This window comes from Glycine soja, chromosome 10, assembly GCF_004193775.1.
Source record: "Glycine soja cultivar W05 chromosome 10, ASM419377v2, whole genome shotgun sequence".
Classification (NCBI taxonomy): Eukaryota; Viridiplantae; Streptophyta; class Magnoliopsida; order Fabales; family Fabaceae; genus Glycine; species Glycine soja.
In genome coordinates this window covers 16,189,408-16,333,586 of record NC_041011.1, presented here as the reverse complement: position 1 = coordinate 16,333,586, position 144,179 = coordinate 16,189,408, and the positions used below count along the sequence as shown (strand labels likewise).

At 37.5% G+C, this 144,179-nt stretch overlaps 1 protein-coding gene and 3 pseudogenes across 2 annotated transcripts; 2 read left to right on the top strand and 2 right to left on the bottom strand.

Moving 5' to 3' along the window:
* Nucleotides 1-63,335: 63,335 nt before the first annotated feature.
* LOC114369721 (LEAF RUST 10 DISEASE-RESISTANCE LOCUS RECEPTOR-LIKE PROTEIN KINASE-like 2.1) lies at nt 63,336-66,444 on the bottom strand. 2 transcript variants are annotated; one of them, XM_028326968.1, is made up of 3 exons: nt 65,624-66,444; nt 65,051-65,086; nt 63,336-64,690 (listed from the first exon to the last, which is right to left on the bottom strand). In XM_028326968.1, exons 1-3 carry the CDS (start codon nt 66,330-66,332, stop codon nt 63,597-63,599), a joined length of 1,839 nt encoding a protein of 612 aa, XP_028182769.1. In that variant the 5' UTR covers nt 66,333-66,444; the 3' UTR covers nt 63,336-63,596. The 2 variants fall into 2 exon arrangements, with proteins under 2 accessions (XP_028182769.1, XP_028182770.1); XM_028326969.1 differs by lacking the exon at nt 65,051-65,086.
* A 6,601-nt stretch (nt 66,445-73,045) lies between these two features.
* Nucleotides 73,046-85,881, top strand: LOC114371470 (annotated as a pseudogene).
* Nucleotides 85,882-85,945: 64 nt separating this feature from the next.
* LOC114371468 lies at nt 85,946-119,182 on the bottom strand (annotated as a pseudogene).
* A 3,506-nt stretch (nt 119,183-122,688) lies between these two features.
* LOC114371467 lies at nt 122,689-125,082 on the top strand (annotated as a pseudogene).
* The last annotated feature ends 19,097 nt before the right edge of the window (nt 125,083-144,179 follow it).

The following is a 144,179-nucleotide window of genomic DNA, read 5'->3' as shown; positions in this document are numbered from 1 at the left end:
CAAAAGGCTCAGAATCCAAAGGAATTTCAAAATGTTGAAGAAATAAAGTCACAAGCTGAGGGTAAGGGAGAGGTGCACCAGACCACAATGCCTTATGCATGCAGTAACGAATCAAATTGGACGACCGATCAAGAAAGCCCACATCAAAATCAAGTCCTTCTCAGAGGCTTGAGCGAGATTAGAAGAACGAGGCATCAAAGTTCTGACAATAATATAATGCATGATGCGACAATCAAATGTCAATGACCCAGTAAGCAGTCTGTCGATCATATCCGCCTGGTCAATGCAGACCATGCGGCGGGCATCATGACTAGAGTAATCAAACTTCCAGTCGTTAACAAGGGTACCCTCAAAAGGTGTACCCTAACTAGGTAGTTGTGTCAGAGAAAAGAAAAGAGACTCGTCAATAATCATAGGGATACCATGCACCTCAGAAATTAAAGTTCCATCCTGAATTTTCAAGTTTGAGTAAAAGACTCGTACTAACTCGGGATAATATGGTAATTTTAATGACATAAAAGGAATCAGACCAGTGTTTTGAAACACTTGATAACAATCAAATGTTTCCCCATCAAAAAATTCAAGGTCAAGATATTTGGGATTAAGAATTTGATGAGATTGAAAGAGAGAGGAATATCGGATACGATGTTCATCAGATGAAAACAGTGTAGAGGATGACAAGGATGGTGGAATTGGAGCTGGGGATGCTTCGGTGGCTCCGAAACGTGATGTTCGATGTGCCGCAGTAGAGGTGGATGAACCCTTGCGCTTCTTGGATGATTCTACCATTTGGTGAAGTTATTGAAGATTTTGATCAGTTAGAATGAAAGAGAATCGAAAATGATGAAAAATGGGCTTTGTGGGAGGTGATTTGGTTGAGAAACGAGTGAGATATGAGGATTGGAAGTTTTGGGAGAAAGGGGGCGCCGCAACTCGTGATTTTCATGAATGCAGCTTCTGAAATGTGGCTATTTATAGAAGATAGTGTTATGTAATCGATTACAAGGTTTGGTAATCGATTACAGGATGTTGTAATCGATTATAGGCTATTTTTTCTTGTGTAATCAATTACACGTAATGGTAATTGATTACCAGAACATGAACTAGACTTTTTCCTCTAAAAATTATCTATGTCTATGCTAAAAACATCTAACTATACCAATCATCAATACTGATACTCATTTAATTCAATCAAACAAGCATTAATCACACAATAACACACCAATCAAACACAATCAAAATCTTATAATCAAATACAATCAATCAATCATTAACCATAAATATTTCAATCAACCAATCAATCCTTATCTATCCAAATCACTAATATCTAAGAGGCCTAATTCTCTTCCAATGGAAAAGAATGTTTCTTTGGGGAGAGGTTTTGTGAAGATATCAGCAAGTTGATTCTTTGTATCAACAAATTATAGCATATAATCTCCCTTTAGAACATGATCTCTTAGAAAATGGTGCCTAATTTCTATATGCTTAGTTCTAGAATGTTGAACTAGATTTTTGGAAAGATTAATTGCACTTGTATTATCACACCTAATAGGTATATGATCAAGAAGGATTCCATAGTCAGAGAGTTGTTGCTTCATCCATAGAATATGTGCACAACAACTGCTCGAAGAAATATATTCCGCTTTTGCAGTGGATAAAGCAACACTATTTTGTTTCTTACTATGCCAAGAGACTAGAGCAGATCCAATGAATTGACAAGTTTCACTTGTGCTCTTTCTATCTATTTTAGAACCGGCAAAGTCTGAATCAAAGTATCCTATTAAGGTACCTGTGGAATTCCTAGGATACCATAAACCTATATTCATAGTGCCTAACAAATATCTTATGATTCTTTTAACGGCACTAAGATGTGACTGTTTAGGGTATCGCAACCTACCCTTCGGCGGGAGGGCGACGCGGGGCTCACGGGTGCGTCTTACATGGGAGGAAAATGCACGGAGTCGCCACCAACGTTTATTCGAAGAAAACGTCAAAAAAACTGGAAAGGTGTGGTCTACGAACTTTAAGCGTGAAAGGTTCGGGAGTTGTTTTTACACACATGGAAGGTATTAGTACCCCACGCATCTGTCACAAGGGACAATAGTCTTTAATCAAGTGTACAAATATGACTTTCAAAATTATGTATTTTTCCCTTTTTTATGTTTTTATGTCTTTTTATGCCTTTTTGTATTTTTTATCTTTTTTGTGGTCGACAAGGGTGTTTCCCTCGTTCCTACGTATTCCTCAATTGCGATGAGGAAATCAGACCTACGTAGTTCTTTGAGAACTAAACGTTGGTTAAGTTGTTTTTTATCTTTTTATTGCAAGATAGATTTTAATTGAACAAAGGTCATTTAAGGCGTTGGACCTTTAAACGATCTTTGCATTTTGAAAGGAGAGAAACGTTTAAGGCATTGGACCATTAACGATCTCTTGGGGTGGTCGACAAAAAGCGGTAAAGTTACATGTTGATTTTATGCTTTTGAGCGGTCCATGTTAACCGATAAAAGCAAAGAGAATTGTTTAAGGCGTTGGACCTTAAAACGGTCTTTAGTGATTTTTGCGGAGTAAGCTTGATTTGTGAGTTGATTTTAGCTTTAGTTTCACTTTGGTTATTAGTTAATTCATTCAAGGAAACTTTCAAAGAAAAAATGTCCGATTAATTTTTCTTGATTATTTTATTATTTTTTTTCAAGATATTTTAATTATTTTATTATTATTTTGCTTTTTTTGGTTTAACTGAGGTTATAGCGTGAACGATCGGTTAGATTTTGTTTTAACAGTGATTAAACGAGATTACAACACAAATGATCGGTTGAAATTCATTTTATCATTTATTAGGTGAGAAAATGGCTTAAATAAACGGTCAAAAGCTCGTGAAAGCAGAAGAAAAGAAAACTGAAAGTAAGCAAAATTAAAGTGAAAGTACACAAAACAAGTAGGGACCACTAAGGGTGCATAGAATGAATTGAAAGATTCGATTTCGGGAACTTACCGATTGAAGACTGAAGAACGGTGAAGAACGATGAAGAATTTCCACAGAATCGCTTACGGAAGCGTTACGGAAACACTTCGACTCGATTTTTCTTCATGAAAATGTGTTTTTTGCCCAAAATAGCCAAAACTCATAGCTTAGGGGTCATGAACCTTTTGAAACAGCCTCCCCTCCCCTATTTATAGGGAAAAGGGGAGGTGCTTGCTGCCCAAAGGCTTCTTGAGGAAGATTTCTAAGCACACCCCAATTACTAAGTTCACCCCCTTTTTCATACTTTACAGAAAAGTTATGGAAGCCTTATGGATGTGTTTCGGATTTGATTTTTATCTTTTTTTTCTCTTCCCTTTCACCAACGTTAAGTGAAATATGCATACCCAAGGTTTTCGGAAATTTTACGGAAGCATTACGGAAGCCACGGAAGCCCCGAAAACCATTTTTCAACAACGTGGAGGAGCTTGCCACCCAGTTGCTTCCTCCTTAAGCAACCCAACTTCCAAAATGTTTCGGAAGGGCCTAGATTCGAATTGCTATTTACATTCCTATCTTGATAAGTTCACCCCCCCATTTTTGTGTTTTTGGCCGTTTTCTTTCCGAAATCTCACGAAACCTTACGGATTCCACAACGATGGGTGTTAAACACTTTGAGGTGGTCAAATGAAGGTCGCATGTCAACAAACAATGGTCCTCAGACTAAATTAGGGTATGATAGTTTCCCCTTTTTACTTATCTTTTATTGGAGATAAAAGGGAAGTAAAGATAAGACACTAATTTCGTTCGAGCTGAATCTTTACCCGACCGGCCACTAGCACAAATCCAAGCAGTAAAACCCGTGAAGGCATGAAGATATTGAAATTCCTTTTTAAAAGAAACGTACAAATAAAGGACGTTGAGTCCTACGAAGCACAGGGGAAAAGGATATTGAAGTTTTTGAGGTGAAGACATTGTCGTCTTCGAAATGTGTGTGGATTACCGTATAGGGCATCTCCGCATACTACCTGACTTCTCATAGATCGGGGTAGCAGAACTGTGTGTGTATGGATAACCACTTGGGGTATTTCCGCCTGCCACCTGACTTCACGAGTCAAGATTAACAGAAGTTGGTTTGTACGGGTAACCACTTGGGTATCTCCGCATGTCATCGGACTCGCCGTCTTTGGATAACAAAGGTGTAGAAGACGACGTTAGTCTCTGCGTGTCAACGGGCTTACTTGCCCCTGGTTGACAAAGGGTGCAGATGACGACATTAGTCTCTATGTGTCAACGACTCGTTTGCCTCTAGTTGAAAAAAGGTGCGGATGACCATAAGGTATCTTTGCCTGCCAAAAGCGAGGCTTTTGCTCCTATGTATCCTCAAAAGTGAGGCTTTTGCTCCTATGTATCCTCAATTTGTGATGCAATCCTACCCCGCAAGGGCATTGGATAGAAGACTCCAAGTAGATTGGGCCAGAGATCCAAGGGAAGGCCCTAGGGTTCTCATGAGCCTTAGGGTAGATTTTGAGCCCATGGGCTAAGTATGAGTCCGCTTATCTTTGTAAATATTAGAATAGGTTTTTTTCCTTCGTTTAGGCTTTGTATTTTGGCCATTCTAGTAGTATAGGGTTTTAGCCTTGTATTTCGAGGCATTTTGAGTAGTCTTTGTAGTAGGGACTTTTTTTTTGTATTTTCATGTATTTTGTCATGGGGGTGAACTTAGCTATTATTGGGGGTGTGTAGCTAAGTTCTAGCTTCTCATCTCAAGGAGGTGTGCTTAGCTATTAGAGAGGTGTGTGTAGCTAAGCTCTAGCTTCTTTAGGAATCTTCTCAAGGAAGCTTCTCAAGGAGGTGAGCTTAGTTATTAGAGGGGTATGTGTAGCTAAGCTCTAGCTTCTCAAGGAAGTTTTCTCAAAGAAGCTTCTCAAGGAAGTTTTCTCAAGAAAGCTTCTCAAGAAAGCTACCTAGTCTATAAATAGAAGCATGTGTAACACTTGTTGCAACTTTGATGAATGAGAGTCTTGTGAGACACAACTCAAAGTTCAACTTCTCTCCCTTTTTCTTCCTTCAATTTCGTGCTCCCCCCCCCCCCCTCTCTCTTTCTCTCCCTCTTTCTTTTCCTCCATTGAAGCATCCTCTCCAAGATTCTTATCCAAGGCTCATCTTGGTGGTGAAGCTCCTTCTTTCATGGCTTATTCCTTAGTGGATGGCGCCTCCTCTCACCTCTTCTCCTTTGTCTTCCGCTGCATCTCCATGGTGAAAAATCACCATTGAAGGACCTCATTGAAGCTCAAAGATCCAGCCTCCATAGAAGCTCCACAAGCAAGCTTCCATCAATTTGTGATGAGGAACTCAGACCTACATAGTTCTTGAGAAAGTGGTGTGAGACTAAAATAGTCTTTATCGGAATATGCTGACATCTCTGGAAAGGGTGTAGATGACCACATTGGTCTCTGCTTGTCAATCGGACTTGGGGTCTCCGAATGACGAGGTGCAGATAACCGTAAGGTGTCTCTGCATGCTACCGGACTCTCGGGTCGCTGGATAGCAAAGGGTGTGTGTGGGTTACCGTCGAGTGTCTCCGCATGCCACCAGACTCTTGGGTCATGGTAACAAAAGGTGGGGTGGTCGACAAAAGCAGGGCTTTTGCTCCTACGTATCCTCAATTTGTGATGAGGAACTCAGACCTACATAGTACTTGATAACTGTGAGACTAAAATAGTCTCGGTGTTCTTTGACTAAAATGCGAACATGCTTTAGTAAAGAAACAAAACCTCCAACTGATCAGAGCAACATATAATTTTTGGTGTAAAACAATGTGTCTATTGGGGAAGGAGAGTATACTGATGAAATTTTCTCATAACCATAAATGAGATTTTGGATGTTAGTGTTTCGTTTCTAAACGACCATTTAAGGGAAACACTGGGTCCAACAAAATAGAAGAAAATCACTCAAAGTGTATCAATCTCACACAGGTAAGTGTTATATCCTAATTCCGAACCATAGATATGGCATGACTTGATTTTGCAAATCATTTCCTATCAAATCAAAGATTACATGCGTGATCACGGATCAATAGGACTTTTTCGGGAATGGTATTTTTTTTTTTGTGGGAAATTTGGCTTTGAGTGTTTTGGCCTTTTCCTTTTCTGTTTTTGTTTAGTGCGAAGCAAAAAAGTCACCAACGCACAGGATTTTGGTTGGCAATCAAAGGGAGAGGACCATTTCAAGTTGTGGTTTCCTTTCTTTTCTTATTTGCTTGTGACAATTCAAATATTGTCTGGTCCGAAGACCTTTCTGTATATTTCTTTTGTTTTCTTACGATCTACTAGGGCTCAGGATTCACTTTTCCTATTTAAGTCAACCCAGTGTTTCCAAAACATGTTCTTTCATCAATTCATGCATTCATCTGAGTCCATTTTGGGCGTTCGAGAAAATTTTCACAGCATTCACCCTTCAGGTGCATACACATTTTTCTTCAAAAACCTTGTGTTCTGAATGGAATGTTCAATTCCTTTCAAAAGCATGTTGGCTTTTTAGCTAACCAATTTTATTTTTATTTTACTTTTTCTATTTTTTTTCATGAGGTATTTTGCTACCTAAACATATGCATATTTTTGTGAGTTATTTTTGCTATATACATGTGTATCCAAGGTATCTTGCTACCTAAACATACATATATATTTTTTGTGAGGTATTTTTTTGCTACCTAAATTACATACATGCATATCTAAGGTATTTTCGCTACCTAAACACACATACATATATTTTGTGAGGTATGACTACCTTCCGAGCTTGTGCTTGTTTTATTTAAATTCCTAGGATCATGAGCAACTAGGTGTGTCCTACTATGACTTGAGAAACAAAGGTGATCAAATAACAAGCAGAGATTTAAAAGGTACTAGGTTGCCTCCTAGTAGCGCTTCTTTAACGTCTTGAGCTGGACGCGTGATGACTTGTCGGTCACGGACCTAGTACTTTTGCTCACCTTTGGCTTTGGACTTGGTCGCCTGCTGGTCGGTCATGGGTCATAGGCAACGCTCCAGCATTTGTAGATGAGCTGAGGGGCTCTGGAGGTGGTGGCGGTGCATCTATTGCCCACTGCCGGCCATCCCCAGGCTGCTATGGTGTCTCGCCCTGTGCCTGCCTGGGGGGCACAGTACTTCTTGATGAAAGCTCGGTTAATAGGGTGCCTGATGACCTTGTTGGGGAGATGGGCACTTCGTAAAACTGACAAAGGCTCATAATCAGAGCTGGAAACCCCAGGACCCTGGTGGACTTCTCCGGGTCCACTGGGTGTCTTGCGGGCACGATCCCTGCAAACAATAGATGACACCAAAAATCAATTGAGCGATGTGCATACTTACCTATGTCACGATGGCGTGACCTTGTTGGGGGGGACGAGCACCCGGTAGGACTGATAGAGGCCCGTAACCAGAGCTGGAAACCCCAGGGCCCTGTTGGACTTCTCCAGGTCCACTAGGTGTCTTGTGGGCGCGATCCCAGCAAATAGTGGATGACATCAGAAATCAATTGAGCCACGAGCATACTTACCTATGTCATGATGGCACAGACCAACAGATACTTCTCAGGGGGAGATCGGCATTGTGGTCACTTGGCAGAATGTTGCTAAGTAGCAACGTCATCCATATCTTTGTAAGAGTGGTCATGTTGGTGCGCATGATCCGCGCTCATCTCTTTGCAGCAGCACAGGTGAAATCTTGCCCCGGTATGCATAGTGGTTGCACAATAGCCTCCTCCTCTGGTTGTGCTCGCACAGTTGGCCCTCCTCCAGGATCAAGGGGTGGCCTAGGAACTCATAAAAGGAAACTACTAGCCCCTTAACTAGAAGCGCAGGCCTCGATTAAGCATTAAGGGTGGAGGACCATGAGTTCTCTGAAGACGTAGATATAGGGTCCTATGATGGCGAGGGCGTGCAGCCCTCTAAAGGCGAGGACGTGTAGTCCTCTGAAGGCGAGGGCGTGTAGCCCTTTAAAGGCGAAGACGTGTAGTCCTCTGAAGGTGAGGGCGTGTAACCCTACAAAGGTGAGGGTGTGTAGCCCTCTAAAGGGGAGGACGTGTAGTCCTCTGAAGGTGAGGACATGCAGCCCTCTGAAGGTGAGGACGTGTATTCCTCTTAAGGCGAGGGCGTGTAGCCCTCTGAAGGTGAGGGCGTGTAGTCCTCTGAAGGCGAGGGCGTGTAGCCCTCTGAAGGCGAGGATGTGTAGTCCTCTGAAGGTGAAGGCGTGTAGCCCTACGAAGGCGTCGTGTAGTCTTCTAAAGGTGAGGACGTGCAATCCTCTGATGGCGAGGACGTGTAGCCCTCTGAAGGTGAGGACATGTAGTCCTTTAAAGGCGAGGGCGTGCATCCCTCTAAAGGCGAGGGCGTGCAGCCCTTTGAAGGTGAGGACGTGTAGTCCTCTGAGGGTGTGGACGTGTAGTCCTCTAACGGCGAGGACGTATAGTCCTCTGAAGACGAGGATATGTAGTCCTCTAAAGGCGAGGACGTGCAGCCCTCTGAAGGCGAGGACGTGTAGTCCTCTGATGGCGAGGGTGTGCAGCCCTCTGAAGGCGAGGACGTGTAGTCCTCTGATGGCGAGGGCGTGTAGCCCTCTGAAGGTGAGGTTACTAGTACCCAAGGGTCCACCCTTATGAGAAAGCAAGAGATTGAATCATTGAGAGGGCCGGTCATTCCAAATTCAAAAAGATTGGACAGTAGATGTAGGAAATCTATGTAGTTAACATGATTTTTAAGGATCCAAATGCATGCAACCTTTATCTTGAAATGTGGTAAATGCGGAATTTGTATGCAACAATGCAATGTAATGGAAAGTTGTACAATGTTCATGACATTCTTTCCCTATTTTGTGATTTTGGTTTGATTTGATTTTTTTGGAAAACACAGATTGACTGTCCTTCTGAAAGAGGTGATAATTCATGCAACCTTATCGTATCTTTTGCAAATCTCTCCGGGAACTCCCTTAGAGTGTATGTTCTGTTTGATTTAGTCACTTGACCATTTTGGAGTGACGATAATGGAGCTGTTTGACATTTAATCAATCCACTGAAATCCCAAGGTTTGTCCCTCTCTTTTTTGTTTAAAAACATCGACGGGTGAGTACTTTTGATCTGCCCCTAGGTTCGCTTGAGGCTCATGCACGGTGCCCCTTATTGCCCCAGTGTAGGGCTTTGAGGTATCAACCTTATCTTTTGTCATGACCTTGTAGCAAGGAAGAAACTGTGCAGGATCTCGAAAATGATTTTTCAAGGACAAGAAACATTTGAAGGATTTTTTTTTCTATTGACAGATTAAGTAAAATGATTCCTATTCTTGATAACTCACATTCTCTCTCAAAAAAGACAAACTTTCAGGAATGATAAAATGAGGTTACATGAATGTCTATACTTTATTTGAGACACAGTTAATCAAATTTTTTTTCTTTTATTTTGAAACTTATTGTTTTGAACTTTACTCGTCATTTTACGACACCCCCACCAACGTGCAGGACGAGTAATCTCTGATTGAACGGTCTTGGAAGTCAAAAAACTTAGGAGCACAGGTCGCTTGAGCAAACAAACCAATGGCTTGCACCTACATTCCAGTGGAAGCAACGATGTAATTACGAGAGGATGAGGCACAAAGATGTCAAATTTATCCATTTTATTTAGCATTGTAACTGTGGTTTACAATAATGGCATAGACTTGAAAATCCTGATGAGTCATTAGAGACATCTAACAACAGCTTTCAAAATAGCCCCATGTGTGGTGTCGCTTGTCAATGTTAGGATTCACAAGTAGTTCTCCTCAAATTTCAGCCAGCCCGAATCAATTAGACTTTCCACCTTATGCTTCAAGGTCATACAGTGCTCAATGGAATGTCCAGGAACTCCTCCACGATATGCACATGTTGCGTTCGAGTCGTATCCTCAGAAAAATGGAGGTTGAGGAACCCTGGCAGGGATTATGGCTACCATTGCATTATCAAGTAGATATGGGAGCAAGTTAGCATATGGCACCGGAATTTGGGGTGAATCCTATAGGCTTTTTGCTGCAAAATTCCTTTTTGGTTTGCGCTATAGGTGGTGTTTGGGCATTGGGCGTGTGGTAAGCAGGCATGCCTTGTGGCTGATTTGGGGATGGCTTTTGTGGATGATTAGGTGATGGGTAATGAGAAGGGCCGATATTGGCTGAGCGATGACATTGTTGGGCTGGTGGGAAGTTTGGCCATGTAGGAATGACAGCCACAACATGGGTTCCTTCCTCATTCTCATCCTCTTCATTTGCCCCGGTTTTCTCATTCATCAAAGCAGGATGATCAAATTTGCCTCTTTTCAGACCCGCTTCGATCCTTTCCCCGGCGAAGACTAAATCAGCAAAGCTTGAAGGTATGTACTGATGTGTCATCATTTTCTCATATTTCTTAACCCTTTTTGTCACCATTTTAATTACTAATTAACCTTAATTGTCAAATTAATTATGCAGTTTTATCATTTGGGCCTACTGGATTAATTTTGTGTTTTTAATTTAATTTCAGGAGAATTATAAGTAATTGGGCTTGAATCCGGAATTGGGCTTGGACTTGAAGAGAGCAGACAATTTTATTCTACCAAATCTTATCTTATCCAGATTTTATCTCATCTAGATATTATTTCATCTAGATTTTATCTTATCATATCTAGATTTTATCTCATCTAGATATTATTTCATCTAGATCTTATCTTATCTTATCTTATCTAGATTTTATTTCATCTAGATTTTGTCTTATCTTATCTTATCTAGATTTTATTTTATTTATGGGCTTGGACTTAAAACAGATTTATAAGCTTTGGGGCTGAGAACTATATAACAGCACGAAGGTTCTAGTTTTAGGCTCTCCCTCTCTCTCTCTCTCTTTCGTTTTTAGCTTTTTTTCGTTTTGGAGAATAATTCTAGTTTTCTTCGTTTTCTACTACAATTTCATTTTCTATTGATTAATGTAAGGCTAAGTCTCCATCGTTGTTTTCTCTTGAGGATCAAGCACTGCTCTCTTTGAGGTTTTATTATTACTATTGAATTCTGATCAGTTTTTCCTCTTCACCAATTACTCTATATTTGTTGCTATTAATCCATGCATGCTTAGTGCTTGATTAATTGTCTCTGCGCTTAATTTATGTTCATGCTTAATGATCGGTTTCATTCATGATTAATTGGTGTATGTGTTGCCTAATCACATAATGAATTCCTTATGTTAAATTTTGCTTAGTAATTTAATTTAGGGTTGGATTAAGTGGTTGAACTGATAAAGGATAAATCCTCGTAACCTAGGATAAGAGACTTGCTTGTGAATCAAGGGGAAACAATGTGTTTTAATTCTGATATTTTCTAACTCAAATTTACTTGTTGTTTAATTTTCAAAAAAAAAAAAAAAAACAATCTCCTCCCCCAATTTGTTACTATTTTATTACAATCTATTATGAACGTTTGGTTGACCATTGCTCGTTGGGAGACGACCTAGGATCACTTCCTAGATAGTGCATTTTTAATGTTTATTTGATTTGGGTATGGCCTCGATCACGTACCCCACCATTTTTCATAGTAAAACACTGGTAATGTGTCTACTATTATTGTGATCATCTCTTTCTCAGTCATTGGAGGTGCCACTTGAGCTGCTAGGTCTCTCCACCTTTGGGCGTATTCTTTGAAAGATTTGTGCCCCTTTTTGCACATGTTCTGTAGTTGCATCCTATCCTGAGCAGAATTGTACTGATACTGCCCAACGAAGGCAACCATTAGGTCTTTCTAAGAATGGACTCGGGAAGGTTCCAAGTCAGAGTACCAGGTAATAGCTACCCCAATAAGACTTTCTTGGAAGAAATATATCAGTAGTTTCTCATCGTTTGCATATGCCCCCATCCTCCGACAATACATCTTTAGATGGTTCTTGGGGCAAGTAGTCCCCTTGTACTTGTCAAAGTCCAGCACCTTGAACTTGGGAATGACCATGTTTAGGTACTAGGAACAACTCTTCTACGTCAGTAAAGGCATAATCTCTGCCTCCTTCAACGACCTTGAGCCTTTCCTCTAGATGATCCAAATTTTCCCATTCCTTTCATAATAGGAGGGATTTTACCTGCTGTGGAATGCAAGGGTTGTGGTTGGGGGAAAAATTGAGGGCCCTCCAAAGTGTTTTGCAGGAGTATACCACCAACTATTTGCCCTTCAGTGGCATATCCGAGGCAAGGCTCGAAGTCGGCTAGATTGTGGTGGGGAATTTCATGTGTCTCCCCCACGGATTGAGAGACATATGCATGATCAGTTTGGGGTTGTCAGTTCTCAATGAGTACGAGAGTGGAGTTATTGACATTCTCACTAGGAGTGTACGCCACATTGGGTGGTGTATAGTTGGGAGGCAAGCCATATGGCAGGAAGGCATGCTTGTTTTGAATTTGCGCATAATGGGGGCCGCCCGTACTTCCCAAATCTTTGCCTACCATATCTGAGGTTGGATTATTCATTGGTTGAGGCCAGATGGGGGCATTGGGTTCACCTTAGCAATAGTGCTGGTAGCGGCAATTGCAACCACATTGGCTTCCATTATCTTCTTCATGCTCATCATGGCCTCCATCATTGTGGCCATTTGCTCTTTCATGGCCTCCATGTCGGCCTTCATCTACTCTTGCACCTCCTCTACTTCACCCATTACTCTAGCTCTAGCACGGGTTCGGTAAGGGCGTCATAAAGTGTGTTCTTTCCTTTTGATAATAATGATTAAGTTCATTTTATTTTCAAGGAAAGAATGCAATGAGCAATGAAAAGCATGGATGTATGCGAATGATGCACAGTTGAAGTATTGCGAATTTTTACGCAGGACATGGGGTTGAATCAATTTAGATTTTCAACATGGTCCATGACATCTTTATCAAGGTGAAATTGGAAGTAACAAGGACATCAACAGTCCTAAATGTGTTTGGCAACAGACGAAGCAACGATGTAACTCGATCCATCTTTTGCCCCAATTTTTGCATGGTGGTCACTTCCATGCTTCAACTTGACTTGATGAACCTTTTCATAAAAGCATGAGCTTGGTTCAACCCCATAACCCAAGGAATGGCAATTTTGATTGCCAATACTTCGACAACATTTCATATAGATGAAAGACTCGGGAATACGTATGTTATGCATGGAAAATGTAATTATGAGATTGAGATGCCCGAAGAAACATCATTTCCTTGTTAACCACGCATTAGGTACCATGCTCAATCATTTTGTTTTGTTTTTCTTTTCTTTTTTTTTTTGGAAATAGGTTTATGATCCCAACATGGTTGGCTCATGATACCTAACACATGAAACTAAGAATGCAATGTGAATTTTCATGCTTACTTTTTTTGTTTTTGTTTTGCAGAGGAAAATGTAACGATCATGCATGAGTAAACATGAAAATAAAAGGTATGCAAAAAGCATGGTAGATGCATATGCATGGTGATGAAATGACTTATGCAAAATGCAATGCATGAAATGATAAGTGACAAATGCAGGAACGATATGTCCATTACGATGCCATGGAGAGATGCTTATGCGATGCATGATATGAATGCATTTACGGACATGAGAGCCCGGAAAATTATCTCTTCTTACTTTTGCATTCGGTGGTGCAGTGCCCCATGTGTGCAGTTAAGAAGGTGATATGGACCTTCCAGCTTCCTGTGACAAAAGACGAGACTAACATACAACGCATGTGTGATGACATGATGCAGATGCGCAACAGGGGGATGTACATAGCATGGCAATATCCTCAGATAATCATACCACAAAGGCGTACATGACATTCAGGTTATATGCATGGCAGTGTTTAAAAGGCACGCAGTGTGTTCGCTTCGTGCTCCTATTTTAGGGACCTAAACGGGAGGAACTAAAAGGCTTTTAGTGATAATTCCCAAGGTGGTCATATCTCTCTTGATGGTTTCTAGAGGTATCATCCCCTTCGAAAAAAACATATTGTGGCAGTAGGGACTACCAGCAACAATATGTTATCAAAGAGAAAAACTCTAGATGAGGGTTCACTGTTATCCAGCAAGTCGGAGACCCAGCATGACCACAGATTCACCTCCACTCCTTATGTTCCCATGGACCCGGGTATAGGGCCCCATTTCAACTCACCGTGTGTACAAATAGTGTTGGTGTTTGTGTGCATCAAATGAAAAAATATCTATCTCATGCATACATTTCAAAAACACACTAAAAGCATCAAAGAGTTATAAACAAGAACGTAAGAGAAATAAAAGGGAACCGACAAAAGAGGAAGTCATGATATTGCACGAAATTAGAAGGCCTAACTCTTTAAAAACAGTCCCCAGTGGAGTCGTTAACTGTCGCAACCTACCCTTCGGCCGGAGGGCGACGCGGGGCTCACAGGTGCGTCTTCCATGGGAGGAAAATGCTTGGAGTCGCCACCAATGTTTATTCGAGGAAAACGTCGGAAAAACCGAAAAGGTGTGGTCAACGAACTTTAAGCGTGAAAGGTTCGGGAGTTATTTTTACGCACTGGGAAGGTATTAGCACCCCACGCGTCCGTCACAAGGGACGGTAGCCTTTAATCAAGTGTGCAAATATGACTTTCAAAATTATGTATTTTTCCCTTTTTTATGTTTTTATGTCTTTTATGCCTTTTTATATTTTTTATCTTTTTTGTGGTCGACAAGGGTGTTTCCCTCGTTCCTGCGTATTCCTCAATTGCGATGAGGAAATCAGACCTACGTAGTTCTTTGAAAACTAAACGTTGGTTAAGTTGTTTTTTATCCTTTTTTTGCAAGATAGATTTTAATTGAACAAAGGTCATTTAAGGCGTTGGACCTTTAAACGATCTTTGCATTTTGAAAGGACAGAAACATTTAAGGCATTGGACCATTAACGATCTCTTGGGGTGGTCGACAAAAAGCGGTAAATTACATGCTGATTTTATGCTTTTGAACGGTCCATGTTAACCGATAAAAGCAAAGAGGACCGTTTAAGGCGTTGGACCTTAAAACAGTCTTTAGTGATTTTTGCGGAGAAAGCTTGATTTGTGAGTTGATTTTAGCTTTAGTTTCACTTTGGTTATTAGTCAATTCATTCAAGGAAACTTTCAAAGAAAAAACATCCGATTAATTTTTCTTGATTATTTTATTATTATTTTTTTCAAGATATTTTGATTATTTTATTATTATTTTGCTTTTTTTGGTTTAACCGAGGTTATAGCATGAACGATCGGTTAAATTTTGTTTTAACAGTGATTAAATGAGATTACAACACAAATGATCGGTTGAAATTCATTTTATCATTTATTAGGTGAGAAAATGGCTTAAATAAACGGTTAAAAGCTCGTTAAAGCAGAAGAAAAGAAAACTGAAAGTAAGCAAAATTAAAGTGAAAGTACACAAAATAAGTAGGGACCACTAAAGGTGCATAGAATGAATTGAAAGATTCGATTTCGGGAACTTACCGGTTGAAGACTGAAGAACGGTGAAGAACGATGAAGAATTTCCACAGAATCGCTTACGGAGGAAGCACTTCGACTCGATTTTTCTTCATGAAAACATATTTTTTGCCGAAAATAGTCGAAATGCATAGCTTAGGGGTCATGAACCTTTTGAAACAGACTCTTTTCCCTATTTATAGGGAAAAAGGGAGGTGCTTGCCGCCCAGAGGCTTCTTAAGGAAGATTTCTAAGCACACCCCAATTACTAAGTTCACCCCCTTTTTGTACTTTACGGAAAAGTTACGAAGCCTTACGGAAGTGTTTCGGATTTGATTTTCATCTTTTTGTCTCTTCCCTTTCACCAACTTTAAGTGAAATATGCTTACCCAAGGTTTTCGGAAATTATACGAAAGCATTACGGAAGCCCTGGAAACCATTTTTCAACAACGTGGAGGAGCTTGCCGCCCAGTTGCTTCCTCCTTAAGCAACCCAACTTCCAAACCTAGATTCAAATTTCTATTTACACCCCTATCTTGATAAACATTTTGAGGTGGTCAAACGAAGGTCGCATGCCGACAAACAATGGTCTTCAGACGAAATTAGAGTATGACATAGGGTTTGATTGAAATCTAGCACACATACACACACTAAACATAATATCAGGTCTACTAGCAGATAAATAAAGAAGGGATCCGATCATACCTCGATATTTCTTAACATCTATTGACTGACCGGTTTCATCTTTATCTAAATAGCAAGCAGTGCTCATTGGTGTAGCTGTTGGATCAAGTGGCCTCAGAATAATTAAGAAGGGGGGGTTGAATTAATTATTAATGAACCTTTACTAATTAAAATTTACCCTTCTTAGGCTTTTACTATGTTGTTAAGAAAGTAAAGAACAGAAATATAAACTTAACCAAAAGTAAAAGTGGTAATTAAAGTGCACAGCGGAAATTAAAAAAGTAGGGAAGAAGGAGACAAACATACAAGAGTTTGTATACTGGTTCGGCAACAACCTGTGCCTACATCCAGTCCCCAAGCGACCTGCGGTCCTTGAGATTTCTTTTCAACCTTGTAAAAATCCTTTTACAAGCAAAGATTCACAAGGGATGTACCCTCCCTTGTTCTCTTTGAACAACCTAGTTGATGTACCCTCCACTAGAACAAATCCACAAGAGATTATACCCTCTCTTGTTCTCAGTCAACAACCCAAATAGATTTACCCTCTACTTGTACCACAAAGGATGTACCCTCCAATGTGTTAAGACAAAGTTCTCAGGCGGTTAGTCCTTCGAAACTTTGTGAAGGGGGAACAAAAGAATTCTCAGGTTGTTAGTCCTTTGAAATCTTTTGTTTATGGGAAAGGGAAGAATCAAAAGAATTCTCAGACTGTGTCTTATTGAATTCTTTGACAAGGGAGAAGGGAGACACAAAAGAATTCAGGCGGTTAGTCCTTTGTTCTTTTGGAAAAGGGAGAAGAGAGACACAAAAAGAATTCAGGCGGTTAGTCCTTGGCGAATTCTTTTTGGCAAAGGGAGAAGGGAAAGAAAAAGATGAATAGCACAAGTTTTTTAACAAAGAACTTTTCTTGGAAGAGAAAGTTTTGAACAAAAACTTTTAGAAAGATGAAGAGAAGATGAAACAGAAAAACTGTTGAAAGAGATGAAAGAAAATATTGAAAGATGATTGAAAGAAATGATTGAGATGAATTAAATTGTTTCATGCCAAGGTCACATATTTATAGTTTCTTGATGACTCAAGTCAAAACTTATAACTCTTGGCAATTCCTTTAAAACTAATCTCTTAAAAAGATATGACTTTTGAAAGAATCTTCAGAAACAAGTCACTTGAAGAAATGTGACTTTTGGAAATGAATTTTTCGAAAACAGTCACTGGTAATCGATTACCATAAAGGTGTAATCGATTACACATCAACAGATGTGACTCTTCATTTTGAATTTTGAAAATCTTAACGTTTTAAAACCACTGGTAATCGATTACTATAATCTGGTAATCGATTACCAGAGAGTAAAACTCTTTGGTAATGATTTTGTGAAAACTTCATGTGCTACTCAATGTTTTGAAAAACTTTTTAATACTTATCTTGATTGAGTATTCTCTTGATTCTTGAATCTTGAGTCTTGAATCTTGATCTTGATTATTCTTGATTCTTGATTCTTGAAACTTGATTCTTGAATCTTGAATCTTGAAACTTGATTCTTGAATCTTTGCTTCAAACTTTGCTTAACTATTGATTCTTTGGCATCATCAAAATAACCTTGGAAGGCATTGCTTCCACAGTAGCCATGTGCTTAGCATTTTCCATCCCGAATTTGTGAATTAACTCTTTGCAATACTTGGATTGATTGACAAATATTCCAGTCTTGGTTTGTTTAATTTGTAATCCAAGAAAGAAATTAAGTTCTCCCATCATTGACATTTCAAACTCACTTTGCATGTCATGAGAGAATTCCTTGCACAATAATCCATTAGTAGATCCAAAAATAATATCATCAACTTAAATTTGAATCAATAAAATATCATGTAATTTTCTCTTTATGAAAAGAGTAGTATCTACTTTGCCTCTAGAGAAATCCTTTTCTAAAAGAAACTTACTCAGACGCTCATACCAAGCCCTAGGGACTTGCTTTAAGCCTTATAGTGCCTTTTTTAATCTAAAAACATGATTGGGCTTGTCTAAGTTTTCAAATCCAAGGGGTTGATCTACATATACTTCTTCTTGAATAAAGCCATTTAAGAATGCACTTTTTACATCCATTTGATAAAGCTTAAAGTTCATTATGGATGCATAGGCTAATAACATTCTGATGGCTTCTAATCTAGCAACTGGAGCATATGTTTCCTCATAATTTATCCCCTCTTCTTGATTATATCCTTTGGCGAATAACCCAGCCTTATTTCTAATAACTATGCCATTTTCATCTAATTTATTTCTAAACATCCATTTTGTCCCAATGATTGGGTAGTTTTCAGGTTTCTCAACTAACTCCCAAACATTATTTCTTTCAAATTGGTTTAGCTCTTCTTGCATAACTATTATCCAATTTTCATCTATTATGGCTTCATTTAAATTTTTAGGTTCAATCATAGATACAAAAGCCATGTTATTGCATAAATCTTTGAGAAAGTGTCTAGTTGTTACCCCTTTTGATATATCACCAATAATGTTGTCAATGGAATAATCTCTTGAAGCTTTCCACTCTCTTGGAAGATCATTATTTGCTTTGACTTCTACTGGAGGATCTTCATTGCTTCCTTCTCCTTTTCCTTTAGAATCTTGTCCATGAATGTTCATTTGTTCTAAAGATTATGCAATATCATCTAAAATATCCTTTCTTGGAGAAATAGCATTAGGCTCATCAAAGGAAACATGAATCGATTCTTCAATTGTCATTGTTCTCTTATTATAAATTCTATAAGCTTTACTATGCAAAGAATATCCAAGGAAAATTCCTTCATCTGACTTAGCATCAAACTTTCCTAAGTTTTCTTTTCCATTGTTTAATACAAAACATTTGCAACCAAAAACTTGAAGAGGTGAGATGTTTGGTTTTCTACCATTGAACAGTTCATATGGAGTTTTCTTTAAAATGGGTCTCATTAAAGCCCTATTCATGATATAGCATGCAGTATTAACAGCTTCAGCCCAAAATTATTTTGGAAGAGGAGTATCATTTAATAAGGTTCTAGCAATTTCTTCCAAAGACCTATTTTTCCCTTCAGCAACTCCATTTTGTTGAGGGGTTCTAGGTGCAAAAAAGTTATGTTCAATGCCATGCTTATCACAAAATAAATCAAATTCTTTATTTTCAAACTCACCCCCATGATTACTTCTAATGGATATAATTTTGAGATTTTTCTTATTTTGAATAACTTTTACAAGTTTCTTAAATGCTTGAAATGCATCATTCTTATGAGTGATAAATAGTGTCCAAGTATATCTAGAATAATCATCAACAATGACAAGTGCATAATAGTTTCCACCAAAACTCATTATTCTAGAAGGACCAAACAAATCCATATGTAACAATTGTAATGGTTGAGTAGTTGAAACAATGTTTTTGGATTTGAATGAGACTCTAGATTGTTTTCCTTTTTGACATGCATCACACAGTCTATCTTTTTCAAATTTCAATTTAGGCAAACCAACAACTAAATCTTTTGAAATTAATTTATTTAAGTGTTCCATGTTTATGTGAGCAATTCGTTTATGCCATAGCCATGGATCATCATCTTTGCTAAGAAAACATTGATTATTATCTAGTTTTTGGCTTAACTCTATCATATAAACATTGTTGACTCTATACCCTATATGCTTTATATTAGTATCATGTTTATGTTCAATGAGACATTTTTGAGAATCAAATGATACTAGATAGCCTTTATCACATAATTGACTAACACTAAGCAAACTGTGCTTAAGGCCTTCAACAAGTAGAACATTCTCAATGGAGTTTGAAGAATTCGTACCTATTTTTCCAACTCCAAGAATTCTACCTTTGTTGTTGTCACCAAAAGTTACCTGCCCGCTTTTCTTGGGAGAGATATGTGTGAACTTTGATGCATCTCCCGACATATGTTTTGAACATCTGTTATCTATGTACCATTTCTTCTTCAAAGATACCTACATGATCAAGTTTTTTACTTAGGTACCCAAACTTTATTGGGTCCTTGTATGTTAGTGTTAACTGAAGATCCTTTTGGGACCCATATCATCTTAATATTGTTGCAATTTTTCTTGAAATAACATGTAGATGTGCCATGCCCTTTTCTTCCACAGTAAAAACAAGTGATGAAAGGAGAATTATATTTTTGTGTGGAAGCAAAGAAACTTTTGTAAAATTTTTGGTGTTTTTCAGGTTTATATCCTATTCCTGCCTTATCAAAGACGCATCTTTGTTTTCCTAATATGACATATAGGTTATTTTTACCAATAGAAAATTTAGCAAGTGAATTTTTCAAATCTTTAATTTATTTTTCATACTTGCTACAACAGTTACATGAATTAGATATTACTTTTTCATCAGGAATAGTAGAAACATAAACTTTATCATTTGATTTAGAAATTGAAACTTTAGTTTTAAGAAGATCTAATTCTTTATTTAATTTTGAAATTTCTTTTTCCAAATCTGAAATTTTTTTCTTAGAAGATGAAACTAATTTTGCAAGTTTGATTGATTCTCTATGTAAATCAACCCATGTGATGTAGGCCTTCTTCATCTTCTTTTCACTAAAAATTTTCTCTTCAAATTTCTCCATTCTTTTCTTGAAGATCGGACAATCAACCCTCAAATGTCCAGGTTGATTGCATTCAAAGCACTTTGGAGTAGAGGATGAACCTTTTGTCCTTCTTTTAGATTTAAAATTTGGTCTCCTTTGATTTCCTCTGATTTTCAGGAACTTGCTGAACCTTTTTACAAAAAGGCTAAGATCATCATCTTCATTCAAATCAATTAAGTCTTCCTTATCACTTTCTTCTTGGGTTGAAGATGAAGCATTAAGATCAATTCCCTTCTTTTTCTTATCATTTTCTTCGTGTTGATTTAATCTCAACAGTTCCATTTCGTGTTCCTGTAACTTTCCAAATAGTGTAGCAAGAGACATGTTAGATAAATCTCGGGATTCAGTAATGGCTGTTACCTTAAGTTTCCATTCTCTACCTAAACATCTCAATACTTTATTTATGAGATCTTCATTTGGAAAATTTTCCCTAAAGATGCAAGATGATTTACTATGTGTGTGAACCTCTTTTGCATGTCTTGTATACTTTCATTTGCATTCATCCTAAATAGTTCATATTCATGAGTTAGTGTGTTTATCCTAGATCTTTTAACATTTGTTGTGCCTTCATGTGTTACTTGTAGGGTATCCCACATATCCTTTGCACTTTTATAGTTTGATACCCTAAAATATTCATCCATTCCTAGGGCAGATGTAATTATGTTTTTGGCTTTTAAGTTATATTGTACTAGTCTTCTTTCTTCCTCGCTCCAATCTTCCCTAGGCTTTTCTATTGTTGTATTTCCAGAAACCATGGTGGGAATATAAGGCCCTATTTCTATGGCTTCCCAAATGTTTAAATCTATAGCCTCTATAAGATTTGCATGCGGGTTTTCCAATAGTGATAACCCACTCCATTAAAGATGGAAGGCCTATTAATTGAGTTGCCTTCGGAGAACAAGTAGTTTGATGAGGCCATTAATTCTTCAAGCTTCTAAACTTTGTACAAGAATGAAGCTCTGATACCACTTGTTAGACAAGTGGCCTCAGATATCTTAAGAAGGGGGTTGAATTAAGATATCACAAACTATTCCCTAATTAAAAATTCTAATTTGATTTTAACCCAAATCCTAAGATTCCTTTTAAAATGAATTCCTAAATAATTATTCAAATTAAACTTACTGAATAGAAGCAATAAGCAATAATAAATAAAAGAGTTTAAGGGAAGAGAAAGTGCAAACTCAGTTTTATACTAGTTCGGCCACACCCTTGTGCATACGTCCAGTCCCCATGCAACCCGCTTGAGAGTTCCACTCAATCGCAAAAACCCTTTACAAGTTCTGAACCACACAAGGACAACCCTTCCTTTGTGTTCAGATTTCTTTACAACAAGAGACCCTCGGTCTCTTAATCCCTTTTTAGAAGTAAAAAGAAGAGAAGAAGAAATCTCTCTTGAAAGAGATAGATTGAACAATGAAGCACTCAAATAATTCATTATTGAATTGCAAGTGTATTGGCCAAGGAATTTTTAAGAGGATAAGACAATTTTTCTTTAGAGAGGATAAGATCTTTTTGTTTTGAAAAACTCTAAGCAAATTCGTGTTCCAAGTCACATATAAATAGACCCTTGATGGTCATTCAAAAACAATTTGAACAAATGTGACTCTTGGAAATTATTTTTTGAAAATCTCCTCTGGTAATTGATTACAAGACTTGCGTAATCGATTACAGGCTTTAAAATTTGAATTAAAACGTTCAATAACTGCTGGTAATCGATTACCAACCAAGTGTAATCGATTACACATTGTAAAATTTGAATTCAAATTTCTAATGACTATTGTAAATATTTTCAACTGTTGGTAATCGATTACAATCCTCATGTAATCGATTACATGCTTTCAAAAGTATTCAAAATCATTTTTAAAAACATTTCAGGAAGTGTTTTGGCCACTGGTAATCGATTACATCCTCTGGTAATCGATTACCAGAGAGTAAATCTCTTATAAAAACATTTTAGCTTAAATCCATTGGCCAAACCTCTTGTTGTTTCAACTTGGAATTCCCTTCCTAAATCTCTAAAGATTATCTTGAATTTCTTGGATTCTTGTCTTGAATTAACCTTGAGAAGCATATGATCCTCTTGAATTAAACTTGAGAAGCGTATGATCTTTTGGCATCATCAAAACATCAAATTCTTTGCTTCTACAGTCGTCTGCACCTTTTCGTCGAAGACTCAATGTCTATCGACCGAGACTACTTTAGTCTCTCGTTTTTGTCATCCAGAGACAAGCGAGTCCGATGATACACCCAAGGCTACTTTAGCCTCTCCTTTCATCAACCAGAGGCAAGCAAGCCCATTGACACACGGAGACCAATGTGGTCGTCTGCACCTTTTCGTCGAAGACTCAATGTCTATCGACCCAAACTACTTTAGTCTCTCCTTTTCGTCATCCAGAGACAAGCGAGTCCGATGACACACCCGAGACTACTTTAGTCTCTCCTTTCGTCAACCAGAGGTAAGCGAGCTCGTTGACACGCAGAAACCATCATGGTTGTAACGACCCGCCTCGTCGCTACGATATCACCACTCTAAACTGCGAAAAAATTTCAATTTTTAGATAAAAAACTCTGTTAATTTGCTTATGAAAAATGAAAGTATTTTTTTCTCAACATACATTCACCAAACAACACATCATTACTTAAGTGAATATATATATATATATATATATATATAGGAATAGTAACTTAGTACACATCATACACATAATGGAAAGTAAATTTGTTCATACATATAATTAAATTTGTGATTTACATCTTCAAATCAATAAAAAGAATTACGGAACCAGCTATGGAGGAGTTGATTAACAAAAAACAACTCTCTCCCAAAATAATCCCAACGTCAGCACGTCGACTCGACGGCTCCACAGAAGAATCTCACTTTTTGTCCTCTACTGCTGTCATTCTGCTCCCATGTGAAGGTTCGCGATCATCATAGGTACCAACCACACAGTACAAAAATTGCAAGGGGTGAGTTTATTATAAAAGAAAATTAATGCAAAAATCAAATAACCACAATTAGTAAGAAAACATTAACAAATATCATGAGCTTACACAAACATTCACTAGTCCAACACACACTCAACAAATAGTCATCATCAATCCATAGTTCCAATCAATCATGCTCAGTATGATGCATGCACCTGACCTCAACTCTCAAATGCAATGTGGTAATATCCCCAAGGAAATAGCCTAAGCGTGTCCACATGACACTCTCACTTAGGAAAATTAGGTAGTAAGTGTCGAGGTCACCCTGCCGTGCACAGGCAAGTCCCCCCCCCCCCCCCCACAGTGACCAACCTAAGTCTCAAGGGAGTTCCAAACCGAGTGACATACCCCCTAGTACAAGTATTCCTCCTCACGAGAAACTACAAGTACTTACTAACAAAGTTTATACTATTTCCATGTCATATGAAGTATGAAACATGGGCACCATCAAATGCATGACCGTGGATAATTAAAGATTCTAAGTCATCCCCCTCTAGAGACGCTTAAGACTCTTTAACCACTCTATTTCCCCCACCAGGGATATCCAACAAGGTCACTGCACCCCCCCCCCCATGAACATACACAACATACAACATATGAAACATGGGCACCATCAAATGCACTGACCGTGGATAATTAAAGATTCTTAGCCATCCTCCTCCAGAGATGCTTAAAACTCTTTAACCACTCTATTTCCCTCACCAAGGATATCCAACAAGATCACTGCACCCCCCCCCCATGAACATACACATCACACAACGTATAAAACATGGGCACCATCAATGCACTGACCGTGGATAATTAAAGATTCTAAGCCATCCCCCTCCAGAGATGCTTAAAACTCTTTAACAACTTTATTTCCCCCACCAGGGACATCCAACAAGGTCAATGCACCCCCCATGTATATACACAACATACATCATCACAATGCATTTTCAACATCATCCACATTTCATCTCAATATCATCTTCAACATCAACATCATCTCATCTTAACGACATTAACAACAACAACAACATCTCATATTAACACAATCATCAATAACAGCATCAACTCATGTTAACATAGTCATCAATAACAACATCAACTTATGTTAGCATAGTCAACAATAACAACATCACCTCATATCAATATTATCATAAACATCAACGTCACCTCATATCAATTAATGTCATCAATAGAAATATCATTAGTACATCACACTCCGCATATACATATATAGTTCATGCCGGAGATTCACACTCCCTAAGTCTTCAGACAACACAAGTCTAATAAAAACAATAATGTTATTCATCAATAATAGATATATCGCATCCCATTAGTCAAAAACATTGTTTTCTTGAAAACCAGCATGCAACAGGGACATGCATACATCCCCATAGTTAGGTTCCCTGACTCCAACTATGGTATCAAAAATGATAAATTATAATAAACTCCCCTCACGTATCGTGAGCTCTCCTTCAGTTCCTCTTTGCGTCGCTCAAAGGTCTCTCTTGTTCACGCTCGTCAGTCCAAATGCAAGGTTCTATATGCCAAATTGAAGGAAATTTAATATGGATTTCAGAAACAAGGTAATGACAACATTCAGAGTCAAATACCCCTGTCAAACATAAAGGGCTGAGGGGTGTTTCAGATTCTACAAAAAGGAAACATCATTTTGAAATTCCAATCACGCCAATGTGACCGAGGTTCAGTGAAGGTCAAAAAAATAATATCAATGTTATAAAAAGATAACTTTTACAATGTCTCATTCTCTAGGGTTTTTCAAAGGAAGTATAAAAATACCCTATTACAGTACCCAACACACATGAGACACTAAGAGGAACACAACCTAACTAGGAGAAGGGTTTAGAAATCAAGATTACCTCAGAGAAGCTATGAAATGGAGGATTGGGGGATTCTCTCCACCGAATCCTTGAGGAGGATTTTGAGGATTCCGCTCTGATTAAAGTGTTCCTCTTGGTGTGGGGGTTCGACGGCAAGCAACGGCGGCTCGCGGTAGTCACCAGTGGTCGTGGGTGGTGGAAAAATGAGGTGTTAGGATTTGGGTGACGTTTTGGAGAAGAGGAGAGTGAAAAATCGTGTTTTTCACAATCTACAGATCTCACTTAGCAAGCTCATCTCGCTAAGCCAGAGTCCACTTTTCTCGCTTAGCGCGAGAATTTGTGCTTAGCGCAACTCCCTCTGCACTAGGGCTCGCTTAGCGGGCCAAATCTCGCTCAACAAAATTCCCTCTCAGGTTGGAATTGCACTTAGCATGCCCTTCTCGCTTAGAGAGACATCAAAAGTTGTTAATTTCAAAATCCCAACTGTCAGACTGTGGAAACATGTCTTAGGAAGCTCCAGGCAAAATTTGATGATGATCCAATGGTTAACGAATCTGTTATCGTGATTTTACTGAGATAGGTTTGGGTAAAATCTGAAATCTCATAATTTCAACTTAGTTCAACAAAACTCCACATAACTTAGCATCCACATCAAGAAAATTCATACATGTCTAATTCAAGTCATACTTCAACTCATTCAAGTCAACCATATAGTCAAATAACATGATAAATACAATTAAACATCGATTTATAACTAGTAATATTTCAGGGAGTTACAATGGTCGTCTGTACCCTTTGTCGAAGACTCAATGTCTATCGATCAAGACTACTTTAGTCTCTTCTTTTCATCATCCAGAGAAAATCAAGTTCGATGACACGCAAAGACCAACGTGATCATCTGCTCTTTTCATCTAAGACTCAACTTCTATCGATCGAGACTACTTTAGTCTCCATTTTCGCTATCCAAAGACAATCAAGTCCGATAGCGCGCAGAGACGAATATGGTCATATGCCCCCCCCCTTTTTTGAAGACTCAATGTCTTTCGACCGCTCCTGTTATAATTCACCCTTTTGCTATCTAGAGGCAACCAAGTCCGATGGCATGCGAAGACCGTGGTGGTCTCTCGCTTTCATTGTCCCGAGACTATCAAAGTCACATTTCCCATCCAAAGACAAACGAGTCTTATGGTATGTAGGGACGATGATGGTCATCCATTTCTAATTGTTTTTTAGATTGTTGCAGTTCCCTTTGTTATCCAGAGACAAGTGAGTCTGATAGCATACGGAGACAAACATAGTCGCTTGTTTCCCTCGTCGAAAGACTCAACGTCTGTCGATCAAGGCTACCGAAGTTTCCCCTGCTATCTCAAGACAAGCGAGTCCGATAGCATGCGGAGACCATCACGGTTATCTATTTTTGTCACTTCCAAGGCACCCAGGCTTTCGCTGATGCACCTAATGTCTTTTATGCTCTTTCTTTTGATAGGTTTCACTGATTGAGCTATTGGTCGGTTGGGTGGAAATTCAGCTTGAACAAAATTAGTGTCTTATCTTTACTTCCCTTTTATCTCCAATAAAACATAAGTAAAGAGGGGCAACTGTCATATCCTAATTTCGTTCGGGGACAATTGTTTGTTAACATGCGGACATTTTGCTGACCAAATTGAGGTGCTTAACACTCATCGCCGTGTAATCCGTAAAGTTTCGCAATGTTTCGGAAGGAAATCAGCCAAAAACACGAAAATGGGGGGGTGAACTGATCAATTTAGGGGGGTGTGCCTAGCCCTGGGCCCATCTGGAATATTCTAGAGGGAGGTTGCTTCAGGTGGAAGCTACATAGCTTGCCTATGTGAGCTGAGCTCGCCTGGGCGAGCTGGGCGGCAACCACCTCCCTCATTTTTGCTATAAAATGGCGTGAGGGGCTGAGGAATGAGGGTTCAGCATCTTTGGCACTTAGAATTCACTTAAAATTAGTGAGGAGAAGAAGAAAGAAGAAAAAAATCCAAACTGAGATGCTTCCGTAACATTTTTGTGATCAATTTCGCTAACATTCTTCGCCGTTCTTCGTTCGTTCTTCATCGTTCGTCGATCTTCAACCGGTTAGTTTTTTATTTCCAAGCTTTGAATTCATTCTATGCACCCTTAGGTGTCTATTCTTGCTTTGTATGTTTTCACCTTCATCTCGTCTACTTTTAGTATTCTTTTTCTTCATTTTTAAGCGAGTTTCAACCGATCATTTAAGTCGTAATCTCACTTAATCAATATTAAAATGAATTTCAACCGATCGTTTATGTTGTAATCTCGTTTAATCGCCTATAAAATAAAAATTCAACTGATCGTTCATGTTGTAACCTCGATTAATCATCAAAAAGGAAAATTTCAAATGGGCATTTACTTTGAAAGTTGTTTTTAAATGAGTTGAGAAATAACCAAGTGAAACTAAGGCTAAAATCAACTCACAAATCAAGCTTTGCCCGCAAAAAGGTCATTTGAAACCGTTTCAAGGCCCAATGCCTTAAACGGTTCTTTTACTTTTATCGGTTAAAATGAACCTTTTAAAAGTCTAAAATCAACACCTCGCGTAATTTTCTTGTTTTCTCAAAGAACTACGTAGCTATGAGTTCCTCATCGCAATTGAGGATACGTAGGAACCAAAGCCCCACTTTTGTCGACCCCAAAAGATAAAAAAACATAAAAAAGGGAAAATAAAATAAATTTGAAGTCATGATTTTGCACATTTGATTAAAGGTTGTCATCCCTTGTGATGGACGCGTGGGGTGCTAATACCTTCCCCGTGTGTAAACAACTCCCGAACCTTTATTTTCTTAAGATTCGTAGACCTCTTTTTGGTTTTTTTCTAACATTTTCCTCAAATAAACATTGATGGCGACTCCGTGCATTTTCCTTCCTTGGGAGATGCACCCGTGCGCCTCACGTCGCCCTCCCGTCAAAGGGTAGGTTGCGACACCTGGGCTTACTATTGTCATTTGGTTATCGACCAAGTATGGTAGTAGGTCAGTGTATGACATTAGAATTGGGGTGAATTGGACTGGTTTCTTTTCTGTGAAATCTCTTCTTGGGTTAGTGTTTAGGTTGGGATTGGGAGTAGTGTTTGGTCTAGGTTGCATCAGGGGTGGATTTTGTGGGTGGTTTAGGGGTGGTCTATGTGGTTGATTGGGTGCTCTTGGTCGGAGCGATATTGGGCACGGGGAGGGCTGATATTGGTGGAGCAGTGATATTGGCGTGGAGGATACTAATACATGGGGTTATAAAGGGCTTGCGGGAAGTTCGGCCATGTGGGAATCGTAACCATGACATGGGCTTTTCCTTCTCTCTTCTTCACTCCATTCATCCCAAGCCTCTTACTACTAGAATTCGTTGAAGCAACATAATCAAACTTCCCCTTCTTCAAACCAACTTCAATCCTTTCCCCCACAAATACCAAATTCGAGAGAGGATTCCAAGTTAGTATACCAAATAAGCCTCTATCCTTCTACAATCCATCCTTAGGTGGTTCTTAGGGCAAGCGGTCCCTTTGTATTTATCAAAATCTGGCACCTTGAACTTCAGGGGAATAGTCACATCAGGTACCAAACATAGCTCTGACATGCCGGTAAAACCATAACTTCCCCCTCATTCGATGGCGCGCAACCTCTCCTCCATATGCTTAATCTTTTCCTTCTCAAATACTGCAGGAGACCTTTCTCCCCTCACGAAATGCAAGGGTTGTAACAACAGGCGATATTGAGAGGCTCTAGGAACGTTCAGCATAGGGGACGCCAAAAAATGGCTGCCCTTCAGTGGTATATCCTGGATGAGACCCGAAACCAATTATAGTGTGGTCTATGGGAGCTTCTCGTGCCTCCTCCCTGGAATTAGAGTTATAGGCATGAGTCTAATAAGGTTGAGTTTGATGATTCTCAGTACAAACAAGGATAGGATTAGTAACATTCTCGGCAGGCACCTGTATATGCAGTTGCCCCCGTCACACCTCCTTGACCTTCCACATCTGACACTAGGTGACTTTCTTGATTAAAAACGGGCGGGTGAGTTGGGTCTCTCTCAGTAGCGATACTAGCAGCAGTAGTTGCAGTAGTGTTAACCTCCATTATTTTCCTCATATCCATCATCGCCTCCATCATTGTCGTCATTTTCCCCTTCATGGCCTCCATGTCGGCCTTTATTTGTTCCTGCACCTACTCTATTTCACTCATTATCTGGGTCTTGGCACGCGTCCAGTAAGGGTGTCGTAAAGTGCGGTTTTTCTTGTTGGTTATAATGGCTACTTTTCTGGTTTCAATGAAAGAATGAAATGAGTAATGTGTAAAGAATTAACAACCAATAAGCATGAATGCATGAAAATGATTAGTACAATATTGCAAATTTTACACAAGCCGCTCAAGAGAACATAAGGTCAAACCAAACCATTTTTCATGAAAACAAAATTGGGTTCATTACATCGCATCAGGGTACAACCAAAAATAAATAACAAGTGCATCAGCGGTTCTTAATTATGTGAGTCATCAGTTCAACCATGAGCTAGTAGTTATCGAAGAGACTATGAATTTCGTCGAGAGCAGAGTATATATCAGCCCTCGCCTTGGCTCTAGCTAGCAGTTTCAAGGGCTCTTGACTCTCATTTAGCGTGAGCGCAAACTTATTCATCTACTTCCTACTTTCTTGATGTAGTAGCTCTATCACTTCCTCCCCTGCTTCTCTTTCACCCTGTAAGGCTAGCACTTCCGCTTGTCCATGTATAGTAGCCAGAACTTGCCTCTCCCTCACCATCTTTACCTCATATTGATCGACAATTACTAGCATACTCTTTTCCATCATGCCTAGTCGCTCCTTCAAGCTTTCCTTTGATTCCCAACAATCCTTCAACTCATCTCTCAGTGTCACATTTTCCGTTATTGTTTGGTCCCTCTCTGCACTTCTCAACTTGAGTTCGTTACTATTGCCTGACAAAGCTCCTTGGTACCTTCTTCTGTTCGTCTCTTCCCCTTTAGCCCTTCTCATTTCTCGCTCCAATGCTTCAGTTTTTGACATGTTGACATCCCTTAGTCTATTGCATTCTTTCCTTACCATTATAACTACTCATTTCAAATTTTCTTTAGGCCCCATGGATTTCTGCAATTCTGCTTTCAATTCTCTTACCTCCTCTGCTCAATAGGTACATCTATCTCGACCCTCTCACCATTTGTCTTCTTAGGCAGCTTGACTTCTCACACCCTATTCTCCAACCATTGTAGATAACTTCCTACAACACCCTCATCTTTCTTCCTTAACTCCTTGTCCCTCCTATTTGGTGAGTCCCACACCTTCCTAATTTGTTGGTGCATACTGAGATGTTCTTTGTTTAATCCTCAAGCAATGAACGATTGGATAGCTCCATTTGAGGGCAGTCCATGAATCGGGTATCCTAACTGCCTGATCTCCAGCATAGGGTTATTAGTTGATACAACCCTTTGTTCCCATAAGAGGGATGTTAGGCTTCACATCGACATAACATATTAGGCATCTCCTCCCACCTTAGGGACCAACAAATTGTTGAACCTGTCGTGCTAGCCAAAAGCTCCTCCCAATTAATCTTTCTCTTATCTGGCACCATGCAAAAATCTTCTAATGGACAAGTAGGCATACCATTGTGCATCACAAAATGAGACACCATCCATACATAGAGTGCGGGAAAACAACAGATGACTCTAGTGCTTTTCTTTTCCCAGCTCGAGTCCAGAGTACAGTACACATCAGCAAGGATGGAAACCATAGGACTTTCTCGTCGATAATAATAGGCTAGGAACATGTCAACTGCTGCCAGATCAATCCAGTCAATCATGCTAGGGAAAAATACCACTCCATTCCTATTCACCTCCTTCTCTCTGAGTTCAGTCACGGGAATTCCCAACACTTCGGATAATCTAGGTATGGACGGAGAGTGTCCCGAAGGGAAGAAAGGCTTAGTTCCTCCCAGAGGGCATCCAAGAATCTTTTCAAAGTCCTCAAGCATGAGTACTAGCTGGAAATCTTTGAAAGTAAAGCATCGTATCCGCTGATCATAATACTAGACCAAAGTGGTAATGGTGGTTGTAGGCACTTCCATCATGGATAAGTCAGACGTCGAAACTTTAACATGTGCGAACCTCTTGGTGAATGAAAAAGCTTGATTTGACCCCATGTTTTAGAGCAGTGTTTCGAATTAGCAATCTTCAGTAACCTACTCAAACAAATTAGAATGCGATGAATGAGACAGAGATTGATTAATGAACACGAAGAGCGATGGGAACAAAGATTCCTCGCTTGATTGTGCACATCATTTTTAATATCCATAAAAAGTCTTCCCCCCTTTTTTTAAGAGGTGATGAGCTAACATTCGCTAACCTAATGTGCACCATCATGCAAAAAGATGCCTGTGTTTTTGTCGCATGGATAAATGTTGCATGATCATGAGAATGCATGGACATACAAGGCATAAGCAATATGTGTGAAGAAGATACACAAAATGCGTTGAATCATACTAACATGATGCTATAAGATATACAATAAATATGACGTGAATGACTAACCAAGATATGCAAAATCTTAACTTATACGGCATGCACTGTATGCAAAGAAAGAAACCTAATGCGTATGAGCAAGAAAAAATATGAAGACAAGAACAAGAAAGCTCTGTGTCCCTAATTTGGAAGCCTAACGGCATAGATCTAAGGGTCCACTATCAATGACATTTTCCATGGGTAGCTCTAAACAAGTCTCACTGGCCTCTAGAGCTAGCAACCATTTTTGTAACAACATACGCGACAATAGACGACCTACTAGCAATGATGCGTTACTCGAGAGGGAAACTCTAGATGAGGGTTCACGATAGTCAAGCGAGTCCAAGACCTAGTGTGACAATCGTTAGACCTCCACTCCCTATGGCTCACTTAGACTTGAGTATAGGGCCCATCATTTCAAAGTGTGTGATAAGGTGTAGGTGAAGTGTGTGAGTGGAGCAAACTAGATGATTACCCAACCCCACCTGCAAAACAACCAGAAAATTCCCTGACAATTATAGCAGGTGTCGTCCACCCTAGGATTCAATAATAGTTATTTCTACCCACAAAGCAATAAATAAACACAATCATACACACGGATAAAATGACATAGCGACATATATGCACGCAATAGCATAGCAATGGATATAAGAAGCGAGATCAAAACAAAATTGAAAAAAGAACGAAACGAGAACAAAAATGAACGGAAGCAAGGTGCATTAATAAATAAAGGAGAAAGGAAAATAAAAAAAGAAAAAAATCACGATGAAATCGCACACTCGATTAAATGACATGACTCTCTAACAGATCCCCAGTGGAGTCTCCATCTGTCGCAACCTAACCTACGATGGGACGGTGAAAAGAAAATAAAAGAGATTTGTTTTCTAAGAAGAAAACGAGAGGGATTCGCCACCAAAGTTTATTTAAAGGAAACATTAGAAAAACCAAAAATAAGGTATGCAAATTTTGAAAAGAAGGGGTTCGAAAATTGTTTACGCATAGGGAAGGTGCTAGCAGCCCACGCGCCTGTCACAAAGAATTGCAGCCTTTAATCGACTGTACAATAAAAATAACGTGACTTCAAAATTATTTATTTTCCCAAGAGCAGTGAATTTTTTGTGTTTGCTTTTTTTTCAAATCGACAAGGGTGTTGCCCTTGCTCCTACATATCTCCAAGTGCAATGAGGAAATCAGACCTACATAGTTCTTTAGGTAAAAATGTTTATGTGTTGAATTGATTTTCTCTTTGTTGAAAGATTTATTCTAATTACAAAAAAAAGAGTCATTAAGGTGTTAGAACGTGTGTCATACCCTAATTTCATTCGGGGACAATCATTTGCAAATATTTGGATTCTTGCCAGCCGAATTGAGCTGCTTAACACCTATTATCGCGCATTTTGTAAGGTTTTTCGATGTTTCAGAAGGAAATGTGCAAAATACTCAAAAGGAGGGAAAAAGGGTCACTCTTGGGGCATTTTTCAGCCCCTGAGCCACCTAGATAACTTCATAATGAAGTAACCATCTCGCCTGGGTGAGCTCAGCTCGCCTACGCGAGCAGGGTTGCTTCAGAATGAAGTTATCAGCTCACCTGGGCGAGCTACCTTCAGCCCAAATGCTTTGTTTTGCTATAAATAGGCGTGGGAAAGCTGAAGTAAAGGGTCCCTGAGTTCCCTGAAGTCCAGAGGTCCAGAAAGAAGAAGAAAGAAGAGAAAGGAAGAAGAAAGAAGATAAAACAAGGCCGAATCGCATCCGTGATCGATTCCTACACCGTTCGTCGTTCGTTCTTCGTTCGTTCTTCATTTGTTCTTCGTTCTTCGTCAGGTTAGTGCTTGCTTTAAGGATTTGAACTTCATTTATGGACCCTTAGGGGTCCTGTCGCAACCTACCCTTCGGCGGGAGGGCGACGCGAGACTCGCGGGATGCGTGTTCCACGAAAGGAATACGCGCGGAGTCGCCACCAACGTTTATTTGAGGAAAACGTCGGAAAAACCGAAAAAGACGCGATCTACAAACTTTTAAGTGATAGGTTCGGGAGTTGTATTTACGCACGGGGAAGGTATTAGCACCCCACACGTCCGTCCCAAGGGACGGCAACCTTTAATCCAATGTGCAAACATGACTTTGATTTTTACGTTCCCTTTTATGTCCTTATATCCTTTATACCCTTTTTATATTTTTTCTCTTTTTGTGGTCGACAAGGGTGTTTCCCTTTGCTCCTACGTATTCCTCAATTGGGATGAGAAAATCAGACCTACGTAGTTCTTTCGGAACAAAGTGTTTGGTTAAGTTGTTTTTTATCTTTTTGCAAGATATATTTTGATTGAACAAAAAGGTCATTTGAGGTGTTGGACCATTAAACGGTCTTTTGATTTTGAAAGGAGAGAAATGTTAAGGCATTGGACCATTAACGATCTCTTGTTTTTTAAAGGAGAGAAACGTTAAGGCATTTGGACCATTAACGATCTCTTGGGGTGAAAGGAGAAAAGCGTTAAGGAATTTGGACCATTAACGATCTCTTGGGGTGGTCGACAAAAGCGAGGCTTTTGCTCCTACGTATCCTCAATTGCGATGAGGAAATCAGACCTACGTAGTTCTTGCAAAAGCGGTAAAGTCACATGTTGATTTTATGCTTTTGAACGGTCCATGTTAACCGATAAAAGCAAAGAGGACCGTTTAAGGCGTTGGACCTTAAAACGGTTTTTAGTGATTTTTCGGAAAAAAACTTGATTTGTGAGTTCATTTTAGTCTTAGTTTCACTTTGGTTATTAATCAATTCATTCAAGTAAACTTCCAAAGAAAAACGTCCGATTGATTTTTTTATTATTTTATTCAAAGATATTTTGATTATTTTATTATTATTTTTCAAGATATTTTGATTATTTTATTATTATTTTACTTTTTTTGGTTTAACCGAGGTTATAGCGTGAATGATCGGTTAGATTTCGTTTTAATAGTGATTAAACGAGATTACAACACAAATGATCGGTTGAAATTCATTTTATCATTTATTAGACGAGAAAACGGCTTAAATAAATGGTTAAAGCACGTTAAAAACGGAAGAAAAGAAAACTGAAAGTAAACGAAATTAAAGTGAAAGTACACAAAACAAGAAATGAATTGAAAGTCTCGGATTCGAAAACTTACCCGTTGAAGAACGAAGAACGAACGAAGAACGGATGAAGAACGGTGAAGAACGACGAAGAACGATGAAGAATTTCCACAGAATCGCTTACGGAAGCGTTACGGAAGTACTTCGACTTGATTTTTCTTCACGAAAACGTGTTTTTTGCCCAAAATAGCCGAAATGCATAGCCAAAGGGGTCTTGAACATTTTGAAACAGCTCCCCCCTCCCCTATTTATAGAAAAAAAAAGAGGTGCTTGCCGCCCAAAGACTTAATGAAGAAGATTTCTAAGCGCACCCGAATTACTAAGTTCACCCCCCTTTTCGTATTTTACGGAAAAGTTACGGAAGCCTTACGGAACTGTTCTCGAATTTGATTTTCATCTTTTTTCTCTTCCCTTTCACCAATGTTAAGTGGAATATGCTTACCCAAGGTTTTCGGAAATTTTACGGAAGTATTACGGAAGCCGCGGAAGCCCCGAAAACCATTTTTCAAAAACGTGGAGGAGCTTGCCGCCCAGTTGCTTCCTCCTTAAGCAACCCAACTTCCAGGCCTAGATTTGAATTGCTATTTACACCCCTATCTTGATAAGTTCACCCCCTTACCTTTTTTGGTGATTCTTTTTTCGTAAAGTTACGGAAACTTACGAATCTCGTAACGATACTTGTTTTCTTTCCGTAATGTTACGGAACCTTGCGGATTACATAATCATCCCCTTTTTGACTTACGGAATGTTACGGAATCTCACTTAATTATGCAACGATGCTTCCATTTGATTTCCGGTGTATCACGGAAACTTACGGATTGTGCATCAATATTTTTTGGTTTTCCGGCATGTCCTGGAATTTCACAAATTGCCTAATGATGGGTGCCAAGCACCTCACAAGGACCAAAGAAAGGTCGCATGTCATCAAGCAAAGGTCCCCGGACGAAATTAGGGTATGACAGTTGCCCCTCTTTACTTGTCTTTTATTGGAGATAAAAGGAAAGTAAAGATAAGACACTAATTTCGTTCCTCTCGATTTGACGAGAGTCGCGGGTGACCATAAAATCTCCACATGCAAATGACTTGTTGTTCCCGGAATTTCACAAATTGCCTAATGATGGGTGCCAAGCACCTCACAAGGACCAAAGAAAGGTCGCATGTCATCAAGCAAAGGTCCCCGGACGAAAATTAGGGTATGACACTAATTTCGCTCCTCTCGGTTGACGAGAGTCGCGGGTGACCATGACTTGTCGTTCCCGGAATTTCACAAATTGCCTAATGATGGGTGCCAAGCACCTCACAAGGACCAAAGAAAGGTCGCATGTCATCAAGCAAAGGTCCCCGGACGAAAATTAGTGTATGACACTAATTTCGCTCCTCTCGGTTGACGAGAGTCGCGGGTGACCATGACTTGTCGTTCCCAGATTTTCACAAATTGCCTAATGATGGGTGCCAAGCACCTCACAAGGACCAAAGAAAGGTCGCATGTCATCAAGCAAAGGTCCCCGGACGAAAATTAGTGTATGACACTAATTTCGCTCCTCTCGGTTGACGAGAGTCGCGGGTGACCATGAAATTTCCACATGTAAATGACTTGTTGTTCCCGGAGGAACAAAAGGTGCAGAAGACTATGTCAGCCTCTGCATTCTATCAAGCGTTCTGTCTTACAGATAGCAAAAGAATGTTTATATGGATAACCACTCGGGTATTTCCGCGTATCATCGGGCCCGCCGCCTCTGGATGATACAAGGGTGCAGAATGACCAAACTTGGTCTCTGCTTGTCATCGGGCCCGCCGCCTCTGGATGACAAAAGGGTGCGGATAACCGTAAGGTATCTTCGCGTATCATCGGGCCCGCCGCCTCTGGATGATACAAGGGTGCAGAATGACCAAACTTGGTCTCTGCTTGTCATTGGGCCCGCCGCCTCTGGATGACAGAAGGGTGCGGATAACCGTAAGGTATCTCCGCGTATCATCGGGCCCGCCGCCTTTGGATGATACAAGGGTGCAGAATGACCAAACTTGGTCTCTGCTTGTCATCGGGCCCGCCGCCTCTGGATGACAAAAGGGTGCGGATAACCGTAAGGTATCTCCGCGTATCATCGGGTCCGCCGCCTCTGGATGATACAAGGGTGCAGAATGACCAAACTTGGTCTCTGCTTGTCATCGGGCCCGCTACCTCTGGATGACAAAAGGGTGCGGATAACCGTAAGGTATCTTCGCGTATCATCGGGCCCGCCGCCTCTGGATGATACAAGGGTGCAGAATGACCAAACTTGGTCTCTGCTTGTCATCGGGCCCGCCGCCTCTGGATGACAAAAGGGTGCGGATAACCGTAAGGTATCTCCGCGTATCATCGGGCCCGCCGCCTCTGGATGATACAAGGGTGCAGAATGACCAAACTTGGTCTCTGCTTGTCATCGGGCCCGCCGCCTCTGGATGACAAAAGGGTGCGGATAACCGTAAGGTATCTCCGCGTATCATCGGGCCCGCCGCCTCTGGATGATACAAGGGTGCAGAATGACCAAACTTGGTCTCTGCTTGTCATCGGGCCCGCCGCCTCTGGATGACAAAAGGGTGTGGATAACCGTAAGGTATCTCTGCGTATCATCGGGCCCGCCGCCTCTGGATGATACAAGGGTGCACGTCACATGACCTCAGGGTCAGTATGACAAAGATTATGGGGCGGCCGACAAAAGCAAGGCTCTTGCTCCTACGTATCCTCCAATGAGGAACTCAGACCTACGTAGTTCTGGATAACTTGTGAGACTTGAAAAGTCTCCATCGGAAAATGCTGACATCTCCGGAAAAGGCGCAGATGACCACATTGGCCTCTGCTCATCAATCACACTTGGGGTCACTAAATGACGAGGTGCGGATAACCGTAAGGTGTCTCCGCGGGCTACCAGCTCTTGGGTCATGGTAACAGAAAGCGGCGCGGTCGACAAAACCGAGGCTTTTGCTCCTACGTATCCTCCAATGAGGAACTCAGACCTACGTAGTTCTGGATAACTTGTGAGACTTGAAAAAGTCTCGGTGTTTTCTCCACTAAAATGCAAACATGCTTTAGCAAAGAGACAAATATTCCAACTGATTAGAGCAGCATATGCCTTTTTGAGTGAAAAATGCGTCTACCGGGGAAGGAGAGTATGCTGATGAAATTTTCTCATAACCATAAATGAGATTTTGGATGTTAGCATTTCGTTTCTAAATGACCATTTAGAGGAAACACTGGGTTCGACAAAAATAGAAGAAAATCACTCAAAGTGTATCAATCTCGCACAGGTAAGTGTTTCATCCTAATTCCGAACCATAGATATGTCATGACTTGACTTTGCAAATTATTTCCTATCAAATCAAAAATTACATGCGTGATCATGGATCAATAGGGCTTCCCTTGGGAATGGGTTCTTTTGGTGGGTTTTTCGGCTTTTGTGTGTTTTTGGCTTTTTTCCTTTTCTGTTTTGGTTTTGCGCGAGGCGAACAAGTCACCGACGCACAGGATTTTGGTTGGTAATCAAAGGGAGAAGACCACTTTAGGTCATGGTTTCCTTTTCTTTCTTTTGTTCATTTGATGACAATTCTGTACTGTTCAGATATTGTCTGGTCCAAAGACCTCTCTGCACATTTCTTCTGGTTTCTTTGACCAGGAGCTTCCTTCTTTTTTACTTTCTCCCATTCTTTGGTTGGGAATTTTCTTTCTTTTCTTTTTTCTTTCTCCCACTCTTTGATTGGGAATTTCCTTTCTTTTCTTTTTGCTTTCTCCCACTCTTTGATTGGGAATTTCCTTTCTTTTCTTTTTGCTTTCTCTTTGATTGGAAATTTTCCTTCTTTCCTTTTTTGCTTCCGAGGGTAAGGATTATAGTGAGTCATGATTTTGGCTCAAGGTTTGTAGAATGGCTAGACATGATACATGTCGGGGTTTGGTTTGGCTCAAGGATAAAAGGGGTACCCCACATTATTTCCATGACACAAATGCAAAAATGATGATTTGGAAACTTTATGCAAAACTGGTCATGCATGCACCTATGTGGACACTCAAGTGTCAAATTTTTATGGTCATGTGATGCTAGGGCTCAGGATTCATTTCCTCTATTTTAAATCAACCCAATGTTTCCAAAATATGTTCTTTTATCAATTTGTGCATTCATCCGAGTCCATTTCGGGCGTCCGGGGAAATTTCACAGCATTCACCCTTCAGGTGTAGACACGTTTTTTCTTCAAAAATCGGTTATGATCAATGAATGAATTTTTTTTTTTTTTTAAAGAAAAGTTGGAAATCGTCTCTTTTCAAAAGCATGTCGGTTTTTAGCTAGACAACTTATTTTTCTTTTTTCTCCTTCTTTTTTTTTTATCATTATCATTTGTTTATTTCTTTTTCTTGTTTGTTTTTTTTTTCTTTTTTTTTTCATGAGGTATTTTGCTACCTAAACATGTGCATATTTTTGTGAGGTATTTTTGCTATATACATGCATATCCAAGGTATCTTGCCACCTAAACATACATATATATGTTTTGTGAGGTATTTTTTTGCTACATACACGCACATCTAAGGTATCTTTCTACCTAAACATACAAATATATATTTTGTGAAGTATTTTTTTGTTTACATACATGCACATCTAAGGTATCTCTCTACCTAAACATACATATATATATATTGTGAAGTATTTTTTTGTTTACATACATGCATATCTAAGGTATCTTTCTACCTAAACATACATATATATATTTTGTGAAGTGTTTTTTTGTTTACATACATGCATATCTAAGGTATTTTCACTACCTAAACATACATATATATATTTTGTGAGGTATGACTACCTTCCGAGCTTGTGCTCGTTTTATTTAAATTCCTAGGATCATGAGCAACTAGGTGTGTCCTACTATGAAAAGTGATCAAATAACAAGCATAGATTCAAAAGGTACTAGGTTGCCTCCTAGTAGCGCTTCTTTAACGTCTTTAGCTGGACGCCTTATGACTTGTCGGTCAATGACCTAGTACTTTGCTTACCTTTGGCTTTGGACTTGGTCGCCTATTGGTCGGCCATGTGGTTAGGCAATACTCAAACCTTTTTGTGGATGAGCAGAGGTGAACGCTAGAGGTGATGGCGGTGCGTCTGTTGCCGCTGCCGACCATCCCTAGGCTGCTGTGGTGTTTCGCCCTGGGCCTGCCTGGAGACGCAGTACTTCTTGATGAAAGCTCGATTAGTAGGGGGCCTGATGCCCTTGCTGGAGGTGACAGGTACTCCGTAGAACTGACAGAGACCCGTAATTAGAGCTTGACAACTCCAAGACCCTGTTAGACTTCTTCGGGACCACTGGGTGTCTTGCAGGCGCGATCCCTGCAAACAATAGATGAAATCAGAAATCATTTGAGCGATGTGCATACTTACCTATGATGATGTGACCTTGCAGGGGGGAACGGGCACCCTGTAGGACTACAGAGGCCCGTAACCAGAGCTGGAAACCCCAGGGCCCTGTTGGACTTCTTCGGGCCCACTGGGCGTCTTGTGGGCGCGATCCCTGCAAACAATAGATGACATCAGAAATCAATTGAACCATGTACATACTTACCTATGTCATGACGACACAGACCAACCGATACATCTGCAGGGGGAGATTGGCATTACGATCACTGGGCAGAATGTTGCTAAGTAACAACGTCATTTATATCTGTGTAAGAGTGGTCATGTTGGTGCGCATGATCCACACTCGTCTCTTTGCAGCGGCCCGGGTGAAATCTTGCCCCGGTATGCATAGTAGCTGTGTGATAGCCTCCCTCTCTGGTTGTGCTCGCACAGTTGGCCCTCCTCCAATATCAGGGGGTGGCCCAGGAACCGTTAAAAGGAAACTACTGGCCCCTTAACCGGGAGCGCGAGTCTCGGTTAAGCTTTTAAGGGCAGAGGACCTTAAATTATCTTAAGGTGTGGATATGGGGCCCCCTGAGAGCGAGGATGTGCAGTCCTCTAAAAGCGAGGGCGTGTAGCCCTCTGAAGTTCAGGACGTGTCACCTTTTGAAGGTGAGGGAGTGTAGTCCTATGATGGCAAGGACGTGCAATCCTCTAAAGGTGAGGGCATGTCCCCCTTTGAAAATGGGGAACATGTAGTCCTCTGATGGCGAGGACGTGTAGTCCTCTAAAGGTGAGGACGTGTAGTCCTACAAAGGTGAAGGCACATGACCCTTTGACGGCGAGGACGTGTAGTCCTCTGAAGTTGAAGGTACATGACCCTTTGAAGGCGAGGACGTGTAGTCCTCTGAAGGTGAAGGTAACTAGTACCCAAGGTGAGGGCGTGTAGCCCTCTCAAGGCGAGGATGTATAGTCCTCTGGAGGTGAGGGCGTGCAGCCCTCTGGTGGTGAGGACGTGTAGTCCTCTCAAGGCGAGGACATGTAGTCCTCTGACGGTGAGGGTAACTAGTATCCAAGGTGAGGGCGTGTAGCCCTCTCAAGGCGAGGACATGTAGTCCTCTGGAGGTGAGGGCGTGCAGCCCTCTGATGGTGAGGGTAACTAGTACCCAAGGGTCCATCCTTATGAGAAAGCAAGGGATCGACTCATCGAGAGAGCCGGTCATCCCAAATTCAAAAGATTTGGACATTTAGATGTAGGGAATCTATGTAGTCAACATGATTTTTAGGGATGCAGATGCATGCAACCTTTGTTGTGAAATTTGGTAAATGCGGACTTCATATGAAATAATGCAATGAAATGGAAAGTTTGTACAATGTTCATGTCATTCTTTCCTTGTTTTGTGATTTTGATTTTGATTTAATTTTTTTTGGAAAACACAGATTGATTGTCCTTCTGAAAGAGGTGATAATTCATGCAACCTTATCCTATCTTTTGCAAATCTCTCCGGGAACCCCCTCAAAGTGTATGTTATGTTTGATTTAGTCACTTGACCATTTTGGAGTGATGGCAATAGAGCTGTTTGACGTTTAATCAATCTATTGAAATCCTAGGGTTTGTCCCCCCTTTTTTTGTTTAAAAACATCGACGGGTGAGAACTTTTGATCTGCCCCTATGTTCACTTGAGGCTCATGCACGATGCCCCTCATTGCCCCAGTGTAAGGCTTTGAGGTACCAATCGTTGTCTTTCGTCATGACCTTGTAGCTGGGAACCTATTGAGTGAGAACTTCTAATCTGCCCCTAGGTTCGTTTGAGGTTTATGCATGGGGCCTTTCATTGCCCCAGTGTAGGGCTTAGAGGTACCAATTGTTGTCTTGTTTTCACAACCTCGTAGTGAGGAAGAATGAAAGACGCAATTGATTCTTGCAAAAAGAATTTTCCAAGGACGAGAAATAGTTGAAGGATTTTTCAGCTGATGGATTAAGTCAAATGACTCCTATGTAGAAGCAAGATGTTTTGATGTCTTGATGATGCTAAAGGATCAAGTGCTTCTAAGTTTTATTCAAGACAAGAATCCAAGAAAGTCAAGATATATGATCAAGTTGATTTCTAGAATCTTTTGGAAGAAGTTTCCAAATTGAAAAAACAAAAGGTTTGACCAAAGAATTCTATCATTTCAAATTGAGATTTGCTCTCCGGTAATCGATTACCAACAGCTGAAAATGTTTATAATAGTCACTTAGAAATTTGAATTCAAAATTTATAATGTGTAATCGATTACACATGGATGGTAATTGATTACCAGCAATTTATTCAAATTTTAAAGCCTGTGATCTATTACACAAGTCTTGTAATCGATTACCAGAGGAGATTTTCAGAAAATAATTTCCAAGAGTCACATCTATTCAAATGGTTTATGAATGGCCATCAAAGGTGACTTGGAAACACGAATTTAAAGAGAGTTTTCATTGCCCACAAAGTTTATCCTCTCAAAAGATTAAGAGTTTTTCTGAACTGAACTGTCTTATCCTCTCAAAAAGATTCCTTGGTCAACCACTTGCATATTCAATAAGGAATTTTGATTGGTCTTCATTGTACAATCTATCCCTTTTAAGAGAGAATTCTTCTTCTCTTCTTCTTACTTCTGAAAAGGGATTAAGAGACTGAGAGTCTCTTATTGTAGAGGATTCTTGAACACAAGGGAAGGGTTGTCCCTGTGTGGTTCAGACTTTGTAAAAGGAGTTTTACAAAGAGAGTGGAAAATCTCAAGTGGGTTTCTTGAGGACTGGACGTAGGCGCGGGAAGTGGCCGAACCAGTATAAATCAAGTTTGCATTCCTCTCTTCCTTTAAACTTCTTTTATTGCTATTTATCTTTTGCTTTAAAGAAGTTTATTTTGATTTGTCTTTTGAGTAATTCATGTTAAGGGTGCATTGTTAATCCAAAAAGAAAGAGTGATAGTTCAATTGGGGAATAGTCTTTGCATCTTAATTCAACCCCCCTTTTTCTTAAGGTAACTGAGGCCATTTGTCCAACATCCTATTCTTGACAACTCGCTTCTCTAAGAAGACAAACTTTCTGGAATGATAAAATGAAGTCACATGAACATCTATATTTTTACTTGAAAACACAGTCAATCAAATGCCTTTTTATTTTTTTTATTTTGAAACTTATTTTTTATTTTGAAACTTATTTGTTTTGAACTTTACTCATTATTTTACGGCAACCCCACCAACGTGCAAGACGAGTAATCTCTGATTGAACGGTCTTGGAAGTCCAAACTCAGGAGCACAGGTCGCTTGAGCAAACTGACCAATGGCTTGCACTTGAAAATCCTGATGAGTCATTAGAGACATCTAACAACAGTTTTCAAAATTGCCCCATGTGTGGCATCTCTTGTCAATGTCAGGATTTACACGCGATTCTCCTCAAATTTCAGCCAGCCCGCATCAATTAGACCTTGCACCTTACGCCTGAGGGTCATACAGTGCTCAATGGAATGCCCCAGGGCTCCCCCACGATATGCACATGTTGCGTTCGAGTCATATCCTCAGAAAAATGGGGGTTTGAGGGAACCTAGCAGGGGTTATGGCTACCATTGCGTTATCAAGTAGATATGGGAGCAAGTTAGCATATGACACCGGAATTTGGGGTGAATCCTACAGGCTTTTCGCTGCAAAATCCATTTCTTGGTTGGTGTTTTTTTTGGTTTGTGCTAAAGGTGGTCTTCGTCATTGGAAGTGCGGTAGACAGGCTTTGTGGTTGATTTAGGGATGGCCTTTGTGGATAACTGGGTGGTGGGTAAGGAGGTGGTTTGTTATTGACTGAGTAATGACATTGTTGGGTTTGGTGGGAAACTTGGCCGTATAGGAATGGCAGTCACAACATGGGTTTCTCCCTCATCCTCACCCTCTTTATTTGCCCCAGTTTTCTCATTCGTCTAAGCAGGATGATTAAATTTGCCTCTTTTCAGATCCACTTCGATCCTTTCACTGGCGAAGACCAAATCCGCAAAGCTTTGAGGGTGCGTAGCCCACCATCTTTTCATAGTAGAGTATCGATAATGTGTCTACCATCACGATTATCGTCTCCCTTTCCATCATTGGGGGTACCACCTGGGCCGCCAGATCCCTCCACCTTTTGGGCGTGTTCTTTGAAAGATCCGTCCCCCTTTTTGCAAATGTTCTGTAGTTGCATCCTATCCGGAACCATATCAAAATTGTACTGATACTGCCTAACAAAGGCAACCATTAGGTCCTTCCAAGAATGGACTCGGGAAGATTCCAAGTTAGTGTACCAGGTAACAGCTACCCCAATAAGACTTTCTTGGAAGGAATGTATTAGCAATTCCTCATCTTTTGCGTATTCCCCCATCTTCTGACAATACATCTTTAGATGGTTCTTGGGACAAGTAGTCCCCTTGTACTTGTCAAGGTCCAGCACCTTGAACTTGGGAGGGGTGATGATATTGGGTTCTAGGAACAACTCTTTTAGGTTAGCAAAGGCATAATCTTCACCTCCTTCAATGGCCCTGAGCCTTTCCTCTAGATGATCCAACTTTCTCATTTCTGCCATAGCATGAGGGTTTTTACTTGTCGTGGAATGCAAGAGGTGTAGTTGTGGGTGATACTGAGGGCCTTCCAAAGGGTTTTGTAGGGGTATACCACCAACTGCTTGCCCTTCCGTGGCATATCCGAGGCAAGGCTCGAAGTCGACTAGATTGTGGTGGGGAATTTCATGTGTCCCCCCCACGGTTTAAGAGACATGTGCATGATCAGTTTGGGGTTGTTGGCTCTCAATGGGTATAGGAGTGGAGTTATTGACATTCTTATTGGGAGTGTACGCCACTTTGGGTGGCGTATAGTTGAGAGGCAAGCCATATGGCGGGAAGGCGTGCTCGTTTTGAATTTGTACATTATGGGGGCTGCCCGTACTTCCCAAATCTTTGCCTACCATATCTGAGGTTGGATGATTCATTTGGTTGATGCTGGATGGGGACATCAGGTTCACCTTAGCAACAACGCTGGTAGTGGCAATTGCAACCGCATTGGCTTCCATTATCTTCTTCACGCTCATCATGGCCTCCATCATTGTGGCCATTTTCTCTTTGATGGCCTCCATGTCGACCTTCATCTTCTCTTGTATCTCCTCTACTTCACCCATTACTCTAGCTCTAGCACAAGTTCGGTGAGGACGCCGTAAAGCATGTGTTTTTTTTTTTTTTGATAACAATGATTAAGTTCATTTTATTTTATTTTATTTTATTTTTCAAGGAAAGAATGCAATGAGCAATGCAACCAATGAAAAGCATGGATGTATGCGAATGATGTACAGTTGAAGTATTGCGAATTTTTACGCAGGATATGGGGTTGAATCAATTTAGATTTTCAACATGGTCCATGACATCTTTGTCAAGGTGAAACTGGAAGTAACAAGGACATAAACAATCCTAAATATGTTTGGCAGTAGACGAAGCAGTGATGTGACTCGATTCATCTTTTGCCCCAATTTTGCAAGACGGTTACTTCCATATTTCAACTTGACTTGATGAACCTTTTTGTAAAAGCATGAGCTTGGTTCAACCCCGTAATCCAAGGAATGGCAATTCTGATCGCCAATACTTCAACAACATCTCATAGGGATGAATGACTCGGGCATACTTTAAGCTATGCATGGAAAATGTAATTATGAAATTGAGATGCCCGAAGAAACATCATTTCTTAGTTAAACATGCATGAGGTACCATGTTCAATCATTTTGTTTTTAAGTGAAATGGGTTTATGATCCCAACATGGTTGGCTCATGGTACCGAATATATGCAACTAAGAATGCAGCGTGAATTTTCGTACTTCCTTTTTTTTTGTTTTTGTTTTGTAGAGGAAAATACAAGGATCATGTATGAGCAAACAAAAAGTATGTTGAACGCATATGATGATGCAATGACTCATGCAAAATGGGAATGTGATAACGGACAAATGCAGGAAGGATATGTTCATTATGATGCTGAAGAGATGTTTATGCGGTGCATGATATGAATGCATTTTACGGACACGAGAGCCCGGAAAATTATCTCTTCTTACTCGCGCATTTGGGGGCGTAGTGCCCCATATGTACAATTAAGAAGGTGATATGGACCTTCCGGCTTCCCGTGACAAAGGACGAGACCAACATACAATGCATGCTAGAGATAAAATGCGGGAGTGACTTGATTCGCACTGATTTTTGGAGTAAAAACGTGGGATAAACTCATCTTATTCAAAAAGTTATAACTAGTCAAGATCTGAGCGACAATACAAACTTCCTAGCGGTTTCCAATCATATGGTCCATTAAGTCTATCATATGCTGACAATAGCTGAGAAGTCCGTGGATCTCCTTGGGGGCGGAGTAGGTGTCCGCCACTGCTTTGGCCTTGGCTAGCAATCGGGGAAGTTCTTGACTCCTGTTCAAAGTAAGAGCAAATCAGTCCGTCCACATTGTTGCCTCTTGGTGCAATGAATCAATTACCCTTTCCCTTTTTCGACGCACGAGCGGTGACCTTGTAGCGGATAGACGGGCCTACCTTCTTGGAGAAAAAAGGTGTGAAACCAGCCACACATAGAGAGCCAGTGCACAACAAACAATTCTTGCGCTGCTCTTTTCACATCCCCGGTCGAACGTGTCATACATGGCCAAAATGGCGACGACCGGGCTTTCCTTGCCATGATGAAAGGCGAGGAAAGCGTCAATCGCTGCTAGGTCCACTAACCCTTCCATATTCGGAAAGAGGACAACTCCAAAGATAAAAAACGCCAAGATGTCAATAAAAGAAAGCCCATTCGCCTTGATTTTCCAAGGCCTTTGCCCTTTCCTCCAAACACTTCCTTGGTACTCCGACTACTCCATTTCTATTTTGCTTTAGACGTTCCAACTCTTGTGCTGAGATTTTCACTACCTTGGCAACTCTTGTCGTGGAGGGATAGAACCCAAAGAAAAGATATGGCTTCCTTCCTCCCAGTTGGCATCCCAGGATTTCTTCCAACTCTTTCACAGTCGGCACTAGCTGGAAGTCCTCAAATGTGAAGCACCTTAGGGGCTGGTCATAATACTGGGAAAGGGATGCAATCGGTTCCATGGAGACTTCTACCCTAGCTAGGTCCCAAATCTTACCATAGGCTTTGCGGAAGGCTTACCGTTGAAGTTGACCCATTAATTGCCCCAACTCTCCTAAACTAGTGACCTCTAAGCTCTTGATTTTGACTTGATAGAACCTCTTTTTAAGCGAAGGCTTTTGACTTGATCCCATGTTTTACTAAAGTGAAATAAAATCTAGTGCGAATCAAAACTCTGACATCTATCATGGGTGTAATGGATGAATGCATGAAGAAATGCATATGACACAGATGCAATTTACGAATACGGGAGCCCGAGAAACTGTCTCCTTCTTAGATACAATGTCTAGGGGTAGCAAAGTGCCCCAACGTATGTATTTAAAACGGTGACACGGACCCTTCGTTGGTTTGTTTACAGAGGGGATCAAGACAGAACCCATGTGCGATGCATATGCGAAAGGCGCAACACGGGAATGTACATAGTATGACAATACTCACTGAATATAAGTAAAAGGGTATATGACACTTATGCATGGCAGTGTGAAAAATGGCACGCAGCGTGTTTGCTCCGTGCCCTATTTAAGGGACCTATAAGGGAGAGAGCTAACTAGGCTTTTAGTAATAACCCCCAAGGTAGTCATATCTCTTTTGATAGTTTCTAGAGGTATCATTCTCTTCGAAAAACATATTGCAGCAGTAGGGACTACTAGCAACAATAAGTTTTCAAAGAAAAAAGCTCTAGATGAGGGTTCACTGTAATCAAGCAAGTCGGAGACCTAGCATGACCACAGATTCACCTCCGCTCCTTATGTTCCCATGAACCCGGGTATAGGGCCCTTTTTCACTCACAGTGTGTGCAAATAGTGTTGGTGTTTGTGTGCATCAAATGAATAAATATTTACCCCATGCATACATTTTAAAACGCACTAAAAGCAACAAAGAGTTTATATACATAAGAACATAATGAAGGAAAACCAACAAAGGGATAAGTCACGGTAAAACATTGCACAAGATTAAATGGCCTAACTCTCTAAAAACAGTCCCCAGTGGAGTCGCCAACTGTCGCAACCTACCCTACGGCGGGAGGGCGACGCGAGACTCGCGGGATGCGTGTTCCACGAAAGGAATACGCGCGGAGTCGCCACCAACGTTTATTTGAGGAAAACGTCGGAAAAACCGGAAAAGACGCGATCTACGAACTTTTAAGTGAAAGGTTCGGGAGTTGTATTTACGCACGGGGAAGGTATTAGCACCCCACACGTCCGTCCCAAGGGACGGCAACCTTTAATCCAATGTGCAAACATGACTTTGATTTTTACGTTCCCTTTTATGTCCTTATATCCTTTATACCCTTTTTATATTTTTTCTCTTTTTGTGGTCGACAAGGGTGTTTCCCTTTGCTCCTACGTATTCCTCAATTGGGATGAGAAAATCAGACCTACGTAGTTCTTTCGGAACAAAGTGTTTGGTTAAGTTGTTTTTTATCTTTTTGCAAGATATATTTTGATTGAACAAAAAGGTCATTTGAGGTGTTGGACCATTAAACGGTCTTTTGATTTTGAAAGGAGAGAAACGTTAAGGCATTGGACCATTAACGATCTCTTGTTTTTTAAAGGAGACAAACGTTAAGGCATTTGGACCATTAACGATCTCTTGGGGTGAAAGGAGAGAAGCGTTAAGGAATTTGGACCATTAACGATCTCTTGGGGTGGTCGACAAAAGCGAGGCTTTTGCTCCTACGTATCCTCAATTGCGATGAGGAAATCAGACCTACGTAGTTCTTGCAAAAGCGGTAAAGTCACATGTTGATTTTATGCTTTTGAACGGTCCATGTTAACCGATAAAAGCAAAGAGGACCGTTTAAGGCGTTGGACCTTAAAACGGTTTTTAGTGATTTTTCGGAAAAAAAACTTGATTTGTGAGTTCATTTTAGTCTTAGTTTCACTTTGGTTATTAATCAATTCATTCAAGGAAACTTCCAAAGAAAAACGTCCGATTGATTTTTTTATTATTTTATTCAAAGATATTTTGATTATTTTATTATTATTTTTCAAGATATTTTGATTATTTTATTATTATTTTACTTTTTTTGGTTTAACCGAGGTTATAGCGTGAATGATCGGTTAGATTTCGTTTTAACGGTGATTAAACGAGATTACAACACAAATGATCGGTTGAAATTCATTTTATCATTTATTAGACGAGAAAACGGCTTAAATAAATGGTTAAAGCACGTTAAAAACGGAAGAAAAGAAAACTGAAAGTAAACGAAATTAAAGTGAAAGTACACAAAACAAGAAATGAATTGAAAGTCTCGGATTCGAAAACTTACCCGTTGAAGAACGAAGAACGAACGAAGAACGGATGAAGAACGGTGAAGAACGACGAAGAACGATGAAGAATTTCCACAGAATCGCTTACGGAAGCGTTACGGAAGTACTTCGACTTGATTTTTCTTCACGAAAACGTGTTTTTTGCCCAAAATAGCCGAAATGCATAGCCAAAGGGGTCTTGAACATTTTGAAACAGCTCCCCCCTCCCCTATTTATAGAAAAAAAAAGAGGTGCTTGCCGCCCAAAGACTTAATGAAGAAGATTTCTAAGCGCACCCGAATTACTAAGTTCACCCCCCTTTTCGTATTTTACGGAAAAGTTACGGAAGCCTTACGGAACTGTTCTCGAATTTGATTTTCATCTTTTTTCTCTTCCCTTTCACCAATGTTAAGTGGAATATGCTTACCCAAGGTTTTCGGAAATTTTACGGAAGTATTACGGAAGCCGCGGAAGCCCCGAAAACCATTTTTCAAAAACGTGGAGGAGCTTGCCGCCCAGTTGCTTCCTCCTTAAGCAACCCAACTTCCAAAATGTTCTGGAAGGGCCTAGATTTGAATTGCTATTTACACCCCTATCTTGATAAGTTCACCCCCTTACCTTTTTTGGTGATTCTTTTTTCGTAAAGTTACGGAAACTTACGAATCTCGTAACGATACTTGTTTTCTTTCCGTAATGTTACGGAACCTTGCGGATTACATAATCATCCCCTTTTTGACTTACGAAATGTTACGGAATCTCACTTAATTATGCAACGATGCTTCCATTTGATTTCCGGTGTGTCACGGAAACTTACGGATTGTGCATCAATATTTTTTGGTTTTCCGGCATGTCCTGGAATTTCACAAATTGCCTAATGATGGGTGCCAAGCACCTCACAAGGACCAAAGAAAGGTCGCATGTCATCAAGCAAAGGTCCCCGGACGAAATTAGGGTATGACAGGTCCCTTTTATTGTTTGTGCATCTTCATCTCCTTCTTCGATCATCGGTGATCTTTTTCTTTGTTCAAAGCAAGTTTCGACCGATCGTTCATACCGTAATCTCGTTTAATCACCGTTAAAATAAAATTTAACCGATTGTTTGTGTTATAATCTCACTTAATCACTGTTTAAATGAATTTCAATTGATCGTTTGTATTGTATTCTCACTTAATCACTGTTTAAATAAATTTCGATCGATCTTTTGTGTCGTAAACTCTTTTCATCAATGTAAAATAAGTGTTAACCGGTCATTAACATCACAAGTTATCTTAAAAAAGGGATTGAAGATTAGTGAGCCAAAACCAAATAAAACCTATTGGACAAGTGGCCTCAGATATCTTAAGAAGGGGGGGTTGAATTAAGATATCACAATCTTTTCTTAATCAAAAAATTCTATTTTGATTTTATCCCAACAACCCAAGATTCCTTTTAAAAAATGAACTCCTAAATAATAATGCAAATTAATCTTACTGAATAGAAACAATAAGTAATAAACAATAAAGGAGTTTAAGGGAAGAGAAAATGCAAACTTAGATTTATACTGGTTTGGTCACACCCTTTGTGCCTACGTCCAATCCCCAAGCAACCCGCTTGAGAGTTCCATTATCTTGCAAAATCCCTTTACAAGTTCTGAACCACACAAGGACAACCCTTCCTTTGTGTTCAGATTTCTTTACAATAAGAGACCCTCGGTCTCTTAATTTGAGAAATAGAATGAAGAGAAGAAGAAATCTCTCTTGAAAGAGATAGATTGAACAATTGAGCACTCAAATAATTCCTTATTGAATTGCAAGTGTATTGACCAAGGAATTTTTAAGAGGATAAGATGATTTTGCTTTTTAAGAGGATAAGACCTTTTTGTTCTAAAAAACTCTAAGCAAATTCGTGTTCCAAGTCACATATAAATAGACCTTTGATGACCATGTAAAAAACCATTTGAAAAGTTGTGACCCTTGGAAATAATTTTTTGAAAACCTCCTCTGGTAATCAATTACAAGACTTGTGTAATCGATTACAGGCTTTAAAATTTGAATCAAAACGTTTAGTAACTGCTGGTAATTGATTACCATCCACATGTAATCGATTACACAGTGTAAAATTTGAATTCAAATTTCTAATAGTTGTTATAAATCATTTTGGCCACTGGTAATCAATTACATCCTCTGGTATTCGATTACCAGAGAGTAAATCTCTTAAGAAAGACATTTTAGCTTAAATTTCTTGGCCAAACCTTTTGTTGTTTCAATTAGGAATTCCCTTCCTAAAACACTAAAGATCTTCTTGATGTTGTATCTTGTATTCTCGGATTTTTGTCTTGAATTAAACTTAAGAAGCACATTTTCATAAGGCATCAAAACATCATGATCATATGGCATCATCAAAACATCAAAGGCAAAGTCTTTGCTTCTACAAAACCAACTCATAAACTTCTTCATTTCATCAAAAAAATCAAGAGATCATTCAAAGGTCCAACGCCTTAACGATTCTCTCCTTTCAAACTTGAGAAAGGTCATTTCAAGGTCCAACGCCTTAACGACTCTTTCTCCTCTTTTCAAAATCAAAAGATCATTTCAAAGGTCCAATGCCTTAAACGACCTTTGTTTGGTTAAAATCAATCTTTCAAAAAAGATAAAAGCAATTTAACCAACAAACTTTCAGATTTAAAGAACTACGTAGGTCTGATTTCCTTATCGACCCCAAAAAAGTAAAAAAAAACATAAACAGGGAAATAAAACATAAAAAAGGGAAAATGCATAGTTTTGAAGTCATGATTTGCACACTCGATTAGAGGCTTCTGTTCCAAGGGACGGGCGTGTGGGGTGCTAATATCTTCCCCGTGCGTAAATGACTCTCAAACCCTCATTTTCAAAATACGCAGACCTTCAACCTTTTCCATTTTTAGTTTTTCCGATGTTTTCCTCGAATAAACATTAGTGGTGACTCTGTGCATTTTCCTTCCTTAGAAGACGCACAAATTGAGTCTCCGTCGCGCCGAAGGGCAGGTTGCGACACCGTGAAACAATCTCAAGTGATATTTGACGAAAAGAAGTTTGGTAGTGAATTTTTTTTATTTGGTTTCGTTTATTGGTCGGATATCCTTTGTATCCACCTATTACAAATAGGAAGAATATCTTCGAGCGCGCAAGGCGAGTCCAAGACCCAGCGTCGTGTGCTACAAAAACAAAACGCTCTAGGAGAATTACTGGGCAAGTTTGAGACTTAGTGTGACAACTTAAAGTAAAATAAATAAGTAAAAATAATGGAATCACAAGAACAAAAAAAATACGGAAATAATGAAAAAGAAAAAAATAATAGAATTTAGTGCGTCAGAAATACGTAAATTACGGAAATGACTTAAGTTAATTTAAGAAAACATAGGATTGGGTTTCATCATTCATACTCTTAGTATCCTAATAAGGTTAACATATATAAGTCATTTTCTAACGTTACTGATGCACACATAGTTATCCCAAGTCGATTCCTCGCACTTTGGAACCTAAGAATATCTACTAAATATCGATCACTCGCATATGTAGTAAATATCCTAGCATTATATTCTCGTGCTTTTTTTTTTTTGCAATCAACATGTTATGCTCTATTCCTAGCAACGTAACATAAAAAGTAAAATCATTCGGTTCAAATTCTAAGATTACTTTCCAATCTCACTTAAAATCAAATTTCATGACACTAGTGATCAAATAGAATCAAGCATTACGAGTAAAATGAAATTACCAATAATGAGTAGAAAAGATTAATACATATATAATATTAAAAGGGACACATAAGGGTACCAAGATTACATCCTATCCTTAAGAAGACTAACTGATCATTGCGTAGCGCACAAGACTAACAAGAGAAATGACGAAAGAAATGATTCACGGTCATAACTCTATGGCGCCTCGACTCCACTTTTCCTCTTCTCCTTCTTTTTCTACATTTTCTCTCTGTTTTTTGGCTGTTGAACCTCTTTTTTCTCAACTATGCATGGCTATTTATAGAAAACAACCATTGAGTGCAGGAAAATTCGCTCAGGCAAGCTGTAGCTCACCCAAGCAAGTTGCTTGCTTAATGGTGAAGGTATCTACTTGCCCAGGCAAGTTGTAGCTCGCCCAGGTGAGTTGCTTGCTTAGGGTTGAAGTTACATCTTAGCTCAAGCGAGCTGGATGCTAGCCTGGGCGAATTTAGGGTCACAAATCTTCACAAAAGGACCATTTCTCCCTTCCTTATGGTTTCGTTTCTGAATCTAACAAACAACCATTTTTCCCCTTGCCCTTGTGTTGTAACCGGTGCCAAATGCCGCAATTCAATTGGTTCCCCTTTTCCTTCTTCGTAACCTACTTCGTTATTAATTTATTGCGTTCCTTTTTTCTATCTCTATCTCTATGTTTTTTTTTCTTTTTCCTTATCTTTATATATACATATATACATATAGTATTTTTCCTTTTTTACCATTGGCAATGATAAAAGCATTATACCTAAATGAAATTAGGGTCTGAAAATAGGTTATAGTAATTTATGAATATATTATTTAATATTGTAGATATTATAGTCATGAATGGCTTAGTAAATGTGGAGCTTACTCTTGAAATAAAGAAATGCCTTAAAAGGTACTTTGTTGATGTGGATGTAAGGAGACACGTGAATGTGGAGTTTGCAAATTTTTCTGATGGAAGAGAAGGCTTTGATGATGTAGACTTTTTAAGGGATAGAGGTATATTGGATAAAAAATCTTGGTGGCTAGTTGATAACTGGTAAATAATTGTGATAGAAAATCAGGCAAATATTGGCTTAAAAATAATTATTTAGCAGTTATTTGTAATTAAAAGTTAAAGAATTAATAAAGTTTAGATTTTGGCTGCAGAATTGAAGGCTGAAGGTGTAACAAGCAAAAAGCAAGAGAAAAACTGAAGAAAAGAAGAAAATTGGAAGCAGGCCCAGTCCAATACGCGCGCTTAGCGCGCGTCACGCGTTAAGCAGGCAAGGAAGCGCAGGCGCTAAGCGAAGCGTTAAGCACGAAGACGCAGGATCCGTTACTCGCGCTAAGCGCGGAGCACACGCCAAGCGCGCGATCCAACAGAAGCACACGCTAAGCCTACAACACGCGCTAAGCGCACGATCTAAACGTGCTAGGCGTGGGGTGTCGCGCTAAGCACGCCTACGAAAGCCCGAAGCCCATTTCAGCAGCTATAAATAGATAGTTAGTCCAGGGGGAATCACACACCTTGCCTCTAAGCACTTCCCTCAGCATTCTAAGCCCGAGCTCTCCCTTCCTCTCTATATTCTTTGTTTTCTTATCCATTCTTTATTTCACCCCTCAATTGTAAAGCCCTCAATGGCCATGAGTGGCTAATCCCCTAGTTAGAGCCTGGCAGGCCTAAAAATCCAACGATGTATGGTGTACTTCAAGAGTTATCAATGCAAAGAGAATTCCTTCTAGGTTTTATGTTCTAATTTCTTTTCTTTATATCTTGCATTTGCGTCTTAAATTTCTTTTGGGTTTTATTCGCTCGGGAGAGGGTATTTCCTAATAAGGGTTTAAGAGGTAATGCATGCATCAGTTTTAGGGGTTATGCGCTTGGGAAAGGGTAACACCTAATAGAACAAATAAAGAAAAGAATCATGGGGTCAGCATTGTTAGGCATAGAATGATGGCCCAATGCCCACGCATTTAGCAAACATCTAGAATTCAACCTTAATGCATTTTAATTATTGAGTCTTCACAAAGGCATTTGGGAGATAGGTAGTTAAAATAGGCTTGTCATCGTGAGGCATCAGGGGCAAGTAAAACTGACAGATGTGGGTAGAACAGGTTCAATTGCATTGGTAATAAAACATCATAATTTCATGCATTGTAGGCCAATTAGGTTTGCCCGGTCTTAACATCTTCATCTTAATTAATTATCTTTTTAAATTGTTTGATCTAGTAGTAGCAATTTACTCTTGCATTTATTCCTGCTTTTTACTATTCATTTCTCACTTACAAATTGAAGAGTATTCAATAAAGTGCAATAAAATCCCTGGGGAAACGATACTCGGACTTCCGAGAATTACTACTTGGAGCGATTTGGTACACTTGCCAAACACTTCAACACTAGTTCAAGGTGCTCATGCACCAACACTTCAAGAGATTGCCCTTAAGCTACTTGGGCATTCATGCTCATCTTCATGTTATGAAAGGAATTGGAGCACATACTCTTTCTGTGCATTCTTTGAAAATAAAATAAGATGATACCTTAAAGAACAGATGATCTAGTATTTGTTCATAGTAATCTTTGCTTTCTTTCAAGAAATTCCCTACAATACAATCAAGGAAAAACTAAAATGTAGGACATTGCAGGAGATGAATTTGGTCCATTTGATGACAATGAAATTCTTGAGGTTGTTCAGTTATCTCTTGATGAACCAGAGTTAGAAACTGTGTTTTTCAATGATGATGAATAAGAAGAAAAGAGAATGACTTAGATCTTTCTTTGCAATGATGGTTTCTCATAATATTTCTTTTCTTGTGAGACTTTATTATGATGATTTATTTTTCTTATATTTTTTTGTCTTGTGTGGAATATGATGTTTCTTAGTACTTTTTTGTGAAACTTATTATCAAATTATAAAACTTAAGATGTTTTAAGATGAATATATAATTCTTAATTTTATTTTTTTGTCATGTTGATTATTATTTTATATATATGTCGGGTTCCCATGTTCGTGTCCGAATTTGTGCTTCTTATATCACAAATCCTCTTGGTAAGCTAATCCCATGAACAATGAGATTGAAAAGTTTAATACTAGTCGGTGTGTTGATGAAAATGGTAGTGGCACTATTGATTGATTAATTCATCCAGCTTCGGCCTGGGACTGCGAACAAGTCGTGCCTATCTGTGTTAGGAATTCCTGAATTCTAAGTGTTGCTGAAAGTGGTGAATTCCCATTCTTTCAACACATTTACTGCAGTACAATACAAGAGTACTTTCTTTGGTAAATGGGTTGTTACACTTCATTTTCATTTCAAATTTTGCAAGCTCTACACGTGAATAATTTAATCGATCATGAAATTAAAGTACTCACATGGAAATCACATGGATATTGTGACTAGGAGATTATCAAGAAATCTTGGCGTGAAGAGGGTAGAATGAAAATCACATGGAAAATTTTTGTAGGTTTCTTTCTATTGTGAGACAAACACATTGGGAACTATTGTGACTAGGAGGCCCTCCCAAAAATGACCGCCTAGCGTGAGGCACTTATACAAGTGATCTTTTGGTGGACCAGCTTTATTTACTCTAGGTTCATCTCATTCCCACAGAAATAAGGTGGACCCACTGCACTAATTTTTTTCTTTTTCTTTTTCTTTTTATTTTTCCCCTCTCCACCGTTCACCCTGCTTCCTGCCAGCAAAAAGGAAATTATCGTCACTCACCGTTGCCAGAGCGGTTTTCAACGGCGACGACCCTCCTCTCCCACTTTTCTGCTTTTCCTTTGCATCAACAGAGAATATCACCCAGGTGATGCTGTGTTTAAAAAACTCCACCTTTACACTTTAAAACTTGTTAAAAAAATCTTGCACTTTCATTCAAGCCCAAAAACCTCAATCTCCATTCCGGAGAAATAATTGAAGTAGCAAAGAACAATTCACAATATAATAGAATCAAATGCTAGAGCAGAGAAAGCAAATAATTGGAAAAATTAAGAAAAAGAATGAGAATTTAATCGTTTTCCTTTCTCGCGAAGGATCCAGAACTTCTCAGTTACATTCCTCTTCTGTTTTATGAATCGGCGATGGTGCTACAATTTTTCAGTGATGATGCTCCACACTGGAAAACCCCCTTTTTTAAAGCGCCCAATTGCAAAGGAAAAAACACGATAGTCTACATAGAAGATTTTCCGGTAAAATGAACTTGGTCGGAAAATTGGGTCTGGACGGTGACAGCGGGGGTGATGTACAAGAAATTGAGGCGCATGGCACGCTCATGAGACGACGAAGACGATTCTGTCGGCGAGGGGGAGGTGCCGCGGGAAGTCGAAGAGAGAAGTTACAGTTTTGGAGAAGGCGGACAAGAGACGCGAGTGGGAAGGGGATTTCGGTTGTGCGTGGTGTATGAGATTCGATCCTCGTCGAGAATCGCGGTGATTCTCAGCATCAATGGCTTCTTCGTCTGTGTCGTTCTTCTCCTTGACTTTCTCCTTCCTCGGTGTCACTGGAAGCTGTAGATAGGGTGGAAGAGTAAACAACGGAGAAGAGGAAAGAGAAGAAGAATCGAAAAAAAAAAAAGGTGTCGTCGCCGGAAATCGCCAGCGACGGTGCACTGCGGAGACGAGTTCTGAAGGGAGCTGGGAAAGGGGATCTAGCACGTAGGGTGCAGGATAAGATTGTAGATGTATCTAATCGTCTATAAAAATGTAGACATCCCAAAAATTGCCTTCAAAGATTTGAACTCGTTCTTTCCTGAATGCAACTTACATACCATGTACTCAACCCTTCTTTGTTTGCAAGCACTTTTATAAATATAAAAATAAATGGTATTTATGAATTAAAATAACCTGAAAAACAATAGAGATTATTTACATGCAGTAATATGACTCTTCAATATATTCGTTCCTATTCCTAAGAACAAACAAATGAAATAATTTTAGGTTTAATTCTAAATTTTATTACCATGTTTTATTTTTTTTTGGATTTTATAATCTTAAATTTTCAATTTTTATGTATTTTATCATAAATGATAGACTTTTTTATTATGGTGATTTTGTAAAACTATAAATCAAACTATGTAATTTCGAAATTCATTCATTAAATATTGACGATTTTCACTTTTGATATGGGTTGCAGTAAAAAAAAAAAGTGACTTTTTATATTAGTTGTAGTTATAACCTATCTAAAAAGTCATTTTTTTACATTGAAAATCTAGAAAAATAAATTTTTTATATTATTTTGTTACTAATATTATAGTAAAATATATATAAATCAAAAATTTAGATGGTAAAATTTATAAAATGTTAAAAGTTGAATGATAAAATTTATGAAAAAAAACTTAAGTAATAAAATCTATAAAATTATGAAAGTTTGATGGCAAAATTTGTGAAAATAAAACTTGAGTGATAAAATTTAAAAAATAATGAAAGTTTGGTGATAAAATTTATAATTAAGCCTGATTTTATTGTAATGAAAAATTATGAGTGTATCACAATCAATACACACCATAAAACTGATAATAGCTGCAAGCTGCAGTTGTACTTTGTTGAAATTGATTGCATCTTGGTGTTGTATATGTCTGTTGTACCAAGATCAGATTTTACTTCACAAAAGAATAGTTTCTTGTATGAACAAGAATAAGCAAAATGCAAAAAAAGGATGAACGAAAAACTGCATTGTGCTCACAACAGCCACTTTATTCAATCTTTGCAGAATTTTTTTAAGTAAAAAATTCTCTTATGATCTAGGCTATGCAAGAAGAAGAAATAGAAGCACTATTTCAAGCCTAACTAACCCAACCAACTTAAAACTAATTAACTGTTACATGCTATAACAGAATAACAGAAAACAGAAAAATATGAAGTTGGTAAAGAGTAAAAGAATTAACTAATGGTTGTTAATGAACCAACATACAACAATTCTCCACCTTGGTTCAATAACAAAATATTAACAAAACTAGAGGTTGCTGCAGAAACAGGATTTAATCACCCTTCAGCTGAATTAAGTCCAAACAATGGAAAAACTTGCTACTTGGAAGAGCCTTTGTGATCATATCAGAAGGATTGTGATCAGTTGAAATCTTCTTGACTATAATTGATCCCTGACCAATAACTTCTCTAACAAAATGCAGCTTAATATCAATGTGCTTTGTCCTCTCATGATGCACAGAATTTCTGGATAAATCAATGGCACTTTGGCTGTCACAGTGTATTGTGATCACTTCATTTTGTATCTTTAGCTCCTTTGCAATGCCTTCAAGCCACAGAGATTCTTTCCCAGCTTCTGTAAGAGCAATATACTCAGCTTCAGTGGTTGATAAAGCCACTACCTTTTGAAGGCTAGCTTTCCAACTAATTGCAGTGCCAAAAGCAGTGAACACAAATACTGTGAGTGATTTCCTTGAATCTAAAAAGCCAGCATAATCAGAATCTAGAAAACCTTCAATAGCAGTTGTTCTTCTGCTATTCCTAGCTCCACCATAAACCATAACTCTTCCACGTGATCCTCTGATATATCTGAGTATCCATTTCAGGGCTTGCCAATGTGCTTTGCCTGGATTTACCATGAACCTACTTACTAAGCTCATTGCATGAGCTATGTCAGGGCGAGTACATACCATAGCATACATCAGTGACCCTACAGCATTAGCATATGGAATACCTTCCATGTAAATTATATCATCATGTGTCTTAGGCGCTTGACTTGTACTGAGCTTAAACTGCTGTGACATAGGAGTAGTTACAGGTTTGGAATTTGACATTCCAAACCTTTCAAGAACTTTTCTCAGATATAACTCCTGGGACAGATACAGTTATGTCCCGTTTGAATTCTATTCACAATATTCTCTTGGCTGCTCCCAAATCCTTCATTTCAAATTCCTTGCTCAGCTCAGATTTCAATTTTTCAACCTCACTGTTGTTGTTACTTGCTATCAAAATATCATCAACATATAATAGCAATATCACAAACTCAGCTTTAGAAGGAAATTTGAAGTAAACACAGTTATCATAGTGACTTCTATGAAACTGTATGTCAGCCATAAATTCATCAAATCTCCTATTCAATTGTCTGGGGAACTGCTTTAGACCATACAGGGATTTGTTTAATTTGCAAACATAATCCTCTTTACCTTTGACTTCAAACCCCTCGGGTTGTTTCATCAATATCACCTCATCAAGCTTCCCATACAAAAATGTTGTTTTCACATCCATTTGTTTTAACACAAGATCAAATCCTGCCACCATAGCCATAAGAATTCTGATTGACCTGTGTTTCACTACAGGAGAGAAAACTTCATTGAAATCAATTCCCTCCTTTTGAGTGAATCCTCAAGCAACAAGTCTAGCTTTAAATCTGTCTGGTTCAACTCCTTGGATACCTTCTTTTTTCTTGAAGATCCATTTGCAGCTGACCACTCTAGAACCAGGGTTTTTTTTTAATCAATTCCCATGTATGGTTGTCATAGAGAGACTTAATCTCTTCATTCGTGGCACTTAGCCATTTTTCTTTCTCTTTACTAGCTAAGACAACTTTAATAGTTTTTGGATCTTCCTCCAAAACTTCACTGGCAACTACCAGAGCAAATGCTATTAGATCAGCATATCCATACCTCTTAGGTTGTTTGATTTCCCTTATGGTTCTGTCTCGAGCCAGCACATAGTTAGCTTCTTCTTGTTCTTCTTCTTCAGATTTCTCTTCATCAAGAGGCCAATTAACAGCTTGTGTTTCAGCATGTTTATCCTCAGTCTCCACCTCAAAATTTAATTTTTCAGAATCAGTTTCCTTACTATGATCAGTGTTGGACTGAACCATGTTGGGCTTGGTCTTGTAGGCCATTTCAGCTTCATTGAAGACAACATAACAACTCACTAAACATCTCTTAAAACCAGCCTCCAAACACCACAGTTTATACCCTTTCACTCCCTCAGGATATCCTAGAAAAATGCACTTGACAGCTCTAGGTTCCAATTTGTCTTGCTTGATATGAGCATAGGCAACACAGCCAAATACCTTTGGTTGTTTTAGACTCGATGGATGGCCAGACCAAATCTCCTCAGGGGTTTTAAAGTTTAGAGCTGTTGAAGGACACTTGTTGATAAGATATACAACCGTCATTGCTGCTTGAGCCAAAAAAATCTTGGGTAATCCTGCATTCAGCAACATACATCTCACTCTCTCCAAAATGGTCCTGTTGAATCTTTCAGCTAAACCATTTTGTTGAGGAGTTCCCGCAACTGTCCTGTGCCTTGCAATGCCATTCTCTTTGCAGAAATCATTAAAAGGTTCAGAGTAGAACTCAAGACCATTATCAATACGAAGCCTCTTGATCTTTCTGTCTGTTTGGTTTTCCACAAGTGTTTTCCAGCTTTTGAAGTTATCAAAAGCCTCATCTTTTGTTTTCTGAATGTAGATCCACAGCTTCCTTCAGTAGTCATCCACAATGCTCAAGAAATACCTTGCTCCAGAATGAGAGGGAGTCTTGGTTGGACCCCAAAGATCAGCATGAACATAATCAAGGGTACCTTTTGTTCTTGTTGTCCAACATTGAATTTGGCTCTACAGGCTTTGCCATAGACACAATGTTCACAAAACTTTAATCTTTCCATTCTGTCCTCACATAGCAGCTCTTGTTTTGCCAATTCAATCAACCCCTTCTCACTTACATGGCCCAACCTCATGTGCCATAACTCAGTTTTTGATAAAACTCTTTTGGTTGCCATGAACACCCTGAATCCATTATCCATTTAGTTTCTGGATTCTTTTCAGACACCATCAGTGCCTCTACAGATTCATAGCCATCATCTTGAACAATTGCAGCATTCCCTGAGTCCTTCTTCCTATTGTTACTGCCACCATTTTTTTGCCTTTCAGGACAAACTTTCCTTGTATGACCCTCCTTTTTACAGTGATAACATCTGATTTTGAAGATGTTTCCTTCACCATTCTTCTGATTTTCTGGCTTTTGCTTTTTTCTTATCAAATTTACTATTTTTCTTGAAGGTCTTGCCTCTTACTGTCAGCCCTTCACCACTTCTAAAGGACATCTTTTCCTTTCTTTCATTCAATTCCTTTGAATTTAGAGCAGCCTGCACTTCATCAAGAGAAACAGAGTCTCTTCCAAACAATAAAATCTCTTTGAAATGAGAGTAACTCTTAGGCAAAGAGCACATCAATAACAAAGCTTGATCCTCATCATCAATAGTGACATCGATATTTTCAAGATCTAGAATTAGTTTATTAAACAAATCCAATTGTTCTACTACTGATCTATCTTCATGCATTTTAAATGAATATAAAGACTACTTTAGGTAAAGACAATTAACTAAAGATTTGGTCATGTACAAACCTTCAAGTTTTGACCAAACCCCAGCAGCAGTTGTTTCCTTTGAGACTTGCCTCAGCACATTGTCTCCGAGACTGAGGATAATTGCACTGTGTGCCTTCTACAGTAGTGCTTTCTTATCCCCATCAGCCATCATCTTTTCAAGTTTGACTTCTCCATCAAGTGCTTCCACCAGGCCCTGCTGAACAAGAAGAGCTCTCATCTTCAATCGCCATAGCCCAAAATCATTTTGCCCTGTAAATTTTTCAACCTCATACTTGGCCAAACCCATTTCTTGAATAGAACTCAAAATCGCTCCACGCTCACTGCACTAATTTGTTGTGCCAAGATCAGATTTTAATTCACAAAAGAATAAATTTCTTGTATGAACAAGAATAAGCAAAATGTAGAAAAAAGGATGAACGAAAAACTGCACTGTGCTCACAGCAACCACTTTATTCGATCTTTGCAGAATTTTTCTAAGTAAAAAATTCTCTTATGATCTAGGCTATGCAAGAAGAAGAAATAGAAGCACTATTTCGAGCCTAACTAACCCAACTAACTTAAAACTAATTAACTGTTACATGCTATATCAGAATAACAGAAAATAGAAAAATAATAAGTTGGTAAAGAGTAAAAGAACTAACTAATGATTGTTAATGAACCAACATACAACAATGTCAATAACTATAAGTCTCGCTTGATTGTGATTCAGGGGCTGAGGACGAAAAAAGGAAAGGTTTGGGTGGAACTTGCAACAAGCTAATGCTTCCTTCCATCATTTCCACCACTTTACTCATTGCAGGTCGTTTTGAAGGGTCAGTTTGTATGCACCATAAACTCACTATAGTCATTTTTCTCACCATTTCTTTATCATTTTGTTTTTTAATACAGCGCAATTGAAGCTCTTGATTTAATTCAAGATGGCTGTATATCCAATGTGGAAAGTAATTTTCACTTGAAAAATCAACTCTGCTATTATTATTCTCTCTAGCACCAAGCATTTCCAAGACCATCATTCCATAACTGTAGACATCTGATTTATGGGACACTCCACCAAAATTTCTGCAGAACAATTCAGGAGCAATATACCCTACAGTTCCCCTTGCAACCATCATTGATACAATACTTTTTTCTCTAGGACATATTTTAGCAAGCCCAAAATCTGATATTTTTGGGCAAAACAACTCATCAAGCAGTATGTTGTGAGGTTTTATGTCAAAATGCAAGATTTTGGTGTTACAACCCTTGTGCAAGTACTCCAATCCTCGAGCAACACCAATGACGATATTGTACATAGTTCTGCAATTCAATGTGAGTTTATGCTTTAAAGGATCTTTCTCTTCATATATGAACTTTTCAAGAGATCCATTTGGCATATACTCGTATATGAGAACTCTTTTGGAGCCCTCCAGGCAAAATCCCAGTAAACTGACAATGTTAACATGAGAAGTCATGCTAATACTAGCCACTTCATTGATGAATTCATCTCCATCACCTTTTAACTTGCTTAAAATCTTCACTGCCACAAGGCTTCCATTTTGTAACCTCCCTTTATATACACTGCCATACCCTCCTTGGCCTAATTTGTTTTTGAAGGAGTTAGTCATTTTCTTTACCTCCAAATAACTGTACCTTTTGGCTGAAAGGTGTCCATGTTGCTTCAGAAAGTTCTCAATCATTAGGTAAGTAGGATTCTTCTTGTGAAAATAGTATCTTCGTAAGATGCAAGCCAAGACCATCAAAATTCCCAGTCCTCCAGCAACTGAAGTAGCTGTAGGTTTATTTCATTAAGAAGTCAGAATGAGAAAAAGGCATACCCTCCATGATGATTTATTTATTTTCATATTCGCATCTGAAAGAGATTATTTGTTTATTTATTTTTGCTAGAAGGAGTCACCAAACTTCCTTTCCTGGAGCCATCACAGATGAATAATTCAACAATACATCTACAGCTTTTTTTGTTTAGTTATTCAATCACTCTACATTATTTATAAATTTTATTTGTGGGTTCCAAATATGAAATTTAACCTACTATGATACAAGGTTAACAAATTATTTACAAGTTTTATTTGTGGGGTTCCAAGTTAAACAAATAATTGGCAAATATAATAAGGGGTAGAAAAAGTTGCACCTGCTACCACTATCTTCTCCTTCTTACTAGTTTTCTCTGAAAATATAAAAAAATGGGGAATGAAAAAGAATAAATAACAATAAAAACATAATTAGAAATAAGTGGTAATTTAGATCGGTTAAAATAATCAATTATTATAAGTGACACTTATGTAGGAATCAAGTCTTAGTATGAAAAAGTTTTAAGTTATAGTATTAAAAATACACATTTATTAGAAGGTACTAATTAATATGTATTCATTAAGGCGTATAAAGAGATTGACTCCTAAACGAGTCTCACCCCTATATATTATTTAAGGATCTACTTAGATCTGGTTTCTTCATTCAATGTCAGAATTACAACAAATAAAATGTGTTAATAATATATGCTCTACAGGGTAAAGTCATTTTATATTATCATTTAATAAAAAAATTATCATATATGATTAATTTTTACAATAACTATCTTAAAAATCATATCCATAATATTTCTGATTGATTAAATTCATGAAACACTTCTTAGAAAGTAGAAACTAGTTGCAACAAACTTTTTCTATATATATATATATATATATATATATATATATACATGTACCTTCAGCACAGAAGAACTTCCCTTGGTTGTCAAGTTGACACCGGCCTCCTCTAAGATAGTAACAAGAAGAACAATCATGAAACACCTCTGCTTGGACAGGAATATCAGCTGATAGATAGTCAAAGAGGTTTCCATTGTCAGGTACAATCTCTGAATCTCTGATTGGAAGTATAACCCTCGAACATGCTTCAAAATAAGGATAATGATAATCATAATAATCATCCATATTAGTCGGGCGATAGAAGATGTCCTCATCCTTGCATATGGTAGATTTGGAAAAGACTGAAGAAGGAGGGGTGACATTGAGAGTGCTGTTGCATATGAATAGATTGAGATTCATGAAGTGAAGTGAAAGGAAAGGAGAAGTGGTGTCCAAACTGGTGTAGTTGTTGCTGAAGACTCCACATCGTCTGGTTAGCAAGAGTGTGCGGAGTTTGTCATCTCTGAACAAAATGGTACCGTTGTTCTGATCGCGTGTGATGTAAAACCATGCTCCGTTGTTCTTAATGGTTTTAATGGTATCATTGTCGCGGTCATCGCAGCCATAGATCACCAACAGGCCACAGTGAGGGTGTTTTGTGTCAGTGTAAGGGAAGTGCATGGTGCCGAGGTTCCCACAAACAAAGGAGGGTGGACACTTACCCTTTGCAGTAGAGACAAGAAGAACAAGGGTAGAGAGAAAGAGGGCGCCAAATGCATGGTTCTTCATCACAATTCTCTGTTGTGATTTACTTTGTTATTTTGCAGTTTGTGATTTGATTAGAATATAACATACTATCAAAACCTATACTCCATCATGGTTTTCACGCCTATTCTAGTAGGCTCGATCTGTGACTTGTAAAAGAAGATGTGTTCTTGACGGATGCTATCCTTGTTGACTTTGAACAATTTTGTGAAGACTTTACCAAAGACTATAATATGTTATAGACTTTACCAAAGACTATAATATGTTATAGACTTATAGTCATCAATTATTTTTAATTTTTATATACTTTTGGATTTTTATTAGGTTTTCTCATTGTGCGAGATTTAGAGTATGTTTGGTTTACAATTACAAAATTACGTTTAAGATAAAATTTTTATATACTTTGTTATTTTGCAGTTTGTCATTTGATTAGAATATAACATACTATCAAAACCTATACTCCATCATGGTTTTCACGCCTATTCTAGTAGGCTCGATCTGTGACTTGTAAAAGAAGATGTGTTCTTGACGGATGCTATCCTTGTTGACTTTGAACAATTTTGTGAAGACTTTACCAAAGACTATAATATGTTATAGACTTTACCAAAGACTATAATATGTTATAGACTTATAGACATCAATTATTTTTAATTTTTATATACTTTTGGATTTTTTTAGGTTTTCTCATTGTGCGAGATTTAGAGTATGTTTGGTTTACAATTACAAAATTACGTTTAAGATAAAAATAATTTTATCAATCCATCAGAAACCCTTGCTTTTGCTATCATTTTGTTTTTTTCGTTGGATTTATATTACGTATATCATTTTCAATTACAAATCAAACATACACTTAGTCTCTTCTATTATATCGAATTTTTGTTAGTTTGTTTCTCATATTTTTGTTAAACTGTAAATTTTGTCTCACCCTATTATTTTAAGTTTTAGAGAAATGGACAAAACTCGCCACTTTATACAAATACGAAGATTAAAATGATAATTTTTAAATTATAGGAATTAAGATTAATTTTGACTTAAATTTGAGAGCTAAAAATATTTTTAATACTTTAAAAAATTAAATAATACTTTATGATTATAATATATATAATTTGTGGAATTAATTTAAAGTTAACTAATATAAAAATTCAAATATAAATTATATTAGAAAATTCATTTTTGAATGAGTTTAAATTATTGTAAGCATAATAAATATAAAATTATATTTAACTATTATGGTGTTTTATTAGTATAAATTTTAAAAAATAAAAGTCTAATTAAAAATAAAAATGTAATTGAAAATACTTAAAGTGAACATATAATATTCTTACATTTATACATAGCTGAATTGGTTATGATACTGTGAATGTGACAGCAAATTGCCCAAAAGGGGTCCCTTTTATAAACTTATTCTCGAAATAGGACCCTTTTAGAACTAGTTCTGGCATGGTGCTCTTTTTCACGTAAGCTGCTTACATAAACCATGCAAACCGCCATTGGCAATGGCGAGTTCGCTGCGGATTGGACACGTGGAACGCAAACCGCCAACGGTGCTGGCGACTTCACTGAACGTGGCATATCGCCACTTCCACTGGCGACACAGCCAGTGGTTCTGAAACTACTGGTTTGATTGGCGACTTGCGGAGCAGGACAGCAGCAGGGGTGCAGGCTACGGGGGTGCAGGACGTGCAGGTGTAGGCTGCAGCCTTTGACTTCTTGGGCTTAGGGGAGTTGCCACTAGCTTTGGCGAGTTACGCTAAAGGGGACTCGCCAGTAGCTTTGGCGATTTGGGCAAAATAAAGGGGACTCGCCCCTTGCTTTGGTGGTTTAGGCAGGGCCTTTAAATACGTATCCCGACTTCAATGTTTTGAAAACTTGCAGTTTCAATGTCCTTGAGAAGTTACCGAAATCCTCCAAATTTGCCTCCTTGTTTAAATTTGTCAGTCTTGAAAGTTCCATTGAAGGTTCGAAAGTCCCAATCAAGCAACTGCGACATCAAATCTTTTTTTGAATTAATTTTTTTATAAATTAGTTTTATATCTCATATGCTTGTTCGTTTGTGTTAAAAATTTGTGTATGGGTTGAAGTAAAAGTGTACTGTGTAAAATAAAAAAATTTCTGTCATCATCTTTATTTCAAGAAAATATTTGGACTGCGGAAAAAATATTTTGACTTTTAACTGAATATTGTACTTTTTAATTAGGTTGGTGTTGATGCTTTGTTAGTGTGTTAAAAATTGACGAATATTGTACTTTTAACTGTGTTTAAAATAAAAAAAAATTGTAGCATCATATTTATTTGAAGTAAGTATTTTGAGTGTGAATTTTTTTTTAATATGAAGTTGTTGTAATTTTTTAATTAGATTAGGCTGATGTTCATGGTTTGTTGGTGTGTGTTAAAAATTTATAAGCGTTCAACTTGAATGGTGTTTAAAATAATTTTTTTTGGCATTATATTTATTTGTAGTAAGTATGTTAGTGTGAAAAAAAATTTCAATATGAAGTGTGTAGTATTTTTTTAATTAGATTAGGTTGGTGTTGATGGTCTGTGCCTTTATAATAATAACTTCGTTGATGATGTAATTAAAATGTGTACTTTGAAAGTGTTCTTTGATGCTTTGTTCTGCCTTTTTAAATTTATACTTTTAAGTTTCTGGGTGGCATCATATTTATTTTAATGTATTTGTAGTAATTTTTTAATTACCTTTTTTATTTTGAAGTTATGATCGTTAAGATTAATTATTTATAATACTAACTTCGTTTATGGTTTATTTTGCCTTTAAAATTACTACCTTGAAATTGTTCATGTTTTTTAAGTGTCTACCATTATATTTATTTGAAGTTAATAATTTTTTTAGAATAAAGTTTTAATGTGAAGTTCCAGTAAAGGGACTTTTTGTGATTACATTTTATTATTTTGAATTTATTATGATTAATTATTTAAAATATTGTTTTTGTAGATACATCATGAATTCGATTATAACAGTGTTGTATTTTGATGGAAGGGTATATGAAGAGAATGATGGTGTAATATTTGAAGGCAGTAAAAAAGTGATTCAAATTAAACGTGGAATTAGTTTTAATGCTTTGAAGAAAAAAAAATTGGAGATAAGGTAAAGTTAGAAAATAATGAAATTATTTCTGCTATCAATTGTAGATTTTTAGTGTCTGGAAAATATGTTGCGTTGCAAATTTGTGATGACGAAGATGTTGAAACCATGCTTGAAAGTTTTCAACAAGAAGATCAAATGTCAATTTTGGAATTGTACATAGAAAAGGATGTGGTCGATGGTTCTATGTTTCATTCGGCAAATTCTCTTACAACATGTGAAAATAATTTATCTAATAATGAGGCGCAACCGCCAAGAAATGTGAGCAATTTACATGGTGATGAAGATGATGATGATGATCTTGTGTCTAACTCATACGTGGAAGAGTCTTTAGACGAAGATGATAGTATTGACGGTATATCTGATACAGACGATGAAGTCACTGACATGATTCAACCAGTAAGAATTGTTCACCCAACACAAGGTATAATTTCCTCTAAAAAAATACGTGAATACATTTATCATTTGATGACAATTGTATTTAATGCTAAATAAGTATGGTTTAAATTTTTTTTTGGACTATTAGGTGTACAAGGAATTCAAAATCCATTTTGGAATGATGCTTTGCATTATAATAATATCAACTGAAGTCATCCTGATGAGGAGGACATTTGTGGTTTGGAGATGCCATCGAGTTTTAATGTTGGCCAAGAATTATATGTTGGCATGGATTTTGATAGTAAAGATGCGGTCAAGAATGCAGTCAAACAATATGTTATGAAGGTGCATCAAAGTTTCAAAGTGGTTGAAAGCAAATTGAACAAGTATGTCGTTTGTTGCTTAAATAAAAGCGCAGAGTGTCCTTGCCCTTTCTATATGAGGGCAATTTTATCTAAAAAATTTGATTCATGGAAAGTCACACAATGGGGTGAACTACACACATGTCTCAATATGACCATGACACAAGATCACAAGAAGCTTGATTCAGATTTAATTGCCACTTGGGTAGTAGGTACGTATTTTATGTTCATATTATGCTATTCTTTAACATTAATTGTCATTTAAATTTTGTTATTCTATTGACAGGCATGATCAGAGAAGATCCATCAATAAAAGTTTCTTTGATTCAAGAGAGGATTAACAGTGAATTTGTGTACAAGGTGTCGTACAAAAAAGCTTGGTTGGCGAAACAAAAAGCCATTGCAATAGAATATGGTGATTGGGAAGAGTCATATGCGAAACTGTCGTCGTGGCTAACACACATGCAAAATCATTCTCCTGGATCATATTTTCAAATACTACATGACGATTTTATTATTGGGAATATGGTTAGTCGCGAACACCGTCAGTTTCATAGAGTGTTTTGGACTTTTGGTCAATGTAAAGAGGCTTTCAAGTATTGTAAGCCAATCATACAAGTTGACGACACACATTTGTACGGCATATACCGTGGGACCCTCTTAATGGCCACATCACAAGATGGAAATGGTGGTGTCCTTCCTTTAACATTCACCGTGGTCGAAGGTGAGACGTTGACAGCGTGGTCATGGTTTTCGGCACACTTGCGTGAACACGTCACAGATAAAAATGGTATTTGTCTCATATCTGATCATCACGCGAGTATAAAGTCTGTTGTGGCTAACGAAGCACTTGGTTGACAACCTCTCCACGGTTATCATGTTTACTGCGTCCGACACATAGCAAGCAATTTCAATCGCAAATTCAATAATGCCAAACAAAAAGAAATGCTGAAGAAATTGGGTAAGATTTCATTTTTGATGGTCACGTTAATTTAAGTTTCATATATACTTAAAATTGTTGTTCCTAACAAATTTTATGTAGGTTACACTCCGTGCAAGCACATTTTTTTTTTATCAAAACTTAGAAAAATTTCGTCAACTGAGTCCAGCCATAGCAACATGGATTGATCGCATTTCAAAGGAAAAATGGATGATGGCTTATGATAGAGAAGGACGTCGATATGGTCACATGACAACCAACCTCTCAGAATGTATCGATAAGGTTTTGAAGGATTGTCGCAACATACCCATAATAACGTTGGTCAAATCAACATACAGTAGGTGTCGAAAGTACTTTGTTGATCGTGGCCGGCAAGTCCAAAGACAGTTAAATGAAGGACAAGTATATTGTTCTAAGCTTGTTAAAGAACTTAGAAAAAATTAAGAACAAGCTTGTTCGCACATCGTTCGTGTGTATGATATCCACTTCACAAGGTTTGAAGTAGAGGAGACCTTCAACCCTATAACGCAACGTGGCGGACAAAAGTGGGCAGTTAACTTGAATGGTCATCATTGTCAATGCGGAAGGTATTATGCGCTTCACTATCCATGTTCACACATTATTGCAGCTTGTGGTTACGTGAGCATGAACTACTACCAATATATAGATGCTGTTTACACAAATGAGCACATCTTAAAAGCTTACTACGCACAATGGTGGCCTCTTGGGAATGAAGCGGCTATTCCTCCTTCTGATGACACATGGACACTTATCCCTAACCCAACTACAATTCGTGTGAAAGGTCGGCCAAAATCAACAAGGATAAGGAATGAGATGGATTGGCTCGAACCATCTGAGCACCGACAAAAATGTAGTAAATGTGGAGCAGAAGGGCACAACAGGCATCGATGTCCAATGCAATTTGACTGTGGGAGTTGTTCATTTAATTGATTTATGTATGCTACACGACTGACTTGTATTGGTTTAAGTTGTCTTGAATGTATTTACTTTGTGGTCTTCAATGAAATCGTTAGTTAGAAACATTACATATTTTGGTTTGTGTAGTTTCGTTATTCCTTTAACATTACTTATTTTGGAATGTAGCAGTCTATTCATGACTTCTGTAGTTTAACCCTAAGCCCTACGCAAAAAACACTAAACCCTAAATCCTAAGCCCTAACCCTAAACCCTAAATCCTAAAACCCTAAACCCTAAACCCTTAATACCAAACCCTTACACTAACCCCTAAACCTTAAACCCTAAACTCCTAAACCCTAGATCATAAACCTAAACCATAAACCCTAAACCTTAAACCATAAACCCTAAATCCTAAACCCTTACACTAACTCCTAAACCTTAAACACTAACCCCTAAACCCTAAACCCCTAAACCCTAGATCATAAACCCTTACCCTAAACCCTAAACCCTAAACCCTAAACCTCAAACCATAAACCCTAAACCACAAACCCCAAACCATAAACCCTAAACCCCTAAACCCTAGATCATAAACCCTTACACTAAACCATAAACCCTAAACCCTAAACACTAAACCCCAAACCCTAAACCTTAGGCGTAAGCCATAAATCGTAAACGCTAACCCTTGAAATCTATGCAGTTTCTGATGATGAACCTTATAATTGAAGCAAATAGGTAAGTGGAAAAAGTTCAGACTGATGCATGTAATGAAATAAAATTACATTTAGAAGTTGAAATTGGTGTTCATCGTTAGTTAGTACCATTACTTATTTTCGTTTGTCTACTTTAGTTTTTTTTTAAACTTTATTTATTATTCTAGTTTGATGCGCGACATAAACTGTATCCATTAGTAAGGCTTAATAAATGAGATACGATAAATTAAGTGTCAAATTCAAATTACAAACATACAACAACAAATTTAAACAGAGACATCAAAATCATTCATTATGGTGTCCGTGATGCCATGAGGATGTGCCACATGGTCGATCCCATCTTCGGGCTTGACAATCATGATTTCTTCTGCCGCGCTGTCTCCCCGCTTCTACTTGCTCAGCCTCAACAGAAAACTCGTGACGCAAATCAACACCTAATAAGTCACCCATATCAGGTATTGCTCCGAGTACATTCCATTGCGAAGCCAATGGGGCGTTAGGTGTTGCCATTGGGGGATCATGTTGTTGTGAATGGGTCATAGTCGGCCATGAAAAATGAGGGTGTGTTTCCACAACACCACCAAACGAATGTTCGCTTGCAGACATATCAGTGTCATGACCTTGGAAATGATATTGATACATCTGTGAAGGATATTGAGAAAATGTTGGTGGCGTGTAATACATTCTATGGCCACGTTGCTCCATTTGTTGGGAAAATTCTTCCGCTTCAACAACCTCCCTTTGTCTGCCAAAACCTCGAGTTTCAACACTTGACTAAAGCATGTGAAACTCTTGTGGTGGAAATCGACGCTCTGATGTTGGACCATGTGCCACAGGCTCAGAGATTCTCTCTTGCTCTTCGGATAAAATCGTTATCTTCTCCACATAAGGCACGAGATCATCAACTGTCCATGTGTTCCTCCCTTGTGGTGACACCATATACTGTAATGTCTTCGCAACTTCAGCCTGCAATTATTAGGGTCAGGAAATTAATGCCGATGCTTTAAAAAATAATTTGAAGTTAAATATTCAAAAAGAAATAAATACCAATGTAGTTGTGTTTGCATTCTTTGGGTCGACGAACATCTTCGTTTTTCTCCTATACCAGACCATGTAGTCGGAGTTAAAACTCAATAGGCCCTTCTGTCGAGGATAAATGTCGACCCTAAACTCAGCTCGATTGTTCCATTGACTGATCATTGGGGCCAACAGCTGGAACCAATTTTCATCTTGTTTGCCTTTTAGCGTTAGGCCATGGATATTCAGTGGTTGCGAAGGACACTCGGAAATAGGTTGTTGCATACCAAATTGTCGCAACACTCTATCGGGTTGGTGCCACTCAACAACATGGAAACAAATGAGTGGCACCACCGCGCACCACGCTACACTACCAACCAAATAAATTGGAGGCAACGCTGACATAACAGTTGTTGTGTAAGGCTCCCACATAAACTACATACAATAACACACTTTTTAATTTTCACTTAAGCATGACATTTTATTTATTATTTAACGAATACATTACGATCTTCTTACCTCATGTCGTTTCATGATATCCAATTTGCGACGAAAAACTAGCATATCATCATTGCCAATATGCTGATTTCCACGTCGCAGCCACCTAAAAATGAAATCATCAGTGACGACGCATTACATTATTAATTATTTTCAAATGAAATCTTATTTTTTAAACAACTAACCTGTGTCCGAGTGGTTTATTTTCTATTACGGGAGGATTCCTCTTTGGAGCCAAAGTCGTGCATCGTTCCCATGCCCATATTTAGATTAAGATGCACATACCTCCGATCGATTTAATTTTGTAATCGGTGGTGCTGTACATCTTTTTATATAAAAAAGAAGCACGGTAGGTCCTTATGTATACGTGCTGCACTATTCAAAGTCACCTAAAAATTGCAGGTACCTTAGGGAAACTTTGCTGCTGATTTTGTCAACAAAAAGGACACCTCTTATGAATCTAAGGATCCATGCACGGGCAAACCTTTGTAGTTGTTCTACGTTACCATCATGGTTATTTATTTGTGAAAAATGGTAAGCTACTCAACTTAATTTAACCACACTGCCTTGAAGTTCACCTTCCTGTGGTCTGACTCCCAACAATTCTTCACATAATTCAGCCCAATCAAGATTAGTTTGACCAATTAATGGTGCCCATCAACATGCAGACCTAATAATACAGAGACATCTTGAAGAGTAATCGTACACTCTCCGCATCTCATGTGAAACGTATGTGTTTCGGGCCTCCATCTTTCAATCAAGACAGTAATTAATGACGCATTTATTTTTAGGTAGCCCATCTTCATTATCCAATAAAAACCAGATTGGCAAAGCAGAGGAATAATTTCCTCTGGTATTTCTTCTTGTCCTTGATAAATGGGGACAACTCGTCTGATGTGTAATTTTCTGTCTGGTTCTCCATTCCAAACAAAACATGTTCTGAAACATGCTTAGGTTGCATCCATAAAACATCTCCATCTATTGGACCCGACTTAAATTTGTATACTTGATGAACATGACGACGAATATGTCATTGATACTGTAAAATAAAATCTAATACAAAAAATTGACAACAAAAATTTAACATTAAAAAATTTAGTACACTTACAACAAATTAATTAAATATACATACCAAATAATTAAAATCTAAATAAATAACAATATACATCAATTTGAACAACAAAATATATGATACAAATAATAAAATTTAAATATACTATCCAAATAAATTAAAATACATGCAAAACTTTAAATACTAACTAAAATACTCTACAAATAACAAAATTAAAAATTAAAATACATACATAAATTTAAATAAATGACCAAATTTTTTTTCCAATTAATAAAATTTAAATTAAATAACATATATTATACAAATAAATTATAATAAATCCAAAAATTACTATGGAAACATAAATTTAAGCAATATATATAACATCAACAATACCATACAAACTAAATAAATACCATACAAACATTCTAACTAAAAATAAGTACCATACCTATACTAACGTTCTAACGTAATATATAAAATTTAAACTAAACCTAAACTATACAATAACTAAAACTAATTAATATTAACATTCAAACTAAATAATTTTAACAATCTAACTAATTAATATACTAATAACTTACAATAACTAAAACTAACGTAATATATAAAATTTAAATATAATATCCAAATAAATTAAAATACATGCAAAACTTAAAATACTAACTAAAATACTCTACAAATAACAAAATTAAAAATTAAAATACATACATAAATTTAAATAAATGACCAATTTTTTTCTAATTAATAAAATTTAAATTAAATAACATATATTATACAAATAAATTATAATAAATCCAAAAATTATTATGGAAACAAAAATTTAAGCAATATATATAACATTAATAATACCATACAAACTAAATAAATACCATACAAACATTCTAACTAAAAATAAATACCATACCCATAATAACGTTCTAACGTAATATATAAAATTTAAACTAAACCTAAACTATACAATAACTAAAACTAATTAATATTAACATTTAAACTAAATAATATTAACATACTAATAACTTACAATAACTAAAACTAATGTAATATATAAAATTTAAACTAAATATAATAACTAAAACTAATTAATATTAACATTCAAACTAATTAACATACTAAGAACTTACAATAACTAAAATTAACGTAATATATAAAATTTAAACTAAACCTAAACTATACAATAACTAAAACTAATTAATAAGAACTAAAACTAAAATATACAAAATTAATAAGTTACAGTATCTAAAACTATTTCATTATATATAAGAACTAAAACTAAACTATACAAAATTAATTTAACAGAAACATCTAAATAAATAAAAGACACAAAATATTAAATAAATAACTTACTATTTTCAGAAATTTGGAAGAACACGAAGCAAAAAAAAATGAAGCCTCTCCTTCTCGCCACAAAGTTTTCTCCGTCAAAACTCAAAGCTCACTTTTTTACCAAGTACCAATTTACTCCAGCGCCTTCGTTGAAGTGGATTTTATAATCCACCACTGGAGCTTAAATCGCCAGCAATAATGGCGATAACCAAAGCCCAAGAAGTCAAACTTGCCGCTCTGCACTGCACCCCTACCACTGGAGCTCCTGCTCCTGCACCGTAGCCTTGCGGTTTCAGAAACTCGCCAGTCAAACTAGCGGTTTCAGAACCACTAGCTGTGTCGCCAATGGAAGTGGCGAGATGCCACGTTCAGGGAAGTCGCCAACACCGTTGGCGGTTTGCGTTCCACATGTCCAATCCGCAACGAACTCGTCATTGCCAATGGCGATTTGCATGGTTTATGCATGCAACTTACGTTAAAAAGAGCACCATGCCAGAATTAGTTCTAAAAAGACCCTATTTCAAGAATAAGTTTATAAAAGGGGTCTTTTAGGCAATTTGCCTGAATGTGACATAGCCACCCGAATGGTCAAGTTATGCTTTTCCGGTTTGCAGTTCTAGAATTATTTGTCTGACACCAATTGAGAATTGTCCATATACAAGTCCAGCGTTGATCCCAATTTTTACGACGCAAAACTGAGTTAAATTATAGGTAAACTTCTCAAATGATTCTAAGTTCTTTTACAATATTGCCCCACTAATTATCTTACGTTTATTTGCTGTGGAAAATTTTAGGAAAAGTGAATAGTGCTCATAGGAAAAATCTCTGTACTTAAATGGTTGATATGTTGAAGTGGTGAGAAAAAGGATTATACATATACATAAAATTATAAAAATATAAAAATATAAAAATTTTACATCATCATTTAATCACAGTACATATGATAAATTTATTAATTTTAATAATAATTACTTTAAAAATTATATTAATAACAAATTATAATTAAATAACAATATAAAAAAAATTAAATCAGCAAAACATATTTCAATAATTTGTTGCCAGAAGTACCTAATAAAAAGTATACAACAATTTCCAAACAATAGCAACAGGGTTAAGATGTATTAATATCCGGTAAGAATATAAATACCTACTAACCCCTAAGCTACCCACCACTACCCAGCAGGATCAAAAAAGATTTGAAAGGCTAAATGCTTTCTCCCACCCCGCAACTGCCATGAACAACCCCCCTAGTCATTCGTTTATGATTTGTAATTTGCCTTCATATCTGAAACTATGAAATTATGACCATATGCTGCACTTCACCCAAGCGTTACAGGTTCTGCTTCCCTATCTAATCTTGCATCAAGATTTCTTATAATCTTATGAGACATGCTGAAATATTACTGCTCCATTGAACAAATGAAAACTTAAAATTTGGAGTCAACGAACATAACCAAGACCAAACCAAAAATATAAAATCCTGTATCAGAGACATTTTATGCAGAATTCATATTGAAGACAATGTTATTTCTCTTCTTCCAAATGGTAAAAATAACCGCACTCCATATAACTCTCTAAGTGTGAGTCTCCTCAATCGACCTTCCTACACCCGAATTCAATAAAAAATTACTTTGAATTGAACCCGGTATAACAACAGCAAAGTCTAACGAGATCCACCGATAGCATTCCATCCACAGTTTATGAATCACCTCACATGTTGATGGCAAAAAGGACATACCGCTTCGGATTCTTCCAAAATGATTCCACGCTTTCTCAAATTATCTTTGGTAGGGAGTCCATCCCTCATTGCTCTCCAAATTAAGAATAACGCCACTTTCTTAGGGATCTATAGTTTCCACACCTCCAATAAAAAGGTATTGAGTTCCTCTTGTCCTTCCTCACAAAAACGAGATATATATGCAGAATTTGTAGAATAGACACCCAAGGGGCTATCCAACCAAATCCAAACATCCAAGTTGGCTCTATGCACCTGCACATTTTGTAACAAATTTGTTAGTCGTAAAGTCAACTTCCTCTCCCATTCGAACATTTCCCTCCTCTACTTAAACTCCCAAGACCAACTATCCTCCTTCCACACCCCATCTCCCCCAACCAAATTCTCTTTTTGTTCCAAAATAAGGAAAAGTCTTAGAAAAAAATTTGCCAAACAATTCCCCTTTACCCAAGCATCAATCCAAAATCTAGTTTTATCACCCATTCCTACTTCCCCCACATACTTTCTTGACATGTCTCCACCACAAACTCTCCAAAGAGTTTTCACCCCTCAACAAATTAAACCACGCCACCCATCATACTTTGACACAAGCACTTCACTCCAAACACCTCTTTGGTTTTGAAAAAGATTTCACCTTCATTTTCCCCACATTGCCTCATTAAACACCAAAATATCATTCACTTCTAAACCTTCCAACTTCTTTGATTTACAAATATCACTTGACCCAAGCAATTTTTGGGTGCCCCCCCCCCCCCCCCCCCCCACAAATAAAAACCTCCTATGGATTCCCACAAGTTTGGAGCAAACTTCTTTCAGAATCTTGTAAAAAGATTGAAAGAAAAGGGGTAATGATGAAAGGAAGGAATTTATTAAACACACCCTTCCTCCAAAAAAAATATGTATGTGTTTTCATAGTGCCAATCTTTTCTCAAACTTATGAATAACGGGTTACCAAATTTCCACTTTCTAGGATTAGCCCCAATAGGCAATCCTAAGTAAAGAGAGGAATAGAGAGAATTCTACAATTTAGCAAATTAGCATATCTCTCTATCTCTCCAAGTTCCACACCAATAGTTCCAAAACTACTCTTGTGAAAGTTCATCCTTAATCCAAAAATTACTTCAAATAATCTAAGAATAGCTTTTATGGTAAAGATATTTTTCACATTTACTTCCCCAACAAAAATTGTGCCATCGGTATATTGCAACATACTAACCTCATAATTATTCTTTCCCACCAAGTAGCCATCATATCAAATTTCTCTTTTTGCTTCCCTCATCATTCCATTCAACCCTTCCGCTACTATCAAGAAAAGAAAAGGTGTCAAGGGGTCACCTTGACGTAATCCCTTGGTACACTTAAATTTTTGGGTTGGACTTCCATTTACTAGCACTGAAACCCAAGAGGACTCAAGACATCCTCTTATCCACTTTATCCATTTGCCATGAAAACTCAATATTTTTAAAATATATAAAAGGAAATCCCAAGATATCGAATCATATGCCTTTTCAAAATCAACTTTGAATATAAGACATTTTTCTTTCTTCTCTTTGCATCATCCACCACCTTATTTGCCACCAACACACTATGTAAAAGTTGTCTTCCTCCAAGGAAAGCACTTTGCCTTTGGTCAATTACAACTTCCAAGACCTTTTTTAACCTCTTAGCTAACACCTTAGCTAATATTTTATTCAGGCACCCCACTAGAGATATAGGTCTAAAATCACCTAAAAGTTGTGAGTTATCACATTTTGCTCTAAGGAAGATGAAGGATGAATTGATACCACTAGGAAGAACACCATTTCTATGGAAATCATCACAAATCTCAACATATGCACTTTCATCAACTCCTAAAACTCATTTGTGAAGATAAAAGTAAATCTAAGGACTCTTATCATTTCCATACTCCCAAATAGCTTCCTTGACTTCTTTAAAGTGTTATACATTATCTATACATGACCATCAAACTTTTAACTTATCAAATATATTTTTCATCTAAAGATGCTCTGATTGCCCAAATCAATATCAATAATGGTAGGAACCCCAAGTTGGATTTTGTTGCGTAGGGATCCATAACTCAGGAGAGAAAAAAATACTATATTTTACAGGCACACTTTGTTACCTAGTTGCATGAAAAGAAAAGGCTATGAATGATTCAGAAGTACATGTTTAATATAATGGTAATGGGCTAACAGTAGCTAAAAAATTCCAAAAAAAAAAAGGTGCTCCAATTTACAATCATAAAGACTAAGTAAAATCTCTATGCAAGTAAGCAAGACCATGCAAGAAAATCAAACCTTTTCCAGTGGATGTAGAAACATTCTGAATTTTGTAGTCAATTCTATAAACAATTGTTCACTGCAGGAATAACAACTTTGTCAGTCACTTTTCATTCTATAAATCCATTTTATAAAAGTGTGATGCATTCACCTAGTTTATCACAATCACAAAGACATACCGTTCATGATTTGAGCAACTTCATGGATTAATTTAACAACCTACAACAAATTTCAGATAGTTGGACAAAGTACAAAAAGTCATTATTTTCCTTTAAGCAATACACCAAATGCCATCAAATTGCTCGTTTAATTTCGTATTCCCTTTCTTTTGAGACAGGCTAAATTTTCTTTAGCTTTATCATTTGCTCTTCACTAAAACCATGGAGTTAATTAAATATCATTGTCACTTTCTTTGGATAAAACTTCATCCGTGATGAAATAAAATGTATGTAAACACTTCATAGCTAAACATCTCATCGGCATAGCACTTCATAAATCTTAATAAATATAAAAGAAAGAAATTCTGCAAGCAATCTTTTCTCGCCTAAAACTTAATCAACAAATGCATTAATTACTTAAATTGCATTAGATTAGTTCTTATCATCATGGAAATACAAAATATGGCTCTTCAATTTTTTTCAAATAAGAATAACAGTAGACAACATCATTAATACAAGGATCAACATTTTTAAGCCTATTTAGTTCTTCATATTATTAGTTAACATCTTTTTTGTTATTATTTAGTTAATAGAATAGAATTAAACGACCTCATATTTTAGGAACTCGCTAAATTGTTTGTCTTCTCTTTTCTTCCTTCCTTTAGTCAGGTTTTCTACTTACAATGACTATGTTACACCAAGGAGGAAATGGATCAAAAAATGTGCCTCCTGTTAATGTGAGAAAAAGATTCATATTAACAAGTTCAATCCTAACAAATAAATCTGGGGGTTTAAATTTTGTTAACATGTGGCTAACAAATAGTGAACTTTAAAATTTGCAGATAAAACTAGGGACTTCATTTGGTAAAAGAAAAAGCATTTGACTGTTTTTACATTCTCATTAGCCATGAGAGTGTAATTATCTTCAAATACTTTTTAATTTTAACACTGCCATTCATTTATTTGTTAATATACAAGTTTGTCCAAGCATATACACATAATTTACTCCATCAATTTTATGAAGAATTTTTTTAAAGCAACTCAAAACTCATTATTTTTTTTCTTCTTTTTTTCATTAGGATGTTGTTCAGATGCCAAAATATTTCTATCAGACATATGAAGAAGATCTTTCTAAAGTTACAAGACTCGTGGATATAGAAGGATCATCATATCACTACTAAAAATAATTTTTTAACATCGATTTTTATGAACTTTCAACATCGTTTATGAACCGATGTTGAAACTACCATCATTAAAAGTATAAATTTTAACATCGGTTATGAAAACCGATGTTGAAATCCATTATACAACAATTCTGAAAACAATGTAGTATACTATACCATTCTACATCGGTTTTTGTTAATAACCGATGTTGAATGGGTACTTTCTACATCGTTTTTGTGATCAACCGATGTAGAATTATTAATTTTTTTTTGTGCTTTCTTTTCAATAATGGCAGTAATTATATGTGCAAATATAATTATACTTAATGTCTCATATGAGACTTAATTCAACAATGAAATTATACTACTCCGGTCAAAATTTTGCAATGAAATTAATATACTAAAAAAAAATTATGCGATATAACTGAAATCATTATGCATAATTATATGTATCGTAATTATTACACCTGCAAATTTGCTATTGAAAATAAAATTATTACAGCTAGTCATATGTATAACTCGATTGTGTGGTTGCTCAAAATTAAAAGTATCCTAATCCTAGAAAAGCAATTAAGAAAACATAAGTGCAAGTGTAAGCCTGGAATGATCTGCAGGGACACAAAGCTATATTCTAAACAAGCACATAATTATTAAAAAGCTATATCAACATGACCCAGGAAAAAAAATCTGAATCCAGAATCATAAAGAAAATGTGTCAGGATATATACGCTAACCAGATAGGTGCATTAGTGACATAAGACATGTTGTGTGCTCCATTACACATGCCATGAATAGATAATCTATGCTCCAGAATCTACGTATTGGAACAAATTACTAGGTTCAACCTAATTATTTTGCCATCAATTATGTTACTTGATAATCGGGTTAAAACTAAAACAGAAAAAATATATAAGAATAAAAACACTAATAAGGAAGAAAGTGAATTATTGACAAACATATAATGTTCTGTCTGTGTAAGTCAATGTAAGTCTATTCTAGTCTCTAGAAATATTAATAATGACAGCAACCTAGACAGTGGGTAAACAAAGTGAAAACTATTGCATTATGATGTTTTGTCTGTGCAGTTGGACTAGTCAAATTTTGCTAAAACTATGCATGAGTTATGCTGCTTGATCATAACACCCCTATCTTTCTTAGAAACTGATCCCAGTTAATCAATTTGGAATTTGTTTCTCTCATGACCGCAAGAGCCTATGAAACCAAGTTAGATTTTTTGCTTGTGCTTTTTCAGCTGCATTGATTCAATGAATATATAAATTTCCTCAATTCTTCTATTAAAAGAATTAAAAATTGTTATGCTCGGGCTCCACTTTTAATCCTAAATTTCGTCCAATCATGGTGACTGCCCTGTAAAGGAGGGACAATGAAAAATCAAGCACCCAAAACTAAAGAAGACAAACTTTTAGAGACACAAATAAATTGAAGATTAGACAATATTTTTGTATATATGAAACTCAACCCAACAAACCCTTGAAATATTTGTCATTCCTCAAGAACCTAAAAATTCAAATGAAAATCAAGAATCACTCAAGGCAGACGCAGATCGACAAGACCTTATCAATAAAGGCACTAGAAAAAAGGGAAAGATTGGGAAAAGGTACCACAAAAGGATAGGTTGAAGGACAAACTAGTCATAGCACTAAATGTACCTTTTTAGAGCAGCTTCCTCTTCCTTCACCAGCAACTTCTGGCATCTCAATGCTTCAGCATCCTTGTCAGCAAGCCAGGCCTTCACCTATATGAAAGGAAATTCGTATTTCATCATTACTGTAACTAAGAACTAATAAAGAAAACCATAATTTTTGGGTTAGTGCAATGTAAAAAATGGATGTATAAAGTGCGAAGGGAAAATGCAATGTTTTAAAAATCTGTTAGTGGCAAGGCCTCAAGATCAGAAAACTTTCAATCCATAATAAAATAAATCTAAAACCAGAGGCAGAACTGGTGGCAATCTTATAAAGGTATATATGGGTACTGATATGGAGGAAAGCCTTGCTCTCGTCGCTATGCATTAGATAATATTATCGCTTATTATTTGACACATATAGAAATGTTCATACCCATCAGTGAGAGTGCATGAAAGAGAAGATCACAAGAATAAAAAGGAAGGGAATATAGTGGCGCATGACTATGTGATCAAATGGACAACACCTTTGGTTTGGTGTGGGATAAGTTGTTTCAATTGTTTCTCCAACACACACACGCACTGATTCTTTTGGTTGGGCATTGTTATCATTATGTTCAACAATTATGGTGCAAACAGGAGGTTGGATCGAAAGCGAAAAATCAAAACTTTTACATCCCAACTTTGGCCATTAGAAAAGTAAATGAAAAACCTCAGTTTCAACAACCACTTTTTAACCTTCTCTTTACTATTCTTCACCTCTTGTGACTTTCATATTAGTTACATGGCGCTATAGATATTTTTTTAAGGAAACAAATTCATGTCATTTTATTAAGGATATCAAAGAATACATTTTGAGGAATACAAATGAAATCATGATAGCTAGCATACAGCAAGCTTGTGGGCAACAATGTTGGCTTGCCTCTTGACTAAACTAACAAGAGTTTTTGGATGAATTTAAAAGAGCCATACATCTGGCTAGAATAACATGGAATTTATTTCAACCTTTCTTTGTTGCATTAAGAGTATGTTGGATGAACTTATAGTTGTAGCTCTTGAAGACCACGTTTTGAAGTTGGAGTTGTTGTTGTATCCAAATTAGAGTTTGATGAAATGCAAATGCTTCATCTTCATGTGGTTGAGGCATACCTGGGTGTAACTCAGATCTTGCTCTAATAAGCACACCATTTTGGTCTCACAAACATAATCTGACGCCAAAGGAAGATTGATCCTTCAAGATTGCAGCGTCAACAAAGAAGCATTATGAATTCATTAGCTATCCAATTTCTCTCTGGATTGAGAAGACTACTGAAAATGAGATTTCTGATGATAAGGATGAGGAAGAGAACAAGGATGAGGAGCATAAAGTTGAAGATGTGGATGAAGATAAGGAGAAGGATGAGAAGAAAAAGAAGACCATTAACGAGGTATCTCACGAGTGGTCATTGGTGAACAACTAGAAGCCTATTTGGATGAGGAAACCTGAAGAGATTACAAAAGAAGAATATGCTGCTTTCTACAAGAGTCTTACCAATGATTTGGAAGAGCATTTGGCTGTTAAGCACTTTTCTGTTGAGGGTCAGCTGGAGTTTAAGGCTGTCCTCTTTATCCCCAAGAGGGCACCTTTTGATCTCTTTGACACTAGGAAGAAGCCTAACATCAAATTGTATGTTCGCCGTGTCTTCATCATGGACAACTGTGAGGAGTTGATGCCTGAATATCTTAGCTTTGTTAAGGGTATCCTTTGTTATGAGGATCTTCCTCTGAACATTTCTAGAGAAATGTTGCAGCAAAACAAGATCCTGAAAGTCATCAGGATGAACTTGGTCAAGAAGGGCATTGAGATGTTCTTTGAAATTTCATTGGAACAAGGAAGACTATAACAAGTTTTATGAAGGATTCTCTAAGAACCTGAAACTTGGTATTCATGAGGATTCTCAGAACAAGACAAAGCTAGCTGAATTGCTCAGGTATGACTCCACTAAGTGGTGATGAGATGACCAGCCTCAAGGACTATGTTACCAGGATGAAGGAAGGACAGAATGACATCTACTACATTACTGGTGAAAGCAAGAAAGCTGTCGAGAATTCCCCCTTCCTTGAAAAGCTTAAGAAGAAGGGGTACGAGGTTCTCTACTTGGTTGATGCTATTGATGAGTATGTTGTTGGTCAACTTAAGGAATTTGAGGGAAAGAAGTTGGTCTCTGCTACCAAGGAAGGCCTAAAACAGGAAAATGTTCGAAGATATCCATCACAAAATCATAACCAAGAAAATATAATTAACAAATAAAAAAATTGACATCATCAAATTTAAACCATGGAATTTATAATGATCAAACAGAAAAATGTCTTTCTTACACAACATCCTTTATTTTCTCTGAAGGTGTATGTGGCAGATGCCAAGGCTCACTGAAAGTATTAGGTCCCATAAAGTACATTCTGTGAACATGACTCTAGGACTCCTCAACTCTGTTTGTTTCCAACACCTAGGAAAAGGAAGGAGTGGTCTATTTGAGAACCATGTTGGGTGGGTGCTGGGCCTGGTAATTCATCAACCCCAACAAATTTCATTCTTGCAACACTAAGCACCAGTGCCAACAAGATCAAGAGACCCATAAGAAAAAGACCAAATAGCCAAGGCCCACCAAACCTGTAAATTAACTCTTCAAGGGCTGTGTAATAATCAGGCATATGATATCTGTCCAAAACACATTGGTAGGGACAAGGGGTTTCAGTAATACCACCTGCATAAAAGAAACAAGATAGCAAATTATGCATTGATGTTCCAGATATTAAAATAAGATGGGTATCTTTTAGAAAATACTATGAAGCAAGAATGGGGCCACATTATACCATATACCCCCAAGAATAAATAAAGTAAATGAATGCTAGATTTACAAATAGCATCCACAATATAATAATACTTGAATGAGAAAAAAGTCTCTTGCATGCCTGTTTACGTAATCATCCATTAAACTTATAAAATCTACCTCAGACTGAAATATAAGCAGCACGGTGAGGAAGCTCATTGACAGGACAACTGTGACAAAGTGATTTATCAGATCCAGTAACATTTTTGTAAGTCCCAGCTGGGTATTCCTGGAGGCAAGCAAGAAGTGTAAAACCTTATGAGTACAAAATTTGTAAGTACAAGCATCAGTTAATCATAAAAAAATGGAAAGCAAGAAAGTAGCAAAAGAACACGAGACAAAGAGGGTAAAAACAAAGCTCCTATTAATTTGGTAAGACTCCTCTAATCCAATGTTGTCAAAGCAGTGGTCAGTCTAGGTGCAGAGGAAGGTGGGATCCAATCAAGTGGCTCACCAGCACCAACAGAGTAGCAACATCAGAATAGGCTACTCTCAGGCAAAGCATGATGAACAAAAAACTTGCAACTATGGCATTGCAACAAAATAAATTGTTTTCATCTTTTAAACACTACTAGCCAATGTGTATCCAATTAAAAGGCGCACTGGATCCTACTAAGGCAATTTGAAACTACAAAATTAAAGGTCATTGTCAGTGTCAAAGACAGGAGAGGTAACAAGCTTTAGGCTAAAACACTGATGTGGGCTCCTGTTAAAGCATTCTTCCGTCTCCTGTCTTCACATGAAAATTGCAGTCCATTTTTCCCCAGTCATTTGTAGTCAAATCCAACACTCATCTTCTTCCAATACTTATTAGCAGCATATTTCAAGCTTCTAGGCTTTTATTTAGTTCAGTCATACAAAATCCTTCAACACCAGCACAATTGTCATGACACCCTTAAATCTATACTATCCTGGTAACATGTATGAGACGGACCTTTTTCAATATAGTATTAAGTAGTCATAGAGCAATGCATTGCAAGGACAAAATTTCCATTTTCCAACCTGTCGCAATGTGCCCTTTTGCGGGCGAGCGAAGGCGAGGCTCACGGGTGCGCTTTCCAAAGGAGGAAAGATGCGCGGAGTCGCCACCAACGTTTATTTATGGAAAACGTCAGAAAAACCGAAGGAAACCGATCGAAATGAAAATTCTAAGTTCGGGAGTTGTATTTACGTTTAAGGAAGGTATTAGCACCTCTTACGTTTGTCTCAAAGGACAACAGCCTATTTTTCAGAATTGTGGAAATTGTGTTATCTTAACTTTTATTTCTTTTTATTTTTTTGAGGTCGACAAAAGCGGGCTCTTGCTCCTACGTACCCTCCATCGAAGAGGAAATCAGACCTACGTAGTTCTTTCTTATGCGTGAATCAAGTGATTCTTTTTACTTGAAAGGTGATCATTTTAAGGCGTTGAACCTTAAAAATGATCCATTTTACTTGGTAAGAAACTGAAAAGATAAACTTTCAAAACCCTATTTTTTGTGGACGAGCTTGACTAGGCGAGTTGATTTTAGCCTTAGTTTCACTTTAGTTATTAGTCAATTCAATTAAGAATGAGAAATCCCAAAGAGAAAACGTCTGATTGATTTTTCGCTTTATTTTATTAAAAGATATTTTTGATTATTATATTATTATTTTACCTCTTTTTGGTTTAATCGTGGTTACAACGTGAACGATCGGTTAGATTTTGTTGTAACAGTGATTAAACGAGATTACAACACAAATGATCGGTTGAAATTTATTTTATCATTTATTAGGCGAGAAAACGGCTTAAATAAACGGTTAAAGCACGTTAAAAACGGAAGAAAAGAAAACTGAAAGTAAACGAAATTAAAGTGAAAGTACACAAAACAAGAAATGAATTGAAAGTCTCGGATTCGAAAAATTACCCATTGAAGAATGAAGAACAAACGAAGAACGGATGAAGAACAGTGAAGAACGATGAAGAACGATGAAGAATTTCCACATAATCGCTTACGTAAGCGTTATGGAAGTACTTCAACTCGATTTTTCTTCACGAAAATCTATTTTTTGCCCAAAATAGCCGAAATGCATAGCCAAAGGGGGTCTTGAACATTTTGAAACAGCTCCCCCCTCCCCTATTTATAGAAAAAAAGGGAGGTGCTTGCCGCCCGGAGACTTAATGAAGAAGATTTCTAAGCGCACCCGAATTACTAAGTTCACCCCCCTTTTCGTATTTTACGGAAAAGTTACGGAAGCCTTACGGAAGTGTTTTCGAATTTGATTTTCATCTTTTTTCTCTTCCCTTTCACCAATGTTAAGGGGAATATGCTTACCCAAGGTTTTCGGAAATTTTACGGAAGTATTACGGAAGTCGCGGAAGCCCCGGAAGCCCCGGAAACCATTTTTCAAAAACGTGGAGGAGCTTGCCGCCCAATTGCTTCCTCCTTAAGCAATCCAACTTCCAAAATGGTCTAGAAGGGCCTAGACTCGAATTTCTATTTACACCCCTATCTTGATAAGTTCACCCCACCTTCTTTCGTAATTTACGGAAAAGTTACGGAAGCCTTACGGAAGCATATATGACTTAACTTTCATCTTTTTTCTCTTCCCTTTCACCAATGTTAAGTGGAATATGCTTACCCAAGGTTTTCGGAAATTTTACGGAAGCCGCGGAAGCCTCGGAAACCATTTTTCAAAAACGTGGAGGAGCTTGCCGCCCAGTTGCTTCCTCCTTAAGCAACCTAACTTCCAAAATGTTCTGGAAGGGCCTAGATTTGAATTGTTATTTACACCCCTATCTTGTTAAGTTCACCCCCATTTACCTTTTTTGGTGATTCTTTTTCCGTAACGTTACGAAACTTTACGAATTTCGTAACGATACTTATTTTCTTTCCGTAAGGTTACGGATCCTTACGGATCATGTATTTACTCTTTTTTAGCTTTCGAAGAAGTTACGGAAACTCACGGATTGCGTAACAATACCTCCTTTTGGTTTCCGCCACATTACGGAATTTCACGGATCGCGTAAGCCTGCTTCCTTTTGATTTTCGGCATGTCTCGGGACTTCACATATTGTGAAACAAAGGATGCCAAGTATCTCAAAGCGGCCGATCAAAGGTTGCATATTATCAAGTAATAATCCCCGGACGAAATTAGGGTATGACAGTTGCCCCTCTTTACTTACCTTTTATCGGAGATAAGAGGAAAGCAAAGATAAGACACTGATTTCGTCCGTCTTGCCCTTTCCGTGACTAGTCTATGACGACTCTCGTCTCTACTCCTTCTTTTTCTGCACAACACAAAACAAAATACAAACAACAACAAAAACAACAATATCATAATATACATATACACGTTTGGCAAAGAAATCAATCGGGAAAATAACAAAGATCACATTTCCCAGTCAGGAGGATCCGCACTTGACGATGAAAAACCCTGGAGAACGGAGGATTGCACTAGAGGATCCTCACTAGTCAATCATGAAGTATGGCTCCAAACTCTTTGGGTGGAGGATGCATGAACGAAAACGCAATTCATGGGGCTCCAGATAAAAGGCGAGGATGGAGGATTGCACTAGAGGGTCCTCACAAGTCAATCATGAAGCATAGCTCCAAACTCGAAGGTGGAGGACACATGAACAGCGCTAGGCAATGACATTCCTAGGGCTCCGAAAAAAGTGGAGAATGGAGGATTGCACTTGAGGGTCCACACTTAGGCAATCATGAAGCATAGCTCCAAACTCGAAGGTGGAGGACACATGAACAGCGCTAGGCAATGACATTCATGGGGCTCCGAAAAAAAGGGAGAATAGAGGATTGCACTTGAGGGTCCACACTTAGGCAATCATGAAGCATAGCTCCAAACTCGAAGGTGGAGGACACATGAACAACGCTAGGAAATGACATTCATGGGGCTCCGAAAAAAAGGGGAGATTGGAGGATTGCACTTATGGGTCCATACTTAGGCAATCATGAAGCATAGCTCCAAAGTCGAAGGTGGAGAACACATGAACAACGCTAGGCACTGACATTCATGGGGCTCCGAAAAAAAGGGGAGAATGAAGGATTGCACTTGAGGGTCCACACTTAGGCAATCATGAAGCATAGCTCCAAACTCGACGGTGGAGGACACATGAACAGCGCTAGGAAATGACATTCATGGGGCTCCGAAAAAAAGGGGAGAATGGAGGATTGCACTTAAGGGTCCACACTTAGGCAATCATGAAGCATAGCTCCAAACTCGAAGGTGGAGGACACATGAACAGCGCTAGGCAATGACATTCATGGGGCTCTGAAAAAAAGGGGAGAATGGAGGATTGCACTTGAGGGTCCACACTTAGGCAATCATGAAGCATAGCTCCAAACTCGAAGGTGGAGGACACATGAACAACGCTAGGCAATGACATTCATGGGTCTCCGAATAAAAGTGGAGAATGGAGAATTGGCGAACAGTGCTAGGCAATGACATTTGCGGGGCTCCAGACTCGAAGGTGGAGGACACATGAACAGCGCTAGGCAATGACATTCATGGGTCTCCGAAAAAAGTTTGTTGGCAGGACCGAACGGTCCACCGGGTTTTTCCACCTAAAAGGAAAACATGCTTTTTGCAAAGAAAAATAAATCATTCGTGAGAGCACCATATCTTAGAGAAACAATATACTTGTGCTAAGGGTAATCGTCCTTGTAACCGAGAATGAAGGGCAGGATGTCAACTTTTAGCTTTTAAATGAACATGCAGGGGAAACATCAGGCTAAGCTGAAAATAAATCACTCATAGTGTATAAAACTCACACATGCAAGTGTTTTATCCTATTCCCAAACCATAACTGCACCATGACTCTATTTTGCACACGACTTCCTATCGAATCAAAGATCAAACGTACGATCACGGATCAATAGGATTTTCTCGAGGGTAGTGTTTTTGGAGAGGAAGCTGGGTGTTTCGGTCTTTTCCTCTTTGTTCATGTGGGGTGGGATATCGCCAGTCGAGAATGGCAATCTGAAAGGAAGAGACACCAAAAATGGGTTTCCCTTTGCCGGCAGTCACTTACCTTGCCGAGAATTTATCTGGATTGAAGATTTAAAATTCCATTTCTTTCATTGACCCAAAATTATTCTGTTTGCCTCCGCTTTTTTCCATTTTCACTTCCCTTCGACCTTCGATCGGGAATCCTTCCTTTTCTTTTTTATTGTTCTTTTCTTTATTTTCATCTTTTTCTTTTTCTTTCTTTCCATTTATTCCTTTTCTTTCTTTTCACTTCTCCTTCCCCATCCCTTTGTTTGGGACATCGGGTTTTAGCATTCTATTCGCTCTCCCTTGAGGAGATTTTGCTGTCCTTTGCTTCGGGGAAGGAATGAGGATTCTTTTTTATAGGCCAAGGTTCAAAAAGGTCTAAGGTTGTGTTTCAATGGGGTCTTTTATCGTGGGAACCCAATCTTTATATTTGGGGCGAAACAAATTTGGGTGTCAAGGTGTCGATTTCGGGCCGAACTTCCATATTATTCCATAAGGCACGCGTGACAATGATGATTTGAAAACAACGTGCAAAATTAGTCATGGCTACAGCCAGGTGGGCACTCAAGCATCTCGTTTATGGCATTGTGATACTACGGTTGGGAATTTACACAAATAGACCCAACGTTTCCAAGTTATGTTCTTTCATCAGTTTAATGAATTCATCCATTCTTATCTTGGTTATTCCGGAAAATAAACTCTTAGCGTCAGTCCCTTGTTTCCAGAAGATACGTTTGCTCTTTACGAATGATTTATATTTCTTAACTATAACATGTCGACCTTTGCGGTCTTTCTTTCTTTTTCCTTTTTGTTTCATTTTTATATATTCACAAAATTATACACCTATGGTCCTCTATGAAGAAATTTTTCTTTGTATATCTACACTCTTATACATGACAAACTTTTTCTGTATACGCATTGGAACTCTCTCTCTTTACGTCACATGATCAAACCCTATTTACATTCAAAGATCTTTTTCATTTTTCTCCAACGCACACCTATGGCTCATACAAAAGTTTCTTTATATACACTCGTTGTTCACACACACAAGAATTTCTCTCCACGCATCACTTATACACACAAAAACCTTCTATACACATTTTCCTTTTACATACATGTATATATATAAACATTTTTTCTTTTCCTTTATATATGTAGACATTTTATTCACAACACTTCTTTCCTTTTTTATCATGATTTTGGTTCATTTTATTTTTAGGACGACGTTCCTAAATGGAAAACTCCACACGACTCCGGAATTTCAAAAAACACTATTGACAACAAAGAAGTAAATACTAACGTAACAGTTCAAACGACATGTATGCACAAAACAAAAGTCAATCAAAACGAAACAAACGTTAGTCCCTCAGTTAAACAAAAGATAGCATACAAATGATAAATGATGGAACATACGAATTTGGGGATCCCACAGTCATGTGGCTCCGCATGCCCCCGGACTCTTGGGTCACGGTAACAAAAAGTGGGGTGGTTGACAAAAGCAGGTCTTTTGCTCCTACGTATCCTCAATTTGTGATGAGGAACTCAGACCTACGTAGTTCTTGCTAACTGTGAGACTAAAAATAGTCTCGGTGTTTTCTTCACCAAAATGCGAACATGCTTTAGTAAAGAGACAAAACTTCCAACTGATCAGAGCAACATATGCTTTTGGATGAAAAACAATGTGTCTATCGGGGAAGGAGAGCATGCTGATGAAATTTTCTCATAACCGTAAATGAGATTTTGGATGTTAGCATTTCGTTTCTAAATGACCATTTAGAGGAAGCACTGGGTCCAACAAAGATAGGAGAAAATCACTCAAAGTGTATCAATCTCACACAGGTAAGTGTTTTATCCTAATTCCGAACCATAGATATGTCATGACTTGATTTTGCAAATCATTTCCTATCAAATCAAAGATTACATGCGTGATCATGGATCAATAATGGTTTTTAGGTGGGGAATTTGGCTTTGAGTGTTTTTTCCTTTTCCTTTTGTGTTTTTGGTAGTGCGTGGCGAGAAAGTCGCTAGCGCACAGGATTTTGTCAGCAATCAAAGGGAGAGGACCACTTTAGGTCGTGGTTTCCTTTTTCTTGTTTACTTGGTGACAATTCTGTATTGTTCAGATATTGTCTGGTCCAAAGACCTTTCTGGATGTTTCTTCTGTTTTCTTCCGATTCTTGATCGGGAATTTTCTTTCCTTCTCTCTTTTTTTTTTTGCTTTCTCCTACTCTTTGATTGGGAATTTTTCTTTTCTTCTTTTTTTTTTGTTGTTTTCCGAGGGCAAGGATTGACATTCTCACCCTGGGTCAAGGTTTATGATAAGTTGGGATTTTGGCTCAAGGCTTGTAGAACGGCTGGTCATGATATATGTCAGGGTTTGGCCAGCGGTTCGGGGATAAAGGGGATGTCCTACATTATTTCCATGATACACATGCAACAACGATGATTAGGAAATTTTATGCAAAACTGGTCATGCATGCACCCATGTGGACACTCAAGCATCAAGTTTTTATGGTCATGTGACACTAGGGCTCAGGATTCATTTTCCCTATTATAAGTCAACCCAGTGTTTCCAAAATATGTTCTTTTATCAAATCATGCATTCATCCGAGTCCATTTTGGGCGTTCGGAAAATTTTCACACCATTCGCTCTTCAGGTGTATACACATTTTTTTTCAGAAACTGGTTAAGATCAGTAAAATCTTTCAAAGAAAAGTTGGAAATTATCTTTTTCACAAGCATGTTGTTTTTTAGCTAGACAACTTTTATTTTTTATTTTTTTCTTATTTTCTATTTTTTTTCCTTCCTTCTTATTCTTTTCTTGCTCACTCTCTTTTTGCTCTCTTTTTTTCCATGAGGTATTTTGCTATATACATGCGTGTCCAAGGTATCTTGCTACCTAAACATACATATATATGTTTTGTGAGATATTTTTGCTACATACATGCATATCCAAGGTATCTTTCTACCTAAACATACATACATACATACATACATACATATACATATATATATATATATATATATATATATATATATATATTTTGTGAGGTATGACTACCTTCCGAGCTTGTGCTTGTTTTATTTAAATTCCTAGGATCATGAGCAACTAGGTGTGTCCTACTATGACTTGAGAAACAAAAGGTGATCAAATAACAAGCAAAACTTTAAAAGTTACTAGGTTGCCTCCTAGTAGCGCTTCTTTAACGTCTTGAGCTGGACGCGTGATGGCTTGTCGGTCATGGACCTAGTACTTTGCTTACCTTTGGCTTTGGACTTGGTCGCCTATTAGTCGGCCATGGGTCGTAAACAACGCTCTAACCTTTTTGTGGATGAGCTGAGGTGAACTCTAGAGGTGATGGCGGTGCGTCTCTTGCCCGCTGTTGGCCATCCCCAGGCTGCTGTGGTGTTTCGCCCTGCGCCTGCCTGGAGACGCAGTACTTCTTGATGAAAGCTCGATTAGTAGGGGGCCTGATGCCCTTGCTGGAGGTTACAGGCACTCCGTAGAACTGACAGAGACCCGTAATTAGAGCTTGACAACTCCAAGACCCTGTTGGACTTCTTCGGGTCCACTGGGTGTCTTGCAGGTGCGATCCCTGCAAACAATAGATGAAATCAGAAATCAGTTGAGCGATGTGCATACTTACCTATGATGACGTGACCTTGCCGGGGGGAACGGGCACCCTGTAGGACTATAGAGGCCCGTAACCAGAGCTGGAAACCCCAGGGGCCTGTTGGACTTCTCTGGGTCCACTGGGTGTCTTTGTGGGTGCCATTCCTGCAAACAATAGATGGTATCAGAAATCAGTTGAACCATATGTATACTTACATATGTCACGATGGCATGACCTTGTTGGGGGAACGGGCACCCGGTAGGACTGACAGAGGCCCGTAACCAGAGCTGGAAACCCCAGGGCCCTGTTGAACTTCTTTGAGTCCACTGGGTGTCTTGTGGGCGCGATCCCTGCAAACAATAGATGACATCAGAAATCAATTGAGCCATGTGCATACTTACCTATGTCATGACGGCACAGACCAACTGATACATCTGCAAGGGGAGATTGGCATTGTGGTCGCTGGGCAGAATGTTGCCAAATAGCAACGTCATCCACGTAAGGATGGTCATGTTGGTGCGCATGGTCCGCACTCGTCTTTTTGCAGCGGCACGGGGGAAATCTTGCCTCGGTATGCATAGCAGATGCGTGATAGCCTCCCTCTCTGGATGTGCTCGCACAGTTGGTCGCCGTCCAATATCAGGGGGGTAGCCCAGGAACCGTTGAAAGGAAACCGTGGCCCCCGTAACCGGGAGCGCAAGTCTCGGTTAAGCATCTAAGGGCAAAGGACCTTATATTCTTCTAAGGTGTGGATATGGAGCACACTGAAAATGAGGACGCGTAGCCCTCTAAAGGTGAGGACGTGCAGCCCTCTACAGGCGAGGATGTGCAGTCCTCTGATGGCGAGGACATATGGTCCTCTAAAGGTGATAGGTACTAGTACCCAAGGGTCCACCTTTATGAGAAAACAAGAGATCGGCCCATCGAGAGGGCCGGTCATCCAACAAGATTGGACACGAGATGTAGGAAATCTATGCAGTTAACATGATATTTAGGGATGCAGACGCATGCAACCTTTGTTGGGAAATTTGGTAACGCTGACCTCATATGAAACAATGCAATGCAATGGAAAGTTGTACAATGTTCATGAAATTCTATCCCTATTTTGTGATTTTGATTTTGATTTAATTTTTTTTGGAAAACACAGATTGACTGTCCTTTTTAAAAAGGTGATAATTCATGCAACCTTATCCTATCTTTTGCAAATCTCTCCAGGAACTCCCTCAGAGTGTATATTCTGTTTGATTTAGTCACTTGACCATTTTGGAGTGATGACAATGGAGCCGTTTGACATTTAATCAATCTATTGAAATTCCAGGGCTTGTCTCCCCCCTTTTTTTCTTGTTTAAAAACATCGACGGGTGAGAACTTTTGATCTGCCCCTATGTTCACTTGGGGCTCATGCACGATGCCCCTCATTGCCCAGTGTAAGCCTTTGAGGTACCAATTGTTATCTTTTGCCATGACCTTGTAGCTGGGAACCTATTGGGTGAAAACCTCTAATCTGCCCCTAGGTTCGCTTGAGGTTTTTGCATGGTGCCTTTTGTTGCCCCAGTGTAAGGCTTTGAGGTACAATCGTTGTCTTTCGTCATGACCTTGTAGCAAGGAACCTATTGGGTGAGAACTTCTAATCTGCCCCTAGGTTCGTTTGAGGTTTATGCATGGGGCCATTCATTGCCCCAATGTAGGGCTTTGAGGTACAATCGTTGTCTTTCGTCATGACCTTGTAGCAAGGAACCTATTAGGTGAGAACTTCTAATCTGCCCCTAGGTTCGTTTGAGGTTTATGCATGGGGCCTTTCATTGCCCCAGTGTAGGGCTTAGAGGTACCAATTGTTGTCTTGTTTTCTCAACCTCGTAGTGAGGAAGAATGAAAGATGCACTTGATTCTTGCAAAAAGAATTTTCCAAGGACGAGAAATAGTTGAAGGATCTTTCAGTTGATGGATAAAGTCAAATGACTCCTATGTAGAAGCAAGATGTTTTGATGTCTTGATGATGCTAAAGGATCAAGTGCTTCTAAGTTTTACTCAAGACAAGAATCCAAGAAAATCAAGATATATGATCAAGTTGATCTCTAGAATCTTTAGGAAGAAGTTTCCAAATTGAAAATACAAAAGGTTTGACCAAAGAATTCTATCATTTCAAATTGAGATTTTCTCTCTGGTAATCGATTACCAGCAGCTGAAAAATGTTTATAACAGTCACTAGAAATTTGAATTCAAAATTTATAACGTGTAATCGATTACACAAGTCTTGTAATTGATTACCAGAGGGGATTTTCAGAATATAATTCCCAGGAGTCACATCTATTCAAATGGTTTATGAACGGCCATCAAAGGTCTATTTATATGTGACTTGGAAACACGAATTTAAAGAGAGTTTTCATTGCCCAAAAAGTTTTATCCTCTCAAAAGATTAAGAGATTTTCTAAACTGAAATGTCTTTATCCTCTCAAAAGATTCCTTGGTCAACCACTTTCATATTCAATAAAGAATTTTGATTGATCTTCATTGTACAATCCATCTCTTTTAAGAGAGACCTCTTCTTCTCTTCTTCTTATTTCTGAAAAGGGATTAAGAGACCGTGGGTCTCTTATTGTAGGGGATTCTTGAACACAAGGGAAGGGTTGTCCCTGTGTGCATTGTTAATCCGAAAAGAGAGAGTGAAAGTTTAATTGGGGAATAGTTTTTGTATCTTAATTTAACCCCCCCCCCTTCTGAGGCCATTTGTCCAACATCCTATTCTTGATAACTCACTTCTCTCTAAAAAGACAAACTTTCCAGGATGATAAAATGAGGTCACATGAACGTCTTGAAAACACAGTCAATCAAATGCTTATTTTCTTTTTGAACACTTTTTTTTTTTATTTTTATTTTGAAACTTATTTGTTTTGAACTTTACTCGTTGTTTTATGGCGCCCCCAACAATGTGCAAGATGAATAATCTCTGATTGAACGGTCTTGGAAGTCCAAACTCAGGAGCACATGTCGCTTGAGCAAACAGACCAATGGCTTGCACCCACATTCCGGTGAAAGTTGAATAAGCAAAGATGTGTTTATGAGAGGATGAGGGACAAAGATATCAACTTCATCCATTTCATTGTAACTGTGGTTTACAATAATGGTACAAACTTGAAAATCCTGATGAGTCATTAGAGACATCTAACAACAGCTTTCAAAATTGCCCCATGTGTGGCATTTCTTGTCAATGTCAGGATTTACACGTGATTCTCCTCAAATTTTAGCCAGCCCGCATCAATTAGACCTTGCACCTTACGCTTCAGGCCCCTACAATGCTCAATGGAATGCCACGGGGCTTCTCCGTGACAAGCACACATTGCGTTCGAGTCGTATTCTCGGAGAAATGGAGGTTGATGAACCTTGGTTGGGGTTATGGCTACCATTGAATTATCAAGTAGATATGGGAGCAAGTCAGCATAGGACACTGGAATTGGGGTGAATTCTATAGGCTTTCTCGCTGCAAAATTCATTTCTTGGTTGGTGTTTTTGGATTGTGCTAAAGGTGATGTTCATCATTGGAAGTGCGGTAGACAGACTTTGTGGTTGATTTAAGGATGGCCTTTGTCGATAACTGGGCGGTGGGTAAGGAGAAGGTTTGTTATTGGCTGAGTAATGACATTGTTGGGTTGGTGGGAAACTTGGCTGTATAGGAATGGCAGTCACAGCATGGGCTTCTCCCTCATTCTCACCCTCACAGCACTGCCTAACGAAGGCAACCACTAGGTCCTTCCAAGAATGGACTCGGGAAGGTTCCAAGTTAGTGTACCAGGTAACAGCTACCCTAGTAAGACTTTCTTGGAAGGAATGTATCAGCAATTCCTCATCTTTTGCATATGCCCCCATCTTCCGATAATACATCTTTAGATGGTTCTTGGGGCAAGTAGTCCCCTTGTACTTGTCAAAGTCCAGCACCTTGAACTTGGGAGGGGTGATGATATTGGGTACTAGGAACAACTCTCCTAGGTTAGCAAAGGCATAATCTTCACCTCTTTCAATGGCCCTGAGCCTTTCCTCTAGATGATCCAACTTTCCCATTTCTGCCATAGCATGAGGGTTTTTACTTGTCGTGAAATGCAAGAGGTGTAGCTGGGGGTGATACTGAGGGCCTTCCGAAGTGTTTTCAAGGGGTATACCACCAACTGCTTGCCCTTCAGTGGCATATTCGAGCCAAGGCTCGAAGTCGTCTAGATTGTGATGGGGAATTTCATGTGTCTCCCCCATGGTTTAAGAGACATGTGCATGATCAGTTCGGGGTTGTTGGCTCTCAATGGGTATAGGAGTGGAGTTATTGACATTCTTATTGGGAGTGTACGCCACATTGGGTGGCGTATAGTTGAGAGGCAAGCCATATGGCGGGAAGGCGTGCTCGTTTTGAATTTGCACATCATGGGGGCCGCCCGTACTTCCCAAATCTTTGCCTACCATATCTGAGGTTGGATGATTCATTTGGTTGATGCCGGATGGGGACATCAGGTTCACCTTAGCAACAACGCTGGTAGCGGCAATTGCAACCGCATTGGCTTCCATTATCTTCTTCACGCTCATCATGGCCTCCATCATTGCGGCCATTTGCTCTTTCATGGCCTCCATGTCAGCCTCCATCTACTCTTGTACCTCCTCCGCTTTACCCATTACTCTAGCTCTAGCACGGGTTCGGTAAGGGCACCGTAAAGCATGTTTTTTTATATAACAATGATTAAGTTCTTTTTTATTTTATTTTTCAAGGAAAGAATGTACTGAGCAATGCAACCAATGAAAAGTATGGATGTACGCGAATGATGCATAGTTGAAGTATTGCGAATTTTTACGCAGGACATGGGGTTGAATCAATTTAGATTTTCAACATGGTCCATGACATCTTTGTCAAGGTGAAGCTGGAAGTAACAAGGATATCAACAATCCTAAACGTGTTTGGCAGTAGACGACGCAATGATGTAACACGATCCATCTTTTACCACAAATTTTGCAAGATGGTTACTTCCATGCTTCAACTTGACTCGATGAACCTTTTCGTAAAAGCGCGAGCTTGGTTCAACCCCATAACCCAGGGAATGGCAATTTTGATCGCCAATACTTCAACAACATTTCATAGGGATGAAAGACTCAAGAATACGCACGCTATGCATGGAAAATGTAATTATGATATTGAGATGCCCGAAGAGACATCCTTTCTTAATTAACCACGCATTAGGTACCATGCTCGATCATTTTATTTTGTTGTTTGTGTTTTTTTTTTTTAATTTTAGACATGGGTTTATGATCCCAACATGGTTGGCTCATGGTACCTAACACATGCAACTAAGAATGCATCATGAATTTTCATGCTTCCCTTTTTTTGTTTTTGTTTTGTAGAGGAAAATACAAGGATCATGTATGAGCAAACATGTAGAACAAAAAGTATGTTGAACGCATATGCATGATGATGCAATGACTCATGCAAAATGGGATGCTAGAATATGATAACGGACAAATGTAGGAACGATATGTTCATTATGATGCTGAAGAGATGTTTATGCGGTGCATGATATGAATGCATTTACGGACACGAGGGCCCGGAAAATCTTCTCTCCTTACTGCGCATTTGGGGGCACAGTGCCCCATGTGTGCAGTTAAGAAGACGATATGGATCTTTCGACTTCCCACGACAAAAGACGAGACCCACATACAACGCATGTGTGACGGCATGATGCAGATGCACAAAAGCGCAACAGGGGGATGCACAGAGTACGACAATATCCATAAATAATTACAAGCAAAGGCGTATATGACATTTAGGACTACATGCATGGCACTGTTTAAAACGGCACGCAACGTGATCGCTTCGTGCCCCAATTTTAGGGACCTATGGGATAATATCTAGGGGTCTCTAATAACTACTCCCAACGATTCATAACTTACATGGCTGTTTTCTAGTGGTATCATCACTCAAGATAATAATATTGTGGCGGTATGGAATACCAGCGACAACATATTATAAAGAGAGAAAGCTCTAGACGAGGTTTCACTATTATCAAGCAAGTCGGAGACCTAGCATGATGATAGATTCACCTCCACTCCTTAAATTCCCATGAACCCGGGTGTAAGGCCCCTTTTTACTCAAACCCGTGGGTGCTTAGTGTAAAAATGTGGAAAAGACAGCAGTTATTACATTTTACATAATTTAATAAATGCACACACAAGGTTTCACAATTCCACAATTTCTTAGAATAGGCCTAACTCACAAAAAGGTCCCCAGTGGAGTCGCCAACTGTCGCAATGTGCCCTTTTGCGGGCGAGCGAAGGCGAGGCTCACGGGTGCGCTTTCCAAAGGAGGAAAGATGCGCGGAGTCGCCACCAACGTTTATTTGTGGGAAACGTCGGAAAAACCGAAGGAAACCGGTCGAAATGAAAATTCTAAGTTCGGGAGTTGTATTTACGTTTGAGGAAGGTATTAGCACCTCTTACGTTTGTCTCAAAGGACAACAGCCTATTTTTCAGAATTGTGGAAATTGTGTTATCTTAACTTTTATTTCTTTTTATTTTTTTGAGGTCGACAAAAGCGGGGCTCTTGCTCCTACGTACCCTCCATCGAAGAGGAAATAAGACCTACGTAGTTCTTTCTTATGCGTGAATCAAGTGATTCTTTTTACTTGAAAGGTGATCATTTTAAGGCGTTGGACCTTAAAAATGATCCATTTTACTTGGTAAGAAACTGAAATGATAAACTTTCAAAACCCTATTTTTTTGTGGACGAGCTTGACTAGGCGAGTTGATTTTAGCCTTAGTTTCACTTTAGTTATTAGTCAATTCAATTAAGAATGAGAAATCCCAAAGAGAAAACGTCCGATTGATTTTTCGCTTTATTTTACCAAAAGATATTTTTGATTATTATATTATTATTTTACCTCTTTTTGGTTTAACCGTGGTTACAACGTGAACGATCGGTTAGATTTTGTTGTAACAGTGATTAAACGAGATTACAACACAAATGATCGGTTGAAATTTATTTTATCATTTATTAGGCGAGAAAACAGCTTAAATAAACGGTTAAAGCACGTTAAAAACAGAAGAAAAGAAAACTGAAAGTAAACGAAATTAAAGTGAAAGTACACAAAACAAGAAATGAATTGAAAGTCTCGGATTCGAAAACTTACCCGTTGAAGAATGAAGAACGAACGAAGAACGGATGAAGAACGGTGAAGAACGACGAAGAACGATGTAGAATTTCCACATAATCGCTTAGGGAAGCGTTACGGAAGTACTTCGACTCGATTCTTCTTCACGAAAATCTATTTTTTGCCCAAAATAGCTGAAATGCATAGCCGAAGGGGGTCTTGAACATTTTGAAACAGCTCCCCCGTCCCCTATTTATAGAAAAAAAGGGAGGTGCTTGCCGCCCAGAGACTTAATGAAGAAGATTTCTAAGCGCACCCGAATTACTAAGTTCACCCCCCTTTTCGTATTTTACGGAAAAGTTATGGAAGTGTTTTCGAATTTGATTTTCATCTTTTTTCTCTTCCCTTTCACCAATGTTAAGGGGAATATGCTTACCCAAAGTTTTCGGAAATTTTACAGAAGTATTACGGAAGTCGCGGAAGCCCCGGAAACCATTTTTCAAAAACGTGGAGGAGCTTGCCGCCCAATTGCTTCCTCCTTAAGCAACCCAACTTCCAAAATGGTCTAGAAGGGCCTAGACTCGAATTGCTATTTACACCCCTATCTTGATAAGTTCACCCCACCTTCTTTCGTAATTTACGGAAAAGTTACGGAAGCCTTACGGAAGCATATATGACTTAACTTTCATCTTTTTTCTCTTCCCTTTCACCAATGTTAAGTGGAATATGCTTACCCAAGGTTTTCGGAAATTTTACGGAAGTATTACGGAAGCCGCGGAAGCCCCGGAAACCATTTTTCAAAAACGTGGAGGAGCTTGCCGCCCAGTTGCTTCCTCCTTAAGCAACCCAACTTCCAAAATGTTATGGAAGGGCCTAGATTTGAATTTCTATTTACACCCCTATCTTGATAAGTTCACCCCCCTTTACCTTTTTTGGTGATTCTTTTTCCGTAACGTTACGAAACTTTACGAATTTCGTAACGATACTTATTTTCTTTCCGTAAGGTTACGGATCCTTATGGATCATGTATTTACTCTTTTTTAGCTTTCGAAGAAGTTACGGAAACTCACGGATTGCGTAACAACACCTCCTTTTGGTTTCTGCCACATTACGGAATTTCACGGATCACGTAAGCCTGCTTCCTTTTGATTTCCGGCATGTCTCGGGACTTCACATAATGTGAAACAAAGGATGCCAAGTATCTCAAAGCGGCCGATCAAAGGTTGCATATTATCAAGTAATAATCCCCGGACGAAATTAGGGTATGACACAACCTTATATAAAGCTTGAAAGCAAATTGAAGTATTGGTGCTTCATAGAAATATACTATATTTTTGGCATAGTAGAAAAATTAAGAAAAGAAAAGACAATATGCCTCAACTAAAACAAACAACCCAGTCCGTTGGCCTCTTCAGCCCCAAAAGCCTTTAAACACTGTAGTGCTAAAGCTTTGCAAATAGAAGACTTCAAGGAATATTTTTCACCAAAATACAAAGGTTGGTGTAATATCTGACGATGGGTGTAATGGAACAGAAAGGTATGTAATGGGACAAAATGGAATTAAATTAGCATACCATTCTGATATGAACGAACTTTTACAAGTAAGAAACAGTGGAGTATAGCTCCTTCTAATAGGGAATCTAAACTTAGAAAACAAAACATAAATATTGAAACACCTACAGATTTTTGGGGGTGACATGTAATCAGAAACATAACATATTTTCACCAATATTCACTATTGGTCCCCCAAATAAAGGTCAGCTTCTATTTTGATTTTTCAGTATCTCATTGCTAGAAATATGCTCAAAATACCTGAGTCTTGTCAACCTGGCTTCATAAGCCAACCACCATATGGAGGCTGGAAAAAATAATGCATAACCTAAATAGTGATGATGACCATTATGATAAAACTAATATCCCTCCACATACATTTAACCATTAAAATAACAAATTTAGACAAACTACTAGGACAAAGAATGAGGTCACACATCCAACAAATATGGAAATCCAAGATCAAAAGGCCTAGCTAGAGCACATAACAGAATTGGGGGAAGTGGAAAGAAAAAATACCTCACAAAAGGTACCATACAACCCTTTGGGGAAAGCCTTCCTAGTTATAGTCCCATTTGCTCCAGAGCCACCCTGGCCCTTACCCTTTCCTCCCTTATCATAATCAGATAAAATTATGAAGTTCTGAAATTGCCATTATGACATAAACAAAAAGCAACTGCAGAAACTGAAATGAAATAGAGAGCTAAAATAGAAAAGTTTAACAGAAAAAAAATTGATAAATTCATACAAAAAAGAGGGGATATTTTAAAGTTTTCAAAAGTTAGGGACTGCAGTCACCCCCTGAAGCTGTACATAGTTCCCCTCCAACCCAAAGAGAAACATGTCCATGTCCTCATGAGAGGAATAATTACCATTAGCATATACACACAAAATTATTTTGGGACTAAAATAAGAATTAAATTTTGATACACTGACTGTAGGATTTTTACACTACCAACTTACGAGAAATTATCCTAGATATGACTTTTAAAGCAATCATCATAAAAGTTAACAATCTAATCATACATGACAACTCATAATTGAACGAGTGTAAAAAAATCTTTATATTGTCTATTCCAATTAAATTCTTAAAAAATACGAGCTAAAAGTTACAAGTTTATAACACCAAAGCAAACAATGAAAAGCAAAAAGTTCTATAATTACAACCCCCGCACTCAAGAAAAAGAAATACATTGGCCTAAAAGGTTAACAGAAAAAGTTTGCTACAGTTTCACAGACCTCAAACATTTCAGGATCTGAAATGAGTGATGACCATTGTGACTGTCCTTCTATGCTAGAGTAGTCTTTTAGGGTCCAGTTAAGAGGGTTTGACTAGAGTAGAAAGGCCAAAAGTGCTAACTTGGCCATTATCAAGTGCATCTGGCTGCAACAGGGTTGATGTGTCATCATTTTCTCATATTTCTTAACCCTTTTGTCACCATTTTAATTACTGATTAGCCTTAATTGTCAAATTAATTATGCAGTTCTATCATTTGGGCCTACTGGATTAATTTAGTGTTTTTAATTTAATTTTAAGAGAATTATAAGCAATTGGGCTTGAATCCAGAATTGGGCTTGGACTTGAAAAGAGCAGACTATTTTATTCTACCAAATTTTATCTTATCTAGATTTTATTTTATTTATGGGCTTGAATTTAAAACAGATTTGTAAGCTTTGGGGCTGAAAACTATATAGCAACACCAAGGTTCTAGTTTAGGCTCTCTTCTCTCTCCTTCCTCTCTCTTTCCTCTCTCTCTTCTCCCCTCTCTCTTTTTCGTTTTAGTTTTCAGAGTGCTACTCTCTTTTTTGTTTTAGTCACTTTTCGTTTTAGCAATAAAATTTCGTTCTCTATTGATTAATGAAAGGCTAAGTCTCCACCGTTGTTTTCTCATGAGGATCAAGCACAGTTCTCTTTGAGGTTCTATTATTACTATTAAATTCTGATCAGTTTTTCCTCTTCACCAATTACTCTGTATTTGTTGCTATTAACCCATGCTTGCTTAGTGCTTGATTAATTGTCTCTGCGCTTAATTTACGTTCATGCTTAATGATCGTTCATGATTAATTGGTGTATGTGTTGCTTAATCACATAATGAATGCCTTATGTTAAATTTCGCTTAGTAATTTAATTTAGGGTTGGATTAAGTTGTTGAACTGAAAAATGATAAATTCTCGTAACCTAGGATAAGAGACTTGCTTGTGAATCAAGGGGAAGCAACGTGTTTTAATTATGATATTTTCTAATTCAAATTTATTCGCTGTTTAATTTACAAAAACAAATAACCTCCCCCACCCCCCCAATTCGTTATTGTTTTATTACTATCTGTTATGAACGTTTGGTTGACCATTGTTCATTGGGGGACGACCTAGGATCACTTCCTAGATACTACATTTTTAATGTTTATTTGATTTGGGTACGGCCTTGATCAAGGGTGCACAAATCTTTAAGGGCATTTTGTTGCCCTTAAATTTGGTCTATGATAGGGTTATGTTCATACTCTCTCATGTGTTCTTCCCAAGGCTGTTTTAAGGAGCATCCATCTCTTATACTCAAAGGTATTGGGCAGCCTTGTTGCTTCCAAGGTTTCCTTTATTTATTTTTGCTTTTTTTTTAAAAAAAACTTTTTCTAGCTCCTGAGGATGCCTATCCTTGTTCCATATGAGCTTATCTCTTTAATCATACTTCAATTTCTAACATAAGACAAAAAACATAGTTAACTGCTTTCTCATAATAATATTATTCTTCTGCAAGGATGCCTATCTAAGAAGTTGTTACCATGCTGATAGGGAAGGAAAAGAATAAATGTACTCCATTGGAGATACAAGGAAAGGATAGAAATGAAATGAAACTAACATCAACAACAGTTATTGAAAAGATAGCAAAGATAACATCAGACACGATGACTATTTTTTGTTAAAAATGGAGCTATGTTTGACAAATAAAAAAAACAAACTACAAGCTCAAACAACTTGGCTTACATTCTTCCACAGATGTGGGCACAATAAGACACAACAACAAATTCTTTCTTGCACACTTGATTGAATCCAAAGATATTATGCACAATCAAAAGGAAAAAATATGGTAGAATTGCAGCAAAAGCTTGCAATAGACATACCAGATCTGAATGTCTCCTTTCACACTAGCAATTGGCAGATAAACATCACCAGTGGGAATGTCGGACCAATGAAAATGAATTCTTCCACCACCTCCACCACCACTTCCATTAGAACTGCTATATCCCCCTATACTAGAAAGAACAACTAATTTCCCAATGGTGAGCATATGGAGAAACATTAGTATAGTGCCACCAAATCCACCCCCGGGACCTCCAGTAAAATTGTCAAATATTGCAAATTTTTCGTTTCTAATTTGCGGTTCAAAATTTCCTCCATCAGCTTTTACATAACCTTGAATGGACAAACTTGACAAAGGATGTTCTAATGATCCAACAACTGTTTAACAGAAAATACAACACAAGAATATGAATTTAAAAAGAGATCTTGTGGCAATCAACATCTTCTATTATTCATAAAGAAACATTAACTGACCCAAACATAAACTTGGGCTTACCTATGATACCACCCCCAGCTGTGGTTCTAGTAGAGTTGCCATTTCCACTTCCACTACCAAGTTCACAGGGCAGGGTTGCATTCCCATATGAATAGCCACCTTCAACATGATTATCATTATAAAATGCTTCACCACCGGTACCACCATGCCCACCACCACTGCCAATACCATTACTTAGAGTATTTCCATGGCCCAAACCACCAGTACAGCCTGCAATTTTTTTTAACACAATCAATATAGGAACTGCAGCTATTTGAATCAAAAAGTCACAACAACCTCACGCACAACAAAGAAGCATACCTATTCTAGAGGCAGATATTGTTCTAGAAGATTCAACACTTATGGTCCTTGCCCTATGGAAATGAACAATAGAACCTTTTATAAGGCCTTCAACAAGGATGTCCTCGACTCTACAGATCTAGAAAGCCAACATACAGAATTTTCAAGTTTCAACTATTAGAAAGGCAGCTATTAGTATAACCAAAGGTACCACACCACCAATACTTTACAAAGTACCTGAAGTGTGAATGACAAGGATGAGTTCACATTGCAATCTTCAAGGGGATGAAGTAATTCATAGGGGAATTCTTCTTTGTCACAGTAAAGCTTTGGAGTACTATTAATCATAAAAGTATGGAAATTTAGCAGAACTAGAAATAAAATAATATAATGAGAAATTAACTAATAATGATTTGAAAACATCCAAACATACACATCATCAGTTGTTGCATTCTCCAGTGGACCATGCAAGATAGATCCAGGCCCAACCTATGAGAAATGTCAAAAACAAACTCAAGTTGTAGAGGTAAGACCATATAATGCTCAACCAAAACACAAGCACATATCACCAATTGCTAATGTCAAAAACAACAAAGTTACCACAATGTTTTCATTTAAAAAGATGGAATTAACAAGAAACAGACCCAAAGTACTGAGACAACCAAGAACATTAGAAGGGTGCAGCTAAGCCACCAAAAGAATGGCACAATGGACAAGAACAATCCATTGCACCTAAAGCCCAAGATCTTGACAAGATGTAAAGAGAGCTACTGTCCATGTTCAGTAGTCATTATGATATTTTCCTCAGACACTTTATGTTTCTGTTTCCATCATTTTTGAGCATAGACACAAAAAAAACCAGTTTCTTTGGATTGGCTATAGAAATTTTGGAAGGTATAACAACGATGAAAATTTGTAGTTAAGCTTTATATGCATTGCTTTTGGATATTTGGTTGGAGCAAAATGGTTAAATTTTAGGAGTTCTCATTGGCTTTAGATCAGCACATAATAGGATTGTCTCCATATCATCTCTTTGATGTTCAACTCAAGGTTAGATTTGTCTGATAAATGTTAATAGAAGAGTTATACTATATCAAAATTTCATTGTTCAAGTGAATTATGTTTTGACCAGAAGGAAAACTTCTTTGTATCATTTCATTATACTAAAAATAACCAAAAGGTACTAACAAATAACGATTGAGTAGTATTAGAATATTCAATATTGTACTAGATTGTTTTCTATTTTAAAAACTGAACAAAATAGCACACCACTAGAAATGCCCTACAGTTAACCATTAAAAAAAGAAGAAACATGTTAAAAATTAATAAGAAAAACAAATGAAAAGATTGGTGGGAAAAAAATGCCCTACAATTCATTAGGGGTGGGTATACATACTGGTCTGACCCATGAAGCTCACATTTCAGTCTGGTCGAATAAGCCTGATCCACGAAATAAATGGACTTTATTTTAGGGTCCATATTCAATCCAAAAAAACCCACGGATAAACAGATTAGTCCACAATTAATTTGAAAAAAATATTTTTTAAAAAGCGAAAAATGAATAAAATTAAAAGCAAAAAATTTGACTTCATTTTTTAAGCTAAAATCTATCACACTAAAATATATCAACATTTTAAACATAAAAAAATAACAATAACAACCTAAATTAAAGATCAAAATCTTAAAATAACAAATTAACAATATTTGCACATGGGACTAAAGCGGGTTAAACGGGTAGTCCGTGAGTCCGTGGATAAAGCCTGCTAGGTCTGCGGGTTTAACAGGCCGGACTCAAAAACTCAATACGATAATTGGACTTTTGAAAAAGAGGCATGTTATCTACAGGCTTAACGGGCCAGCCCGTGGACCTAGGTCCGTATACCCACTCCTACAGTTAACCATTAATATGAAAAGATTGGTAGGGAAAAAAAGTTAATCTAATGAAAAACAAATGAGATCTCCTAATTCATTAATCTAGACAAATCAGATGGGGGAAATCAAGTGTTTACAAGACTATACAAAATTACATAGTAGATTGGTGGTGAAAATAAAACAATGTCTCACATGAATACTGTAACACCCTGATATATATATATATATATATATATATATATATATATATATATATATATATATATCTATATATTATTAGTAATTATGTTTGATGTTTGATTATTTGTTGCATTATTTTCATCCGTAATTATTTTTAAGGAGGTTAATTTAGTTAAAAGAGGGATGTGGATAGATAAGGATCTAGCTTCTTAAAGAAGCCTCTTGAGAAAGCTTCTCAAAGAAGCCACGAGGAAGCTTCTGGAGGAAGCCTCTTAATGAAGCTTCTAGAGAAAGCTACATGAAGCTGTCTCGGTAAAAACGCGGCCCAGCCTTTGTTAACCGTTGGATCTTCTCGAAATTCGGTCTGCAACTTCACAAGACACTTGTCCATGATTTGACCGTTGGGATCTTTGAGAAGATATCTGGAGTGTGCTCGAAACTTCCATTCCCGAGAGCATTTCTTATTTAAGCACTTCAGCCTTTGCTTTCGTGTAGCTTAGGAAAAACGTCATTTCTTCTTCTTTCTTTCTTCCAAAGCCATTTCTAAAGTTCCAAGCACTTTCTCCATCACCCACAACCACCATTAGCCACCACAAACCATCACTGTTCTCCATTGAAAACCCACACCGAGAGGAACCCTTCAACTAAAGCGGAATCTTCCAACTTGGCTTGCGGTTCGGTAGAGAACGAAACCTTAATCTGACCTTTCATTTTCTTTCGAGAGGCTTGTGTGGAATCGACGAGCAAGGACAGAAAGGAATCTTCAAGTGACGCAACGAGGAATCCGCGGGGTAGCTCACGATAGGTAAGGGGAGTTTATTATAAAATTTACCATTTTAACACCATAGTTAGGGTCAGGGAACCTAGCTATAAGGATATCTACCTGTCCCTGCTGCATGCTGATTTTTCTTCAAATAAAATTACGTTTTAACTAATGGGATGCGATATATATATATATATATATATATATATATATATATATATATGTATGTATTGTGATGAATGATATTGTTTTGGTTGTTTGAAATGTGTTGTTTGAAGACCGTGCGTGTGGAAATGATATTGTTGTGTTTGTTTGAATTGTTGTTGATGTTGCTATTGAGGATTTTAATTGATATGTGATGATAATGATAATTATGATGATATTGATTTGAGATAAAGTTGTTAATAAAGACCATGTCAACATGAATTGTTATTATTGATGAATATGTGAATATGAAATGAGGTTGTTGTTGTTGTTGATAACGTCATTAAGATGAGATGATATTTATGTTGTGAATGACATGGAAATGGAATGTTGATTGATGTTGGAAATGCATTGGCATGTGCATGTTATGTATGTTCGTGGGGGGCACTGTGCACTGACCTTCCAGGGTCTTTGGCACTAGCTTTTGGCCACGATCATACGTCGTATAGAGTGTATGTCATGGGGGGTAGAGTGCACTGACCTTGTCGGATGGCCCAGACGTGGGTAACTAGCGTGGTTAGAGAATCTAAGCATTTCTGAGGAGATGCTTAGGCGCTTTAATTGGTCCATGGTCTTTGGCACTTACTTTTGGTCGTGATCATAACTCATACGACACAGGAAATAGAGTAACTGTGGCCAAGTGTACTTTGTACTAGGGGGCTTGTCACCTGGTAGGGAACACCTTTGGGCTCCCAGGCTGATCACCTATGGGAGGGGGGCTGTTATGTGCACAACCGGGTGGTCTCGACAAACTTAGCACAGTTCCCTAAGTGAGAGTGTCGTGTGGACACGCTTAGGCTATTTCATGATATTTGGTTGTTGTTGGTACATACCACATTGCATCTGAGTGTTGAGTCAGTTGCATGCGTCATTCTGTGCAGTCTTGATTGGGTCCATGGATGGATGATGAGTAATTGTTGGATGTGAATGATGAATATTTGTTGGATATGAGTGTTGAATAAAGATTGTTGCGTATGCTTATCATGTTTGCCTATGTTCCTTGCTAATTGTGGTTATTCAGAATTGGTATTGGTTCTTTTATAATAAACTCACTCTTGCAATTTTGTATCGTGTGATTGATACCTGTGATGATCACGAACCTTGTTCATGGGAGCAGAATGACAGTGGCAGGGTGTAGGGAGTAAGATTCTGGTGAGGAGTCGCCGAGCCGACGTGATGACGTTGGCGTTATTTTGGGAGAGAGTTGTGTTTTGTAATCAACTCCTCCGTAGTTGGTCTTTAAGTTTTATTTTGTTGAGTTGAAGATGTAAAACTGGAATTTTAATTATATATATGAACATATTTAATTTTCCTTATGTGTATGACATGTACCGAATTATTGTTTCTATGTAATTATGCATATTCACTTAAGTAATGGCGTGTTGTTGGATGAATTTATGTTGTAACAAAATCACGTCTATTTTCATAAGCAAAAATTAAGGGAGTTCTTTTTATACAAAAAAATTGAAATTATCGAATATTAGAGTGTGGATACCGTAGCGACGAGGCGGGTCGTTACAAATACTATAAAATAGGGATAAAACCAAATGTTGTGCTTCAATCCAATCTCCTGGCCCCAATAAATTAAGCAGACCTTGTCCATGAACTCCAAGGTTTGCATTAGAATGCATCACAGAAGCCCCCTGTTAATGAAACCGATGAGTCAAATTTGAAGATAACATATGCAATAGTATTGTCCACTCAAGGAGTTGTCAAATACCCTGAATTGTTAACTTGAAATTAAAAATTGATAGCAACTGAAAAATGGGTGATATTCAGATTAAATAACAACAAAATTCCATAATCAGAAGTTAAATTAGTAATTAAAATGTCAAGGATAACTCAATAATGCCTTAAGATAGTTCTCACCAAATATGCTAAAAATCTCGTCCTTGTTTTGACTTATGATATCCATTCCTATTTCATTAGAAATCAAGTAATGAAAATCAAATTTCTAAAGACAAGAAGACATAAGAATAAGACAGAAATAAAAAAAGTACCTACTAGTACAAGTGAACCAATAACTCCAGAATTACATTCAAGATTTGTAATTTTAATTTGTATGTAAATTGAAGCTTTGATACGCTAATTCATGTTAAAACAGACCAAGTTAAAGGAATAAAAAGTGAAGCTACTAGATAAATTTCAAATCACCTAATTTAGAATAGCTCCATCCGATGGGAAGGATAACTACCAATAGCAGTTTTCCCCGTCCCAAAGTGCCTATACTAGATAATCATAAATTACAATCATAGCTCTAAGCATCTAACTTATATACTAAGCCTCTCACAGTCTCACTAATATAACTGTAAGTAACAAAGTTTTTCTCTTAAAGCATGGCTTGACAACAAAAAACAAATGGTAATACATCCATTATCGGTGTATGACAACTAACTATTGAGTAGAAAGTTTGGGTTTAGCCTCAACGAAAAAATAAAAAATGGATCATTATAGCTCACCAATTGTTTTTGCAAAATAATAACAATGGTCGATGGTAAGGTCTAGCTTGCTCAAGCCATGACTGTACCAATACATCAACACATTCATGATTTGTCATGTATGTACACATAACATCAACTATTGAGTTTACTCAATTTAGAGTCATTATGTATTTCCCTTAAAAGTATTTCTAGAGAAGTTTATCTAAACAACCCCAATATATGACCAATATTTCCCACCCGAAGCTTCTCAGGCACGGATCTGGGGTTTCACTCGACAGAACCAAACGAACATTATGTCATTTTCTCTAAATAACAAATAATAGCAACTAAAAAATCATGAAAAATAGAACGATATATGTTCTTGATATCTTTCTCCTATGAAGCAAATGGCAGGTGGAGATTGCTTACATGCTGAAAGTGTCGGAAACGGTGTTGTTGGAAGACCTAACGGCGGATTCAATATCGAAGGGGAAAGTGGAGGAGTCCTCAGAGGATTTGGCGGATGCTAGGAATTCCAATCGGCGAGCAACGACGATGTCGGCTTCGCCTCCTCCTCGCTGCTCTGCCCTGAGAACCAACCCTGCATTTTTCTCGCCGATTCCCACAAATGCAATTGTGATCTTTGCTTGAAGAAAGTCACAAACCTTCGCGAAGGGGAAATGGAACGAGGGTTTATGATTCGCTCTCCCTGGATTAGATTTAACTGTTGCGTGCTAAGGGTGTGACTGAAGGGCACCTTACCTGAGAGTGTGAAGGGGGTTTGTGGAAGCAGCGATGGTGGCTTTAGAGGGAATGTCCACGACGAGCTTGCGACAAGTATCGAAGGTCACAACGGAGGTTGTGGCAGACTGCGGAGATCATGGCAAGATGAAGGGTGCGAGTGAGATGTGCGGAGGTCACAGCTAGGGTGAATGGCGAGACAAAAGATGGAAAGGCATGTGCGTGAATTCCAAAGAATAAAAAGTAAAAATTAGTAATTATAAATGAGACAAAGGCGGTTTTTGAAGAAACGTAGTAATAGGCCTACAAACAAAGGCGGTTTTACGAAAAAACCGCCTTCATAACATTTATATCTAAGGTGGTTTGGACTTGATCGTCGTTAACACTTTATAAAGTTTAGTATTGATTTCAAAATTGCCACTACAAGTTTTACTACATCGGTTTTTTATAATCGACCTAGATTCAATGATGTTGAATCATACTTTTGTAGTAGTGACTAATACCTTATTGACACTAATACAACATGAGTATTGGTCATTAATTTGATTTAACAATAATACTTTTATTAATTTTAATATTTGAGTCAATAGTTTTATTTAACTAAACACTTCAAAGATATATAAATAGTATTTAAAAATATATATATATTTTAAATATTTAAAAATGACAGGTTAAAATATAATATTAAAAATGCCTCGATTTTGAGTCCCATTACTATATGAATTAGATCATGCACTTAAATAAGTTTTGTATGTTGTATATTTAGAATAATAGGAAACCAGCCACAATTTTCAATTGTTTTCTACTTGTGTAAATGAATGATTTTCTACATTTCAAGGAGAACATATATTCACGAAATTGTGTTAATGTACTAGACTTACCGCAAATTAGTTGAGATAATAAAAAGGTATAAGAAAAAAGGGCACGTCGTGCTGGTAAAAATAATAAATTTGAGTCATTACAATACTTCACTTTGATGAATAGAAAAAAGAAAAATAATAAATAAAGTTACATCATACTATCAAAACAAAGACAAATTGGGCAAGCCCGTATATGTGTTGGTGTATCAATTACACCTTGTTGAAATAATTACTATCACAATACAAAAGAATTGCCAAGTATATATATAATAAATATATTGTGCATGCAAATGAATAGAAATATGTGAGGGGTTGCAATCAGCTTCACCGTCCGATTTCAACCTACCCAAATATGAGGAATTGAAAATTTGAAGCAGCCATGTTCATGATTCAAGACAAATTATTGATGAAGAAAAGGTGTATAATGTCCTTTTTCTAGTTCCTTGGAAGAGTTTCTTTTTTTTTAAAAAAAAAAAAATAACTCCTTACCTTGAGGCGTTCCCCTTCAGCACCAGAATTCTTCTGCCTATCATCAAAATGGATACATACTATTATCTATATGAATGTTAAATGAGGTAAAATACTTCAGACTTCTTTCTTTGTTCGTTTAAATTATAAAAACAGAAATACACACTCTTAGGAATCAATTACCTCTTAGATCCAGCCAAATCAACAAGATTAACTCGAGCATACTGAAGGTGAGTCACTCCTTGAGATTCCCACTAAAAAAGTAGTTAAATAAAATTGTATCAATTACTTGCAGATTGTGGAGATTAGATGTCTATCATTTGCTTAACTGATCAGACCTTGGTACAAGTCACAAAAGGCATCCTATGTTTTGACAAAACTTAAGCGTTTACGCTCTATGCTAGCTAGCTAAGCGGATCAATATTAATGTATCAGCAGTTTCTCCTTTAACCCATGATATAGATTCCTGCTCTAACAGTTTTAATACCTGTAGTCATCTGCGAGACCCTTTAGTGTTATCTTTATCATTTGCATCAACGATAACCTTGAGGTACTTGAATGCTAATAAGGACAACGGAATAATGAAATTACCATAGAGAACATGGAGGAAAATTTAAAAGAATCGATAAATTATAGTAGTACTTGATGCAATCCTATCCCCCAAGGACATTGGATAGAAGACTCCAAAAAGATTGGACCAAAAATGCAAGAGAAGGCCGTAGGGTTCTCATGAGCTTTAGGGTAGATTTCGGGCCCATGGGCTAAGTATGAGCCCACTTATCTTTGTACATATTGGATTAAGGTTTCATTAATTTTGGACCTTATATTTAGGGCTCCATAATATAAGTAGGGTACCCTAGAAATATAGGATTTTTCAGTCCTTGTATTTTAGGACACCTAGACTAGTTTTTGTATTAAGGGTAGTTTTGTAATTTCACATGAACTAAGTGAATATTTGATGTGTGTGGTTGGAAATAAATTTAATTGAATCGGTAGAAGCCCAATCCAATTAAATTTTAGAGGGGGAGGTGAGCATTTGCTTACTACACCTCATTGCCATATCATATAGTCACACTTTGTGCATGTCCTTCATGCTTTACATGCCTCATGACACCTAAGCACACTTAGTGGAGAATCTTGGAATTGATCTTGGATTAGTGGGCTGAACCATAACTAAAATTCACTAATCATAATTAGTGAAATTTTGGTTCCAAAGTTTGGCTCCACAAATTTAATTTCAAATTCAAGTGAAATTTGAATTGAAATTCAAATTTCCCTCCAATTTTGTGTGACACTTAGGTTATAAATAGAGGTCATGTGTGTGCATTTTTTTTTAACTTTGATCATTTGAATATTAATTTCAGATTTCATAACTCTTTTAGAACATAAAATTTTGTTCTCTTCTCTCCCTCTCCCTTCATTCATCTCCTTCTTCCTCCAAACTCTTATCCATGGCCTCCTATGGTGGTGAGCTTCTTCTAGACTCATCTTCTCCTTGAAGTGGTGTCTCCTCTCTCTCTTCCTTCTCCATTTCGCTGCCATTTATCTCCCAAGAAGCAAAGGAATCCATTGATGAAGAAGATCCTAGGCCTACAAGCTCCAATGGAGCTTACATCAATACTCAACAGTGGTACAATGCCATAACTTACATGGAATGCGAAAGAGACGAAAGATGACACTTCAGTAGACATATAGCCTCTTTTGAACCATGGTCACCCAAATTAAGCACCATTTCTTGTGCTTTTGTATTTCTGCCAACAAATATAATAAAAGAAAGGATAAATGGTCACCCAAATTAAGCACCATTTCTTGTGCTTCTGTATTTCTGCCAACAAATATAATAAAAGAAAGGATAAATAGTCACTTTTGTCCATCAATGTGTAATTTGTTGAAAAATACGTCCTTGAAAGATGAAAATATAAAATTTAGTCCTGAAAGTGTAAAAAGTGCGACAAATATATTCGACCATTAATTTTCATCCGTCATGATTAATAAAATAGCCTACGTGACACAAAGGGACAAATTTGTCACTGAAATGATTGTCAATGTGGATGTCAGCATAGGGGTATATTTGTCATAATATTTTTTTGACTTTTCGTCTTCTTGCCCCGTTAACAAATGCGTCCCTGAAAGATGAAAATATAAAATTTAGTCACCGAAAATATAAAAAGTGCGACAAATATATATGAACGTTAATAATAGATTGTGACTAATTATTATTATTATTATTGTTGTTATTGTCATTATCATTATTATTATTGTGTATACAAAATTTAGTCACCGAAAGTATAAAAAGTGCAATAAATATATACGAACGTTAATAATAGATTGTGACTAATTATTATTATTATTATTATTATTATTATTATTATTATTATTATTATTATTATTATTATTATTGTGTTTTTGTAATTTATTGTTCCTATTCGTTTAGTATTTATGCAATATATTTTTAAATTGCCTTTTAATATATATTTTTTTATTATTTTGATTTTCTTGTCAAACCTTAATCTTTGCTGTTAAAATTTTTTTTATCTTATATCTTATAATTTTATCAAATTTCTACTAAATTTCTCACTTTTAATCTTTAAAATTATTCCATATCCTAATTCCAACTTAAGTATCCTTATATTTAGATTGAAATTAATATATCGAGGGTTTTGAGTAGAAAAAACACAATTGGCCGCGAGACCAAATTTATTTATTTATTTATTTTAAAAAAAGAATTTAATCAACTATTTTTTTTATAAAAAAGTCTCATAAAATTTAAACTAGATAAAGATAAAGTGAAATTATAAGTCTTTTTCTTTAATCAATAAAATATATTTATATACCTTAAATATGAAAAAATCTCTTAGATAAATCTTATGTGTTTCCACTCGAGACAACACTTATTATATATAATATGAATGAAATGAAAACAGTTACTAACAAATATAAATAAATTTAAATAAAAAATACAATAATATTTAAACTAATACAGAGGTTTATTCTTTACCTTTGGGACGTAGAGTTGTATCTCTCGTTGATTTATCGGCTACAGTGACATTGCATTCCATGTGACATACCGTGACAGAGTACGTAATAAAAATTAATAATTAATTTAAGATTAAAAAAATTGAAGAAATAAAAGACTTTCATTTTTTTAAATGGTAACTCAATTTTTTTTATATCATAAAACTAAAGAAATTTATTTTATTTTGGAAAATAAGTAGTAATTAAAAAACTAATTAACAATTTGATAGACGGATAAATAGATAGATAATCAAAATACAAGAGTTCAAATATTAAGTTATATTTTACTCTTTTTTTAATTCCTTTTTCCATAACTTTTCTCCTATACAATTCATTATTAACGGCCAGATATATTTGTCGTACTTTTTACACTTTCATAAACCTAAAGTTTGTATTTTCATCTTTCAGGAACGCATTTGTTAACGAATTATACATTGAAGGACAAAAGCGGCTATTTAGCCTAAAATAAATATTGTATTACTTACCATTTAAGAAAACAAAAACTTACCAAACAAATTTTCAATCCGGACCCAGCCTAATAGAAAAATAGAAAAAAAAAATGAAGCAATGCAAATTTAAGAGCAGAGGATATTAACCTGGTTTCGAGAATCACTTTGTTTGATTCTTCATCAGCATCATCATGAACCAGTGAATGATCAAATTAGGGAAACTTGAGTTATAACTAAACACGTGTCTGGTTAAGGCTTTCCATTATCATTGACAAATAAGACAGTTGGAACTCACTACTCACGATCTTCAACATAAACAAAATATAATAACTTTTCTCATTTAAAAAACGTAATATCGAATAATGGCAACTAATCCAAGAAACTCCAAGGAGCATCCTTTATTAAACAATATTAGTATAAAAAAAAAACTGAATGCAAGATGCAGAAATGTGCACAAGAATAAATATACCAATGAAACAAATATTTAGAAGTCATCATGAAAAAAGTCTACATTAATCATAGTATAAAGCAAACTTATTGCTAGGCACAATTCTATCAAAACCTTACCTGTTCTAACAGTTTTTCTGCTTTCATTTGATCCCCCTTTGCAAATGAATCAACTGCCTGAGGTAACAAGTGACCCATTAGTCTTTATATATGATCGCAAATAGAGCTTAAGGAAACTACTAGATTGATCAAATGTGGAACTAAATATAACCCAAACAAAGAATGCTACATACTGCTTTATTTAAAAAGTTATCATCGTGTTTTATGTTAATATCAGTTTCATGAAACTAATGTTAAAAGTTTGAGTACAATGGTGATTTTGAACATGGTGTATGTAATGTGTTAAAGTTCTACAAAATGGATTTTGGTGCTTGGTTATTTTTAAAGTATAAAGGGGAAGGACTTTTCAAGATAAAAGTCTTTGATTTCATTTTGAATGAAGTAAGTTACAAGAAACCTCTCAAAAATAACGGTTTCTCGGATTTTCTAGACTACGTATGTCAAACTCATGCTTCCATCTAAACATTTATTTGGAAAACAAAATGTATTATCAACAGAGCAAATTGATTATTTCATGTGAAGGGACAATTGAAAACTCACTTCGATCCTTCTGTTGTGGTTAAATATTCCAAATTTTGGCTGTATTGATCCACTTGAGGTAAGTATTCATAATCCTTAATAAATTTTTTGTTGTTTATAAATAAAATCATTAATTTTTTTTAATGGATAATAAAGTTATGTCTAATGTGAACTCTTTGTTGATCTCTCTTTCTCTCTCTCTCTCTCTATATATATATATATATATTACATTATTCTTCCCAAAATAAACATTTTGATTAATGTTATCTCTAATGTGAACTTACAAGGTTCATGCTACTGCTCCATGGCCATTTTATCATAGCTACAAGAATCAATTACCCACAAGAGTTTGGTTTAATGATCAATGGGTAACTAGGTTGGAGTTATATTGCAGACATGGGATACATGTGGTTACTTTGCTCATGTAATTGAAAATCTGCTGAAGCATTATACCCTTGATGAAGGAGCTGGGTTGCATGTCACATATGAGGCGAGGGGAAGATTCAAAATAAAAGTACACAACTTGAGCTGGGTTTACATATAAAGATAGAGCAGCAAGTTCCGATGCTTTTGGTTGAGAGACAAGCACTGAACGAGGCTATGGAGGGAGAGAAGAATGTAAATGTTAATGTTTTCAACTTTCATTCTATGTTTTGCCTTTTATTTCTCTTCTTTACATCATACCCCTTCCATTGTTCTAATTTTGCATTGCTTTTGAATGTAGGGTCATCATCACTTACCCTGAAACCAGAGGACTTTGCTTGTCCGAAGAGCAAACTGTTCCCACTGTAGGGATCTCTTGTGAATTTCAGTCTTATTGATGATTTTAATTCTCATATAAAATATCTATGTTGATAAAGCAGTGGCTTTTATTTGTTTCTTTGTAATTCCAGATTTTAAGGAGACCAAGGATAGGAGCAGGATACCAGCTCATAGATATCATAACCGAGCCTTTTAGGCTGGTCCGTCGTTGTGAAGTGACAGCCATACTTGTTTTGTATGGCCTTCCTAGGTATCCTTATGATATCGTCTATTTTCAAAATCTATAGTTTTTGCATATGGAATTCACTCTAAAAATTTTAGGTGCTTTGTCAACGAGGAAAAAAAAAAGGACACAAAATATAGATATGAAAGAGGCTTTTGGTCTATGTCTTAGTTGGCTACCTGCTGCAGATTGCTAGAATTGGAGTAGAAATTCCTTAAGGAATAAAGTTGCCTTGCTTATTCTCCATATCGAATGATAAAGGTTGTAATGATAAAGTGTTGTCGCAACGTGCCCTTCGCGGGCGAGGCTCTCGGGTGCGCTTTCCAAAGGAGGAAAGATGCGCGGAGTCGCCACCAACGTTTATTTATGGAAAACGTCGGAAAAACCGAAGGAAACTGGTCAAAATGAAAACTCTAAGTTCGGAAGTTGTATTTACACTTGAGGAAGGTATTACCACCTCTCACGTTTGTCTCAAAGGACAACAACCTATTTTTCAGAATTGTGGAAATTGTGTTATCTTAACTTTTAGTTCTTTTTATTTTTTGAGGTTGACAAAAGCGGGGCTCTTGATCCTACGTACCCTTCATCGAAGAGGAAATTTGACCTACGTAGTTCTTTCTTATGCGTGAATCAAGCGATTTTTTTTACTTGAAGGGTGATCATTTTAAGGCGTTGGACCTTAAAAGTGATCTTTTTTACTTAGTAAGAAACTGAAATGATAAACTTTCAAAAAACCTATTTTTGTGGACGAGCTTGACTTGGCGGGTTTGATTTTAGCCTTAGTTTCACTTTAATTATTAGTCAATTCAATTAAGAATGAGAAATCCCAAAGAGAAAACGTTCGATTGATTTTTCGCTTTACTTTACTAAAAGGTATTTTTTGATTATTATATTATTATTTTACCTCTTTTTTGAATTCCAACGTGGTTACGGCACGACCGAATGATCGGAATTCATTTTAACCGAAATTAACGGATGATACAATTCAAACGATCGGTGGAAATTTATTTTATTTTTAGATTAGGCGAGAAATGACTTAAATAAATGGCTTAAGCACGTCAAAAGGGGGTATAAAAAGTAAATGAAAATGAGAATAAAAATACATGAAACAAAATGTGGACCACCACGGGTACATAAAATGAATTGAAAAGCTTGGTTTGAGGTACTTACCCGTTGAAGACTGAAGAAAACGAAGAACTAACGATGAATCTTGAAGAATGGTCGAGAATCTTCGCGTAATTACTCACGGAAACGTTACGGAAGCGCCTCGACTTGAATTTTCTTCATGAAACTAATTTTCCTCAGCAATTTCGAGAGAGAGAGAAGTGCCTAAGGGGTTGAACCTCTTTCTTCTTCACTCCTCCCCCTATTTATAGCAAAATAGGGGAGGAGCTTGACACCCAGCTCGCCCAGGCGAGCAAGGTTGCTTCCTCCAGAAGCAACAGCCTTCTGGAGGAAGGATCTGGAAGGCCCAAGTGGGCCAGATTGCTATTTGTACCCCCCCTTTTTACTAAATGCACCCCCTTCTATTTTTTTTGGTAATTATTTTTCCATAACGTTACGAAACTTCACGAATTTCGTAATGATACTTATTTTTCTTCCGCAAGGTTACGAATCCTTATGGATTATGTATTTACTCTTTTTTAGCTTTCGAAGAAGTTACGGAAACTTACGGATTGCACAAAAACACCTCTTTTCGATTTCCGCCACATTACGGAATTTCACGGATTGCGCAAGCCTACTTCCTTTTGATTTCTGACACGTCTCGGGACTTCATTCATTGTGCAACAAAGGACGCCAAGTGTCTCGAAGCGGCCAATCAAAGATTGTATATCATCAAATAATAATCCCCAGACGAAATTAGGGTATGACAAGTGTCTATATATATATATATATATATATATATATATTGTGCCTTAATTTTTGTCTCTAATTGTATAATAAAAAGCGAAGGCTAGAGTTATGTGAATGAATCTAATTGTATAATAAATTTAGCAGAGACAGCAGCTGACGAAAACAAGGTGAGTGTTTACTCTATAATCAAAGATTCAAGCACTTTTCTGACTGATTACTGGATATTATGGCCATCGGAGATTTGGAGGCCTTCTTCCCTGCTGCAACGCGTGAGTATGCTCCTATGGTAGATGAAATCTGGAAAGATCCTGCTGTTCAAGAAACATACAAGACAAAAAAGGAATTACATAATCTTCCCAATGTTGCTAAATATTTCTTGGATCGGGTATAACTACTCCATTTACTATTTTGTCACTAATGTTAATGTACATTATACTTTTCAAAATTATAGAAACTATTAACCATTTGAGCTAGTACTTATTTTCTTAAAATTTTCTCAAGCTTGTCATTTGAGAGTTGAGACCAATGTGATTTTTAACTGCAATTTAATCATTAAATTAATTGTGTTTTCTATAAGCATTTAATGTACTTCTTTCATCATTGCTAATTGATAGTGGCTTCCCTCTTAATTAGCAAAACTGCAAAAGCTTAAATTAGTTGATATGTTTAGTTATTTAAGATTTATATGAATGCCATTATGTCTATCTTATGAACATGTAATTCTATGCAAGGACTGAACTTATATACAGTGTCGTAGGCACTTTTGATTCTGTAATCAAAATTGAAGTTTTATGTTGGTAATCTTTGTCAACCTTTAATGGAAACCTTTACGATGCGGATTAATGTAGTGAAAGTGTGAAACACCAATTTTGATTGGAGAACAATCCCAAAAGCACCTGAAGAACTTTAACTAATCACAATTGGAGTTTTGTCCTTTTTTTCTGGTGAAAGGGGGGACTGAGTTGGGAATATAGCTTTATTTGATTTAATAAAATGTGACTGGATTTGTATTATTTGAGGGTAGATTTTATGCATTTTAGCTTCTTCGTGTTATATATTTCTTATATGATTTTGTTTTGCAACTTGCATACCATTAGTGACCTTGAGGTGGCCTGAGAATGTATATCAATCATATCATTGCTATGTTGCCACAAGGCATTAACATAACTCTGTTTTCTTTACTAAGGTGTATACTTTTATGTTTTAAGCGCCTATCGCCTCAAGGCATTGAAATCCCTTTGTGATGTTACATTAATTCTAAAAATAAAAGATTATGATGTGTGCAACTCACTGTATGCTAAGTTCCTTGCTGCTAAGAGTCCCAAAAAATAGTTATTCTTTTAATATGATAACTATTATACACGCTTTAGTATCTGACTGTAAAGTTAGTTGGCTAGGCTTTTTCTAATGTTATGATTTATGAATAAGATGTAAAGGTATTTCTATTTCTCTTTTGAACCAGAAAGATACTCCTATGGTCCCAATAGGCGGTGATACCTCTTCAGACACCTTACCTTGGGGCCTTAGGCATTCATTTGGCTACTTTGACTCTTAGATTTAGCCGGATTCATGATGTAGGTATTATGTTATTATATATTTCCAGGTATTAGTATTTTATATCATTGATTTATTTAATGGATCCTGCCAGGTTGGTTTATGATAGGTTCCTGGTGCAATTTTGGCTTTATTAATTCAAAGAATAATAAAGTAAGGAAATCCTGACCATAGGTCCTGAAGTATATGCATAATATTGTAAGGATTATTAAGTGATGATTTGGTGGATGATATGCTAACAAAATATACTTTGGATTATACGGATAGAATGAGACATCACTCCCTCTCAAATTAGGTGGAATTTTGGACTGTAATGTTAATGGTGTATATTTGGAATTATGCTATAAATTATACCTTCTGATCATCAAAATTAATTAATATGAACTTCTTTTATTATTTTTTTAATAACTTTATTTTAATTTGAGTTGCAGGAGATTTAGGGATAAAAATGAGGTTGCAGAACCTAAGGCAGACCCAGAAAGGGATCAGAGAACTGTTTTTGCCTACCAGGTTTATTGGAAGTTCCTATTTTTGTTTGTTTTAAATTATATGAATTCATAAGTTCTACATATTTGGATATTTGGTGTCTTGTTCTGATGATTGGCTATTTGTTCGGTGATGATCTCAGATGCCGCTAAAAGCAACAGAGACAGATGTGTATGAGTTCTTTTCAAAAGCTGGCAAGGTCAGTTGCTTTTAAATTTGATCTACTTTTGCCATTGGAACTGTGATGACTTGCCTATTGAACTATTTTTTCTCCATTGGAACTTTATTGACTTATGTTGCCAACTTCTTCTTGGACAACTTGTAATGGTGAAACCTTCTGAAGCTGAAAAGAACCTTGTTCAATCTAATGCTTCTGGTGGAGCAGCCGGTGTAACTGGCCCCTATGGAGTTGTGGACCGAAAATTGTATGTGGGGAATCTTCACTTCAACATGACTGAGAGTTAGCTGCGGGAGGTATTTTACTTTTGTTGCTGTCCTATTGGCTGTTGTGGTGAGGATGTAGAGTTTTGGCATGTTTCTTGGTCTTTGCTACATTTATTAGGAATATGAATGCACATGATTATATTGAATACCAATAACTTGACAAATCACATCTCCTTAGAAATATTCAATTAAGTTTCTCTTATCCGGATCTAGTATAATTTAAAGACAGTATAAAAAAGATACTTTGTCCTAAAAAAAACTTCTTTTCGATAAAAAATTAAAAGCAGTCTATGAGGGTGGAAGACATTTTCAATCTTGTATTTTCTTCAGTTATGTTTGGTTACAATTTATAAGATTTGAATTTGAATAGTAACTTACATAATTCTAAATGCCATTATTGTACGTTTTCCTAAATTATAGTTTTACGACTTAATATATACTTTTTTTTTTTTTGCTCTTTTGGGGTATGAATTATATGATCATGTGTTATCATAAGAAGAATATGCATAAGTGAATTTGTAAAACTTTTCTCATTTTAGTTTCTCCAGAAGCTGATTTTTAACTTGTGCATAAACTCGGTTTTTCTTCTTATTTATTTCTCGCATAAGTGCTTATGGAGATTTGTTCACCATTTGATCGTGTTGGTTTTTGGTTTGCATGTTTAACACTCATGATTCTTGGTTTCCAATGATTGAGTTGGTGTTTAATTAATTATTGGTCTGCAGTGCAAGATAAATTAATTGCTCCCAACAACGGCTCTGTTTTGAGTGCTATTTATCACCTTGTTTTTCATTTGGAAACATTGTTGTTTGGTCGTTATGACTAATTGTAAGCATTGTTTCATGTATTTGTTTGGGATTCTTTCCTAAGCTAAGTTTATTAATCATTGATGATCTAAATTATTTAGTTAGTTTGGATGACTTATGATCTTTTATTCTTTAGTTGACATCAAAATTAAATTATAACATTTAAGAACATATTAAATCAATTTCCCCCAAAATTGACTTCAATTTCGTGCCATGGCTTTAATAGTGTTAGTTAGGTGTCATTTATTTTATTGTTTGCCAAGTCATGGAGTGATTCCGTGGGGAATTCAGATACCGAATTATCTAAAAATCGCAATTATATCATTGAAGACACTGCATTCAAAGTCGGTTATTACATAACAACCGTCTTTGAATGTTGAAGCAGACAAAGAATTTAAAGATGGTTATTATCTAGCGACCGTCTTTGAATGATGTGTCACACAACATTCAAAGACGGTTATTATATAATGACCGTCTTTGAATGTCGAAGCAGACACAACATTCAAAGACGGTTATTATATAATAACCGTCTTTGATACACAACATTCAAGGATGATTATTATGTAATGGCCGTCTTTGAATGTCGAAGCAGACGCAGCATTCAAAGACGGTTATTATCTAATAACCGTCTTTGAAGGCCCAAGCAGACGCAACATTCAAAGACGGTTATTAAGTAATAACCGTCTTTGAATGTCCAAGCAGACATACCATTCAAAGACGATTTTTCGGTAATAACCGTCGTAAAAAGAACTTTCGTTTCAACGACGTTATATACAACGACGGTTTACAACCGTCGTTAAAAGCACTTAACAACCGTCGTAAAAAGTCATTTTTCTAGTTGTGTCACAAGGAAAAAAAGATGAAGAAGGCAAAGGAGAGGCCATGTTTGTTCACTGGTGTTTCACAAATGATATTCATCAGAATCATGACTCTTAAATTACCCAAAGCAATTTGGGATTATCTGAAAGAGGAATACGCTGGAGATGATAGAATACGAAGCATGCAAGTGCTGAATTTAAGGAGGGAATTTGAGCTTCAAAGGATGAAAGAGTCATAGACAATCAAAGAATACTCAAACAAATTGTTGGGTATTGCCAACAAGATAAATTTGTTGGGAAGTGATTTTGCTGATTCGAGAATTGTAGAGAAAATTTTGATAACGGTGTTGGAGCGGTATGAAACATCTATAGCTTCATTGGAGAACACAAAGGATCTGTCAAAAATCACATTGGTAGAAGTGATACATGCCCTGCAAGCTCAAGAGTAGCGAAGGTTGATGAGGCAAGATCATGTTGTCGAAGGTGCTTTGCCCGCCAAACATCATGAAGTTGATGAAAACAAAAATAATTTTTTCAAGAAGAACCAACCAGCAAGCAGCGAAAATAGTGCAAACAACCAAAACAAAGGTAAGGATAAAAAGAAAAATTATCCACCTTGTCATGATTATGGCAAAAAAGGTCATGCACCTTTCAGATGTTGGAGGAGACCAGATGCAAAATGTAACAAGTGCAACCAAATAGGGCGTGAAGCGGTGATCTGCCCCAACAAAAATCACCATGATGAGGGAGCTCAGATTGCTAATCAAGACGAGGAGGACCAACTGTTTGTGGCCACATGCTTCTTGAGTAGTGAATCAAGTGAAAGTTGGTTGATTGGTAGTGGTTGTACGAACCACATGACATATGATAAGACTCTATTCAAGGATTTGAAGCCAACTAATGTCTCAAAGGTCAAAATTGGGAATGGTGGCTATATTCCAGTAAAAGGAAAAGGAATTGTTGCAATTTCAACGTGTTCAGGTATCAAACTAATATCAGATGTTCTTTATGTACCTAACATTGACCAAAACTTGCTAAGTGTAGGTCAGTTGATTAAAAAGGGATTTAAAGTGTCCTTTGAACATCAACATTTCTTTATCTATGACATTGTTGGCCGAGAAGTTCTAAGGGTTAAAATGAAAGGTAAAAGCTTTTCATTTGATCCAGCAAAGGAAGAGCATACAACCTATTTCACTCAAGTCACACCCACGGAACTCTGGCACAAGAGACTTGGTCATTGTCATCTTGAAAGAATGCTAAACATGAAAAAAAGGAAATATGCAAAAGAAAATTTGAAGAAGTTTCAAATGGAGGAATGTAAATCTGTTAGCACATCAATGAATCAAAAGGAGAAGTTCAGCAAGGAAGAAGGTGTTGATAACATTGATGAAGGATATTATGGGAGCTTGATTGGATGTCTAATGTATCTCACTACAACAAGGCCAAAAATTCTATTTTCTCAAAAGAACAAAACTGGAATTTTTGTTGACAATCAAGTAGCCATTGCTATTGCAAACAATCCCGTGTGTCATGGGAAGACTAAATATTTCAATATCAAGGTCTATTATTTGATAAAGATGCAACAAAATGGAGAAGTAAACTTAATTTACTGCAAGTCTAAAGATCAATAGGCTGACATGTTTACAAAGTCACTACCTATCAACAAACTTGAACTCTTAAGGCAAAGAATTGGAGTTTGCAGTTCCAAAAGCAAGGATGAGTGTTGAAGATATACTTTTGTAACTGCATAATATTTTATTTTTCAGTTTTTAAAATAGGATTTAGTAAATAAGTTGGTTTCCTATATTTTAGAAGTAAGTCAGTTTTAATGGATTAACCTAGTCAATAAGTGGTTCCTATCTTTAAGGAGCAAGTTAGTTTTAATATTCTATTTTACTAATATCTTGTTATCTCATTAGTTTATCTTTTGCTATTTATTGTATCGCTGTTGAGAACAATTTGAATTAGAATAGAATAATTCTATTTCCTCAGCATACGTATTGTCTCTTTTTTCTCCTCTGTCTTTTTATAATTTCCTCCACAAAACCAACAATATAGCTGAGCCTGAAGTTGAGTTTCTATAGTTGAGGTTGAGTCCATGAATTTGCATTATGGCTGCACCCTTCTCATTCATAGGTGCAATTGGCTCGGGTAAAATAAAATGGAGGATCAAAGTTAGAGTAATTTGTCTATGGACACTGCTTGAGTATCACAAACAAAACGAGATTGACAGTTTGGAAATGATTTTCATAGATGAAAAGGCAAACAAACAGAACCATATAAGTTTTTGGTTTTTGATCAATGTATAATTTTTTTATTTATTATGTAGAGTGGAAAAATTCATGCCTCTATCAAAAAAGCTTATATTCCCAAGTTCCAAAAGGTATTCAATGAAGGGTCGGCTTATTTCATTAAGTATTTTTTGGTAGCTCCGAATGATACCAGGTTCAAAACAACAAACCATATATGTTCAAGTTAAACTTCATGGAAGACACAAAATGTGTTCCAATAGATGCAAATGAGATTCCAAAGTACCAATTTGATTTCATTGATTTTAAATACATTTTGTCTATTGTCAAGGAAGATTTGTTGTTAGGTTAGTAGTCCACTCTTTCTATATTTTGTTTTATGTTTTATTAATGTATGTAAAATCTGATTTTAAATGTTTTCAGTGCAGATGTTATTGGTCATGTTATTGAGAAGGATAGCATTATTGAGTTTGACAAAAATGGGGAAAAAATAAAACACATTAAATAATGTTACAGGTGTGATGGGAATCTCTAATGTTTTTTTTGGAACCAAGATGTTGCAAATCCTGGCATCGATTTGGTGAAAGAATATTTGGGAAGGTAATTAATTGTTTTATGTGGCCATGTATTCAACTTTTAATTATGAGTGTCCTATATGTAATTGTTGACCGTCCTATTTAATAAAATGTTCAAATAGAATGGATGGAAGTCAAGTACAAACAACTCAAGTTGTGTATTGTCTAGGACCCACAAAATCTATGTGACGTCTTACGTGACACTTAAAGACACATGTCCACCTCCATGTCAGTCCTACTATAAATACAAGTTTCATCGAACCACTCTACACGACCTGCTCACACATTCAACGCATGACACCAAGCATGTGCCCCTTTCTTTCTGTTTCGCTTATACAAGCACCATTTAAGCATATGCTTGTTTTTCTTTCCTTACACATATTTTTACTTGAGCGTCAGAGTACTTTATTTTGCATGTCCTCCCTCCTGTCAAAGACACATCTCCAAGTCGATGTGTGAAGTTCGGTACCCCGTTATTTTACCAGCCGCATGTTCCATGACGCCGAGAAGTGCTACCAAATGATTGAAAAGGTGGTGCTAACACTCATTGTAACATCCCATTTTTCATAAGCTAATTTAAAAAAAATTAATTATAATAAAATATAGTTTTAGAAAAATGATGAGATTTTATAAATAAATAAATAAGGAGATATAATTATTAATAAAAATAATGATTTGAGAGAAAATAAAAAGGGTATTTTATTTATTTGTTTGATAGAGAATAAAATAGAGTTTGTTTTATAAAATAATAAATAAATAGAGTAAAACCTAGCTATAAATAGCGTTAGGTCATTTTTTACACTGACGGGTGCCTCTTTCCCTCATTTTCGTTTTCCCCCTTCTCCTCTCAAAACCCTCTCTTTTTCCTGCAGACCACCAAACTTGTCTCAGAAAACAACGATCTTGGACTCATTCACCGTCGGATCGTTGTGAAATTTAAGCAACAGGTTAACAACTCAATTACGAGCATTCTCACCGTTGGGAATTTTGAAATAATGTCGGAGCTGAGAGAAATACCCTTTGCATCGTAGCTTTTTCCTTTCCAGTAGAAACCCAAAATTGTTTCGGTAAAACTACGATCCTGGACTCGTCAACCGTTGGATTGTAGTGAAAATTTTATATGTTGTTCGAGAGTCATTTGTGCACGTCTTCACATTGGGTTTTGCAGAGTAATGTCTATGGAGAGAGAAAGATGAATCGCACGAAGCAATACAGAATAGAGACCTCAATCCCTTCTCATTCTCCCTAGTGTTGGGAACCCTAACAGAACAATCGGAGGAGGAGCTCTAGAAAGCACCAAAAACACCACAATGGATAATGGAGAATGCTTGAGCGACTACATCGAGGTAAGGGATGAGTTATTCACAATTGGGGATTAGTGAGAACATGTGTAGGGATCCTTAGAGTATTAATTGGAATGAGTTTTAGGGTGTTTCCATCATTTTTGATTCTATCCTTATAATTATAATTGTGAATTATATATGTTTGACAAACCAATTTTTGTGAAATTAATATGCTATTGTATCGAGTGTGAACCCTATAAATCGAGCATTTTTCTAATTAGCATGAATTGATGAATATAAAGTAAGGAGAAATTTAGAGTGAGATATTGATTTTGTATTTTCTCTTTTTCATGCTTTTTAGGTTTTTTTTATATAGTTTTAAATTAATATCATAATTGAAATTGACCAAAGTGTTCATATAATTATTTACAATTTGTGCATTGAAAGCTTACTTTGAAATTAGTGATCCAATATGATGTATGCTAGTTTATATATATAGAATTAGTTATATATTTATTTATATTAATATTTTATGTAAATAATATTGTAGAGTTGTTATAGTATGATTCCAAAAATTATTAATTGTTGGAGTTTGAGAATATTATGGTTAGATTTGATAAATATGTGTATGTTGTACCTTATGAATATCATTAGGAATGTTATGAGATGTTAAATTATGGGTATGATATTTGGTTGTGAATAAGTAGATGTGTTTAACACTTGATGTTACAATAATCGTATTGTGAGCTATGAATTATACAATAACCCGACCAATGTTTATGCGTTATATTAAAGAGAAAGTGTAGGTTCCTAGTTAGGAACCAGTGTTAAATTGTAGCGCAATGTGTTAAACGTGTTTGAAACATGAGTGTGAGGTCGTGGTATTGTGTAATTCATGAGCAGTGTTTATAAATGGAATATGTGATGAATTGTGGAATAACATGTTGCTTTGAGATTATAATATTGTTATTGAGATTGAGTATAAGTGTAAAGTTGAACATGTGTTAATTTGTGAGATACGTGTAAACATGTGATGGTGGATTGTGACACTATGAGATATGAAATTGTGAATGAGTTTTGGTTGTGGATAAGTGTGTAGTTAACACTTGATGTGATATTACTTGTGTTGTAAGCTATGAATTGTACAATAACCCGACCAGTGTTATCTTGAGAAAAACGTTGATGCGCAGTGTTAAAGGGAAAATGTAGGTTCCTAATTAAGAACCAATGTTAAAGAGAAACTGTAGGTTTCCTATTTAGGAACCAGTGTTAAATCGTAGCGCAATTGTGTTGAACGTGTTTAAAACACGAGTGTGAGGTCGTGGGTATTGTATAATTCATGAGCAGTGTCTGCATGCAAAATTATTTTAGGGGTTGGACCTAAATCAGGAGGGAGAGGCCCTGACGGACTCTTTGAAGTGTAGGCCTTGGGGGTCATCGGGTTTGAGTGCTCCTTTAAGCCTATGTTGATCCCATATGGTTGGAGCATCCTCGCAAAACATCGTGACCCTAACTAGTCTCCCTATGATCTTACTTAGTGAGAGTGACCTGACAAACCCATTGTATGGTGTGTCTTGTTATGTACTCCTAAGCGCCCCAGGATGGTTTTTCACTAACATGGTACCACATTGCATATAGGATTGAGTCTTAGCATAACTGTTGCATACGCTTGCTAATTGTTTATTATGAAATTGATGTGTTATTATGTCTTGATCGGAGTGTGTGATTCTTGTGTAATGTGATTGATGATTGAAAAGTGTGATTGATGATTAAAAGGTGAATTTTGAATGACAAAGTGGTGGAATTATGTGAGTTATATTTATGTAAGTTTTATTTTGTTTATATGATATGTATATCTAGTTGTCTTGCTTCTCTATTAGTTAAGAATGTGATAACTCACTCCCTGTGTGTTGTTTGTGTTTGGATCCTGTGATGATCTTGAACTTTGTGTTCGGAGGAGCAGATGGCTAGGTCAAGTGCTTTAAGGAACCTTGTGCTGAAGGACGTCGGGACACAATGCTCTGATAGGATGTGACAGTGGGGCATAAGTTTTTATATTAATTGCATGATGTTAGTCTATTTTATTTTATCTCACTGATTTAACAAAATATTTTTGTAAATTTTGACGGCCTTATTATGAGCCGAATATGTTTTAATAAGTTTTAATTGATAATAGTAAAGTGAATGCGAACCTTTTACCCGTGTGAATTTGGTTACCGATATTTTTATATATTTTATTTATTTATATATATGTCGGGGTAGAGGGTGTCACTCATCACCTCGGCACGACAACTCAGGCCCTACTTGCAAAGTCATCAAGTCGTAGTCAAGACGAACTACCCCATCAAGCAGGTTTTGAGAAAGCTTGAACTCACAAGAAGGATTGTAGCTTGGTTGTCGAACTATCAAAGTTTGACATTTAGTACAAACCGTGCAGCCCCATGAAGAACCAATTTGTGGCTGACTTTTTGGTACAATGCGTTGGAAACAACACAACCACCCCAAATTGGTGGACCTTTTACGTTGACAGTGCGTCCAACGTAAAAGGAAGCAGGGCAAGGATCATCCTCGAAGGCCTTGACAATGTCACTCTAGAGCAAGCCCTCAAGCCCAACTTCAGAGCCTTAAACAATCAGGCAGAGTACAAGGCACTCATTGCATGTCTAAAGCTAGATAGGGAAGTTGGAGCCAAGTGGCTATGATTCTACCCAGACTCACAGCTTGTCCACGAACAGGTTGCCAACACATACCAGACCAAGGAAACAGTGTTGCTCAAGTACTATCACATAGTGATGAGGACATGACCAAGAGCAACGGCAAGGATCCACTTGAAGGACTTGGAGGACCTATGACAAGGGTTAGAGCAAGGAAAGCCAAGGAAGCTCTTCAACAAGTGTTGTCCACACTATTTGAATACAAGCCCAAGTTTCAAGGAGAAAAGTCCAAGGTTGTGAGTTGTATCATGGCTCAAATGGAGGAGGACTAAATGGCACCACTCTGTCTCAATTTTAGAGTGTTTAGTTTGTCTAAATAATGGTCCAATCCTTGTAAAGTTGGCTGACCAAAAAAATATGTTTTTGGTTAATCAACTAAAACGACTTTAGTTTGATTTAGTTAAAGTTGTAATAAGGGCCCAATTGGCAACCTAGGCATCAGCCTTTTGGGAGACCAAATGGTAGCTGACTTGATGGTTGTTTGGGGTGACTTTTGGTTGCCACAATTTCAGTTATACTCAGCCATTAAGTTCTTTTAGTTCCCTAGGTTAGTGGCATTAAGTTCTTTTAATTCTAGGTTAGTGGATCATTACTAAAACTTGATGTAAAGCTTCTATATAAGATGAACCATTTTATCAATAAACACAAGTTGAGTTTTATTCAGAAAATTAGAGTTTATCTCTTTTATCTTAGTGAGAGTGATTCTCCTAAGTTCTTGAGTGATTCAAGAAAACCCTGGCTATATCAAAGGACTTTCATAACCTTTGTGTGTTGCCCTCGCCGGAAAGAGTGATTCTTTCCTTCCTTTCATCTTCAACCTTGTTCTTTCAAACCACAATTCCAGAAAATCCACTTCTGCCCAGAATTATCTCGTGGTCATAACTCTCATTTTACACGCTCAAATTAAGTGATTCTTGAGCCTAAACTGAATTTCAAAACGAGATCTTTCACCTCGTTTTGGAATCACCTCATTTGGAGCCCTGTAGCTTGAGTTATTGCCATTTCTATATTTCTGTCCAACCACCACTTAACCTACGTTTTATCATATCATTCTTCCATTTTATGCCAAGAATCACCTTATCAAGGCCCGCAAAATTAGCCACCGCCCAACCCTTAAATCTTGCCAATTTTCCATCCTTTCTTTAATCAATTTCCGCATTTTCCATCAAGGTTTAATCCTAGAAGATCCTAAGTCAGCCTTTGTGCAATGAAGGTTCATATCATTTGGTATTAGAGCCAGGTTCTAGGATGAACGCTTCCTTTGCTGGAAATATTGGGTAACATCCTTCTTTATTCTTTTTGCCATTTATATTACCTTCTTATTCATATTTTTTTAGGTTGAACCACTGCAAAAGTTAAGCCTTTTGATCTCTTTGTTATAAAAAAAAAGCAGAAATTCGTATAAGCAAAATTTTTAAAAAAAAATATGGGCTGAATGGTTCATGCTTGAAGAACTTTAAAAAAAATCTCCTTAAGGTAATGTATTGGTTACATGAAGGATTGTTACTTGAATTCCTAAATTCTGAATTTTATTTCCTTCATTTGTACCTAAAAACATTGTTAGCCTTTTTCTTGGTTAACCTTTTCCTTGTCTCTCTAGCCTTACCTTACACATATTGGTGAATTGTTCTTTGTTGTGGCCATAATCTCTTGAATTGCCTAAGAACTCAAGGGGAATTAGAGTGGTAAAAGGCAAGAGTGTTTCATTAGAGAAAAGCCATAATTGTGTGATACACTTGAGTGGGTGAGGTATTCTAATAGCAACTATAATTGTCTTGTTACGTTTGATTTGTTTGTTTGAGATGGCAGGAACAAATCCTAATGATGGAGTGGGGCTTTCGTAATTGCAAATGCAAGCTTTGATGCAACATTTGGAGAGATTAATGAAACAACGAGATGATGCGCTCCATGAGAGGTTGGATCAAATGGAGAATAGAGATCATAATGAAGAAGAAAGGAGGAGGAGAGGGAATGATGGTGTTCCTAGACAAAACCGAATTGATGGTATTAAACTCAACATTCCTCCCTTTAAAGGAAAGAATGATCCAGAGGCCTACTTGGAGTGGGAGATGAAAATAAACCATGTTTTCTCATGCAACAACTATGAGGAGGACCAAAAGGTGAAGCTTGCCGCCACGGAGTTTTCCGACTATGCTCTTGTGTGGTGGAACAAGTTACAAAAGGAGAGAGCAAGAAATGAAGAGCCAATGGTTGATACATGGGCAGAGATGAAAAGGATCATGAGGAAGCGGTATGTGCCGGCTAGTTACTTAAGGGATTTGAAATTCAAGCTCCAAAAACTAACCCAAGGCAACCAGGGGGTTGAGGAGTATTTCAAGGAAATGGATGTGCTTATGATTCAAGCAAAGATTGAAGAAGATGAGGAGGTAACTATGGCTCGATTTCTTAATGGTTTGACTAATGATATTCGTGATATTGTTGAGCTGTAGAAGTTTGTTGAAATGGATGATTTGCTTCACAAAGCAATCCAAGTAGAGCAACAATTAAAAAGGAAAGGAGTGGCTAAGAGGAGTTTTACCAACTTTGGTTCTTCTAGTTGGAAAGACAAAGGTAAGAAAGATGGGGATGTTACTTCTAGTAGTTCCACACCTACCTCATCAAAAACTCGCTCAAAGTCCCAAGAGGAACCCTCTAAAAGGAGTAGAGATGTGAAGTGTTTCAAGTGCCAAGGCCTAGGACACTATGCTTATGAGTGCCCTAACAAAAGGTCAATCGTTCTTAGAGATGGAGAATATATAAGTAAATCCGATGTTGAAGAGGAAGAGGAGAGTGAGTACGTAGAGGAAGAGGAGACTCCGGAGGAAGATTTGTTGATGATTAGACGGTTACTTGGTGGTCAATTGAAGCATGAGGAGGAGAACCAAAGAGAAAACATCTTTCACACTAGATGTTTAATCAATGGCAAGGTGTGCATGGTGATCATTGATGGAGGTAGTTGCACCAATGTGGCTAGTGCTAGATTAGTGTCAAAGCTAAATTTAGCTACTAAACCACATCCTAGGCTATACAAACTTCAATGGCTTAGTAAGGATGGGGAGGTACAAGTAAAGCAGCAAGTTGAAGTGGACGTTTCCATTGGGAAATACAATGATAAGGTACTTTGTGATGTTGTTCTTATGGAGGCCAGTCAATTACTTTTGGGGAGACCATGGCAATTTGATAAAAGATCCAATCATGACGGTTACACCAACAAGATCTCTTTCGTGCACCAAGACAAAAAGATTGTGCTCAAACCATTTAGTCCACAAGAAGTGTGTGAGGATCAAAAGAAAATGAGAGAAAAACTTCTTCAAGAGAAAAGAGAAAAAGAAAAGGTGAGCAAAACACTTGAAAGTGAGAAAAGGAGGGAAACACTTGAGAGGAAAAAAAGTGAACAAAAGAAGAGTGAAACACTTGAAGTGAGGATGAGCTATTTAGCCACAAAAAGTGAGGTCACGAGGGTGTTTCATGCTAAACAGTCACTATACATCTTGTTTTGCAAAAATCAGATTTTGACCACTAACACTTTTGATGATTTTGAAGTGCCTTCTAGTGTTAAAACTCTTTTGCAGGGTTTTCAGGACATGTTTCTATCAAATGTGCCAAGTGGACTACCACCTTTGAGGGGAATTGAGCATCAAATTGATCTCATTCCAGGAGCTTCTTTGCCCAATAGGCCAGCCTATAGAAGTACTCGACAAGAAACCAAAGAGATTAAAAGACAAGTGGATGAACTCATTAGCAAAGGTTGGGTAAGAGATAGTATGAGTCCTTGTGCTGTCCCGATTGTAGAGCCCTTAATAACATCACCATTAAATATAGTGATCGAGGCCGTACCCGAATCAAATAAACATGATAATGCAGTAACTAGGAAGTGATCCTAGGTCGTTTCCCAACGAGCAATGATAAACCAAATGTTCATAATATACTTGCAGTAGCAGTAACAGTAACGATTGGGGGGGGGTTTGTTTGTTTTGTGATTTAAGGAGCAGAACAAGTAAACTGGAATACGAAACTAATAATATTAAAAATGGGTTGTTTCCTCTAATTCAGAAGCCATTCTCTTATCCTGGGTTATGGAGAATTTGTCCCTAACAGTTAACCACTTAATCCAACCCTATTTCAATTTACTAAGCGAAAATCAACTTAGGGTTGTCAATACGTGATTAGGCACCACATACACCAGTTAGCCCTTCGTCCATTAAGCATGAACGCAAGTTAGGCTCAGAGGCAATTAATCGAACACAAAGCGTGCACTGATTAATGTTCACGAATTTGGGTTAACTGGTGAAGGGAAAACTGCCAGGGAACCACATTATAAACGAAACCTCAAAGAGAGTTTGGCTTCGTCCTCAGAAGGAAACAACACCAGAATATTTAGCCTTCCATAGATTCAAACAGAAAACGTAAATGAAACATGAAGCAGAAACGTAAAGAAACAGAAACGTAGATGAACAGAAACGTAAATGAGACAGAAATGTAAATGAAAGTAGAAGAAGAAACAAGAACGAAATTGTTATTAGAAGCAGGAAATTGAAAATTGCATTAAGAACGAAACAGTAGCATTAGAACAGAAAAACTTCAAAACCATAAACCCTAAGCTCTGAATAATAGTCTAACAAAATGCCCTGCACGAATCCCAAGGATGCTATTTTAAAAGAGTCACTCAAAGTCACTGGGCCCTATTACAATACTCTGGCCCAAAACGAAATAAACACTGAACCACATAAAATAAAATTGCGAAATTTCCTAATTAGAATTTAACTAAGGGAAGCGTTGCTTCATTTGCCCTCTTCAAGTCCACAACCAAAATCCAGATTAAGCCCAATGTTTCATTAATTCCTGAAATTAGATTAAAAATATCAAATTAGCTAAATGAGCCCAAATAATAAAACTGCCTAATTAATTGACAATTAAGACCAATCAGTAATTAAAATGGTGCAAAAAGGGTTTAGAAAATAGAAGAAAATGATGGCACATCAAAACCCCCCATACTTAGCCTTTTGCACTCCTGGGCAAAATGAAACAAAGAACAAAATCCAAGGATATCAAAGAGAGGCAAACGAAAACATTCACATATTTCTCAATGAACATCAAGGAATGAAAGGAATGGGTAACATCTAACATAAGGAGATCCGAAAAGTCAAGACATTCATGAAAATCATCCAAGCAACCCAATCATGGCAAAATAGTTAATCAGCTCAAGAATGAAAAAGTGATAAAGCCTCACAAGATATACACTCTATCTCTCAAGTGTCTAGGCTATTATTTACCCTCAAAGCACCCATGAAAACAAACACCACATAAACTTTGCAAGATTCTAAAATTGACAATCAACCCATAAACACAAGCACATGAGGATCAAAAGGTCTTTTAAGGTTGTAATGGGGCCAAGGACAAGGTATGGAAAAATATGGAATAAGTGGTTGAATCCCAAAGGAATAGAGGAGCAATGGGGAATACGTGCATATTAAGTAAACATAAGAAAATAAAAAGAAGTAAAGATAAAATTTAAACATAAAGAGTAGAACCAAGCGCCTCATCATTCTTTTGTCATTTAAGATCTTATTCACTCAACTTTACTGCTTTTTCTTTTTCTTTCTTGATTTTTTTTTAATAATTTTTTTTTTAGTCTGTAGCCTTTGAGAAACAGCATCATATTCAGCATGTCCAACATTTAACCAATATGCAATGTACATCAAGTATGGCTCAAACATGGCCAACAAAACATGTTATCCCATGAAACAAAAACCCCCACACTTATTCCCAAAACAATTCCAAAGCTCCAAAATTCCTTAAGGATATGGTGATATCATGGTTTTTCACTTAAGGCTTGTAGTGAGCTTCAAAAGAAGGAAAGGGAAACAAGGCTCAAAAGGGCTATCAAAGGAATTAAGTCAAGGTAAGTCCATTTGGCTAGAAGCTTATAAGAACAAAATTGCCTCAATCATATCCAAATATGCATGTGAATTAGGAAGCATCAACAAGAATCAAGCCAAGGCTATTGTGCAAGCAATCAATGGGGCAAAACACACCAAATGATTATGATGATGGATGGCTCAAATTCTCACAAAGGTAAACTCATCACTTTCAAATTGAGCTTTCAAAACTATCATGACATGTAGAGGAGAATCAAGGATTTCAAGTCACAAAATGTTAAAAACTTTTATTTTCAAAAAAATTACCCATTTCTTGAACTTATCCTATGATTCAAAGAAAAACATGCAAAGTCGTACATGCGCACAGAATTGACCCAAAATATTAAACTAAAAATCCGACGAAACTAATCCACATCAACAAATTAACACAACTAACAAATTAACAAAACCAACAAAACTAACAAAAACCAAAGAACACTCCCCCCATACTTAAACAACACATTGTCCTCAATGTAGCACAATTAAGAGATTAAAACAATTAAACCATCAAATAGAATTGGACAAGTGTAATAAAAGCAAAGAAGGAGATAGGAAAAGAAGAACTCCCTAAGTCATGGTGGAGGAAGAGTAGGGTGGAGTAAGGAAGTCTCTTCCACCACTACGTCCACTAAAGAAGGGTTCGTGAGGAATGGCTTAAGTTGATGTCCGTTGACCTTGAAGCTCTTGTTTGTGGAGTCGCTTTTGATCTCAACTGTATCATAAGGAAAAACATTAGTAACAACAAAAGGACCAATTCACTTAGACCTCAACTTACCACTCATGAGTCCAAGCCTAGAATTATACAATAGCCCTTTTTGCCCAACCATGAAGTCCTTCTTAACTATCATGCTATCATGGAACTTCTTGGTCTTTTCTTTGTAGAACTTGGCATTCTCGTAGGCTTCTAGGCAGATTTCATCTAACTCACTCAGTTGCAACTTTCTTTCCTCACCATCTTGATTCATAGAGAAGTTGCAAGTCTTCGCTGCCCAGTATGCTGTGTGCTCAATTTCCACTGGAAGATGACATGCCTTTCCAAAGACAACCCGATAAGGAGACATTCCTATGGGTGCTTTGTAGGCAGTCCGATGTGCCCAGAGAGCATCACCAAGCCTGGTACTCCAATCTTTCCTGCTTGGCTGCACAATCTTCTCTAAAATTCTCTTGATTTCCCTGTTAGAAATTTCTGCCTGTCCATTGGTCTTGGGGTGGTATGGTGTGGATACCCTGTGTACCACCCCGTACTTCTTAAGCAGGGCATGCATTGTTCTGTTGCAAAAATGGGTTCCTTGATCACTAACAATTGCTTTAGGTACTCCAAACCTGCAAAACAGATTAGACCTGACAAAATCTGCAACAACTTTAGCATCATTAGTTCTAGTGGGCTTGGCTTCCACCCATTTTGAAACATAGTCAACTGCAAGGAGAATGTAAACATAACCAAAAGAGACAGGAAAAGGGCCCATGAAATCTATACCCCAGACATCAAACACCTCACAGAATAGCATAGGTTGTTGAGGCATTTATGTCGCCATGTAAGTGTATTTCCTGCTCTCTGACACTGCTCACAAGTGCTGCAGATCTTCCACACATCTTTAAAGATGGTGGGCCAATAAAAACCACAATCAAGCACTTTTTGAGCTGTCCTTTGAACACCTAGATGACCTCCCGGTGCGGAAGAATAACAGAACTGCAGTACTGAGTCAGTCTCATGATCTGGAATGCATCGTCTAATGACCTGATCATTGCACAATTTCCACAAGTAGGGGTCATCCCAAATAAAATGCTTAGCATCACTTTTAATTTTATCTTTTTGGGCTTTCGATGCTAAGGGAGGAAAAACAGAAGCAACTAAATAATTGACAATGTTAGCAAACCAGGGAGTAGAAAGAGAGTTAGAAATACTATACAGTATATACAAATGATCATCCGGGAAATCATCCCGAATGGGTGAATTCGCATCCGATACACGTTCGATCCGACTCAAATGATCAGCAACTAAATTTTGTGCTCCGCTCCTATCACGGATCTCCAAGTCAAACTCTTGAAGCCAGAGCATCCATCGGATCAACCTAGGCTTAGAATCAGCCTTCTTCAGCAAGTACTTTAGAGCTGCATGGTCAGTATAAACAATAATGCGGGTACCAAGCAAATAAGATCGAAATTTTTCAAGAGCAAAAACTATGGCTAGAAGCTCTTTCTCAGTAGTAGTATAATTCGCTTAGGCAGCATCTAAAGTCCTAGAAGCATAATATATCACCCTGGGCAATTTATCAATTTTCTGAGCAAGGACAGCCCGCAATGCATAATTTGATGCATCACACATAAGCTCAAAAGGGGTTGTCCAGTCGGGTGCCTGGATGATGGGGGTGGTTGTCAGCGCTCTTTTGAGGCAATCAAACGCCTCTTTGCATCTGTCATTAAAGTCAAACTCAACCTTCTTTTGCAACAAGTTGGACAGTGGAAGGGCTACTTTGCTAAAATCCCTTATAAAGCGTCTATAGAATCCTGCATGACCAAGAAAAGATCGCACCTCTCGCACACAAGAGGGGTAAGGCAATTGTGCAATAACTGAAATTTTTGTCGGATCTACTTCAATACCCTTATTGAAAATAATGTGGCCTAAAACTATACCTTGCTCAACCATAAAATGACATTTTTCAAAATTTAGAACAAGGTTAGTTTCAATGCATCTATTCAAAACTTTTTCCAAACTATCCAAAAAACCATCAAAAGAGGATCCATACACAGTGAAATCATCCATGAACACCTCTATGCAATTTTCTAAGAAATCAGTGAAAATACTAAGCATGCACCGCTGGAAGGTACCAGGGGCATTGCACAGGCCGAAAGGCATCCTCCTATAGGCAAAAGTACCGAAGGGGCAGGTGAATGTGGTCTTTTCCTAATCCTCAAGAGCAATAGTAATTTGCATATAACCAAAAAAACCATCAAGCAAACAGTAGTGAGATTTACCTGCCAGGCGCTCAAGCATCTGGTTAATGAATGGCAGGGGAAAATGGTCCTTTTTGGTAACTTGGTTCAGCCTCCTATAGTCAATGCAGACTCTCCAACTGTTTTGCACCCGAGTAGGAATCAGCTCCTCCTTCTCATTTTTTATCACTGTGAGGCCGGTCTTCTTCGGGACTACCTGGACGGGACTCACCCATTGACTGTCGGAGATAGGATAGATGATTCCAACTTGCAAAAGCTTGGTTATCTCCTTCTTCACTACATCAAGAATCATCGGGTTGAGTCTTTTCTGTGGTTGTCTTACTGGTTTAGCTCCATCCTCTAAATTTATTCGATGCATACATGTGGATGGGCTAATACCAGGAATATCCGCCAGGGTCCAGGGGACTACCTGGACGGGACTCACCCATTGACTGTTGGAGATAGGATAGATGATTCCAACTTGCAAAAGCTTGGTTATCTCCTTCTTCACTACATCAAGAATCATCGGGTTGAGTCTTTTCTGTGGTTGTCTTACTGGTTTAGCTCCATCCTCTAAATTTATTCGATGCATACATGTGGATGGGCTAATACCAGGAATATCCGCCAGGGTCCAGCCTATAGCCTTCTTATGCTTCTTGAGAACAGACAACAACTTCTCCTCTTGCTCATTAGCAAGGGAGGCAGATATAATCACTGGAAAACTTTTGCTATCATCCAAGTAAGCATATTTTAAATTTGATGGCAGGGGCTTCAATTCTGGTGTGGTCAGCTAGATAGTGGTAGAAGGAGATGGTTTCTCAGCCTGTACCTCATAAAGAAAGTCAGAGGTATGTGTACTTCCTGAAACATGGTTAGTCCTATCTGACTCTATAAAATCAATCTCAAGAGGTAAAACACCATCACCAGACATGCAATCAATATCACTTTCAGATTCACTCTCAGCATCAAATTCAGACATATGATCAAGTACAATTTCAGACTCAATGCATGAAGAGTGAGAGACATGCAGATTAGAGTAAAGATCAGTCATGTATTCATCAACAACATGGTCAATTATTTCAGCACGAAATACAGAAAGATCTTCATATGGGTATTTCATAGCATCCAGGATATTAAAATGAACAGTTATATCACCAAACTCCATGGATAGTGTGCCTGCATAAACATATATCTTAGTTCTAGCAGTTTTCATAAAGGGTCTGCCTAGAATGATGGGAACTGATCCTTGAGAAAATCCATCTTCCATATTCAAAATATAAAAATCAACAGGGAAAATCAGTTCACCAACTCTAACTAAGACATCTTCTATGAAACCAACAGGGTAGGCAACACTTCTATTAGCTAAATGAATTACCACATCAGTTGACTGCAAGGGACCTAGAGATAGAGAATTAAAAATAGACAAAGGCATAACACTAACAGAAGCTCCTAAATCTAGCATGGCATTGTCGAACTTACTATTCCCTATAATGCAAGGTATGTTGAATGTACCTGGATCTTTACATTTTTCAGGAATTTGGGGAACAGATTTACCAATCAATGCGGAGACATTTCTGCCCATGCTAATTCGTTCACTTCCTTTAAGCTTCCGCTTATTAGTGCACAGCTCCTTCAAGAATTTAGCGTATCTTGGAATTTGCTTAATTGCATCCAGTAGAGGTATATTTACCTCTACTTTTCTGAATGTTTCCAAGATCTCTTTCTCTGCCTCTTCCATTTTTTTGTTGGAAACTGCTCTTGGAGGGAATGGAACAGGAGGGATGTGCTACTTCAGCAAATCAGAATTACCAGTGGAAGATTCACCTGCACAAAAATTGTTAGGTAAATTTTTTTCATCACCTTTTTCTGGAGTAGAGTGAAGTTTGGCAGGTTCATTTGCAGATGAGGAAGGTGCTACGGGTTGAGGTCCTTGACA

Bases quoted from the DNA above. Each gene is read 5' to 3' on its own strand.
- LOC114369721 (XM_028326968.1), bottom strand. From the start codon at position 66,332: ATGAAGAACCATGCATTTGGCGCCCTCTTTCTCTCTACCCTTGTTCTT. The intron at 65,087-65,623 runs GTACATGTATAT...TTATATTTTCAG, and splicing joins GAAGTTCTTCTGTGCTGAAG to AGAAAACTAGTAAGAAGGAG. The intron at 64,691-65,050 runs GTGCAACTTTTT...ATAAACCTACAG, and splicing joins GGAGAAGATAGTGGTAGCAG to CTACTTCAGTTGCTGGAGGA.